Below are 101,937 nucleotides of genomic sequence, written 5' to 3'. Positions count from 1 at the left end.
GGGGTGTGTGTCCTCAGCTGGGGCAGGCTTGGAGCAGAGGACGGTCATAGAATCAAAGACTTGTAGAGTTGGAAGGGATCCCAAGGGTCATCTAGTCCAACCCCCTGCAATGCAGGAATGCCTCATCAAGCTCAGACGCTGCAACTGGCATGCAAAGGGCAGCAGAGCGGAGGTGCTGGGTCTGCTCAGCTCCCCATGTTGGTGGACCTTGGCTTGGATGCTCCCGGACCTCTACAGGACTGTGTGTTGGGTTTGACTCTAGATAGTATCCTGGACTTCAGGCTTGGCTACTTGGATTGACCCTGGACTGTGTTTCCTGACCTTTGGACTTTGGTGGTGTGGATTGACCCTTGGACTTTGAACTTTGCACTAGGCATACTGAATTGCTGCCAGGTAGGCTGGGGGTCCAGGACACAACCCAAGATTGTACTATATAATAAGAACGTAAGAGTGTTGTCTTGCTGCAGTTCATTTGGCCCACAGGCAGGTGGCGCTGTGGACTACAGTGTGGCAACAGCTCTCTGAGAGCTGCTTGGCCTTCACCACAGCATTGCGGGGGGGGGGGGGGCTATGCTGCCACCACCGCCATTGTGCACCTCAGCAACGTTGCCACTTCAACCTTCTGCAAGTTGCTGAGAAGGCCCCTGACCTTTCATGACTCTTCCTCCACGGCTATTCTGGGATGCCTCCTGCCTCCTCTTTCTTCCTCGCAGGAGAAAGTCTACAGGGAGAGAGGCCTCCACCAGACTCCAGATCAGGTGCCTCTGAGCATTTTTAGAGGTGCATTTTTAGAGTCAGCGTGGTATAGTGGTTACCAGAGCAGGGCCTGAGAGAGACCAGGGTTCAAATTCCCACTCAGCCATGACATTGGGGGGGGGGCATTCACTACCTCTCTCAGCCTAACGTACCTCACAGGTTGTTGTGGGGTTCAGCAAGGAGGTGGGGAAAACTTGAGCTCCTTTGCGGACAATGTGGGATGGAAAAACAATAAACAAACCATTTTTACATTCATGCTTACGCTCCTAAACCATGTTGTGAGTCTCTTGGAGACCTTTGTGTGTGACAACTGACCAGGGTGGGTTTTCAACATTGCGATATATCACCCTGAGTAGGGTTGCCATGTTTTGAAGAGCAAAAACGGGGACACAATTGCTGACATCTACTTTTAACTGTGGATCGCTATGATGACTCTTCCCATGAAAAAAAAGGACACATCCTGGGGGAAAAGGACATATGGGATATACCACTATATCACGATGTCTGAAATAAGGATGGAGCTGGCTGGCTTCACGGTTTTCCCCATGTTGTGAATTTTGCATAGCACACACACAGACACATCATGTTTCGTGATATATTGCCAGGTCAAAAATTATGAAACCAATATGGACGTCAAACTGGCTTTGGACAATATATATTTCTCATCCCTAGCTGACGAGTCATTTTCTAAATATATAGTAGATATGTTTATGATTGCATTTCCATCCCAGCTTTTTCTCCACGGAGTTCATGGGGGGCAGCCATGGTTCTTCTTCCTGTGCTTCTCATTTAATCCTCACAACAGCCCCGTGAGTCAGGATGAGGCTGAGAGGCAGCGACTGACCCCCAGGTTCCCCCAAGGAGTTTCACAGCCAGGTGAGGGGGGCATTCGAACCTGAGTCTGATGGGAGCTGTAGACTGAAACATCTTGAGAGTGCCCAGTTGGGGAAGGCTGAGCTGACAGTGCGAAGCAGGAGTGGGGGCTTTGCCAAGGAGCAAGACCGAGAGAATTATAAGCAGCCCTTATTAGCCGCTTAATGAATTAAATTGCAGGTTTAAAACGGGGATTTCTAATTGGATTTTAATCAGAGCCTTCCCCCGTGAAAGCACGTTTGCTGAAAAAAGAGACAACTGTTGTAAACAATTTACATAATTCCCTTGGTTGGGTAATGCGTTCAAATAAGATTTTCCAAAAAAATGCACGGATCCTTATTGTTTTCGTTAAGATTCCCTCTTTCTTTGGGGAGTGGGGCTGGCAGTTTTGAATGGGCCAGGAGAGCTCAGCTGGATCCAGACTCAGCAATGCTTAGAGAGAAGACCCATTGAAATAGGTTTGGCTCCCCCCCTGAAGCGCACTCTATTGTCTCTCCAAATGGATGCCAGTAACAGAATAAGAATTAATAAGAGCCTTGCTCAGTTAGAACTGGTTGGCAGCAGCTTTTTGGGTGCTGGGCAGCGGGGACACCAGACCCTCCAAGGGATTTTCCAGGGATAGTCCTGGATTTACAGAAGCTGTCGCGGTTTCTGATTTGATCCCTGAATATCCTGCTTCTCCTTAGGACATCCCTATTTTCATCAGAGAAATATTGGAGTGCATGGAGTTATGTGACCCCAGAGCCACCTTAAGGCAACCCTGCAGAGGGACATTTTTTAATGCTGAATGTTTTGTTCTGTTGAAAGATGCCCAGAGTGGCTGGGGCAACCCAGTCAGATGGGCAGGGTATGGTGGTGGTGATGATGATGATGATTATGATGGAATAGGATGTCCCTATATTCATTGAAGAAATGTTGGAGGGTATGGGACACACAGGGACGTGGGTGGCGCTGTGGGTTAAACCACAGAGCCTAGGACTTGCTGATCAAAAGGTTGGCAGTTCGAATCCCCGTGACGGGGTGAGCTCCCGTTGTTCGGTCCCTGCTCCTGCCCACCTAGCAGTTCAAAAGCACGTCAAAGTGCAAGTAGATAAATAGGTGGGAAGGTAAACGGCGTTTCCGTGCGCTGCTCTGGTTCGCCAGAAGCGGCTTAGTCCTGCTGGCCACATGACCCAGAAGCTGTACGCCGGCTCCCTCAGCCAATAAAGCGAGATGAGCGTGCAACCCCAGAGTTGGCCACAACTGTACCTAATGGTCAGGGGTCCCTTTACCTTATATTCATTGAAGAAATGTTGGAGGGTATGGGACACACACCTCACAAGCTTTTTTTTTTTATGAAGCCAGGAACCATTTCCTCGTAGTTACCCCTCCACTAATCTCAGTTGTTTTCCTGATTTCCTCATCGAGATTGGGGGGGGGCCTCTCTCCAAAAAGGCACTCACACGCACCCCAGCCAACACTGAGCTGATGAGCCGATTTATTCCTCTGGCAGCGACAACATCAGCTTGCTTTATGCATTCTGAATGCACCCATTCCAGGGAACGCTGCTCAGCAAGAAGTGAGCATTTTGTGCCCCCCTGGAGCTAATTAGCTTTGGCAATTGATGGATGGCTCGTTTCCGGGCGGAGGCAGAGCAGGGCTGAACAGAGGCAGGCCTGTCCTGTGCTGAGCGCCCTGCGCCAAGAGAATGTGCACGCATGTGCTCCGATCCAGTCATCTGGTCCAACCCTGTACCATGCAGGAATTTCAACTAAAACCTCCATGGCCAGACCCTCCAAACATCCCTATTTTATTTAAAATGCATCTCTGGGTTATTTGTGGGGCCTGCCTGGTGTTTTTACATGAGTAGAATGTGTGCTTTTGTTTGAAATGCATCTGTGGGTTATTTGTGGGGCATAGGAATTCATTCATCCCCCCCCCCAATATCCCCCCTTCCATGAGAATAATCATCCAAATGCTCAAAGCGCTTCTCTTGCATTATCTAATTACAGACCCTCCAAGGGCCCCTATTTTCCAGGGACATCCCTGATTTAGAGAAACCGTCCCAGTTTCTGATTCCATCCCAGAACGTCCCACTTTTCCTAAGGAGAAGCGTTGGAGGGTATGTAATTGTGGCAATCACTGTCATTATCTGAACTTTCTCGTCACTTGTAGGGCCAGGCATTATATTGATATATTGTCCAAACCCAGTTTGAACTCCATATCGCTTAAATATGACATCACAGAATCATAGAGCTGTAGTGTTGGAAGGGATCCTGAGGGTCATCTAGTCCTACCCCCAGCAAAGCAGGAATAGGCAGCTGCCCCATGCGGGGTTTGAACCTGCAACCTTGGCATGGTCAGCACAACGCTCTAACCAACTGAACTATATGAAGCGAGGAAGGTGTTTCGCTTTTGCCTCGCCAATTGTAAATAAGTTATTCTAAGTGCACTAGGAGGGGCCCACCTCTAGCACCCCCCTGCTGCCCCCTTGCCTCTTAGCACCCCATAAGTAATCCCATCACCCCAGGGGGCAGTACCCCCTACTTTGGGAACCCCTGCTTTGGATAGTTGGGGGTACATGGGAACAACCAGTAAGTGGGGAGATCTGCCCAGAGTCTGAGTCTATGAGGCTTCCCCCTGAAAATTTCACTTATAGTGTCCGATTTTGGGACCCTCCACCAGACACCCCCTCCCCTGGGGGAGAAGAAGCCAGCAGGGCTGTCTAGTTAGGAGAAATCACTTCTTTGCTCTCATCATCCCAGCGCTGTGGAACTCCCCACCACTGGAGACTCAGCAGGCACCTTCTGTGCCAACACCTGCTCAAAACTTTTCCACTCTGTCCATGCAGGCAGCTAAGAACACGTAGCTTTTAATCTTTACGTTAGAGTTTTACATTTTTATATTGTTGCAAACCAGCAGGATGTATGACACAGCGGTATATAACATTGATTAATAAAGACAAAATACGTTTTTTAAGTAAGCGAAATGATGCATGCTGCCCTCTAAGAAAAAAAAAGGGGGGAGAGAAAGGCCCTTTTATATATATTTTCAGAAATCAATATGTTCCAGGCTGTGTGGAAAGGAGGCGGCTGCTGGGTGGGTGGGGGCTGTAGCCAGGAACCTAGTGCTTTTGTTCTGCCATCTTGGGGCGCAATGGGGGGGGGGGGCAAAGGGCTGTCCATATTGCTGGGGCAGTCAGAAGCAACTCCGAGAGCAATTGATCCCCGACTCCTGCCCTGAGAGGGCAGTTTGGGGGTTTGTGGGTGGACTGGGGAGAGAGAAAGAGAGAGAGAGAAGAAAAATGAATCGATTTTCTCTCCCCCTGCCCCCCCCCACCGCAACATCACCATAGCAACTCAGGCCTTCTTTGGGCAGATGCATCACCAGGTCTCCTCGAAAGGCAGAGGGTTTGAGGCTTAATTCCAGGTGGGGCTTTTTGCACTCTTCAGAGAAGGATAATTTAATTAATCAGCATCTGGGTGGTAAATAAGTTTGCCAGCCAAACAGTCATGGTTTTTGGTTGTTTTTTTTAGAGAGGAGGCTTGGCAACCAGGGAACTTCACATCTCAAAGAACAGAATAAGAGCGTATCCTCCGACATTTCTCCAATGAAAATAGGGACATCCTAGTCAATAATAATAATAATAATAATAATACTCCACCCATCTGACTGCATTGCCCCAGCCACTCTGGGCAGTTTCCAGCACCTATAAAAACATAATAAAACATGAAACATTTAAAAACTTCCCTATGCAGGGCTGCCTTCAGATGTCTCCTAAAGGTTGTCTAGTTACTTATCTCCTTGGCTCGAGGGTCACAGAACTCCATAACCTCCAAAATTTCTCTGATGAAAATAGGAAAAGTGGGACATTCCGGGATCAAATCAGAAACCAGGATGGCTTCTGTGAATCCGGGACTGTCTCTGGAAAATAGGGAAACTTGGAGGGTCTGCTGTAGGTTTGTTTTTTTTAAAAAAAAAAATATTTATTAAAAATTTCCAATCAAACCCAATTATATATTCCAAATTATACAAATTATCCAATAATCAAACAAATCCCACTGTTATGCCTAATTATAAATTACTGTTATTATTTAGCTGACTTTCCATGCTTCAAGATCAGAGGGAATCCTAATAATCTCGCAGTTCTACTGCATTTCAAAATATTGCATTAATTCCCTTAATACATTCTGATGTTAATCCTTCATTATTTTCAACAGCTTCTGCATTCATCTGCTGTAGGTTTGTGTTTCATTTTGAAAAATAAATTGCTATCTTACGGTTTATTATTGTATATATTTTAAATTGGATATATATGGGTGCACCAAAATCTTTTAAGTGCTTAGGGCCTCTACAGGTCTTAATGCGGCTCTGTCTGTCCTGAACCATCCAACACACCGGCCTTGAGCTCCCTGGAGCAAAGGTGGGTTTAATAAAGGTACGAATAAATAAACCTGGGGTCGGAGGGAAGCAGCTGTTGACCCGCGCAGCATCTTCAAAGAGCATCGATGCAGCTCAGCGGCGGAGGAGGAGGTCACGGTTTGCACCCATTAAAGGCAGTCGGCTGCCTGGAGACTTTTTGCTGCACCATCCTAATAGGATAATTACAATTCCTGCTTGTTTATTCTGCCTCTCTTCTCCGCCTTCCTCCCAAAAGGACCTGCCATCTCTGCAAGCACCTCTGCAGCCCCAAACACTTGGGGGCCCCATCTGCAACCCAGAGCATTTAAGCTCCAGTGTCTGTATTTTCCTGGGACAGTTCTGGATTGACAGAAACCATCATGGTTTCTGATTTGAACCTGGAATGTCCCGCTTTTCCTTAGGATGAGGCTCAAAAGCCAGATCCTCCAAGCATCCCTATTTTCTAGGGACAGTGCCAGATTTACATAAGCTGTCATGGTTTCTGATTTGATCCTGGAATGTCCCACTTTTCCTTAGGACATCCCTATTTTCATCAGAGAAATTTTGGAGGTTATTTTAGAACGTCCCTTTTTTCACTGGAGAAAAGTTGGAGGGTCTGGAGTTATGTGACCCCTGAGCCAAGGAGATAAGTAACTAGACAAGCTTTAGAAAACACCTGAAGGCAGCCCTGGATAGGGAAGTTTTTTAATGTTTAATGTTTTTCTATATGTTGGAAGCTGCCCAACATATTGGGGAAACCCAATCAGATGGGCAGAGTATAAATAATAATAATAATAATAATAATAATAATAATAATAATAATAATAATAATTATTAAATTTGGCATCCCTGTGTTGGAGGACATGCTCCTAGTGGTAGGCAATCTAAGGCCTGGGGGCCGGATCTGGCCCAATTGCCTTCTAAATCCGGCCCGTGGACAGTCCGGGAATCAGCGTGTTTTTACATGAGTAGAATGTGTGCTTTTATTTAAAATGCATCTCTGAGTTATTTGTGGGGCATAAGAATTTGTTCATTTTTCTCTCTCCAAAATATAGTCCGGCCCCCCGCAAGGCCTGAGGGACAGAGGACCGGCCCACGGCTGAAAAAGTTTGCTGACCCCTGGAGGTTCTGGAACTGAGTTCTGGCTGACAGAAAGCCCTGTCCTGCAGTCTGATCCTAAGAGTTCCCATGGATACCCCAAAGGTCCTCAGCCCCCCAAAAGGGAGCATTTCCAGAGAAACTGCTGGGAAGCAGCGGAGAGTTTGAGAAGAGCAAAGTTCTTCCCCCCAAGCAACCGGCCGCGCCTGACAAATTCTGCAGCTGCGCCTTCAGCCAGGACCTGCCTCTGCCTTGCCGTGGTGACAGCTCTAGACTCAGGAATTAACTCTTGGAGAGGAAAGGCGAGGGGCTCAGGGAGATGGAGGCCCAATTAGGAGTCTGCACGTCCTTCGCTCAGGGCACCTGGGAGGGCAGGTGTCGCCGCAGCGGATGTCGAGGTGAAAGCTGGAAGCTTTCTGGGGGGGGGGGGGAAGGAGGTAAATTTTTTAACAGGGATCAAACACTCCATGGATATCCTGGTCAACGGTCAGATGGCGGGGGCTTGAAACAGGCTGAGAGAGCTCTGCGCTGTCTGTCCACATCCCAGTCAACTCCTCTTATCAGCAGGTTGAGCATCGCTTCCCTTTTGGGTGAAGACAGAGGCAAAGGAGGTGTTGAGCAGTTCTCTGTTGAGCAGTTCTCCACACAGAGGACCTATCACTTGCTTGTTCTTCCTCTTGTTTTGGACATAGTCCAAGAAACCTTTTATTATTATTTTTTAACCTTTCTTGCAAGCCTGAGCTAATTCTGAGCTTTGGTCAGCCTGACCTTCACCCTCCAGCTATTGGCTACTTGCGTATATTCCTCCTTTGTGATTTCCCCTTTCTTCCATTTCTTATTTGAGTGTCTACTGAAATGAGGCTGCATTTTAATGTATTTTAATCTTGTTTTTTAAGTTGTATTTTAATCAATTGTTTTTATATCTGGAGTTAGCAGCCCTGAGCCCAGTCTTGGCGGGGAGGGCGGGGTATAAATAAATTATTATTATTATTATTATTATTATTATACATGCCTTTCTTAACTCTCAGCTCATCTGCAAGCTCCTTATGCAGCCACACCAGTTTCCTTAGAACTCCCACTTTTCTTTCTTGTTGGAATTGTCTGCATTCGGGCCTTCAAAATTTCTCCTTTTACAAACTCCCATCCTTCTTGGGCTCCCTTTTCATTGAGTATTTCTGACCCTGGGATCACACCCAGTAGCTCCTTCAGCTTTTTGAAATTGCCCTTATAGTCCAACTACACTCAGTTTCCCTTGCCTCTGTATCCTGAAACCCAGGAGAACATGATCACTTCCTCCCAAGTTTCCAACCCCTTCCATTTCTTCAATCAATTCCTCCCTATTGGTGAGGACCAGATCCAAGACAGAGCACCCCCTTGTTGGTTCTTCTGTCTTCTGGGAAATGAAATTGTCAGTGAGGCAATGGAGGAATTTGTTGGACCTTACATTCTTGGCAGAGTTTGAGTCCCAACAGTTATCGGGGAAACTGAAGTATTACCGGTATATCTCTCCTTTTTGAATGCTTGGAAGGCATCATCCAAGCTTTCAGTCTGGCTGCCTCAACTGTGGATGGCTGCATCCCTAAGTCAGGAATGTGGAGCATTAGGCCTGGAGGCCCTCTCAATTCTCCCCTCACTGGTCCTTCGTAGCTTCTTGAACTCTGAAGATGCTTAGATGGAGGATAGAGAGGCGTGTCTGTGTGGAGACTAACCTACTATAGAAAGGTAAATTTTACATTTGTTGCTCCATCCACTTTACCTCAGCCATGCGGCCCCCAGAAGACTCTGTAGGGCCTTTAAGGTGAAAACCTTCCCCACCCATCTCAGCTTCCTCTTGGGGGTGTGGGAGCTAGCAACTCGGGTTCAGGCCAACTCAGGCTCCTTTGACGCTGGGAGATAAGGGGTGAAAGAGTCATTTGTGCAAGAAATGTGAGTTAAAACTCATTTTGCTCCTGGGAAAATAGGTTTTAACAAGCCCTTTGTCCCCCCCCCCCCCCCGGAAGATTGGATGACTGTCTGCCTGGGATTCTTTCACTGGGATCCCTGCATTGCAGGGGGTTGGACTAGATGACCCTTGGGAACCCCTCCCAACTCAAAAGTTCTTTGATTCTACTTTGCGGTTCCCTGCAGCTGATATGCGGAGGCATTTACTGCCCACAACATGGGAGGGAGAAGGCTCCCCCGCAGATTGTCCATCAAAGCATTCATGCTTCTCTGTAAGGAGCATTTATCAGTATTTTGAGTTACAGTGCAATTTGGGATATAAAATCCCATCACTGGGCCGTTATCCATTTCCCGAGTCCAAGCTGCTGCTGTCCCTCTCCAACTCCTCAATAGACTCCAGTGGCTCCCTCTCATATTTTATGATGGGGAAAAACATCTTCCGAGTTCTGCGCCCCTCCCTCCCCTCTCTTGGGATATAAATCTGTCATCTCTGCCTCTGGTGCGGAGATCGCTTGATATGGACAATAACGCAGAAACAAGGATCCCGTCTTGTAAAGATTTACAGGGATGACTTAGCAGTGGGCTGGGAAGGCAGGCCACCATTGAACATCCTTGAACAAATCCCAGGTGTGCACTCCAAGACTGCGAACTAGCCAGGCAGCATTTGGGAATCAAAGAAGACAGGTTGGGGTGGGGGGTGGGGAGAGAAGCAGGCTGCATTTTAATGTATTTTAATCTTGTTTTTTAAGTTGTATTTTAATCAATTGTTTTTATATCTGGAGTTAGCAGCCCTGAGCCCAGTCTTGGCAGGCCAGTCAGATAGTTCTTCATCTCCTTGACATCTGATGGGAGGGCTGTCCACAGGGCGGGTGCCACTATGGAGAAGGTCCTGTGCCTGGTTTCCTGTAACTTAGCTTCTTGCAGGGCAGAGCCACAGCAAGGGGGGGGCCTAGCCAGGGTTTCCTCCCCAAGTGAAGCTTCCAGGGAGGTGCAATTGAGCCTCCCAGCATGTCTGGGCTTTAGATGGAGAGAAAGATGAAAAAGTGAGTGGCAGCTGTGAGCTCCATCCTTCCCTTTTCCCCATGAAGCAGAGAAAGGCCCATTTATAACGCAATGCTGGGAGAATGAGCGCTGGGAAATCTGGGGAGGCTGTGTGGCTCTCCCCAGTGAAGCAGAAGATTGCAAGGGGTTGGACTAGATGATCCTCAGGGTCCCTCCCGACTGTTCTTTGAGAGAGAGAGGAAATGTCTTCTGTGTCCACTTTCTCCATGCCATGTCCCTGGTCTGAACCATTTCCAGCTGTGCAATGCGCCTTTTTGAGGTGAGGAACCAGAAATCGGCACATCACCCCATCAGTAGAAACATCATATGGTTCATAAAATAAAAAAAAGATGGAGCAGACATATCATAATACCCCTCAAATCAAACACTTTGCTCCATAAGTTCTCACCTCCACAGTGTTTTTTACTCAAACCTTTTCTACTGCATTGTATCTCCAATCCACCCCCCCAATACAATTATTTTATCGTTTTTCTTCCGCCGCTCTTGTCTCGAATCCTGCCCGCGATTTCACTCGGCTGTAATCTTTGTTTAAAGAGTCCACAAAAGGCCTCCGTCCTCAACGGGGTGGGTTTTGAGGGGGCGCGGATGAGTCCCCAGTTCCCCCAAACCTGGCTCCGGCTGCGTCGTGCCCAAGCCAGAGACTCCGCATTCGGGTCTCCGCCGCCGCCTCCCTGCCTGGCAACGCGTCGGACCCGCTCCTTGCCAATTCCCCTCCTTCCTTGCCGCCTTCCTCCCGTCCAGCCAGGAGAGGGGGGCGTGTGGAGGGGGTCCAAGGGGCACCCATTATATCCCCATCTATAAACTGCTGGTGGGTGCCATGACATTCCTCGAGAGAGGGAAAAGACAAGAACTCACGTCCGGCCCTTTGGCTCAGGAAGACGAATGGCCCCCAGGAGATGAGTTCGGGGAGCTGCGGGCGTGTGTTGGGGGGGGGGGGCTGTCTGCAAGTCCAAGCAGGTCCAGAGAGGGAGAGGGGATGCGCAGGGTGGGAGGCATGGGCGTAAATTTAAAAAATAATAACAGCTAACTGCGGGTCCGGCCCCCATGACATAAAGCCTGTTACACCTCGGACAAAAACCCGGCTGCGCCCGTGGTGGGGGCTGCTGCGGGATCAGGGTGCATATTTCATAGAATCATAGGAAGGGATCCCGAGGGTCGTCTAGACCAACCCCCTGCCATGCAGGGATCCAGATGGGAGCTGTCCCAGGTGGGAACTGGGAAGACGTGGATCTCTGAAGATTAAGATAGAAGCTTGATAGAATATAAAATGGGGGGTGGGGGTGTTTTCCTTTTTTCCTGCTTTCTTTAGGTCTTAGCTCTGTTCGGTTTTTATTATTTAATATGTTGAAAACCTTTAATAAAATTGGTTTTTTAAAGAATGAGGCAATATGCCCTAAATTTCGAATAAAAGAAGTTCACTTTTTCCAGGGCAATGTTATTGGACGGTGACCTCCCAATCTCCCCTCATTGTCCTCCAGGAGAGAGCTGTCCCTTTCCCCCTCTGCTTCCGTTTTATGGGGAGGGGGCGCGGTCCCTCGGAGTTTCCCCAGTGCTTTGCCACCGGCAAAATGTCAGCTCTGAGACGCCCACCTTGGAGATCAGGCTTTTTGCACGACGCAAGTTAACCCTGGTGACACTTCGTCTCAACGAAAGCCACGAATGCTTAAGCGGAGATTCCTGCTTTGCAGAGGGTGGGACTAGATGACCCTGGGGGTCCCTTCTAGCTCCATGATTCTTTGATGTCCCCCCAGTGCCCCCCTCCCCCAGGTCTGATGGCAAAAGTGTGGCGGGATCAGAGCAACATTTGGGGAGTGAACTTTCCACACCAGGGATCTGAGGCGTTTATGATTCAGTTGACATTTGGTTGGAATAATCCGGCGGTGGGGAATTATCTGAAAATGTCAATTTAATTCACGGGATTGGATTTCCCGGCAGCTCTGTCTAGAAGAGACGGCGCCGTACCGATGGAATGGCCTTTTTTGGGCCGAGAAATAAGAGCGCCCGCGCTTCCTTTAAGACCGGCACCCTGGCAAAACAAATCTCTGCATTTGTGTGCTGAGGAATGGGGTTCGTAGCGTGCTGTGTGAAAATGAATATTGCTCTCCGTTTGTGGGGGTCCGTCTGGATGATTTCCTGGTGTCCCTGCCAGACTTGTGCTCCTGCACCCAGCGAGGGTTCGAAACAAGAAGAGGAGGCTACTGGACTGGTCTCCACACCGCAGAAAAGATATTGTAGAGTTCAGTGACATGGTTTGGGGGGCGGATTTCCAGGCGCCCCCACGGCAGGCTCCCTCATCGAGGCTGGAGCCATGCCTGGGCCAGGGCTGTGGGGCTGGGATGGCGCCGCCCGCATGTGCCCCTCTCCTGGGCCAGCTGAGAGGGAGGGAGAGTGCCAGCACCCCTCACTGAGGGGGCAGGAAAGCACTGCTGGACCCACATGCGTCGCCCAGAGTGCCTCGCTGCAAGGACAGGAGGGCGAGGCGAAACAGCTTGGAGATTCTCTGCCTCATTTCTGCTCCCAGGTTGGGGCCATTTTGCAAGGAGAGCCGGCCTTGATCAGACCGCTGGCCAGTCCACCAAGGAGTGCACCGTTTCCCTCGCCCCAGGGTTCAGAAAGGGCAAGCCAAAGGATAGAAGTTTGCACATGGCATGGGGAAGGTGGGCAAGAAGAAAAGCCTCCCTCCCTCTCTCACAACACCAGAATCCGTTGACATCCAGGGAAGATTCAGGGCAGATAAAAGGACTTTTTCCCCGCGCAATGCAGAGTTAAACTGCGGAACTCGCTGCCACTTGAGGCCAGACCCCCTCAAATGTTGTGTGTGTGCCATGTCATGGGATCGATTATGTGGTGTGAGGCTTACCTGCCTCCCTCCCATATTTTATTCAAGTTGACACCTAGTCTTAACCTATTTCCACATGCAATATCACACGCTATATGCTGCATTTGCATTTTTTATAGGTCCACACCAGCCGAATGCGTTATATGCTACTACCATCAACCTTCTCACTAAGGCAGCTCATTTTATGGGACCGGGCTTTGTGTAGTGGAAAGCAGCTCTATGGGGCTGAATATTTGGAGAATCTCTTAGGTGGAGCCAGCCACGTCTCCAAATTTATGTCATTCATCTTTTGAGGGTGGGGGGAAACAGGCAAGCGAATCAATGTGAGCGGTGGATTGACCACCCAACAGCCCATCGCCTCCAAAATGGCACCATTGCCTAGTGGTTATGGTCGAGCTGCCTTCGAGCCAGGGACTGTGCAGATGACAGGATACTACCCTTCTCCCCAGTGCAAAACAGGCAGCCAATTGTGTGATGGCAGACTTCCCCCTGGCCTCCTTACACACACCCAGTGCCCACCCCCCACAATTAATTACTATTCCTCTCAGGTCCCGGTTGCTAATGAACCCGGTTGCTGAAGAAGGGATCACATTCATCCCTTAATGATCTCCTTTGCAGCTGGGGTCTTGGGCAGAGGGGCTTACAATGCAGACGACTCTTTCCTGCTCCCCCCACCCCCCCATTTTCTCTCTGCTGCTTCTAGTGGGGAAGGAGGCCCACCTGGACAGGGGATCGGAACCAGGGAGGCTGCACGTGTGTCAGGAACACCCCTGGCAGTGTAAAGTCATTCCTCTCTTCGTCTTGCTCTCCCCAACATGTTGAAGAGGAGGTGCTCCAAAGGGCAAATATTCTTTCAGGAGGAGGAAGAGTGTACACACACACACACACACACACACCCCACACCCCACACACCTCTACCTCTTCACGAAGACGGATGACATCCGTGGCTTCTACCTCTCCTTTAAATTGGAACCAGCGAAGATGCTGAATGCATACCCTCCAACATTTCTCTGATGAAAACAGGGACATCCTAAGGAAAAGTGGGACATTCTGGGATCCAATCAGAAACCGGAATGGCTTCTGTAAACCTGGGACTTTCCCTGGAAAACAGGGACACTTTGGAAGGTCTGTGAATGTCCTGTGTGAGTGTCCAGAGGTGTTTGCAGGATGGAGGGTGGCTAACGGATTGAGGCTGAATCCTGACAAGACAGAAGTTCTGTTTCTAGGGAACAGGGGGCAGACAGGTGTGGGGGACTCCCTGGTCCTGAATGGGGTAACTGGCCCCCTGAAGGACCAGGTGCACAGCCGGGGGTCATTTTGGACCCCCCCCCCACTGTCCATGGAGGCACAGGCCAATTCTGTGTCCAGGTCAGTTGTCTACTAGCTTCATCTGAGACCCTACCAGCCCGTAGACTGTCTTGCCAGAGTGGTCCATGCTCTGGTTGTCTCCCACGTTGACTACTGCCATATGGGGCTACCTTGGAAAGTGACTTGGAAACAATATATTGTGGAATGGGGAATGGGGGGGGGGTGTCTCCTGATCCCTCTCAGCTCCCTTCATAAACTACAGCTCCCAGAATCCTTTGGATGAAGGCCACGTCTGTTTCATGTGGCATCATGGTGGTTCTTCCTTTTTTCTTTTTAAAACATTTATATACCACCTTTACCTTCCAAGGAGCTCCCGGTGGTGTCCATGGTTCTCCTTCTCCCTATTTCACCTTCCCCACAACCCTGAGAGGTAGACTAGGTTCAGAGATGGCAACCAGCCCCCAAGGCCCCCTCCCAGTGTCCTTCAGGGCTGAGTGGGGATTTGAACCCTGATCTCCCAGGTCTTAGTCCAACCCTCTCACCACTGCACCCCACTGGCTCCCTAGAGTCCTTCTGCTATGGGACAGCTCTATAAACTGAGTAGGCAAATAAATATGAGGAAAGCAAAATGTCCCTTAGAGAAGGACCTGAAATATTTTCCTGGAAGCTTGAATTTGTTTTATTCTGGATTGTTTTATTTGGTGTTTTAATGTACTGTAAACCCCACTGCAAAAGAAAAGAAAAAGTGCTTGGTGACATTCCATTGTGGCAATCACAACCAAAGTTTAAGACGCTTCAGGTTACAGACTCCACTAACCCAGAAATAGTACCTTGTGTTAAGAACTTCGCTTCAGGATGAGAACAGAAATCTTGCTCCGGCGGTGCAGCGGCAGTGGGAGGCCCCATTGGCTAAAGTGGTGCTTCAGGTTAAGAACAGTTTCAGGTTAAGAACAGACCTCCAGAACGAATTAAGTTCTTAACTCGAGGTAGCACTGAATCTGAATTTCCTTAGCATGAAGGCCTGACAGTGTGACTTGGTATAAACTGGCTTCCTATATCCCAATCCCTGCTGGCACCTCCAGGTAGGAGGAACCCTGGGGAGCTGCTGCCAGCCTGTGTAGGCGATGCTGAGGCCCCCTGTGGGGTCAGACTCAGCATAAGGCATCTTCTTGTCTTCCTACACACCCCACAGAGCTGCCAATTTGCTGGAACGCCTTCTGCTTCCAGATAAATGTGACAGGAGCGTGATCTATTGTTATTTTCTTGTGTGCGTTAGGAAGGGTTGTGTTTTGTTTTGGTATATTAACTATTCTCCCTCCTCCCCCGGCCCCCCAACCGAATGCATTTTACTGCCTCACACATCTGGGAGATCAGATCTGCTATATCGTAGCCTCTGGCTTCTCTTCCACAGCTTAGAAAAATCAAGAGAGAGAGAGAGAGAGAGAGAGAGAGAAAGGAGGGGGAGATGAGAAATGGAAAGGGAAAGAACAAAGAGGAGTGATGCACACAGATTCCAGGCTGCTGCTCCTTCCTGACTCAGGGAGCAGGCACCAGCAGATTTTTTTGTGGGAAGGGGACACCGTTGCCAATAGGGTGTGTGCATGTGCAGTACAATTGCATCTTGCACCAAATTAATTTGCACGATTTCAAGGTTAAAAGCCAGCTGCTTAAAACCGTGCAAATTAATTGCATGCAAACTGGAGAGCTGAAAAGCTCATTTTTTTGTGCCAGCTTAGCTTGCCTTACTTGCTGGGCAAGCCCCACTCAGCTCCTGAAGGTAGGACTACCGTACTTGCAAGAGAGCAGTTGGAGTACACAGGGTTTTGCATGTAGGGCCATCCCTAGAACATACCCCCCTTGCAAAATGCAATTGTGCTGCATATATTCGCATGGGGCTTAGGTGTGATAGGCAGAGAGACTGATAAATGCATCAAGCTCCCATATAAGAATAGTGCTGTGTGTTGGGGGGGGGGTCAGTCTGGATGATGCCCCAAGTCCCTTACAATTCTCAGAGTCCTATACCTAGTGGCTTTTAGAATCTAATAGAATATGCTGCTGCTGAAATAGCCAGACAGGTTTATTTGTTTTTTTAAATATAGATTTCATAAAATTTCCATAAATTTCACATAAAATTCCAATACATAATAATTTGGGGTTTTTTGTTTTCTCAGCTTCCCACCCCATTTTCCACAGTGTTTTTTTAATTCTATCCCTTTGCTGAGCCATAACTACAGTTTTTTTATATCCTAACTGTAATATTCTTTTTGTTGCTCATAGTTCTAATCCTGCTTTCAAATTCATTGCATCATAATATTTCTTTAAATACCCTGAAAAAGGCTGGACGGGTTTCTTTGTAAGACAATGATCTTGACTGGCCACTTGAGAGTTCTCACCAGAACGCCCCCCCCCCCAATGAGCTATGGTTGCACGAGTTGTGAGGGTGCCCTCTGGACTAATGGGTGGGCATTTCCTCTAGCCCCCTCACCTAGCTGCTAGGTAGAAAAACAAGAGCCAGAGTTGTGGTGGGTGAGAATGCTGAGCTGGAAGCCGGAGACACAGAGGACCTGCTTGCTCTGTGCTGGACCCAAAGCTGTGAGTAATGGAGAAGTAAGATCTGTTAGGGTGCTAATGTGGCAAGACTCCCCGTCTTATTCTCAGGTTGTGTGTATGTGCTCAGCTGCTTAGAGCCTGGTGCTGATAATGCAAAGGTTGCAGGTTCAATCCCCATGCAGGACAGCTGCATATTCCTGCATCGCAGGGGGTTGGACTAAATGATCCTTAGGATCCCTTCCAATGAAAAATGATAACAACAAGAAGACTGGAAGATGGGATTTGTGAACATCAAAAGCAGCATAAATATGAGATGATTGGACCCTCACTGAACTCGAAACATGGGAACCCCCAACAAAATTTAAAATTTGGCAAAATATTTGGACTTTATAATATGTATTGGTATAATCTGGAATAATTAATGTGATATGATTGGATTGTTAAATGGAAAACTTAATAAAAATTATTTTTTAAAAAGGATCCCTTCCAACTCTACAATTCTATGATTCTATATCCTAAGACAGCACAGTCTCCGTTGACCTTCATTCCAAGGAATCAAACTCTGGACAAATGCTTGGAACCCCTGGAGTCTGCTCTGAGCAGTGGAAGTTGATAATAATAATAATAATAATAATAATAATAATAATAATAATAATAATAATTTTTTATTTATACCCCCCTTCCCAGTTCAGAAAACCGGGCTCAGGGAGGCTAACAACAAATTTAAAACACCTAATTGATGCAACAAAAAACCGGCATAAAATACAGCATAAAATGTGAATAACAATAAGTTCAGAATTCAAAAATCAGTTTAGGGGGAAAATCCATCCAATAAAGATTAGATGATCACCAGGGCTAGCTGGCTAAATTACGTAGTCCTATTTGGGCCAGCGAGGAGACCAGGGGAGAATTAGCTGTGGGATCCCAGAGTGGGGAATCTTCATAAAAAGGGGAAGGGGAGGGAAGGAAGGAGAATAAAAGATCAGGATAAGTTGAAATTGAAAGCCAGGCGGAATAGCTCTTCCACCAGGTTGGAGCCATCACTGAGAAGGCCCTGGCCCTGGTGGAGGATAGTCTGACTTCCTTGGGGCCCGGGACCTCTAAACTATGGTTATTCATAGACCTGAAGGTCTTCTGCGGGGCAGATGAGGAGAGCTGGAAGGGACCCCAAGGGTCATCCTGTCCAATGCAGGAATCTCAGCTCAAGCATCCAGGACAGATGGCCGTCTAAGCTCTGGTGCAAAACCTCCAAGGAGGGGGGTCCATTCCACTATTGAATGGCTCTTACTGCCAGCTTCCTCCTCTTCCATCTCAGCAGTGCCCTGGTCACATGCACAACACACATTTAAAGCCCGGGAACTATAGTTTGCCAAGGGTGCTGGGAATTGGAGCACCTTGCTGGGTCATCTGTTATTCTGTTTATTGCATTTCTGAGCCGCCCCCCCCCCCCCAAGGAGCTCAGTGTGGCGTGCCTGGTTCTTTCTTCCTGTTTGTTTAATCCACACAGCAGCCCTGTAAAGTTGGTTAGAATAAGGCGGCAGCAACTGCCTTCCAAGGTCGACCAGTGAGCTTCACGGAGAAGTGTGGAATTCGAACCCAGAGGCCGCCCAAGTCCTAGTCCGACTCTTCACCTGCCATGCCACCGTTGGCAATACCGTTCCCAGGATTCCTTGAGGAGAAAACTCAGGTTGGTGGGATATCTCAATCGGTAGAGCATGAGACTCTTGATCTCAGGTTTGTGGGTTCAAGCCCACAGGGCAGGCAAAGGATTCCTGGGCAAAAGAACCCACCGGGTTGTAGGTTCGAACCCCATGTCAGGCAAAAGATTCCTGCATTGTAGGGGGTTGGACTAGATGACCCTCATGGTCCCTTCCAGCCCTACAATGCTGTGATTCTATGAAATGTGCTTTAAATGTGTGGCATGGATGTTGTTGTTGTTGTTAATAATAATAATAATCAATTAAATTTGTATATAGCCCTTCATCCGAAGATCCAAGGGTGATTCACAACAGAAAAAAAATAGAAAATGAGAATACAAAATACGGCTCTTGCAGGGAAGAGGAAGACTGGGGCAAAGGAGACATTAATTAGCTCTGCCTATCCTTGGCTCATGGGGCACCCAGCACCCACCCCATTCACTCTAATGGAGAAGTCATCACTGCTTTTAATGGATGAAATTGGATAGCTCAGTTGGTTAGAGCCTGGTGCTGATAACGCCAAGGTTGCAGGTTCAATCCCTGGGGACGGCTGCATATTCCTGCGTCGCAGAGGGGTGGACTAGATGATCCTCAGGTTCCCTTGCAACTCTACGATTCTATGAATTTTGCCATCCAAAGCCTTTACTGCAGCGCTGCGCTGCAGACCATCCATCGCAGTTTCACACCCGGCCCAGCTGTGCAGGACAGAGCGCTGCAGGGATTCCCTTCAGATGTGAAATTGTACCTTCTGAAATAACTCTTTTGGAAACTTTCCACCAGAAGGGAATGAAAAGACACACACGACCTGGTTCTTTGCTCCTTCTGCCCCCCTCCCCACCCCCGATTCCTGCAGGTTTTCTGTCTTCCATAGTCTTTATAGACTGAATCATACATCTTTCTTTTTTACAAAAAGAAATGTGACCTAGTTTGATGGCAATTTTCCTCTTTCTTGCAGCCTAAAATAAAAAAAATTGCCATCACTAACCCAGCATGGATACGACTAATATTTGATCCCTGGTAACAGGAAAGAGAACTATTTTCGAAAGATGTTCCCACCACTTGATCAGAGCATTAGGAAGAAGGGTTCGGTCCTTTGCAAAATGTCAAAAATGTTTTCTTCCATATCACCTAATTGTTGGAGGGCTTGTGATAAGCTTGGCACATTTAGGGCAAGTTTGTTGTCCAAAATTAATGTTAACTGAATGTTCCTGATGATACCAATGTAGATATATTGTGAGAAGAATTGGTCTTATACATGATTTTGGCACCTAACATAGTAATTGCAACCCAACTGAAAACAACCCAAAGTCTCACACTGGGTGCTATAATGGAGAAAAGGAAGCATAATTTGATATTTTGACAAGTATTAGAACATCCAAACAATTTTAATAAGATTTACCACATATACAGTGGTACCTTGGGTTAAGTACTTAATTTGTTCCAGAGGTCTGTTCTTAACATGAAACTGTTCTTAACCTGAAGCACCACTTTAGCTAATGGGGCCTCCCACTGCTGCCGCGCTGCCACCACACGATTTCTGTTCTCATTCTGAAGCAAAGTTCTTAACCCGAGGAACTATTTCTGGGTTAGCAGAGTCTGTAACCTGAAGCGTATGTAACCCAAGGTACCACTGTACAGCGAAACCATCATTTTCAAGACAACTCTGGTTACAAGCAAATCTGGAACTAGACTTGATCAACTCAATTTTGTTGTTGTTTAGTCGTGTCCGACTCTTCGTGACCCCCTGGACCAGAGCACGCCAGGCACTCCTGTCTTCCACTGCCTCCCACAGTTTGGTCAAGCTCATGCTGGTAGCTTCAAGAACACTGTCCCACCATCTCGTCCTCTGCCATCCCCTTCTCCTTGTGCCCTCCATCTTTCCCAACATCAGGGTCTTTTCCAGGGAGTCTTCTCTTCTCATGAGGTGGCCAAAGTCTTGGAGCCTCAGCTTCAGGATCTGTCCTTCCAGTGAGCACTCAGGGCTGATTTCCTTCAGAATGGATCAATTTGATCTTCTTGCAGTCCATGGGACTCTCAAGAGTCTCCTCCAGCACCAGAATTCAAAAGCATCCATTCTTCGGCCATCAGCCTTCTTGATGGTCCAGCTCTCACTTCCATACATCAGGATGGAGCAAGCTTGTTTTCTGCTGCTTCGGAGGGCAGGACCTGAACCCATGGATTCAAGTTACAGGAAAGGAGATTCTGACTCAACACCAGGAAGGACTTTCTGACAGTAAGAGCTGTTCAACAGGGGAACAGTCTTCCTTCCTTCCTTGGAGGTTTTAAAGCAGAGGTTGGGTGGCCATCTGTCATGGATGATTTCCTTGAGATTCCTGCATTGCAGGGGATTGGACTAGATGACCCTTGAAGTCCCTTCTAACTCTAGGATTCTATGTCCGATCCCCAGGTAGGGCTGAGAGCTAAATGCTGCAAAAGCTTCTTCCTTGCAAGGGAAGAAGCCTCTGAAACTTGCCATGATTTTTTTTTTGTCCTTTTCTCTATTCAGTAGAGGGTAGAGGGGTCTCTTAGCAGGCTCCCCCCGCCAGCTTAACACACAGATATACACCACACAGCTGCACCGGCTTAGCTAGAGACAGAGACCCCTGTATATATATGTCACAACAGAACAATGATCCCCTGCCCCGTCTGTCAATTCATAAATGGCAGGAAATAGAGTCAGTGGCTTTCGCTATGCAAAGGAGGCCTATACAATCAGATAGGAAATGAGAGACCTCCACTCTATAGGATTTGAGAGAGGGCGCCCCACACATCCTATGGAAATGAATAGGGGACTTCTTCTTTCACGAGGACGCTGCCAAAGGCGAGGAAAAGGCTCCCCTTTCTCCATTATTCCACACCCAGCTTTGTAGGGCGAGAGAAAAAGTGCTCTTTCTGTGCAAGCTGGTGGCTGAGGTTGGTTGGCAGAGGAAGGAAGAGGGTGCCTCCTCAGCATAACCTATATCCTGTCACCCAACAACCCCCTCCTCTTTCAGCTTCTCAGGGTGTTTGCCTTCCCGCCCACCTGCTCGCCCCCGGTGAACTGATTCCTCAAGATGTCCTCTCAGATTTTTCTTCTGAACTGTCAAAATCATCCCTTTTAATTTTAATTGTCATTGCAGAAGAACATTTAAAATAAATGTAGGTAGCTAATTTATAGACCCAGAAAAGTTTTCAGCAGGGGACTAAAGAAGCAAAGACGCCTTCTGGATATCAAGAAGCAGGGAGTTCCAAAGGATGGGCACGCCGTGCTAAAATGTCTGCTCCTCACCAAAGCAGAACAAATATTATGTGCCATTTTGTAAAAGTGCAAGGCGTGCAGATGCACATAGCCAAACAGGCACATATGAGGCAAGTAATAGAATCACAGAGTTCTAGAGTTGGAAGGGAACCTGAGGGTCATCCCCCCTGAGGGTCATCCAACCCCCTACAATGCAGGAAACTCGACTGATCTCAAGCTAAGGGTTTGCGTAACAGTGTTCCTTGCCCTTAAGTGTTGCAGCCATCTAATTACCACTTAGAACAGGCCCACTGATATCCACAGACTTTTGGCTTAATTAATTCCAATGGGCCTACTCTGAGTAGAAGTAGAATTATAAGATCCTATAGTATACTAAACAGAGGGTCATCTAATGCAGCCTCTGCAAAGCAGGAATCTCAATGAAAGCATCCATGACAGAGGGCCGCCCCGTCATTCCACCCCATCAGTTCCCGGGAAGGCAGAGGGGCTATTCTGGTCTTTTTGCCCCCAAACCTCTCTTCACTGAGAGAGCTCGATCCATTGGGGAGCGTTCACCTAGACCGGGGTAGGCAACCTAAGGCCCGCCTTCTCAATCTGGCCCGCGGACATGTTTTTACATGAGTAGAATGTGTCCTTTTATTTAAAATGCATCTCTGGATTATTTGTGGGGCATAGGGTTCGTTCACCCCTCCCCCAATATAGTCTGGCCCCCCACAAGGTCTGAGGGACGGTGGACCAGCCCATGGCTGAAAAAGGTTACTGAGCCCTGACCTAGACCTTGCACCTCCTTAATGAGAACTCCCCACAGAAACTAACTGCTGCCCTCCCTCCTAGTTAAAACTGTAAGTTGTAACCAACAAAGGCAGAGCAGGCCCATTGAAATTAATGGCCCCAAGTGAGTCAATTTCCCTTGTTTTCAAAGAACCATAGAATTGTAGAGTTGGAAGGGACCCCAGTGGTCATCTAGCCCAACCCCCTGCAATGCAGGGATCTCAGTGGGTCCACCCTGAGCTGGGCTTACACTGGCTCATCAGAGCCAACTCCTTGGGGCTGAGGTCCCTGTGCCCCTGAATAAAATAGTTGAGGGGTCCCGCAAAGTGAATGGGCATTGCCATTCCCATGGTGTGTGTGCACTGAGTCATGTGATCGATTATGCAGGGGAGGGCTTACCTGGGCCCCCCCACATTTTATTCAAGTTGTCACCTCTACTGGCTGTAACCCCATTGTCCTCTCGGGTGTCTATTCCTTCCTCTCTCCCTTTTTCAGCAGGACATGCAAGTCAAGATCTGTATTTGAAATACCCTTTTCACCTATGCAATCGTTACCTATAGGCTATACAGAAAGATAGGAGTGGAAGTGTTTTCATTTTTTCCCCAAATACTGAATTGCCTTTCATCGTTTCTTATGTTGTTGTTGTTTTAAAAACTCCCCACTGTAGAATCGTATCGAGGCTGTTTATGGCAAGCCTAACCCTAATGAAAAATCAGTACACCCAGATCAGGGTAGGCAAGGAGCTCCTGCAAACCTCTCTCCAAACACGCACGGACTTATTTCATATTTGTTTTGCAAAAGTTGCATGCCCGAGAGCTGCCCGTCGGTGCTTTGATAGCTGGAAAAAGTGTAAGAGAGATAGTGTGTGTGGTTGTGTGTGTGAGTGAGAGAGAGAGAGAGAGAAAATGTGTGTCTTTATAGGAACCCAAGCGCATGCGCATCTGATACTCTCTTTCTTCATCCCCCCCCGCCCCGCTTTCCCAGTTCTGCCTTGCATTGCCATCAGTCCCACCAGCAGCTGCTATTCCTCTCTAACTGGGCGTGCAGGTGGAAGAGAGAGAGAGAGAGAGAGCAGGAGCCCAGGCAGGTCGAGGAGGCGAGAGGGGAGAGGCGAGACCCCCACCCCACAACCATCAACCCCCCCCCCCATGGAGAACCAGCGGGGCGCCACGAAAGGGTCCCTTCGACACCAGCCTCTCTGCAGTTTCCCCCCAGGCTGATCTGGGCTGCCTGCCCCCTTTGTTTCCAGAGCTGCGAGCGAGGATTGGCTGCAGGGAACCCCCCTTCTACAAACCCACCCACCCACCCTGCCCCTCTTCTCCTCCCCCCTCCATCCTCTCCTTTGCAGGGGATGCTGCTGGTGGGGCTCAGCCCCCTCTGAGTGGGTCCATCTCCCACCCCGCACACCCCACCTTTGAAAAATCGCCCTCCGCCTCGGAAGCCGGTGGCCCCGTCGCCTCCTCCGCCGCTGCTTGGAGAAGCGAGAGAGGGCGAGGGAGAAGTCTTCTCTTTCCCTGCTGGGAGAAGCGATGCATTCCTGCAGACTCTGAAAAAAAGGAGGCACGGGAGTGAGAGAGTCAGGTAGGGGCGTGTGTGTGTTTGTTTGTTTGCATTTTTTAAAAATAGCACCCAACCCCTCCCCAAAAACCAGCCCTAACTTCATTGAAAATCTTGTTTTGCAAATATTAGGATCAGCTGAATTTAAAATACGTTATTCTCTGATTCTGTCCTGGAGACCTCTGTCTCTTTTTCTGCAGGGATGTCATTTCATTTCACTCGGGGGCAGGATGGTTCGCTCGTGGGTTGCAGAATGGGGAGGGGGCACTGATGGCAGAGAAAGTGTGTGTATGGGGGAGTCTCTCTCTGTGTGTAATAACTCGCCCCTTTGGGGAGCTTCTGGGGAGAAGCGTTTGTTTCCATTTGATTTGGGGGGACCAGCTGCAAATCTCCAAAATCTGCCAGTCCCCGAAGGAAATGAACCCTTTCTTCTTCTTTTTTTGAGATCTGAGAGAGAAAATGGGAGATCCTTGGGCGAAGGAGTCCTCCCTGTTTATTGGGGGGGGAGGGAGGGGAGGGAGATTCCTGCTTGTCCATTTCAAGTACCTGGAAACTGACCAGCTGCAAAAATTTGCAGTCCCCAAAGCAAACTGTGTCTCTTTTTGTTGCAATCTGCTAAGAGAATAGAAGTGTTTGGAAACGTAGGCTGCCTTTTCCCTCTGTGTGTTGTCTCCAGCACGGAGTGAAAAGGGACTTATTTTGAGGGGTGTAGAAGGGGGGAAATAAGCTAATCCAAAGAAAGGCAGAGAAAGAATTAAGAGAGAATTTTGGGAGTTCAGGGCTTGGCATGGTGTTAGCTCTGGTGAATGGGAAGGAAAAGGGAGGGAGGTGGAGCCCTTCCAGTTTAAAGTGTGTTGGTGTGTAAGTGTAAGAACAAGCTAAATGAAAGAAAAAGAGAACACTGGGCAAAAGAAGCAGAAGAAAATCCTGTGGGTTGCCAGAGAGCAGGTCTGTTTTTAACACACACACACCAACATCCTTTGGGAATCCGAACCCAGGGAAAGACAAAGTGTGAAGGCAAGGAGTTGTGTGATAATGAGATGGGTAAGCTCTTGAATAATACAGCTTTACACTTGTTAGAAAGGGAGGAGAGGAATTGCACAGGGGTGAAAACCTGCTGACATCTGGGTGTTGTGTGAACAGGGAGAAAGGGGGGGGTGCGCCTTGTTTCCAGGGGGCTGTGCAGAAGGGGAGCAGCAGGTCTGGGAAAAGGGCGAGGAGAGGCTGGTGTGGAAGGGATGGGTGTCATTTGAAGACGACCACGGTAGTAGTAATAGCAATAATACTAATAGCAGCAGCAGCAGCAGCAGCAGCAGCAGCAGCAGCAGCAGCAGCAGCAGCAGCAGCAGCGATAACAGGAGATCATGCTTGCAACTCATGAGTTGGTGATCCAAAATGCAGCATGACGGGTGAGCCGGCCGTGTGTTGGGTGAGAAGGCTTTGTTGCTCAGTGGGAGGGTGGCAGAAGGTTCAGATGCACCCGTACTTCTAGATAGGGCTGGGAAGGGTCTGACACCTGGGAGAGTCTCTCTCTCTCTCCCCCCCCCCCAGCTTCCTTTAGCCCCTGTATGCAGACCCACAAAGAGTTGGCAGAGCATGAGATCCAAAATCTCAGGGTCTTGGGTTCGCCCCACCTTGGGCAAAAGATCCCAACTCTACAATTTTATGGTTCTACGAGGACTGGAATTTTGCTTTGTTTTTTAAAAGGAAAGGACAGCTGCCCAGCGGGTTGGATCATCTAAGTAAGACCACAAGACCCACTGCCTGAAATGCTAGGGAGCTGCTGCCAGTCTGTGCTGACAATATTTAGCTAGATGGACCCAACGGTCTGGCTCAGAATAAGGCAGCTTTCTGTTCGTTCTGAACCAGGAGGACTGGGGTCTTTGATGAGAAGGAAAGGACCACAGCTCATGGGTGGAGTGGGAGAAGACGTTCCTTGCCGGAAGCCCCAAAGAGCTGCTGCCAGTCAGTGCAGACGATATTGGGCTAGATGGACTCAGTATAAAGCAAGTTCATAAGTTCCCATTAAATCAGCCCTTTGTTCACAAGCATGTGGACCAGCCTCCATGTATGCCGAGGTCCCAGATTCAATCCCCAAGGAGGAGTGTGGGAGACCCCCACCCAAAATTCTGGAGAGCTGCTGCTGGTCAGTGTAAGTGATACTGTAAGCATGGATCCAATGACCTGAACTTGGTGTTGGGGTCCTTGTATGTTTCACAGATCCCAAGAGGGGAGAGGTCACTGTGGGGGGAGCAGTCAGGAAAAAGCACCTGGCGGGTGGGCTATCCTTATTGTCCATTATCTTCCCTGCAAATGCCAACTGTTCCCTGATATGGGAGAGGGGAAAGTGGAGTATTTCCTAGACCCATAGAATTGCAGAGTTGTAAGGAACCCAAGGGCCATCTAGTCCAACCCCCTGCAATGCAGGAATCTCAGCTGAAGTATCCATGGCAGATGGCCACCCAACCTCTGCTTAAAAACCTGCAAGGAAGGAGAGTCCACCACCTTCTGAAGGAGTCCCTTCCACTGTCAAACAGCTCTAGAAAGTTCTTCCTGATGTTTAGTTGGAATCTCCTTTCTTGTAACTTAAAGCCACGGGTTCGAGTCCCACCCTCAGGAGCAGGAGAAACCAAGCTTGCTCCCTCTTCCATGGGGCAGCCCTTGCATAGCATTTTATTGCATTACAAGTGGTATATGAGTTTTGCGGAAGAAATAAAACCAGGAGGATAAAGGTGTTTAAACCTACTCTTTGTCCCATGGAGAGTAGACCCATTAAAATGGACACTGTGAACTTGTGGGTGTCCAATGAAGCTCAATGTTGGAAGATTCAGGATAGGTGGAAGAAAGGACTTCTTCATGCAAGTGCAGAGTTCATCTATGGAACTCCCTGCCACAGGAGGTAGAGACTGCTGCCAACTAGGATGACTTTAAAGAGGATTAGGTGCATTCATGGAAGAGAAGGCTAAGGCTGGCTCTGCTCTGCCTCCAGGGTCAGAGGAAGCAATGCTTCTGAACACCAGTTGCTGAAAGCTGCAGGAGGGGAGAGCAGCTCTTGTGCTCGGACTCTGCTTGAGGGTTTCCTAGAAGGAGGAGGCTGGACTAGGTGGGCCAGTGGCCTTATCCAGCAGGCAGGCTCTGAAAGCCTCGGAACCATGGAATTGTAGAGTTGGAAGGGACACCAAGAGTCATTTAGTCCAACCCCCTGCAATGCAGGAATCTTTTGCCCAATATGGCACTTGAACTCATGACCCGGAGATTAAAAATCTTGGATGATGATGATCTTATGGAACTTCCCAGCCAGAGGCAGCCTGTCTATATTTCCAGGTTCTTATGGGTCACTGTGACAACAGGATACTGCATAGTTTGGCCGCTTTTGTCCTGCTCCAGAAGGCTCTTCTTATCTTCTGTTCATTTGCTTTCTTATTTCTTAAATCTCACTCTCCTCCCCAGTCCTAGCCAGAGGTTTCAGGCTGCAGGGGCTTCCAGGGAGCTGACTCGCCCCTCCTGCAGATTGCCTTTGTTGAAACCAGGCTCTCTAAAAACCTCAGGGACGAAGGATTCCGGTGCTGGTGAAAAAGGGTCCCCTGAACACCCTTATTCCACAGTGTACAAGAAAGATGTGGGGTGAAGCCAGTGCAGAGGGAACTGTCCTCTGCACATGCCCAGAGGAACATGGCCCCAGTGGTTGCGCTGCAAGACCTGAGTTGGGAAATGGCTGCAGAGCTGAGCTTTCTAATTAAGGCTTCAGGGTAAAGTGTTATGTAATATCTATGTTGCTCACAAGAAATTGCCGTTCTGATCCCAGCTCATTGAAATCAGCTGGGTTTATGTTGCAGTTTTATTTCAGCTGCCTACGCAGAAGTAACTTTGACTGAGCTCTGTGGGATGTGCTCCCTAGTAAGCCTGCACAGGAGACTGAAGCCTCTGTCTTTGGTTCGATGTGAATCACTGTTGCAAAATGGTTTTTTTGCAGCAATCAGGGCTGCCTTTCTGCTGTTTGAAATTTTTTAATATGCTTTTCATCTTACTTGTTGTGACCATCAGGTTTCATATATGCAAAAGCACAGTGCTTCCCCCCCCCCTTTTCACTCTGTTAGTCTGTGGAACTCCCTGCTGCAGGATATGAGATCTGGTGTGTTGTGGTTAGATTGCTGGACAAGGTCTCTTGTTCAAACCTCCAAGCAGCCCTGAAGCTCACGCAGCCTTGCGCAGCCGAAACTACTTCACAGTTTTACGGATAAAAACAGGGGAGGGACCTGCACAGCTTAGATGAAGGCTGATATTATTTTTTTTTTAAAGTGTAATAAAATACTGGACAGATTAATGGAAGACATTACATCTATCAGCAGCCTTGATCATTTTGGCTGATCTCCTCTTCCTGTTTGTCAATACCCTTCTTAAATTGTGGGGGGATTGGACTAGATGACCCTTGGGGTCCCTTCCAACTCTACCATTCTATGGTTCTGTGATCCACAGAGAAAATTGTGGGATATAAATGTGGTATACAGAAAGCACAGGGCTTTGGGGGGGTCAAGGCAGGTCAGGCTCCAAAACTGTTCAGCACCTGGGACAGCTCCTCATGGATGCTTTCAGGCCAACAAAGAGGCCTTTGCTGAGCTGAGCCTTTATATCCCTCAGAGAACATTTTATTTCATAGAATTATAGAATTGGAAGGGTCCACGAGGGTCATCCAGTCCAACCCCCTGCAATGTAGAAGTCTTTTGTCCAACGTGGGGCTCAAACCTACAACCTTGAGATTAAGAGTTCCATGCTCTACTGAAAGAGACATCTATTTATTTCTTGAGGTCGTATCCCACTTTTGTCCCACAAAGGGCTCAAGGGGGCATAGATAGCTCACCACTGCTCCTCACTTAGTTCCCACGACAACCTTGTGAGGTAGGTTAAGCCGAGATAGGCAGCAACTGCCCCCACCTAATGTCACACCCAGCCAGCTTCATGGCCAAGTCGGGGATTCAAACCCGGGTCTCTCCCAGCTCCTAATCCAACCCTCTAGCCACTACACCATGCTGCCTCTCTAGTAGGCTGATTTGCACATAAGGCGGTGGTTTTCCATTTGGAGGGTTTTCCAAATTCTACCTATGGGTCGTTGGTGGGTCCATGGGCAGGTTGTGAGGAGTCTTTGAGATCTCTGGAGTCGACGTATAATTGGAACCCGAGGCTTGATAACCGGCGATGGGGTGAAATCTTTGCACTAATTCAGCCGGTCGGATGTGCCAGGGGGAAAACGTCCAGATGGCCAGCGGCAATTAACTTTGGAACTCTCTTTAATTTGCAATCAAAGTGTTCATTGGCTAATTGTGACAATTCATCAATGGAACGTTTTCTAGTGGTTCCCTCCCTCCCTGCCTTATGCCAATCCACTCCGGTGACCGATAGTCAGAGCTTTATGAAACAAGCTCCCCCTCAATGGATTCTGCAAGACAGCAATCATATGCCCGTTTACCTAGGAGTAAGCCCCTTAAGACACTCATCTTTTCTTTTTGGCAAAATGCAATCCCCCCCCCCCAATTTCATCTTCCCTTGTGGGATATATACAGGAAAAGAGGCGGCTCAGGAGTGAACCCTACACAAATCTTGAGGGGAGTCCCTAAGACGCTTGGATGGCGCCTTGTAGCCTCCTTCTGGCAACTCCTGCAGCCCAGCTGGTGCCCAATGTCTTGTTCTGCTTTCCTTCCGACCCCCTCAGTGAGGCCGGAAGGGGGATCTTGTCCTCTGGGCAGCCCAGGACCTCCAGACACATCGCCCAGGTTTGCGCCATGGGGAGGCCACTTCAGTGCTGCTAACACAGTGCTTTGACTTCACTCCTGTCTCTTGAGACAGGCAGATGCCAACAATCTCTCTCTCTTTCTTCTGTGACTGCTCATATATTGTGGGATTCACTCCCAAGAGAATCCGCCACAAGGCTAAGACCTCCCTGTTCAGACAAGCCTTCGGAAACGTTTAGCTGTGATTCCTGCATTGCAGGGGGTTGGGCTGGATGACCTTTGGGGGTCCCTTCCAGCTTTATAATCCTAGGATTCTATTAACACTAAGGTCCAGGCAATGCTGACCATTCAGCTGCGGTGAGGACGAACTGGATTTTAATTGTTGGTTCTAAATGTGTCCTGATGTCTTTTAACTATTGCTTTCATAGAATCAACGCATCATAGAATGGTAGAGTTGGAAGGGACCCCAAGGGTCATCTAGTCCAACCCCCTGCAATGCAGGATCCTCAACTAAAGCATCCAGGGCAGATGTCCATCCAAGCTCTGCTTAAAATCCTCCAGGAAAAGGAAAGTTTTATTACTTTGAAGTTTGTAATGATGTCTTTAAGTGTTGGAAGCTGCTTTGAATCCCAACTTCGGAGAAAAGCAGGATATAAGCACATTAAATACAGAGAGAGAGAGAGAGAGAGAGAGAGAGAGAGAGAGGGAGGATCGCTTGTCAAAACCTCCAGGTGATTTACATAAAATATACATTGAAATGACCAATAAAAACGAGATATCAAAAACAAGTTAGCTTCACCCAAAAAAGTAGCCAAGATTTAAAATATATATACTGAACAGAATAAAACTATATTTTAAAAGGCATGTCAGGTGTACTTGCCTGAGTATCCTTGCTAAAGGAAAAAAAGTTTCTATCAGGCACTGAAAACAAAACAGTGAAGGAACCTACCAGCGTAGCATAGTGGTTAGAGCAGGCATCCCCAAGCTGTGGCCCTCTAGATGTTTTGGCCTACAACTCCCATGATCCCTAGCTAACAGGACCAGTGGTCAGGGATGATGGGAATTGTAGTCCAAAACATTTGGAGGGCTGAAGGTTGGGGATGCCTGGATTAGAGCATTAGACCTGGGAGAGACCAGGGTTCAAATCTCCCCACTCTGCCATGAAGCTCACTGGGTGGTGGCTTTGGGCCAGCCCCTCCCTCCCATAGAATCAAAGAATCATAGAGTGGGTACCCCCAAGGATCATCTAGTCCAACCCCCTGCAAAGCATCTGTGACTCTCAGCCTAACCTACCTCACAGGGTTGTTGTGGGGACTGCAGATACAGCACCTTGATCTCATTGGAGGAAGCAGCTTTATTGGTCACATCACTGGTCCAATTAGGCCAGTGCTGGTGACACTGACTGGCAGCAGCTCTCTGAGGTTTTCAGGCAAGGGATCTGTCCCTGGCCCTGAGACAGATCTGGTGGAGCTTGCAGAGACGATGCTCTCACCCAGGGTACCCATGGGTTAGAACAGACTTCCTCAACCTCAGCCCTTCAGATGCTTTGAGACCACAATTCCCATCATCCTGACCACTGGTCCTGCTAGCTAGGGATCATGGGAGTTGTAGGCCAAAAACATCTGGAGGGCCGAGGTTGAGGAAGCCTGGGTTAGAGTGTCAGATCAGGACCTGGGAGAGGCCAGTGTCTGAATCCCCACTGGGCCAGGACACTCACTGGGTGACTGGGGGGGCACTGCCTCTCTCAGGCTAACCAGCGGTTCTCAACCTGTGGGTCCCCAGATGTTGTTGGACTACAACTCCCATCATCCCTGAGCTCTGGCCTTGCTAGCTAGGGGTGATGGGAGTTGTAGTTCAACAACATCTGGGGACCCACAGGTTGAGAAAGGCTGGTCTAACCTATCTCACTGTTAAATGGAGAGTCGCGTAAGCCTTGGAGAATAGCTGTGATTTCTTCAGCTGCGATTCCTGATTTGCAGCAGGTTGGGCTAGATGACCCCTTGGTCAACTAGCAATAAATATCAGTGCAATAAATAACAACAAATAAATGAAACGGTCCATTGGCCCTGCGATATAAGAATTGTCTCATTGGGTCGGCCTGAAATTCCCAACTGAGCCAGAATCTCTCCCCCCGCCCCTCTCTCTCCTCTCTTGTCTGCAGAGTGGGTGTAACTTTTCTCCTTCGCGATTTCCCTTCAATATGGTGTGAATTTGGACCATCTGCCTTTTGGGGGGAGGGGACAAGTTTGGCATTTTGGAATCGAGGCGAGGAAAGGTATCACATGGCAACCGTCCGAGCCAAAAATGTAAATATCATCAAAAGGGGATCCAAAAATGAATCTAGGTTCGGATGCAAAATTGTGGCTGGCTGCATATTTGCGGGGTGGGGTGTGGGGGTGGTGAGGCCAGCAGGTCAGTGGTTAGAGCATGGGTAGGCAAACTAAGGTCCGGGGGTCAGATGCGGCCCAATCGCCTTCTAAATCCGGCCTGCGGATGGTCCTGGAATCAGCGTGTTTTTACATGAGTAGAATGTGTCCTTTTATTTAAAATGCATCTCTGGGTTATTTGTGGGGCATAGGAATTCGTTCTTTTTTTCCCCCCTTTCTAAAATATAGTCCGGCCCCCCACAAGGGACAGTGGACTGGCTCCCTGCTGAAAAAGTTTGCTGACCCCTGCTGCTAACCACTAGGCCAAATCTTGGTCCTTTGAGTTCTCAAAGCTCTTATCCTACCTCAAGGTTGTCATCTGCACTAGCCAGATGTTTAACTGAGAATCCATCACAGCCAGTCCATCCTTTGAAAAATAAGACTTTAGAGGCGTCTTGCCTCAAAATGGCAACTAGACATTCTGTTTTGGTGACTGCAACCTTGGTTTAATGAGCCAGTTGGCGCCTGGCTTATACATCTGAATTTCTAACCCTGGGAGAGAGTCCTCTAGTGATCAGCTCCTGCTTGTGGGTTTCTCAATTGGGGCATCTGGTTGGACGCCAGAAGAATAGGATGCTGGACTAGGTGGGGCACTGGCCCCATCCTGCAGGTGCTTCTTATGGCTGTGTCGCTTCCCCGACAGCATTCTCTGGACCCTGGTGCGAATCTCGGTTGAAAGGGCTCTGAAGCTGCTCCACAAAGAGAAGGGAAGTTGCAGCAAAGCTTTGCGTAGGGTCTGGAGAGAAGGGGAGGGGGGGATATCCGGTATCATGCCAAGATTTAAATTGCATTTTATGTGAACCTAATCACCAATCACCAGATTGGCATATTCATGAGCGCTATGAATTATTCAAGTTGTAGCAGATGTGAGGGTGGTGTGTGTGTGTGTGTGTGTGTGTGTGTGTGTGTGTGATCTCCCCTCTTGTCAATTTTGCTAAAGCATGGGCATGCGCCATTATCATTTTTTATCTAATGGGTATGCTCTCTCTGACCCAGCCCAAAGGCTAACCTGGCTTTTCAATGTGATTTTGTGCCATAAACATGCCAAAATGGCAAATCCTTTCCTTGGGATGGGGGGGGGGGCATGGAGAAAGCGGGGGGGGGGCATGGAGAAAGGGGGGTGCTGGAGCAGGAGCACAAATAGATGGAAAGCCTATATGCGCCTGGTGCCAAACAGCATCCCAAGAGCGACTCTCTAATTGCGAAAAATCCACGCGGCGAGTCGGGATCTGGCCCGCTCTGCAAGGCGAGCAGAGCATCGCACTTTCTGGCCTCTTCTCCTTCCTCCCCTCCACCCCCCCTGCAAAAGTGACAATTTTTGACAAGCTGCTGAGATCGTGTGTGTCGAGGGAAAACAGGCAAGAGAGGAGGTTTTATTTTAATCGCGCTTTCAGTTTTTCCTTCCTAAATGGAGAGCTAATGGATGTCGCAGAAAGGGACACATCACTCTCAGTCGTGGGTCTGGGGGTGTGCATGTTTAGGGGACCTCTCCCACCCCACCCCCACTTTCCTGTCTCAGAGAGACATTTGACAAGATCTCCCTGTGGCACACCCTGTCTGTCTTAGCTTGGCTTTCTGTGCTAACAAAATACGCACTCCTGAAATTCTTCCCCAATTTCTCCCTGGAGTTCAGAATTACCCAACGTTAGGAGTCTCTCTTGATTCTGCAGAAGTCCTAGGTGTTACCTGAAAAACTCCCAGCAGAGATCAATTCCCTAAGAGGAAAGGATGTGGAGGCTTATCATGGAAACATAGAACTGCAGGGCTGGAAGGGACCCCAAGGGTCATCAAGACCAACCCCGTGAAGTGCAGGAGGCTTGAGGGAGCCTCGATATTTGTGGAAGCACAAAAATATTTAGGATAAAGCTCTGGAGAAGAAGCAGAGGAGAGGACCCCAAAACAGCTCTATGAAGTCTGAGCATGTTCAGTATCCATTGTGTGCTGAGTGCCTATGTGCATAGACTGAGGATGGGATGGAGAGTTGCAGATTGCACTGGTCTCCTCCATCTTCAATCTAAATTATTATTATTATTCCACCCTATACGCACAGGTCTCAGGGTGGTTCACAACATAAAATCACTATATAAAAACACAAAATACATAACCAGAATAAAAACAAGAACAGCCCAATAAACCCCCCTTTCCACAGCTTCAACATCAAGCCAGCCTGGTGACAAGTCCTTGAGAATCCAAAAACTTCCTCACTCTTATGTAACCTGCTGGTTGGTCCCTGGTAAAATCAGATTTATTGGTGCCAAAGAACTACATCCGAACCAACCAGAGGGTCGCAAGAAAACGTAGTTCCATAGTTAAACCATGGAACTCACTCCCACACGGGGTTTGAGGGCCACCAACTGGGATTAGACAAATTCACACAGGAGAGGTCTATTAACCTCTGGAATCGAACCCCCTGCAATGCAGAAATCACAGCTAAGGAATCCATGACAGATGGTCACCCAACCTCTGCTTGAAAACCTCCAAAGAAGGACAGTCCACCATCTTCTGAGGGAGTCGGTCTGCTCCACTGTCAAATATCTATTTCCATCCAAAAGTTCTCTCTAATGCAGAGGTTCCCAAAATTATTTGACCTATCGCCCCCTTTTCAGGAAAAAAAAATACTCAGCACCCCCCCGCAAATCTACCTTCTTTAAACATACGAACAGAAAGATGCAGGGACAAATATGTGTTCTTTTGTATTTCTACCTACAACATCGTAAAGAAATACGTTGTTGTAAATAAGACACCTTATTCATTGTACAACAGATGAAACATGTTTTTCAAAATTTTCTTCTTTTTTACGCTTCCACCATCCCCTTATTTTATTCAACGTCCCCCAATTGCACCCGAGGCTACTACTGCCCCCTGGATCATTCCAGTGCCCCCCAGGGGGTGGTATTGCCCACTCTGGGAAACAGTGCCCTAATGATTAGTCGGAATCCCCTTTCTTGTCATTTGCATCCATTAGTTTGGATTCCCCCCTCCTGGAAGCAGCAGAAAAGAATATCGCTCCATCTTCCATGTGACAGCCCCTCACGTATTTGAAGATGGCTCTCGTATCGCCTCTCAGTCTCCTCTTCTCCAAGCGAAACATCCCCAGCTCCTTCAACTATTCCTCATAAGACTCTGTTTCCAGATCCTTTCTCCATCTTGGTTGCCTGCTTCTGCACACTTTCCAGGTTGTCAACATCCTTCTTAAACCCCGTCTTACATTCCAGCTTATCAACTCAAGCTCACTTCTGCCGCTGCATATCAGCTCTGTGTGCTAGCACATGCAACTACAAGAGAAGATAAATATTGCAAGCAGCTCTCCCGAGAGGGCAGAGTCACGGGAAGGTCATGCCCTGCCAGCGCTTTAAAGACCTCGGATGACTAAGCCTTTGCTGAGACAACATCTCCTCAAGCTCAGAGAGCAAAGCCCACTGGGAGCTGTCCAGGGTCCTGATCAGCCGCAGACCTGGGAGCTCTCCCAGGTCCTGATCAGATATTTTCTAATCCTCTCGCTACTGGCCCCAGCAAAACAGGATACATGTTTACAATTTTGTCAATATAATTCCTCCCCTCCCACTGTTTTTCTCAGCATTTTTAGTGGGCAAACTGTGAATGAAGGGGGCGGAATCAAGGCACCCACGAGATCAAAAATCTGTGGCAAAACCTGTGCAATGCACCCACCAAAATCATGAAGGATCCACAGAACCAAAGAACTGTAAGTTGAAAGGGACCCGGGGGTCATCTAGTCCAACCCCCTGCAATGCAGGAATCTTTTGCCCATTGCTAGGCTCAAACTTGTGACTTTGAGATTAAGAGTCTCATGCTCTACTGAGTTATCCCTAAGGTTGGCAGCTTCTCTGTGGTGTTTGGAGCTGTAAAACAACAACAACCCAGGAAGAAATAGAGAGGGAAAACATTTTGCTGGAGGAAAATATTGAGGCCTCAGAAAAGATTTCTCAAGTCGACACCTTGCAAGGATGCAGCAACAAAAAAAGCTAATGCACTTCTAGGCTGCATCCGCAGAAGTCTAGCATCCAGATCAAAGGAAGTAATCATGCCACCCTATTCTGCCTTGGTCAGACCACACCAGGAATCCTGTGTCCAGTTCTGAGCACCACAATTTAAGAAGGTTGTTGACGAGCTGGAGAGGTTGGACTAGATGACTCTTGGGGGTCCCTTTCCAATACCAAAATTCTATGCTTCTTTGAAAGTGGGCTCGTCTCCCAAAGAGAGCCACTGGGGTTGGCCAAGAGGGGGGCAGGGCAGGGGCGTCCTTTGAAAACACAACACTGTCTGTGTGCATTGCCCCCCTCTCCTGCAGCCAGCTGCAAATCCCTGATATTGCCACCTCTCTGGAGAGCAGCGGACGCCTCGCTGCATTTATCAAGACAAGAGACCCCTCCAACGTGTCTGTTTTAAAAGACTCCCTGGCTGTCTTCGTGATTAATAAGGCGCTGGGCATCCTCCCCTTCCCTTTGTGTTCAGGGACGCACAGCAGAAACTGCTCGGGGAAGGACGTAGCTGCTCTTTGCCAGGCTGAGAGTCTTCCAGGGATGGGGAATGGAGGGAGGGCTGAGTGGCTTAATTTGCTCTGAGCCAAGCTGGGCAGATGAGGAGCAAGCCATTTGAGGCATCTGAACGACCGCTCCTGCCCACACAGGTCAGGTTGGCTGCAGAGCTCAGAAGGGGAGGAATCATGGAACTGTCGAGTTGGAAGGCACCCCAGGGTCATCTAGTCCAACCCCCTGAAATTCATGATTCATGGCTAATTCTTGTTTCCTCTCTCTGCTGCCTTCTCATTGCCAGGAACTCTTGTACTGATGCAGAGTCAGTCCACTAGGCCCATCTGGCTCAGCACTGTCTACACAGGCTGGCAGCAGCTCTCCAGGGTGTCGGGCAGGAGTCCCTCCCAGACTGACCTTCAGGGGTTTGGGGCCTGGACCGAAAGCACCTTTCTCCACCACTCTGCTGCAGCTGCTCCCCTAAAGACAAAATAAGGTGCCAGTCCTCATGGATTTGAATAAACGGCTGCTGTAAGCAGGAACATAAGAAACTGCCTCATGCCAAGTCAGAACATGGAGGAGGGAGGTGCTACCTTTTAGATCAGGAACAAGCCTCCAAATTTTGCCACCCCTGACCATCGGCCACCCGAGCTGCTGTGGGTTCGAGTCCAACCAACATCCAGAAGGCTGCAGGTTTGCCAGCCTTCCTCTCTAGCCTTGATGCTTCCTAGCCTTTCTTTTCTGAAGGGAGCAAAGCCTGAAAGCACCGCTGCTGCCACCACCCCTTTCTGAACCCGTCTTCAGGGGATGAGCCTGGAAATAATTCTGTCTGTGTGTCTCCCACCTTCCCCTTTCAATGACTCATCTTATTTTGTGGCTGGCTTGGAATAAAAACCTCCCGCTTCCCCCTAAGCAATATGGGAGGAAGTCAATGCACCGGCAAGCCCTCTATTGGGACAGGCGATTGGAAATATTTCCACAGCAGTCGTGCTTAAAGGGAACCATCTCAGTTTCTGCCTTGTGCAAAAGGAGGGAAAGAACAGAAGAACATGGCAGCAGGATCAGGCCAATGGCCCAGCATCTAGTCCAGTATCCCGTTCTCACAGTGGCCAAGCAGTTGTCCCAATGTGAAACCTGCAGAGTGTTGGTGCTGACCTTTAAAGCCCCAAATGGCCTCAGCCCCGTAGGCCTGAAGGAGCGTCTCCACCCCCATCACTCATCCTGGACACGGAGGTCCAGCTCCAAGGGAACCAGGCAAGAGGGCCTTCTCGGTAGTGGCGCCCTCCCTGTGGAATGCCCTGAGGTCAGAGGTCAAGGAGAAAAACAACTGCCTGACTGTCAGAACACGTCTAAAAGGCAGCCCCGTATAGAGAAGTTTTTATTGTTTGATGGTTTATTAGCCCAGTCAGATGGTCAGGGAATAAATAATAAAATTATTAGTAGCATTAGCATTAATTAGCATTAATTAGTATTAGTAGTATGATGCCTTCCCGTAGTTCAAGCCATGCTCAGTGTGGCTTACTACATGAAAAAGCACATAAACAATAAATAAATCATTAAAAAATGATTGTTCAAATTGAACAATTTGAACAAAAATTGTAACGAGAACTAAAATAAAGATAGTATCAATAACAGCAACCCCTCACTAAACAATACCCCAGCCTCATTAAATTATTTTTGTTGTTGATTTCTCTTCTTGATGATTTTTTGAGTTGTAAACTGCTTTGAGGTTTGTTTGTTTATTTATACATGAAATAAATAGGTGAGTCCCGCTCTCCCATCCCCCCCCCAAATAAGAATCCTGTGAACTGTCCTTTGTTAAGGGTGCTGGGAATTGTAGCTTGGCAAGACGGTAGACTACAGTTTTCGGGACTGTTTGGAGGGAACTGTGCTCGGAGCGAGCCTTGCATCTTTTGAATGTTCCTTCAAACTTTTGGGTTGTCTGCAGCCGTATCTTCAAGTGGCACGCATAGAAAATGGGGGGGGGCGGCTATTTCTGGTCCTGCCACTGATCTATAGCCCAGCCTTTGTTTTTTTAATTGCTGTTGATTGCTATTATTGATTCCTTGTTGAATCTCCAGGCTCTGAGAGCGAGGAGGCTTTGATTCAGCCTCGGAAGCCGCTTGCAGGGAGAGCAGGGAAGAAATGAATTTCACCACCGACCATCCCAGACCTTACTTCCCCAGGGGAAAACCACACCGGAAGGGCTGCATTATCACTCACTCAGAGAGCCTGGATGCCCCCTCCCAATCCCCATTGAAATGCAAATTCTGACTTTCTTGGAGACAAGGGAGACAGGCTCCGCTTTTCCATCACAAATAATTAGCGTTGATGGGCCCGAAGAGGAAGGCGCTGCTTAATGTCTCTCCCCTGAGGGGCTCTTTTATGGCCTTCCTTTATCTCCCACCTTTTCCTCCAAGGAGCTCCTAGAGAAGATTCTTTCTCCACCTCCTCACTGAAGCCCCACAACAACCTTGCAAGGTAGGTCAGGCTGAGAGATTGTGACAGGTCCTCTGGGGTCACCCAGAGAGTTTCAAAACTGAGTGCAGGATTTGAACCCCAGTCTCTCACAGATCACTGTCTGACACACTAACCACGCCGACTCGCTCCTTCTTTAATAATAATAATAATTAATAATAATTTTATTATTTGGGTGCTGGAGGAGACTCTTGAGAGTCCCATGGACTGCAAGAAGATCAAACCTCTCCATTCTGAAGGAAATCAGCCCTGAGTGCTCACTGGAAGGACAGATCCTGAAGCTGAGGCTCCAAGACTTTGTCCACCTCATGAGAAGAGAAGACTCCCTGGAAAAGACCCTGGTGTTGGGAAAGATGGAGGGCACAAGGAGAAGGGGACGACAGAGGATGAGATGGTGGGACAGTGTTCTCCAAGCTACCAGCATGAGTTTGACCGAACTGCAGGAGGCAGTGGAAGACAGGAGCGCCTGGCGTGCTCTGGTCCAGGGGGTCACGAAGAGTCGGAAACGACTAAACAAGAACCCCACCCATCTGACTGGGTGGCCCCAACCACTCTGGGTGGCTTCCAGCATATATAAAAACACAATAAAACACCAAACATTAAAAATTTCCCTGTACGGGGCTGCCTTCAGATGTCTTCTAAAAGTCAGATAAGTTCTTTATTTGACATCTGATGGGAGGGTGTTCCACAGGGCGGGTGCCACCACCGAGAAGGCCCCGCTGCCTGGTCCCTTGTAGCCTCACTTCTGGCAGGGAGGGAACCACTGGAAGGCCCTCAGAGCTGGACCTCAGTCTCTGGGCTGGACGATGGGGGGTGGAGACGTTCTGAAGGATACTCCCTTCCTTGACGTTCCTCCCTGGTTCCACTTAGGAATCACAAGAAAATAAGATCCCTTCAGCTGGGCCAGGCCCAAGGGGGTGCGTCATATCCCAGCCTCCTGTCACCACAGTGGCCAGCCACAAGTCCCCAAAGGGAAGTCCCCCCCCCAAGCACTGTAACAATCTTGCAATTCCCATGTTCCGAACTTTGAGCAACAGAAAGAATTACAGTAAAGGTTTTTGTCTTATGACTATGTTAAAAAAAGAGGGAATGCAGGGAGTAGCAAAAGGGTGGTGGTGGTAATAAAAACATCACGGAAAATGGGATGGGGAGTCGACAATATAAAAGAAAATGTCTTAAAATATGTATTCGATTCCCAGCAAGTGGCGTTCGGAGGGCCTTGGGCCTCCGAGGTCAAGGGAGAAGCGTTCACACGCACACGCAATTCCGTGGCCTCCTGTAACCCACAACAAGCACCTCGCATTCCCCCAGGGAGGGAGCTGTCTCCTTTGGAGAAGCCCTCAAAGCAAATTCGGGGGGGGGGCTCGGATACGCGCCCCGTTTGCCAAGCGCCACCGCCGCCTCGTTGCGCTTTGAACTCGCAGGAGGTGAGGCGGCTGATGCGAGGAGGAGTCGCGGCGGAGGGCGCTCTGATGGGGGGGGGAATTTGCAGCTGGAGAGGAAAACTTGCCTTGACATGAAAGGGCCCCCTCCCCACCAGACCGCGCATCTTGCTCTCTCTCGCTCTCTCTCCCTCTTCGCAATTCCACTCCAGAAAAGAAAAAAAGGCTGTCAGATGCTGCTGGAATCAGAATGATCCAAGCCTTTTTTTAAAAAAAGGAAGGAAGGTGGATCAAAACCTTTTGGGTGAGAAAAGATTGTTTGCCTTCGTTCAGAACCATAGCTCGGGATTGTAAGGCCCTGAGTCAGCCCCAGGGGTGCCAACTTAAATAAAATATTGGGGGCCGAGGGGCAGGTAAGCCCTGATACACACTATAGCTCACCTGATGTGGTCCACACACACCATGTGAATGGCCAGGCCCCCTAAAATATTTCATTGGGTGTGTGTGTGTGGGTGTGTGGGTGTGTGTGTGTGTGTGAAGGGATCTCAGCCTCAAGGACAGGCATAGGCCAACTCGGCCCTCCAGCTGTTTTGGGACTACAGTTCCCATCATCCCTGACCACTGGTCCTGTTAGCTAGGGATGATGGGATTTGTAGTCCCAAAACATCTGGAGGGCCAGGTTTGCCTATGCCTGCTCTAGGAGTTGGCTCCTGTGATCAGCTCTGATACTAGCTAGCTAGCTGGTAGATTAGGTAGAGAGAGAGAGAGAGAGAGAGAGAGAGAGCGTGATTAGATAAATAAGTAGATTGAGGGAGAGATAGGGAGGGAAATAGACAGGCAGAAGAGTACAGAGTTGGAGGAGACCCTGAGGGTCATCTAGTCCAACCCTCTGCAATGCATGATTATTATTACCACTATTATTTATTAAATTATATACTGCTCTAGATAGATAGATCTTGGGCAGCTATATAGAGAAATGGATGTGAGATATATCTAGAGAGAGGGAGGGACCTCAAAAAGCAACACAGAGGTAGGTGGATCTGAGATAGGTATGGTACCTGCAGAGTTCTGCTTAGGGTAAACGGAGGCGGAAGAGGGGGAAGATGGAAGTGAGGGTCACCCCATAGAGTGGTTTTTGGTAGGATGGCAGGCAGGCAGGCAGGCAGGCAGAGGCTGAGCTTAGGCCTCCGTTGACTCTACTTCCCTGTGCGCTAACAGGCATAGTGACATGCCTTGGGGGGAGTGTGGAGTAGTTGTTAGATCAGGACCTGGGAGACCAGTTTTTAAAACCCCAACTCACCATGTGGAACTTGAGGAGGGGTATCACTGTCTCTCCGTCTGGCCTACCTTGTGGGTTTGGCATGAGGATGAAATCAAAGGGGTTGGGGAGAGCGACCACATTCACTTGTATCGGAGAGCTTGTATCGGAGAGTCAATGAGCATCCAGCCACAATCTCTCAGCCTGGCCTAGCTCATGGGGTCGTTGCGAGAATAAAACAGGGAGCAGGAGAACAATGTAATAATAATAACAATAATTTTATCATTTATACCCTGCCCATCTGTACAGCCCCTTGAGCTCCTGGGAGGGAAGGTGGGGTATAAATGTAATAATAATAAATGATGATGATCAATAAGATTTGTTGTTGTTGTTGTTGTTGTTATTCCAGATTAAGGATGGTCCATTTAATGGATGATGCTGGCTGTTGGGTCCTGCTTGGATATCTGCTCCTGCCTTTCTCTGTTGTGGGTAAGTTCTGTGGTGAGGAACAGGACATTAAGCAGTATTTTTAAAAAAATAAAATGAAATTGGACAATTTCATTTCTCTTCCTCTTCCTACTGCCCTAAAAACGCATTTATTAGATGTGGCATTCATTTGCACAATCAAGAACTACTCTTGTAAGAGTCTGACTCTGTTTGTCACCTGTTGACTTAATCAGGGCAGCTAAATGGAACCTCCATTTCCAGGAGAAGCCTATTGCCGAATGCCACCTGCAAGGGGGGGGGGGCGTGCTTCTGGCAGCAAGTAGGAAGGCTTCCCCCTCCCTCCAAATCAGGGATCTGTGGCCAAAAAGAAGAAGAAAGGGAAGCTGCTTCCTTCAGGCATTGCTTGCCAGCTTCCTGTGAGCACCTAGACCGGGTAATAATAATAATAATAATAATAATAATAATAATAATTTATTATTTATACCCCGCCCATCTGGCTGAGTTTCCCCAGCCACTCTGGGAGGCTCCCATTATAGTATTAAAAACAATACAGCGTTAAATATTAAAAACTTCCCTGAACAGGGCTGCCTTCAGATGTCTTTTAAAGTAGGATAGCTGCTTATTTCCTTCACATCTGAAGGGAGGGTGTTCCACAGGGTTGGCGCCACTACCAAGAAGGCCCTCTGCCTGGTTCCCTGTAACCTCACTTCTCGCAATGAGGGAACCACCAGAAGGCCCTTGGCGCTGGACCTCAGTGTCCGGGCAGAACGATGGGGGTGGAGACGCTCCTTCAGGTATACAGGACCGAGGCCGTTTAGGGCTTTAAAGGTCAGCACCAACACTTTGAATTGTGCTCAGAAACGGACTGGGAGCCAGTGTAGGTCTTTCAGGACCGGTGTTATGTGGTCTCGGCAGCCACTCCCAGTCACCAGTCTAGCTGCTGCATTCTGGATTAACTGCAGTTTCCGGGTCACCTTCAAAGGTAGCCCCACGTAGAGTGCGTTGCAGTAGTCCAAGCGGGTAGGCAACCTAAGGCCCGTGGGCCGGATGCGGCCCAATTGCCTTCTCAACCCGGCTCGCGGACGATCTGGGAATCAGCATGTTTTTACATGAGTAGAATGTGTCCTTTTATTTAAAATGCATCTCTGGGTTATTTGCGGGGCATAGGAATTCGTTCATTCCCCCCCAAAAATATAGCCCAGCCCGCAAAATGGTCTGAGGGACGGCAGACCGGCCCCCTGCTGAAAAAGGTTGCTGACCCCTGACCTAGACGGAACACTGTTTGTGGGCTGCAATACATGCACCTTGCTCCTTCTGGTCTGTAAGACAAGAAAATAAGGAGTGGCAGCCAGATCAGGCCAAATACCCTTAAGAACCTGGGGATAGAGATAGACTGCCTCTGGGCTTGGAGGCTCCACGAGAGCATGAGAAGAGCCTGGCTGCTGGATCAGGGCAATGGTCCATCTCGCCCAGCCTCTGGCTCTCGCAGTGGCCAAGCAGGTGCCCCAAAGGGAAGTCCAGGCACAGGAGCCCCCCCCCCCATCCCATGGTTTGCAGCAACTGGGATTCAGCACGGCTGCCCCAACAGTGGAGGCAGAGCAGAGCCGCCAATAGCCCCCTGCTACCTGAGTTTATCCCCTCCTCTTTTAAAGCCATCCCAGTTGGTGCTGGCCCTCGCCCCCTCCTGCGACAGGGAGTTCCATAGTTGTGCCGTATGAAGAAGTTCTTTCTTTATCCCTCCTGACTCTCCCAACGTTCAGCTTTCAAGTTCCACTCTTAGAGAGAGGGAGAAAGGCTTTTCTCCACCCGCTCTCTCCCTGCCACGCACAATGCAACTCTCGGCTGCTTTCTTTCCTCTGCCCTGAATCTTCCAACGTTTGCCTTCATTGGATGTTCACGAGTTCTAGGGTTACGAGTTCTAGTTTCCTCTATGGCTGCTGTGCAGAATTTTATAAATTTCTATCCTATTGTCCCTTACTCACCTTTACTTTAAGCTAAAAAGCCCCAAACGCTGCAGAAGCCTTTCCTCCTAGGAGAGATCTTATATACCGTATTTTGCGCTCTATAAGACGCTCCAGACCACAAGACGCGCCTAGTTTTTGGAGGAGTAAAACAAGAAAAAAAAAATTCTGAATCTCAGAAGCCAGAACAGCAAGAGGGATCGCTGCGCAGTGAAAGCAGCAATCCCTCTTGCTGTTCTGGCTTCTGGGATAGCGGCGCAGCCTGCATTCACTCCATGAGACGCACACACATTTCCCCTTAGTTTTTAGGAGGGAAAAAGTGAGTCTTATAGAGCAAAAAATACGGTACCCTCTGACATTTCTCTGATGAAAACGGAATCATACAATAGCAGAATTGTATGGGACCCGAGAGTCATCTGGTCCAACCCTCTGCAATGCAGGAATCTCTGCTAAAACATCCATGATAGGAATGTCATATATAATAATAATAATAATAATAATAATAATACGGACATCCTATTCGATATAACAATAATTTTATTATACCCTGCTCATCTGACTGGGTTGCCCCAGACACTCTGAGTGGCTCCCAACATATATAAAAACACAATGAAACATTAACTATTAAAAAACTTCCCTCTTCAGGGCTGCCTTCAGGTTGTCTAGTTACTTATCTCCTTGCCTTGTGGGTTGCATAACTCCAGACCCTCCAACATTTCTCCAGTAAAAACAGGGACACTGGCACGGCCTGGTTCTAGTGTTATGAGTTCCAGTTTCCTCTGTCCACTTCCTCTACGCCTTGCACAATTTTGTAAATTTCTATCAAGTTGCCGCTTACAAGCCTAGTCCAAAGAGTCCCAAATGCTGCTGCAGCTTTTCCTCCTAGGAGGGATCTTAGGGACAAGATCCTGCTTGGGAGCAGAAGCCCCGGCATGTCTGGATTTGGGAAAACCTTGTAGTTGCAGGCAAGAATCTGGGATCTGTTTTCTGTCCCCTCCTAACCTCCCCCCCCCCCCCCGCAGCCCACTGTAAACAAACAAGCTGCAAACGACCTGCCAGCCATAAGCATCAAATAATGCACGGGTAATTAAGTATTAATGGTAACTGGAAGACAGGCATGAATAAGGAATGATGCACAGGAGAATAGGAAAAAAAGAATCTCAATTTCTCTGCCAAGTTGTGTCAGGCAGGGTCTTTCACCTCCCCCCCAATCCCATTCCTGCCATTCTGTGGCTGCACAGATCCAATATCTGGGCCAAAATTCTGACTTCCTGGTCTGACATTTATCCTCCCCGCGCTAAAGACAACAGGGTTATGTTGTGATGCCTCTCCGAGCAGTGAGGACTTGGAGAAGGCGAGTAGCTCACAGCATCTCAGGGCAGGGCAGACGGCAGTGAGCCAGATGAACGAAAGGAAATGCCCTCCAACATTTCTCCGATGAAAATAGGGACACCCATGATAGCTGCAGAGGGTGACAGCAGTCACAAAATTAAAAGCCGCCTGCTTCTTGGGAGAAAAGCAATGACAAACCTGGACAGCATCTTAAAAAGCAGAGACATCACCTTGCCGACAAAGGTCCATATAGTTCAAGCTATGGTTTTCCCAGTAGTGATGTATGGAAGTGAGAGCTGGACCATCAAGAAGGCTGATCGCCGAAGAATGGATGCTTTTGAATTCTGGTGCTGGAGGAGACTCTTGAGAGTCCCATGGACTGCAAGAAGATCAAATCGATCCATTCTGAAGGAAATCAGCCCTGAGTGCTCACCAGAAGGACAGATCCTGAAGCTGAGGCTCCAAGACTTTGGCCACCTCATGAGAAGAGAAGACTCCCTGGAAAAGACCCTGATGTTGGGAAAGATGGAGGGCACAAGGAGAAGGGGACGATGGAGGACGAGATGGTTGGACAGTTTTCTCGAAGCGACCATCATGAGTTTGACCAAACTGTGGGAGGCAGTGGAAGACAGGAGTGCCTGGCGTGCTCTGGTCCAGGGGGTCACGAAGAGTCGGACATGACTAAACGACAACAATTCTACATCAGGAAGCTTCTCCTGCAAACATAGACCTCGTGGGCACACCAACATTTGTTACCTTGAGCCAACTCCAACCTCTCCGCTGAACCTGCCTCACAAGGTTGCTGTGAAAGAAAGGGATTGTGTGTAACACCTTCCACAGATAAATGGAAGGAAATAGGGTATAGGATTTGAGCTGCCTTCAGTCTCTGTCAGGGAAAAAAGCAGGAAAGAAGAAGAAGAAGAAGAAGAAGAAGAAGAAGAAGAAGAAGAAGAAGAAGAAGAAGAAGAAGAAGAAACTGAGAATGATCAGGAACATGCTAGACAGAAAATCCTATTAAACTCAGTGGGACTTAGTTCTGATTGAAAATGATCACAGTGTAAGGCAGCCCAATCTTGTCCAAGTTACCTGGGAGTAAGCTCTGCTGAATACAATGGGGCTTACTTCTGAGTAGGCAGGGCAAGGCTCCATTTGCAATAAAGGAATCAACACTCCCCACATTTCCTTGGAAATGGCTGGCTGCGGAAGCATTGCAATTAAAGAATTTAAAGTGGATTGGTGACATTTTCTTCCAAAAATATAGAAAGGGCTTTGTATGCCAGCTTCACCGTTTCCTTCATTTAGCTCAGGGATTTCATTTTCTGTATGAACAGGACTCTCTTTCTGCACCTACACACAAACCACTTTTAATTGTTCTCCATGGAGGAAAAGGGAAACCGGGACAATCCGGGATCAAATCAGAAACCAGGACAGCTTCTGTAATTCCGGGACTGTCCCTGGAAAATTGGGGCACTTGGAGGGTAAAGAATGGACTGGTTTGCCGAAAACCACATGGGTCTCTTTCAGCCCAACCTGCCTTGCTGTTGTGATTCCTGCATTGCAGGGGGTTGGACTAGATGACCCTTGGGGGTCCCTTCCAACTGCACAATTCTATGTTTCTATGATAGGATGCTGGATTAGATGGGCCCCCTTAGGCCCCTTAGGCACAATTCTATGTTTCTATTATAGGATGCTGGATTAGATGGGCCCCCTTAGGCTTGATCCAGCAGAGCTCTTCTTGCATTCTCATAGAAGGCCAAACCACTTACTATGTTTTTGTTTATAAAAGTGTTTGTATACTGCGCTCTCTCTCTCTCTCTCTCTCTCTCTCTCTCTCTCTCTCTCTCACACACACACACACACACACACACAGACTCAACTGTTTACAGCAATAAAAACCCCACACAACAAAACCATCAAAAAGTTAAGATCAGTTAACCACATTGCAGAATGACGCATCCTTAATTGCCATGGAGGAAATTTGCGGGAGATCTGGAGCCGTGCTAACCATTGCACGGCACAGCCCTCCCTTTCCTGGATGGGGCACCTAGCAGCCCAGTGTCAGGATGCATGTGAGAATCCCTGGAGTGCAGTTTCAGTAACTCAGCTTCCTAGCCTGGGCTTTGGAAAACAGGGTACAGAGCTGCCCTTATTGCTTGTAAAAAGGGCAGGGGGGAGCTGTATGGTCCCAGAGAGCCAAGCTCTCTGGTTCATCTTGGCTTCAGGACTATCCATTCAATTTCCTTTTGTTTCTTCTCCTCCCTCTTTTTTAACTCCCTCCACCCTTTCTGGCTACCCTCCCCCTCATCCTATAATTGGGTCCAGCTGGCTGCAGCAGAAAATCAATGCTCAGAAGGAGCAAGGGTGTCCGTCGCAGCCACGGAGATGATTAATTTCACCGGTTGCAAAGTCCACAGTGTGGTGCTTTTCATTGCTGCAAAAAATTCCCTTCTGTGACCAGTTAAGGCAGCCTTTTCTGGCCCACTGTCCTCCAGGCGGTGTGGGGAATGCCTTTTCTTGGGAGGGTGAAAGCCAGCGTCGCTCCAGATTGATGGGGAGGGATTGAGGATTAAACCTGCAAATTAAAATTTAAAGCTCCTGTCCCACCTGGGTGGGAGAAATATGAGAGTAGAATAATAGCACTGTTGAGCTGGAAAGGGACCCTGAGGATCATCTAGTCCAACCCTCTGCAATGCAGAGATATGCAGCAGTCCCATACAGGGACTGAACCTGCAACCTTGGCATTATCAGCATCATGCTCTAACCAAATGAGCAAGACAGGCTGTGAAGCCCTTTTAGCACAGTAAAAACATTTGTGTGCTTTTGCAGCTTGCTGGGAGCAAGGAATTAGGCAATTGTGCCTTTTTACACCTCTATCTGTGGTCTACTCACCTTCCCTTCTCTGTCCCGGTTGCTAAGAATGCACCACACGTTTTAGTAACGAAAAGCAAAGAAGCTTTACTTACATTTCAATGCAGGCAGCAAATACATCAAAGTACCATGCAGGTGAAAATATCTTTTTGTTACAAAATACCAAATTGGTTTTCCTTTTTCTTTTCTTTTTTATATATAAATTTTATTTATTTCCATTTAATAATATACGTTCACATCAATATAACCCACTTTACGTACCCGGCTCTTTAGAGCCTATCGACTTCCTTCCCTCCCGCCTCATGGCTTTTGTACATTTTCCAATTCTAATTACACTCATTACAAAATTGTAAGCAATTAACATCACTAGCAGGGTTCTAATGAGAAATTTTCTACTTTTATATATTTATTTAAATGTTGAGTTCTTTTGTAATTTCCAAATTGGTTTTTAAAAGGGAGTCCAAAAACCTATTGATTTTAGCTGACCTGTTCCAAGTATGACTTAGCTGGAGCCAGCAAGGTATAATTGTTAGAGCATTGGACTAGGAACTGGGAGACCAGGGTTCAAATCCCCACTGTCCCATGAAGCTTGGGGTTAGGGTGACCTGCCTCTCCCAGCCCAACCTACCTCTCCGGGCTGTTGTAGGGACTAGATGAGGACCAAGAGCTGGGAGAGAGCAGGGTTTGAATCCCCACTCAGCCACGAAGCCTGCAGGGTGACTTTGGGGACCAGTCGCTGCCTCTCGCAGCCTCACCTTCCTTGCAGGTTTATTACTGGGAGCGGGAGAGAGAATGACGCATGCCACCTTGCGCTCCTCAGAGAAAAAGGCAGCGCAAGAATGCCGCAAAACAAACCCATCTTTTCCTTGCAGGCTCCCAAGACAATGCCAAGGTGATCCACATCAACAAAGTCCACCACCAGCCTCTCCGGGTTGGCCTGGCGGAGCCCGTTGCCCTGCCCTGCCTCTTCCTCCTGCAGCTGCCCGCCTCCCTTGGGCCCAACGCGCCGCCTGACCCCCCTCGGATCAAGTGGAGCAAGGTCCAGTCGGCCTCGGGGCAGCCAGAGGATGTCTCCATCCTGGTGGCCAAGGACAACGTGGTGAAGGTTTCCAAAGGCTACGAGGGGAGGGTCTCTCTGCCTGGGTACCCCGCCTGGCGCCACAATGCCACCCTGCTGCTCTCAGCCGCCCGAGCCAGCGACGCCGGGCTCTACCGTTGTGAGGTGGTGGCAGGGATCCACGACGAGCAGGACCTGGTGCCCCTGGAAGTCACAGGTGAGAAGCATCTGCAATAGTAGTGCCTTCTTAAAAATAATAATAATACTTGTATTGAAAGAATTTCAATGATAAGGAAATAAAGTGATGCAAAGGGGGGGGGAAGTGAGGGGGGAGAACAAATATAAGAAAAAGAGAGAAACAAGAATGCAAGGTTATATAATCCCATAGATTTTGATATAAATTGATATGGTGTTATTATCCTAATATCTATGTTAGATGTTAATACAGCAGAAGCTGAAGCAGGAGAAGAGGATGGAGGCCAAGAGACAGAGATGGGTCAGGCTGGTGAATGAGGAGAGGCATGAAAAGAGAGGAGGAGAGGTTGGCTGCATGCAGGCCCAGTCTCTGATTGCTTGGGGGAAGTGCTGGAAAGGAGAGGACTTAGAGGGCTGTGGGGAGGCCGGGACCTTCAGTCTCGCCAACTGCTTCATGGGAGCAAGACCTACTGGGGATGAGCGGCTGTGCTGATTAGGCCTGATGCTCAGCCAAGTCTGTGCAGATCGTGTTTTTGCTAACAAAGAGTTAACTCCAACTTGAAGAGTGTGATTTACTGCTGGCTCTTGCTCTGCCTGCCGGCTAAAGGGTATTGAAACCAGTTCTTAGAAGGAAGTGAAAAATATAAAGCGAGCAATGCCACGAAGGTCCTCAGGATAGGTGCCTAGGCATTTTACACCCTCTTGTGCCCATTTCCTTGCCCGCCCAGGTGTGGTTTTCCACTACCGAGCTGCCAGCAACCGCTACGCGCTGACCTTCCCAGAGGCCCAGAAGGCATGCGAGGAGAACTCGGCCGTCATTGCTTCCCCTGACCACCTCCAAGTGGCCTTCGAGGATGGCTATGACAACTGCGACGCAGGGTGGCTCTCTGACCGCACCGTCAGGTACATGGAGAAGACATCTGCCACCGTTCTCTGATTTATAAGGAGCAATCCTGATTTCCTGTCTCAATTCTGCCACCAGTTAATACGTCAATTTGTCCCCCAATTTGCGACAGCTTTAAAGGTGGGGAAGGAATATAAAAATTCCTAGGTTGTCAGTAGCTACCTGTAGGTGGCTTCTTACACTTTGAAACTTGCTGGCTCTTGATATCACGCAGACGCCTTTTTGCTTAAAACATTTTTGGTTAGGCAAGTCTGCCCAGATATCTCGACCGCTGATGTGCTTTAGTTTTTTGAGGGTTTTGTTTTTTCTGATTGCGTCATTCTTTTTGTAAACCGCTTTGAGGTTGTTATTTTTTAACAGAAAAAAACCCAAGTGGTAGATCCATTTAATAAATAGGTCCATTAAATAAATGGATTAATAAATTAAAAAATAATAATAAACAAGGCAGCTACATCCCCTCCAGCATCAGAGGCAGTCTATCTTTGAATCCCTGTTCCTGGAAATGGCAAGAGGGGAGTTTTTCTGCTGTTCTCAGATCCTGCTTATGGGGTTCCCATTGGGACCCCTGGCTGGCCCCTGGGAGAGCAGCAAGCTGGACAAGGTGGCCCTCTGATCCAGCAGATGCTCTTCTCATTTTCTTACAGCAGTCTAACAAAGTGAGAAACAGTCTAATAAGGCTCTGGTTCTAAGATGCAACCTTTCCAGACCCTCCAAGGGTGCTTATATTCCATGGACAGTCCTGGATTTAAAGAAGCTGTTTCGGTTTCTGATTTGATCCCAGAGTGTCCCGCTTTTCCTTACAACGTCCCTATTTTCATCCAAGAAATGTTGGAGGGTCTGGAGTTATGCGACCCCCGAGCCAAGGAGATAAGTAAATCACAACCTTTAGGAGACACCTGAAGGCAGACCTTTTACAGTCCTGCCTCGGGCTACAGACACTTCAGGTTGCGTGTTTTTTTTTGGTTGCAGACCGTCCAAACCTGGAAGTACCGGAACGGGTTACTTCCGGGTTTTGGCATGCGCAGAAGCACTAAATTGCACTTTGCACATGCACAGAAGCGCCAGATTGTAACCCGCATGTGTGCAGACTCGGGTTGCAAACTCTACGGGTTGCGAACATGCATCCCGCATGGATCACATTCGCAACCTGAGCGTCCACTGTATAGGGAATTTGTTTAATGTTTGATTATGTTTAAGCCTCCAACATATTATGCCACCATCTGACTGGGTTTCCCCAGCGTATCTGAGCAGTTCCCCACAAAAAAGAAGAAGAAGTAAAACCACAACACAACATCACACATCAAAAACCTCCCTGAACAGGAAAACAGGATGTCCCTATTTTCATCGGAGAAACATTGGAGAGTCTGCCTTTCTTTCGTAGCTTCCAAGAGGGAGGCTGGGGAAAACAAATAGGGACCCTTTGCTGAGTAATTGTGATACGTGCTGATGCCAAGGTGGGCTCCCTGTCCTGCCTCCCACCCCCATTTCCCCCTCCCCCTCCTCTCCCTGGGTTGCCCCCCTGCTCTGTTCTTCCCCCCTCCCTTCAAAGGCATTCCAGCTGCTGGACCTCCATCCAACCAGCTCTTTTCCTTTGGCAAAGGATTCTGGGAGAATCCTGGCTTGCAGTGCTCCCCCTCCGTCTTCCCTCCCATCCAACGCTCCCCCTGCTCCTTCCTGCACAGGTACCCCATCACCCTCTCGAGGCCTGGCTGCTACGGCGATCGCAACACCCTCCCGGGAGTCCGGAGCTATGGGGAGCGGGAGGCCGGGGAGGCCTACGATGTCTACTGCTACTCAAAAGAGCTTCGGGGTGAGTATGGCCCTTGCAAACGGGGCAGAGGGCGAAATAGACGCAGCCAGCACTTTTGGAAACAGAACCACAGCCGTCCTTTGAAATCCAGACCTCTCTGAATTTTGCAGTGCAATTTCTTGGTCAAGCAATGGGTGCAGAGCATTGTCGCCAAGCGAGTTCTCCCCGGAGCCAGCCCCATTGAAGTTAATGGACCTCTAAGATAACCAGGGCCATTATGCCTAGAATCTTACTTTGGGTTGCTCCCAGCTAATCCTGCTCAGAGCAGTCGTGCTCATTGTTTTCAGTGGGTTGACACCTTATTCATTTACCATTATTTCTTTTGTGCATTTATAACATACCTTTTCTCCTAGCAGCTTAAAGTGGCATATGTAGTTCTCTCGCCACAACAACAACCCAGTCAGATAGGCTTGGCTGAGAGGCAGTGGCAGGCCCAAGGTCACCCATTGAGCTTCAGGTGCTGAGTGGAGATTTCAACCTTGGCTTCTCTGTTACTAATCTGAAACTCTAACCACTAGACCACCGCTGCCTCTTCAGTGCTAACTTCCAGCATCATGCAAGAGAAATAAATTTATGGGTCCAGATTTCTCCTTCAATAAGAAATGTGTGAGAGAGAAAGAAAGAAAGAGAGAGAGAGCCAAAGCATTAGACCATGGTGCTGATAACACCAAGGTTGCAGGTTCAATCCCTGTATGGGACAGCTGCATATTCCTGCATTGCAGGGGGTTGGACTGGATGACCCTCAGGGTCCCTTCCAACTCTACAGTTCTATGATTATGCCAAATAACCTTCCTAAAGGGAAGCAGGCTATTCCTGGGATAGCTCAGTTGATAGATCATGTGACTCTTAAGCTCAGGTCATGGGTTCAAGCCCTACATTGGGCAAAAGATTCTTGCATAACAATAATAATTCAAAAGCAAGCATGCATGGACCTGATGGCCCCCTCTGGGTCTGATCCAGGAGGTTTCTCTTACATCCTCATCACAAGCAAGTATAGCAATGGGAAGTAGCACCCCACAACTCCAGTCCACCGCCCCAGTGATTGCAATGCAAACCCCAGACTTATCTGCAGATTCCACCTTCCACCTTCTGATTCACAGGGACAGCCCCGGATTTACAGAAGTAATCCCTGTTTCTTATTTGATCCTGGAATGTCATGCTTTTCCTTAGGGTGTCCCTATTTTCATTGGAGAAATGTTGGAGGGTCTGGATTCACCACTACCCCTTAATCCAACATTTGCCAAGAGGCCGTAACCTGCAGCTCCCTTTATCAAACACCAAAGCCCAGTTTTGTTCTGTTTTAAGACATTTTCTGCCTTTTGGATGTCAAGAAGAAAGGTTCCCAGACAGCCAAGCCGCGTTTCTGAAAACAGCCCGAGAAGATTTTAATCCTCAGCCTGTTTAGAAATAAAACACACATGCAAACCCAAGGGAGCGCTGATGGATCGTTGCCTGGGGTTGATCCTCAGTCACGATGAGCAGAAACGGCCCATTTCAACAGCCCGAGACAGCTTTGCTAATGAAATGAAAGGCACCATCAAAAAACCATTGCAGGCTTCTCCCGAGATCCCGGAGGGGGAATCGCAAGCAGGCATCGCTTTGATAAATCGGCCACGCTCGAGTTCCTCTTTGTCTCCGCTGGAGAAAGGGAACAATCGAACAAAAGGGTAACTTATCCTGTCTTGGCTTTGTTCCTTAAGTAATGATGGTTGTTTAAGAAACATAGGAACCTCAGAGTCTGGCAGAAGCTTCTCTGAAGCTCACTCAAGGCCGAGGGTGAAGGCGGGGGCCGCCCTGGACCCCCACCCTGGGCAACTTTGCTGCCAGCCAAAATGATCAAGGGGATGGAGTGACTCTGGAAAGGCTGCAGCGTTTGGGACTTTTAAGTTCCAAGAAAAAGCGAACGAGAGAGATGAAAAGAAAGGACTTCTTCACTTCACACAACACAGAGTTAAACTCTGGAACTCTCTGCCACAGGAAGCAGTCATGGCCACCAACCTGGATGGCTTTAAAAGAGGATTGGACCCATTCAGGGAGGAGAAAGCTCTCTCCATTAGCTGTGATTCCTGCGTTGCTTCCCCACAGGCCCTGATAGCTGTAGGTTATGAGAAAGCTAGAGCAATAATGCACCAACAAATTTGGGATATGGAACAGCAATGCCACATGAGCAAGGTGAATAAACACCCAGCAATAAAAGATAATGGGAGAGGATTTACCCCAGCAAATTATTTATCAAAATTACAAATACCCAAATACAGACAGTCATTTACTCTTGCTAGATTCAACGTGCTGCCATCTGCCTTATTGCAGGGCAGATTCGAGGGTAAACCGTACGTGGAACGAGTCTGCCCCTGCAACTTGATGGAGGTAGAAACTGTCTCTCATGTCTTGTTACGCTGCCGTTTCTACGGGGATATACGCTCGGTATTTATCACTCCTGTTATACAAAAATCTCCAAATGGGTCTGAACTTCAATGTCTAAAACTCCTGGTAGAGGACAAGGATCTAGAGATCCCGCTCAGGGTGGCCAAATTCTGTGCGACATAAAACTTAGGGAACAAGCTGTACTACCAAAATGATTAAGGTTTTAAATGACAATTTTAGGTTGTATTTTAGTGATCAAGATTTAATATATATTTTTAACTGCTGCTGTATTGTCTCTGTTATACCCAATTGCAATTCAATGTATTCCTGTTGTGTTTTATGATTTTCCTGATATTGTAAGTGAGCCGGAACTGGTCTGTGACCGTAATAATTAAATTCATTCATTCCTGCATTGCAGAGGGATGGGCTGGATGTTGCTTGTGTCCCTTCCAACTCTACAATTCTGTGATTCTATGATTCCCAAAGGAGACCAGAGCAGCAAACCTGCCAGTAACCACTCATAGAATCCTAGAATCCTAGAGTTGGAAGAGACCCCAAGGGCCATCGAGTCCAACCCCCTGCCAAGCAGGAAACACCATCAGAGCACTCCTGACATATGGTTGTCAAGCCTCTGCTTAAAGACCTCCAAAGAAGGAGACTCCACCACACTCCTTGGCAGCAAATTCCACTGTCAAACAGCTCTTACTGTCAGGAAGTTCTTCCTCATGTTTAGGTGGAATCTTCTTTCTTGTAGTTTGGATCCATTGCTCCGTGTCCGCTTCTCTGGAGCAGCAGAAAACAACCTTTCTCCCTCCTCTATGTGACATCCTTTTATATATTTGAACATGGCTATCATATCACCCCTTAACCTCCTCTTCTCCAGGCTAAACATGCCCAGCTCCCTTAGCTGTTCCTCATAAGGCATCGTTTCCAGGCCTTTGACCATTTTGGTTGCCCTCCTCTGGACACGTTCCCGTTTGTCAGTGTCCTTCTTGAACTGTGGTGCCCAGAACTGGACACAGTACTCCAGGTGAGGTCTGACCAGAGCAGAATACAGTGGCACTATTACTTCCCTTGATCTGGATGCTATACTCCTATTGATGCAGCCCAGAAATGCATTGGCTTTTTTAGCTGCCGCGTCACACTGTTGGCTCATGTCGGTTAGAGCATGGTGCTGGTAACACCAGGGTCGTGGGTTTGATCCCCACATTGGACAGCTTCATGTTCCTTCATTGCTGGGAGCTGGACTCGATGATGCTCAGGGTCTTTCCCAACTCTATGATTCTATGATATAAGTGCATCAACTCAGATCGTTTAGTGTGGCAGCACCTGCACTCGTGGCCCATTGATATAGGTGCCTTCCCTGTATTCTTTTGGGCGCCTGCTAAAAGCATTCTTGTTTGGACAAGTCTGCCCAGGTGCTTTAGAAAATTGATGTGGACTTTAACCTGTCTGGGAATTTCAACTTTTTGTATGTTTCTTCTTCTTCTTCTTCTTCTTCTTCTTCTTCTTCTTCTTCTTCATCATCATCATCGTATTTCAAACTGATTTTTACTGAAGTTTTCACAACACACTCAAGTAATACCTAGGACAAATAGAATCGAGAAGACAAGAAAGAGAGGGAAGAGAGAAAGAGAACAAGAACAGAAAGGGAAAAAGAGGAGGGGAGACGAGAAAGATAAGAAACACCAAAGACAACAAGGGGCTCCTTCTGTTCTCCTCCTGCTACTTTACATTAGAAAAAGGACTCAGTTCAACTTCTCCAATTTCTGTTAAACCACATTTCTTTTTAGTCAAAGTGTCGTCGCTGCATCATTCACTTCTTCTCCCAACAAAAAGTCCAAGAGGGAACCTCAAATTGTTGTTGTTAATAATAATTAGCTTTACCTCCACTAATTCCCATCGTAATTCCTCTGCATTGTATAATAATAGTATGTTTCCCTGATAACTTTATTGCTTTAAGTTTCTGCAAACTGCTTTGAGTGGTTTGTTTGAGGGGATTTCAACCTTTTTTCATTCCCTGCTTTCAGGAAAGGTGTTCTATGCCTCCAGCCCCGGACGGCTGACGTTTCAGACGGCTCAGAAGCACTGCCTGAGCCGAGGGGCTCGGCTGGCGACTGCAGGGCAGCTGTACCTCGCTTGGAGAGAAGGGCTGGACCAGTGCGACCCAGGATGGCTGGCTGACGGAAGCGTCCGCTACCCTATCCGGATCCCGCGGAAGAAGTGCGGAGGGGACGAGCCTGGCGTCCGGACAGTCTACCAGTTCTCAAACCGGACGGGCTTCCCAGATCCAGCTTCCAAGTTTGATGCCTACTGCTACAAAGGTTGGGTCGATTGGTTGAGTTTAAGTTTCATGGCGCTTTTCCCGCAGCAAGCTGTGACCAAAGCTGAGAAAAATCAAAACCCAGAGCAGTGGAAATGCAAATACTGTATGTAAAATACAGCACAGAGGATTTGCTCTTTGTTGAACAACTCTGTCGTCATTTCGGCATTGTTTCATTTCCCTCCTTCCAATGAAATGATGTTGCTTGAAGGATATTCAGGGCAGATGGAAGCTGGCCCTTGTCCACACACTCCTCACTCCCACAAGATGCAGCAGTGTCTGGGCTGGACGATGGGGGTGGAGATGTTCCTTCAAGTATACAGGGCTGAGGCCATTTATGGCTTTCAAGGTCAGCACCAACACTCTGAATTGTGCCTGGAAACATACTGGGAACCAATATAGGTCTTTCAGGACCGGTGTTCTACGGTCCCAGCAGCCACTCTTAGTCACCAGTCTGGCTGCTGCCTTCTGGATTAGCTGCTCCTTCCAAGGTAGCCCCAGGTAGAGCGCATTGCAGTAGTCCAAGCAGGAGATAACCAGGGCACTCACCACTCTGGCAAGACTGGGAGCAGGTATGCAGGGTCTCAGATGGCGTTGGTAGACAGCTGCTTTGGACACAGAATTGACATGCGCCTCTATGCTCAGCTGTGAGTCCAAAATGACTCCTAGGCTGCGCACCTGGTCCTTCAGGGGCACAGTTACCCCATTCAACACCAGGGAGTCATCCCCCCCACCTGCCCGCCCCCTGTCCCCCAGAAACAGTAGTTCCAACACCAGACGCAGCCCATTTTATACCCTTCTGGGAAAGTTTCCCCCAGAAACAAAACTTCTGTCTTGCTGGGATTCAACCTCAATCTGTTGACTACCATCCATCCTTCAACTTCCCCCAGACACTTCACTGCCTTCACTGGTTCTGATTTAAAGGAGAGGTAGAGTTGGGTATCATCCGCATATCAGTGAACCCCCAGCCCAAACTACTCCCAGCGGAGTAATTTTATGAAAACCCTTTTGCTAGACAGGGGATGGGAGAAGGCAGAGACTTCCCATACTTACAGGACCACCTCTCCTGGTCTGCCCACAGAGAACTTAAGGTCCATGAATAACCATAGTTTAGAGGTCCCGGGCCCTAAGGAAGTCAGACTATCCTCCCCCAGGGCCAGGGCCTTCTCAGTGATGGCTCCGACCTGGTGGAACGCTCTGTCCCAGGAGACCAGGGCCCTGCAGGATTTAACCTCCTTCTGCAGGGCCTGTAAGACAGAACTATTCCACCTGACTTTCAATTTGAACTTAGCCTGATCTTTCATTCTCCTTCCTTCCCTCCCCCTCCCCCTCCCCCTCCCCTTTTTGTGAAGATTCCCCACTCTGGGATCCCACAGCTAATTCTCCCCTGGTCTCCTCGCTGGCCCAAATAGGACTAATTTAGCCAGCTAGCCCTGGTGATCATCTAATGTTTATTGGATGGATTTCCCCCCTAAATTGATTTTTTATTTTATTGTTATTTATGTTTTATACCGTATTTTATGCTGTTTTTTGTAGCATCAATTAAGTGTTTTAAATTTGTTGTTAGCCGCCCTGAGCCCAGTTTCCTGAACTGGGAAGGGCGGGGTATAAATAATTATTTATTTATTTATTTATTCCCGCGCTCAAATCCTGCGTGCTGCAATGGGATTGCCGGGCCCCTCCCGCTGCCCACCGTCTCCCCGCTCCCTGCAGCCCCTCCTCTCTGAGGTGGCACAATTTAAGGTGCAATCATTCCAGACGCACTTGGAGCTGGGAAGTGGTCAGGGGACGGTGGGATGCAATTTTCTTCTCGTCGGCCCAAGCGACTGCAGAAGTTGCCTTTGGCGATGCCGGCTGATTTATGAGCACACCCTTGGCATGAGGCAGAGCATAAAATGGCATTTCCAAATTCCCTTCCTTTTAATAAAACAAAGTGCCTGTACTTGTATAGCAGCAGTATCATGGGGGGGGGCAGCCGGGGCTGGAGGGGGGGGGCAGGAGTGCGTGAGCATCTTAAATCCAGGTCTTTCCTATTCTGCACCTCTCTCCTTGCCTGTTCTCACAGCTAATTAACAGGCGGTATAGAATCAGAATCGTAGAGTTGAAAGGGACCCCCAAGGGTCATCTAGTCCAACTCTCTGCAAGGCAAGAATCAATTTGGAGAGGGAGAATTCTGCAAGGCATGGAGAAAGTGGAGAACTCTTCTCCCTCTCTCCTAACACTCGAACTCATGGGCATCCAGTGAAGCTGAATGTTGAAAGTTTCAGGGCAGATAAAAGGAAAGGTTTATTCACACAGCACAGAGTTAGCCTGTGGAACTCCTTCCCACTGGAGGCAGCAATGGCCACCAATTTGGATGCCTTTAAAAGAGGACTGGAGAAGCAGAGGGCTATTGATGGCTACCAGCCACAGCGGCTCGGCTCTGCCTCCACAACTGGAGGCCGGAATGCTTCAGAATACGTGTTTCTGGAACTGCAGGAAGGGAGATTCCTGCTCTTGTGGTCAGATCTTGCTTGCTGGTTCCCTACAGGCATCTGGTTGGCCGCTGAGAGAAGAGGCCGCTGGACTAGATGGGCCTGACCCAGGACGGCAATTTTTATGTACTAAATGCCTCAGAGGGCAGGAGATTATGGCTAGCAAGATGAAACATTTTAAGGCTCTGGGAAAGTTCTTAGACCAAGATAAAGTTTGCAAACCGGGACACCACTTCCAGTTTTGCAGAGTTCGTAAACCGAATAGTTCGTAAACTGAATGTTCTTCAACCAAGGTACCACTGTATTTGTCTGCTGAGTTCATTAATCACATCTTACATTTAGCCGCTGCCTGGGGGGTGGGGGTGGCACTGCACCTGGACCCGCAACAAAAAAACAAACTTTGTGATCAGTTCCTCCACCTTTTTTCCAGAAAAAAAAAGCACGGCGTAAAGGTCAGCCTGAAGCCCAAGCGGTCTAATACCTCCCTTCTTCTCCTTCTAGCTTGGCAGCCGCCCACAAAACCAGACCCAGCCACAGTGGGGGTAGATCACGGCCAGGTGGCTCGGGAGCCCATGGATCAGGACTCTGAGGGGAGCCAGGATCCAGGCATCGAGAACGTCTTGGTGGAGCACGATTCCCACTTGCCGCTGCTGAATGAGCTTTTCCCCAAGGAGAACGACGACGCCGTCATGTCAGGAGACTCGAAAGAGCTCTCGAAGGATCCCTACGCTCCCTCGCAGAAGGCCGCTGTCCCGTTCCTGGAGGAAGATGAGCAGCTGCAGCTGGTGACGGCTTTCCCGGCTGGGTCTGTGGATCCGTGGGAGGAGAGGGCAGCCCCAGCCCCAAAGGCAACCCCGTTGGATTTGGAAAGTCCCACATCTACAAGACCATTCACCGTCTCCATCCCGGGTGGGGCGGACGGTGGACATCCGTTGGATACAGCTGACCAAACTCCGGTGGATGAGATGAAGGAGCATGGCGAGATGACCGTTGGCAAAGAGTCAGCCAAAGGCGGTCAAACCATCACCAAGTCCCCTCCTCCGGAAGACTCTGATGATGGCTTACCACCTGAGGATGTTGCCCATCCAACCTCTCCAACTTGGCTGCATGGAACCGCAGAAGGGAGCAGCTCATTCAGCCCCCAGCCCCCGTTCCGGACCCACAGCCCCAAGGGGCGTCCGACCTCAGCCCTCCCCCCGGTGCCTCACGCAGGCCACCCCTTTGGCACCGAGGCTCCTCCGGCTCCTGCTGGCCTCCCTGAATCTACCCGAAAGAGCATTTACTCCGGGCTGAATGGGCGCTACTTCCAGAGACGGCGAGAGGAAGAAGGAGACAGTGGTGGCAGCCAACCGAGCATCGACGGGGGAGACGGCACCGCGGTGCCCACGACTCTCTCTGTCCTGGCGCTGGCAGTGCGCACGATGGCAGACAACTCCATTGAGGCCACCGCGAGGGAGGCACCGAGCCCTGCCTCTGCTCTACGGGGCGGGGTAATCTACGCCTTCTCCAACGAAGTGGAAGGGAATGGTAAGCGAATCTCCAGATTTGTTTTCATTTCAGTCAAACCCAGAGCTTGTGCTCTGAAGGTGCAATGAGTCACATCTGAGGTGACGTCTGCATGGTTCGTCCTTGCCACCTCACAACAGTCCTGTGAGGAAGCTGCCCTGGGTGGCTGGGGCAACCTAGTCAGATAGGTGGGGTACAAATCATCATCACGTACCCACGTACCTACGGGACCACCTCTCCTGGTATGCCCCACCGAGGACCTTAAGGTCCACAAATGACAACACCTTGGAGGTCCCAAGTCGCAAGGTGGTTAGATTGGTCTCAGCTAGGGCCAGGGCCTTTTCAGTACTGGCCCCGATTTGGTGGAATGCTCTGTCCCAAGAGACCAGGGCCCTGCGGGATTTGACATCTTTCTGCAGGGCCTGCAAGACAGAGCTGTTTCGCCTGGCCTTTGGTTTGGACTCAGTCTGACCCTTATGTTTCCCTCCCCTTATGGCCTTGATTTATCAGTTATTTTAAAATGAGGCTGCATTTTAAATTGCATTTTAACCTGTATTTTAAATTGGGTTTTTTCCCCTATTATGTTTTTACTGTAATTTTACTGGTGTTAGCCGCCCTCAGCCCTGCTCTGGCGGGGGGGGTATAAATAAATTATTATTATTATTATTATTATTATTATTATTATTATTATCCCTCAATATTGCCCAGGGAGCTTCCGTGGCTGAGGGGGTCCTAGCCCGACCCCCTAGCTGCTATCCCACTCTGTCTCTCACCAGGTTATCCTCTCTCTGTTGCTCTCTTGGCCTGATCTACTCCAGGGGTAAACCTATGCCGCCTTGACCTCCAGGGCAGGAAGAACCTGTGATAATGCCAATGAATGCCTAAAATCTGTCATCCCCTTTCACCACAGCCCCTTTCTCCTGCAAAAGTGGAAGCTGCAGGAGGGCAAAGGGCTCTTGTTCTGGGTCCTGGGGGATTTCCTACTGGAGCATTTGGTGGCTGCTATGATAGCAGGATGCTGGACTAGATGAAGAATAAGAATAAGAAGAGTTTGGATTTGATATCCCACCTTTCACTCCCCTTCAGGAGTCTCAAAGTGGCTAACATTCTCCTTTCCCTTCCTCCCCCACAACAAACCCTCTGTGAGGTGAGTGGGGCTGAGAGACTTCAAAGGAGGTCACCCAGCAGCTGCAGCTGGAGGAGCAGGGAATCAAACCCGGTTCCCCAGATTATGAGTCCACCACTCTTAACCACTACACCACACCACAGATGACCCCCCTTTGGCCTGATCCGACTGCTGTAGGGCTCTTCTTAGTTTCTTACGATTCCTAAATGGAGCCTCCATGGGCAGAGCTGGTCTACCGCAGAGCAGTGGAGAACAAGAATGGGTGAAGACTATTTGCTCTCACATCCTATTTGTGGGCTTCCCTTTGGGGCAACTGGTCGGCCACCATGAGGACAGGATGCTAGACGCTGGAAGGCCGCCTGTCATAGATGCTTTAGATGAGATTCCTGCATGGAAACGATACGATAATCTTTATTGTCATTGTCCCATCCAGAACAACGAAATTGAAAGAATCTACACCAGACATTCAAAAACCAACAAGCCTGCTATCCCAGCTATCCCAGCCTGGTTAGCCCCCCAAAAACTCTGATACCCCATAATTAAATACAACATACTCCCACAGAGACTACCTTACACTGCGTTTAAAACCAAAATCGCCTTTGGATAGGAGCTGTTTCTCAGGCGGCTGGTCCTGGTCTTTATAACCCTGGACCTTCTTCCAGAAGGCAGAAGCTGAAAAAGATCATTTCCAGGGTGACCCTCAGGGTGCCTTCCAACTCAACAATTCTATGATGATTCTACAGCTGGGTGGGCTACTGGCCTTATCCTGCCACTGCGGGGCTCTTCTGACATCCTTAAACGAAACATTTGTGGCACTGCGCTAATTTATAGTAATTCAGGAAGACTGCTCATAATACGTCCACCTGATGAATCCCCCGTGTTCAATTTCGCAGGGCTGAAATGTTATTAGCTTCTGTGGAGGCATCCCATAATAGTCAAGACTCCCCTTCATCCGCCTTGCCCTCTGCCTACCCTTTATCACCCCAGAAGCTCCCAGTGCTGAGCCTGTCATTTCCTCCTCCCTCTCTCTCTCTCCCCCCTCCCCAAAAGACCTGCCATCACCTTCAAAACGCCCGCAATCCACAGGCACAAAGTGGGCATTCTAGGCCAATTAGAGCATGTTTGCATCTTGATGGGATGCACTTATGCATAATTTCCGCTCAGAAAAAAAGCCTTAAAGCCAATTAAGGAGGAAGCGTATGTATGTTTGTGTGGTCTCTGCAGGCGGAGTTATTTTGCAAATATGCATAATTTTGACACTCAGGGTTATGTGGAGAATTTGCCAGATTGTCCCAGGCGATGGCACTCAAATTAAGAGAAAGTAGTCAGGCGGTGAGAAGTCAGGGTGGGAAGTCAAGATGTGTGGGAAATGGTCTAGGTGAGAAGGGCAAAATTCTCTAGGATCAGAAAGGGAAAGAGAGAAATCAAGCAGGGAGCATTCAGTAAAGTCTCACACCTTGCAAGGATTCTAGATTCACGTATGTAGGTAGCCGTGTTGGTCTGACGCAGTCAAAATAAATTAAAAAAATAAGAAATTGTCCAGTAGCACCTTAGAGACCAGTGAGGTTGTCTGTCTCCAAACACAGCTCCCACCCTGAGCCAGGAGGTTTTATAGCCCTTCCAAGTCAGGGGTATGAAAGATTCCCTGGATTCCAGTTCTTTGTTGGGCAAGCTGCACACAGGAGGGAACGTTGCTCCAGCTGCCTGTGTGATTGTTTCAGGACTGGTTATTGTTATTGGTGGCTTGAAAAAGGGGTGAGACGCATCTGCAAAGGAGACTTATCTAGTGCAGCATCCTGTCCAGCCAGATATCCCAAATGGGAAGCCCCCCCCCCCCCAAGCAGGACCCAGCACAAGAGTCTCTCCCACCCCTTCAGTTTCAGCAACTGGGACTTCGGAAACATTTCTGCCTGCAGCTGTGGAGGTGGAGTCTAGCCACCAGGCCCTCTCCTCCAGGAATTCTTTTAACCCTCATTTAAAGCTGTCCGGGGCGGTGGCCATCCTGTGGAAGGAGGTTCCATAGGGCTTATCTCCCACCATTCAGCAGAAGCATTTCCACTCCAGAGGCTGCTGCTCTCTCTTTCTCCGAAACCTTCTGAGGGCCAGGTGGTTGATGGAGGAGCCAGAGGCAAAAGAACCAGGCTTGGCAACGGGGGCTCATTTTTAACTTTGTGAAGTCGGCTGCTTTTCCTAGGGGACTAGATGAACCTCGGGGGACTTGCCAACTCTAGGATTATTTGATTCCAGCCGTGCAACAATCGGACTTTTTTTGGGGGGGGGGGTAATGGTTTCAGCCATGCACACAAACACACACACAACACACACACACAATTCTCGGTTCACGAGCAAACGGCATCATCAGAGTTTGAGGACACTTACCCAGTCAGGCAGAAGCTGTCAGGGCAGCTGCACCCCCCCCCCCAAATTTCTCTGATGAAAAGAGGGACAGTCTATTCCATGGGTAGGCAAACTAAGGCCCGGGGGCCGGATGCAGCCCAGTCGCCTTCTTAATCCGGCCCACGGACAGTCTGGGAATCAGCGTGTTTTTACATGAGTAGAATGTGTCCTTTGATTTAAAATGCATCTCTGGGTTATTTGTGGGGCCTGTCTGGTGTTTTTACATGAGTAGAATGTGTGCTTTTATTATTTTATCTCTGGGTTATTTGTGGGGCATAGGAATTTGTTCATATATTTTTTTCAAAATATAGTCCTGCCCTCCACAAGGTCTGAGGGACAGTAGACCGGCTCCCTGCTGAAAATGGTTGCTGATCCCTGTTCTATTCCATAATAATAATTGAGGTATTATTATTATTAATACCCCACCCACTGACTGGGCTGCCCCAGCTACTCTGGGCAACCCAGAAAATAGGGGCACTTGGAGGGGGGGCGGTCTGAAACTGCAAAGGAAGGTCGGCAGGGTGTGTGAGCCCAAAAGAGAGAATTGGGGGGCCACGTTGGACCCCTGGGTCTGAGGACTCCATCACCTGCACCTGTGGTGCATAGGAACAACAACCAAAAAAAACCCCTTTAAGGATGCTATCTCTTAATCCCCCACCCCCTGGAGCAGAAGAGGACCTCAGCAGCCAGGAGCAGCCTGCTAATGAGGAGGCAGTTGCCACGGCAACCACTCCAGAACGCTCCCTTGCATCAGTCGTGGCGGGAGCCTTTTGTGACTGTACCACGGACAAACAAACGGGTGGCTGGCGTTTGGCAGGGGGAAGCAGAGAAGGTCAAAAAGGAAGAGGCCATGTTCAGTGGGGGAAATTTGGTGTGTTCTATATATTCTCCTTTTTTTAATTATGCATATGTCTTAAGAATTTATTTATTTATTCAATTTATATACCAGCCTTTATCCAAAGATCCCATGGTGGTGTGCGACATTAAGGACATAATTTAATAATAATAATAATAATAATAATAATAATAATAATAATAGACATAATAACTGCTTTTGCTGACATCCATTTTTTGAGAGACAATGGAGTGTGCCTCCAGGGGCACTGATGGGGTCCAAACATTCAGCCTCATTCAATGTCCATGGGTTCTAGTGTTATGCGAGATGGAGGAAAACGTTCCTTTTTTATAATTTTTTAATTAAATCTTCAAAATTATTACATAATTGCAATCACATATATCGTGGTTTTTTGCTGCTGATTTTCTTCTTGACTTCCCATCCCTCCTTCCCTAGTTTTTTTATTCCCCCTTAACAGCTGCATTAGACACACCTGCATTTATTTTCTAAGCCCCCAAAATCCATTCTCTATTTTTCCATTGCTCATATCCCAAATCCTGCATATGATTTCATATAAGGAAGATAATTTGATAGGTAGTCCTACCAATGGCCTGCATTCTTCTATGAAAATATCACCCTTTTGTCCTCTTATTTTAGCAGTTGGTTTCACCATTTCTGCACAGTCCACCAGTTTTATAAACCATTCTTCCTTAGTTGGAATCTCTTCGCTTTTCCATTTCTGTGCATGTAAAGTTCTAGCTGCAGTTGTCGCATATATAAAAAGGTTGGTCAGCTTTTTGGGAACCTCCGTTCTATTACCCCCAATAAAAAGGCTTTGGGTTTTTCGGGAATGGTCAATTTAAAGATCTTTTTCAATTCACTGTATATCATTTCCCAGAAACCCTTCGCTTTCCTCTATCAATGCATAATTTTATAAACTTCTATCCCCTGTCTTTGCTCGCAGGGTTAGCACCACCTGAGCATCGAGGCCACCCAGAAATGACCTTCTCCCCTGCTTCGGACTTCCTGGAGGACCCCAGTGCTGAAGAGACCACCCAGGGACACGAGGAAGACTCTGTGCCAGAGAGCCAGGAACAGCCAACTCATGATGCATCCTCGCCAGCCACACCCAATGAGCCATTGCACCGTCTGGAGGCAGTTGCCATGACAACAGACGATGCTCTGGAAGGCTCTCTCATGGGTACCAGCATCCGAGGAGACTACCCTCAAGGAATCACTCAGCCTGGGGAGAACGAGGAGATCTTCTCTGGAAATGGCGATGTCACGCCAACCACTCCTCTGAAGAATGAGTCCCGGGCCGATGAGGCGAGTGGAGAGTCTGATTACGACTTCCGAGAAAGCCATGCCAGGGCTGTGAGTTTTGCGGAGGAGCTCCCTGGCTTGGAGGAAGCTCAGCAACACTTGCCCAGGGTGGTTCCAGAACCAGCAGAGAGACAGGAAGGCACAGCAGGAGGAGACCCCGTCTTGCAAGAAACCACCCAGCATTCGGAGGTGGCACTGGCTGAGCTGAGAGGAGAAGAAGCCGTCACCCTCTCGGCAGAGGACATCCCTTCCCCAATGGCCGCCAATGACTACCCGCTAGTGGCACGGCTGATTTCCGGGGAGGCTGATGCTTGGGGGGCGGTGGGGGGCGAGGAAGCCGCCACAGTGGAAATCAAAGGGAGGGCGAGCTCAGGGCTGGTGGACGGACCTGCCGTCACGGAGGTCCTGAATCTGTCCAAAGCAGAAGACCGCTGGGAGGTCATAACTCCAATCATGAGTGGTCACTTTGATGACGACGTGGCAGGCCGATCCCCAGTCCCAGAAGCCGTCAGCTTGGTAGGGAGTAGCTCTGGCCCCCAGCAAGGCAAAGGCACCACTGGAACTCCCAGCCACAGTACAACCCGTGATTTGATCCCTCCTGGGTTCCTTCCGAAAGGATCAGAAGATGACGAGAACTTGACATCTCCAGGAACGCCTGAGTCTCCCTCTCCTCCCTGGAGCACATCAGAACCTGTGCGCCACAATTTCGACACCTCTGAGCTGCCTGTTTATCCCAGAGATGGCGTGATAACTGGGAAAGAGAGCGAGAGCTACCTCCCCACTGCCTCGGGGCAGATCCTTCTGATGGAGTCTGAGGGGGGGAGTGGAGAGGAGAAAGGAGGCGACGTGTCTGCAGCCAAGGAGGTGGAGGGCCTGGCGTGGATCGGGGAGGTCAATGCCACCATGCTTCGTGAGTTTCTTGCTACCCAGAAAACATTTGGGCAGGTGAGGGAGGTGCTGGGGCTTTTGAACGCTGGTAAGCCTGGCACGCGGGTGGCGCTGTGGTCTAAACCACTGAGCCTAGGATTTGCCGATCAGAAGGTTGGCGGTTTGAATCCCCGCGATGGGGTGAGCTCCCGTTTCTCGGTCCCTGCTCCCGCCAACCTAGCAGTTCGAAAGCAAGTCAAAGTGCAAGTAGATAAATAGGTACGGCTCCAGCGGGAAGGTAAATGGTGTTTCTGTGCGCTGCTCTGCTTCACCAGAAGTGGCTTAGTCAAGCTGTACATCGGCCAATAAAGCGAGATGAGCGCCGCAACCCTAGAATCATCTGCGATGGGACCTAGCGGTCAGGGGTCCATTTACCTTTTTAAGCCTGGCAAATATCATAGAATCATAGTGATGGGAGGGGCCATGAGGGTCATGTAGTCCTACCCCCTGCAAAACCCCTAAGCAGTTCACATAAAAGACAGTAATGTGCAGTAGTGGTTAGACCTGGGAGAGACCAGGGTTCAAGTCCCTGCTCAGCCAAGAAGCCTACTGAGTGACCCTGAGAGCCAGTTGCTGCTGCTCTTCCAAACCTACCTCACAGGGCTGTTGTGAGGACGAGATGGAGTGGGGGGGAGAACATACCCTCCAACATTTCTCCAGTGAAAATCGGGACATTCTATTCTATAATAATGAGGGACACGGGTGGCGCTGTGGGTAAAACCTCAGTGCCTAGGACTTGCCGATCGAAAGGTCGGCGGTTCGAATCCCCGCGGCGGGGTGCGCTCCCATCGTTCGGTCCCAGCGCCTGCCAACCTAGCAGTTCGAAAGCACCCCCGGGTGCAAGTAGATAAATAGGGACCGCTTACCAGTGGGAAGGTAAACGGCATTCTGTGTGCTGCGCTGGCTCGCCAGATGCAGCTTCGTCACGCTGGCCACGTGATCCGGAAGTGTCTGCGGACAGTGCTGGCTCTCGGCCCATAGAGTGAGATGAGCGCACAACCCTAGAGTCTGGCAAGACTGGCCCGTACGGGCAGGGGTACCTTTACCGTTACCTATTCTATAATAATAATCACAATAATTTTATTATTTATACCCTGTCCATCTGACTGGGTTGCCCCAGCCTCTCTGGGCAGCTTCCAACGTATATAAAAACATAATAAAACATGAAACATTTAAAAACTTCCCTATGCAGGGCTGCCTTCAGATGTCTCCTAAAGGTTGTCTAGTTACTTACCCCCTTGGCTTGGGGGTCACATAACTCCAGACCCTCCAACATATCTTGGATGAAACTAGGGACGTCCTAAGGAAAAGCGGGACCTTTTCAAATCCAAACAGGGATGGCTTCTGTAAGTCCAGGACTGTCCCTGGAAAGTGGGGGTACTTGGAGGGTCTGTATGGGCTGTCAGGAACCACCTTTGATTTCTTTATTTCCTCCCTTCCTGCCACCCCAAGCTCTCCACACACCCCTTAGGGAAGCTTCCAATCCAATATTCATCACCCGCCTTCGCTCATCAGAATAGTCGGCGTGGAAGAGTCCTGGCGGCAAAGGCTTTGCTGCACAGCCTTTGAAGTCTTTCGCGAAGGAATGGGGAAAGCAAATAGAATTTTGGAGGGGTGGGGGAAGAACACAGAGGCAGGAATTTAAAAACCAACCAAGTTAATATTAAACAGTGCTCCCAGGGCTACAAATGGACGTGGAAAAATAATATCTCCAGCGAAAATAATATCCTCAGCACACTGGCTCACCCAGACACACAGACAAAGTTCAGTAACAGCAAAGGAGAATTATTAATGTGAGAACATGAGGAGAGCCCTACTGGATCCCAGACCCTCCAAGTGCCCCTCTCTCCCAGGGACAGTCCCAGATTTACGGAAGGTGTCCTGCTTTCTGATTCTGGAGTGGCCTCTTTTTCCTTAAAGGTAAAGAGACCCCAGACCATTAGGTCCAGTCGTGTCCAACTCTGGGGTTGCGGCGCTCATCTCACTTTACTGGCCGAGGGAGCCGGCGTACAGCTTCCGGCTCATGTGGCCAGCAGGACTAAGTCGCTTCTGGCGAACCAGAGCAGCGCACGGAAACGCCGTTTACCTTCCTGCTGGAGCGGTACCAATTGATCTACTTGCACTTTGACGTGCTTTTGAACTGCTAGGTTGGCAGGAGCAGGGACCGAGCAACGGGAGCTCACCCCATCGCAGGGATTCAAACCGCCCACCTTCTGATCGGCAAGTCCTAGGCTCTGTGGTTTAACCCACAGCGCCATCCACGTCCCTTAGGACATCCTTATTGCCATCAGAAAAATGTTGGAAGGCATGGAATACAATTTCCCTGATTTTCATCGGAAAAATGTTGGAAAGTATGGATCAGGCCAGTGGCATCCTGTCCTCACAGGGGGCAGTCCCCACAGGAAATCCCCAAGCAGGGCCTGAGCACAAGAGCACACAGCCTGTGAGTCAGAACAATGAGGGCTGGAATCTTGATTTCTTTTTGAAGGAAATGGCTGTAGCTGAGTGGCACAGCCCCCGCTGCATTCATCACATAAGAAGAGAAGAATGAGCTAGACAAGGCCAGTGGCTCATTTAGTCCAGCTTCCTGTTCTCTCAGTGACTGACCAGATGCCTGTGGGAAACTCGCAATCAGGATCTGAGCACAGGAGTCCTCCTACAGTTTCCAGAAACAGGGATAAAGAAGCATTGCTAAATGGGTTGCCCCAGCCTCTCTGGGTGGCTTCCAGCATATGCAAAAGCATAATAAAACCTTCACAATACAGGGCTGCCTTCTGATGTCTTCTAAAAGTCAGAAAGTTGCTTATTTCCTTGACATCTGACGAGAGGGCATTCCATAGGGAGGGTGCCACCACCGAGAAGGTCCTCTGCCTGGTTCCCGGTAGCTTCACTTCTCGCAGGGAGGGAACCACCAGAAGGCCCTCGGAAATGGACCTCAGTGTCTGGGCTGGACGATGGGGGTGGAGAGGCTCCTTCAGGTCTACAGGGCCGAGGCTGATGAAGGCTTTAAATGTCAGCACCAACACTTTGGATTGCGCTGGGAAACATCCTGGGAGCCTGGAGGGAATGTGGTGCTCAGGCATGAAAAGGGCCCCCCTCGCCCCCACTGCGGGCTGCCTGAGAATCGATAGGCTGCCTCTACTGAAGGCGTCTTCTTCAGATAAGAGCGCGGCTCCTGCGCCAATGGCTTTTTAATGGTTATTTCTTGTGCTGGAATGTGCAGAGAGGGAGCCTGGTCCTCTTCAGCTGTTTAAGTGCCACTCGGAAGATGAAAGGTGCTTTCAACACGCAGCCTTCGCTTCAGAGAGGTGATCACAACGCCTGCGATTGCTGCCAACTGCTCAAACACCCACACAGGTCCTTCTCTCCAGCTTTGTTGAAAAAGAGGATTGCTGACCTGTTTCCCTGGAGACCGTTGGAAAGAGGGGCCTTGCCAATTGTAGGAGGGAGGGGATACCCGTCTTTGGCCCCCAAACCATGTTTCCAGCACAAGGGGAGATGCAGGGGACTCTCAGTCAGCTTCCAAGACCCCTGATTTATTGGCTGAGTCCCACGATTTCCGAGCCAAGCGAGGAGTGTGGAAATTGTTAAATGGGGATTAAACGGTGCAAGCTGCCTCGTTAGAACCGGTCATTATGACCGGCTGATTTACAGACCTAAGAAGAGTCTGCTAGATCAGGCCATTGGCATACCCTCCAACATGCCTCCTATGAAAATAAGATGTCAATAATAATAATAATAATAATAATAATAATAATAATAATAATATACCCTGCCCGTGTGGCTGGGTTGCCCCAGCCACTCTGCGCAGCTTCCAGTATATAAAAAAAATTAAAAAGCAAACATTAAAAACTTCCCTGAAGGGCTACTTTCAGATGTCTTCTAAAGGTTGCTTAGGTAATTAATCTCCTTTGTTCGGAGGTCACATAACTCCATAGCTTCCAACACTTCTCAGATGGAAATGGGGACGTCCCTGGAAAATAGGGACACTGGGAGGGTCTGCCTCTGGTATGATCCTACTGGGAAATTCCAGTCTCCTTAAGCTTTGCTTGAAAAGACAATGCCTGGTGAATACTGGGCTCTGTATGCGGAATCTCAGTGTTCAGAGTAATAATATGCAGCTTCCCCCCCTATTTGACGATTAGCAGAAGCAGAGTGGATTATGCAAAGCGAGATTATGCAGAGATGTTTCTCCTTTTGCATCCTGATTTTACAGAGGTGCAGAATTTGGGATTGTCTGATCTTACTGCTTTCCTCCCTGTCTCCTCTCCCCCCCCCCACTATCCTTGCAGCGGAAACTGACCCCTGCGACAACGACCCCTGTTTGCATGGGGGCACCTGCCAGTCCAGCGGAAACCTCTCCACCTGCAGCTGCCCCCGGGGGTTCACAGGAGAGAACTGCGAAATAGGTGAAGGGGCACTGGGGGAGGGAGGATGTAGAATCATAGAAGAGTTGGAAGGGACCAGAAGGGTCATCTGGTCCAGCCCCCTGGAATGCATGAATCTTGTGGGAATATTCAGGGATGCAGGAGAGGATATATTGTTTGATTATAGCCTTTCCAACTTGTGTTAACAAGTTCACAATTTTAGCAGAGTAACATTCCCCCTTTTAAACTCACAGCGGATGTGTTTGCTCAGGCTCACTAAAGCCTCTATAATAACTGTTCTGGTATTTTCCCCTTATTCCCCCATAAAAGATAAGACACAACACAGTCTTCTTTAAAAGTATAAAAAGAGTTTACTCACATTCTGTTCACAATTGGATCCCAGAAGGCAGGCTTAGCTTAGAAAAGTAACATACACCTGGAAACTATCCCTTTGTCCTCTCTTGACTGGAGGCCAAGAGAGCATCTTTGGCTAAGCCGATGTTGCTTCTTCAACGAAAGTAGTCAAAGAGAGAGAGATGGCTGCCCTGCCCTGTGCTTTTGTCGTTACCTGCACAGGTGAGGCCACACCCACCTCTAGTCACATGCAGAGAAAGTTTGTCCCAGCCCAGAAGGAAACAGGAAGTTGACCTGCTGGCTGGACAAACATTCCTCCCCATTTGTAAACATGTTCACTCTAGGAATGTTGTACTTGACTGCTCTTGTGTTTCACATCCCATAAATCTTTTGCCCAATGTGAGACTCAAACCTGAAATCTGCTCACATTTAGCCACCGTGTGTGTTTTTGTGTGTTTGTGTGTGTGATTGTCACCTCCCTCTAATAGCAAACTCGGGTGCTACAGGCTGACAGCTTTCTAACTGCTGGAGGAAAGACCCATCTCTCTCAAAAGATGGATAAAAGAGGGCTTTTCAGTAGGGGTAGTGGGTACAAGGGACGCGGGTGGCGCTGTGGGTAAAACCTCAGTGCCTAGGACTTGCCGATCGTATGGTCGGCGGTTCGAATCCCCACAACGGGGTGAGCTCCCATCGTTCGGTCCCAGCTCCTGCCCACCTAGCAGTTCGAAAGCACCCCTAAGTGCAAGTAGATAAATAGGTACCGCTCTGGCGGGAAGGTAAACGGTGTTTCCGTGTGCTGCGCTGGTGCTGGCTTGCCAGAGCAGCTTCGTCATGCTGGCCACGTGACCCGGAAGCCACATGGCCGACAGCGCTGGCCCCCGGCCTCTTAAGTGAGATGAGCGCACAACCCTAGAGTCTAGCAAGACTGGCCTGTACGGGCAGGGGTACCTAGTGGGTATTGCAGAGTTGGAAGCAGGGCCAGATTTAGGTTTGTGAGGCCCTCAGAAAGTAATGGGACCCTTTATATGTCCAGCTGTCCTTTGTCAACAACAAATTGTCATTGTTTTTTGTGTTGAATATATGCTATGTGGTAATTTATGGACCACATCGGTATCTAAAGCCATTTGCACATAACAGATAGGAGCCTACACAACACAAAACACTGTTGCTGTATGTAGGTTTTAGTATATTTGTTTTTTATCTTATATTTTGGAAATGTACATCCAGGTTTTTTTCCTTTAATTTTTTTGGGGGGCCCCAAGAGAGGAGCCCTAAGTTATAGTTTGTTTAACTTATATGTACTGTAAATCTGGCAGTGGCTGGATGGGACCCCAAGAGCATCTAGTCCAACCCCCTGGAATACAGGAATCTCAGCTAAAGCATCCATGACAGACGGCTGCCCAACCTCTGCTTAAAAAGCTCCTGAGGAAGGCTCTTACTTTCAGAAAGTTTTTCCTGATGTTTAGCTAGAATCTCCTTTCTTGTAACTTGAAGTCATGGGTTCGAGTCCTACCCTCTGGAGCAGGAGAAAACCAGCTTGCACCATCTTCCAGGCGACACCGAGCTGCTGCTGCTGCTGCTGCTGCTAAGTTTCAGTGGGTCCACTCTGAGGAAGGGTGTCCCTTCAGAGGGAAAAGGTGTCAGGGCAAAAGATTCCTGCATAGCAGGGGGTGGGCCAGATGACCCTCGTGGCCCCTTCCAACAATTCTATCATTCCATGATTTTGAAGCTGCGTGCTGGAAAATTCAGGACAGATAAAGAGATGGGCCGTTGCCCCGATCCTGCAGTCTCTCCTGATGGTCTCATTAAATGCCGTGTGAGGCTGTGAACACAAGAAAGCCTCGGCTGTGCATCGCAAGGGCAGCTTTGAGCTCAGAGCCCATCTGGGCTTTGACAGGAGGCAGCCAGCTGCTTCCAAAGAGGAGAATTAAGGCTCTCACAATGCTGCTTTTCTGATGCACCAGCACATCCAGGGCAACCCACGCACACCTGACGGACGTGCGAAAGCTCACACACTTCGCACGAGAGAGGGGCAGGAGGTCTGCCTCTTTCCAGGGCTAAAGGGAACCCGGTCCATGGAGGTGGCAACCGCAGGAGGGTGGCCTGGGAGAGGCCTCAAGGGCCAGATAGAGAGGTGTGGAGGGCCACACACACACCCCTCCTGCCAGGCTGCTGTGGCTCACAGGATCTCTGGGGTAGCAGTCAGCAGAGCATGAGACCCCAATTGGTCAAAAGATTTCTGCCTTGCAGGGGGTTGGGCTCGATGACCCTCGAGGTCCCTCTACAATTCTCTGATTCTATGCCAAGAAGATAGGAAGTGACCTCTCTTTCCCCAAGACCAGTGGGATCTGTTAGAGTCTTAGAATCATAGAACTGTAGCGTTGGAAGGGACTCCAAAGGTCATCTAGGCCACCCCCTGCAATGCAGGAATCCAAACTGAAGCATCCCTGACAGATGGCCATCTGTATGGTCACAGGCTGGCTGGACCAATGGTGAGAGTCAAAAGGCAGCTTCAGGGTGGCAGAGGTTTACATCAGGGGTGGGGTGCCTCAGGGCCAGGATCCCAACTGTGGCCCTCACAGCCTTGCTGAGTGGCCCCCTCATCAGGCTGCACCCGCCTCTCGCTCAGTAGAAGGCAGCTCCCTGCGTTGCTGTTCAAAATCACAATAATGAGGACTAGGACCTTAGCTTTGTTTTTAAAGTTGCAGTTAGACCAAAGGTGGGACCGACAAACGCATGGCCACTGGGGGGTGGCCTTCTCTCAAGGCCAGCCCCCCTCCAATATTGGTCTCCTCTTTCCTCCTCCCCATACAGATATTGACGACTGCTTGTCCAGCCCCTGCCAGAACGGAGGGACCTGCATTGATGAGATCAATTCCTTCGTCTGCCTTTGCCTGCCCAGCTACGGAGGCAGCCTCTGCGACCGAGGTGAGAGCGGGGAGCCCCTTCCCTCTGCCCCAGCGTGTCTTCCATGAAAATAGGGGCATCCTATTCTACAACAGGAAGCTTCTCCCGCGTTTGATCTTGCTGCACACATAGACGTCATATGCACATCGACATCAGTCACCCTGAGCCAATTGCAGCCTACCTTGTGGGGTTGTTGTACAGGGAAAATGTGCGAGGGAAGGGATCAACACCTTCCAGAGATAAATGGAATGAAATAGGATTGTGGCAGTAAGCTGCCTTGGGGCCCTATCAAGGAAAAAGGCAGAATAGTAGTAGTAGTAGTAGTAGTAGTAGTAGTAATAGTAATAATAATAATAATAATAATACTGGAAACAGTGAGAGTGCTCAGACAGCCGATCCTATTGAACTTAATGGTACTTAGTTATGAGTAAAAATTCTTAGGATCTCAGTGGAAGGCTGCCCAGTCTTGACACAGTTACATAGGAGTAAGCTCTATTGAATACAGTGGGACTTACCATACTTCTGAGTAGACAGTGCAGTAAAGGAATCGACACTCCTAAGAAATGGCTGGCTGTGGAAGCATTGCAAATTAAAGTGGATTGGTGACATTTTCCTTCAAAAGTATAGGAAGGGCTTCGCATGCCAGCTTCATTTGGTGCAGAAATTTTGTTTTCAGGATAAGCACATGGCCCCCAGCCCCTCCCTCCAGGCTATACTCCTGGCCACAGGCCACACCCCTTCTCCCTAAGCCACGCCCCCTCACCTGCCCTGCTTCTTACCTTCCTTGAGCATCAGAAGCCAGCCTATAGTATAAAGAGGTGAAATTGACATTTGCTGCCTGTATGCAACAACGGCAGCAAGGATAAGATTTGCCCACACTGGAAGAATGGCAGATGCAACTGATAGACTATATGGAACTGGCTGAGATGACTGGCAGAATCCGAGACCTGGGAGAGGAGAGGATTGAAGAAGACTGGAAGAAATTTAAGATTTATTTACGAAAACATTGTAATTTGGTTGAATGTTAAGAAGGATGCTAGATCATAAATAATTTGGCACCACTAAACTAGATGGAATTAGGAAGATAAGAGATTTAGGAAAATATAAAGTTTTGGAGAATTATTAGATTATATTTAAATTTTTGGGATATAAGAATGTAAACAAGGTAATAAATTGCTGGTAAAATTTTATAATGAAGAAAGTGGGAGCGGGAGACGTGAGGGAGTCCAAAGAAGTTATGAAACTATGTTAAGATATATGTTACATTGTTTAATTTCTGTTGCACTGTATCTAAAAAACTTCAATAAATATTATAAAAAAAAGAAATTGACATTTGTTGCAAATGTCAAATTTAATTAATATTTTTAAAAAATGATTTTTATTAATTTTCCAATAAAAAAATCCAGTTAATATATCCAATCATAATACTCCAATTAAAATAAAAACTTAATAAATATAATTTGGATTATAATTTGGTCTTTTATTTTAATTTTTCAGAGCTCCTCATGGTCTGGATCTCTGAAGCAAATCTCCACGTCTTAGTCCTGCTTCTCCTCATTGTTTCCATATTTTCCACATCTCAGTTTTAACGCTTCATAATTCTTTGTCCCTGAATCCACGATTCTCAATCATGTCAAACATCATATACTTTCATCCGTCGAATACAGCTTTGTTAATATATGTTTTTCCAGCTGTCTTTTTATCAGCGCAGCTAAATTTATTTAATAATGATACATATTTTAATAAATAAGAAGAAATTTTCCCCCTTCCCTCCTCCACAGGGTGTAGCATTGCCAATTGCTAATCGCCCACAGAGTGCCCGCGCTTTGCCTTAGGCGAGTGTCAACTCTCAGGGCTCCTCTGCCGATTCTCACTCTCCTTTCTCTCCTGCTCAGACACGGAGGGCTGCGACCACAACTGGAACAAGTTCCAGGGCCACTGCTACCGCTACTTCGCCCACCGACGCTCCTGGGAGGACGCAGAGAGAGATTGCCGCCACCGGTCGGGTCACCTGACCAGCATCCATTCATGGGAGGAGCACAACTTCATCAACAGTAGGTTGGCAGTCCAGGGGGCGGGGGTGGGAGAGAAGGAGGTGCCCCAGGGCTGGCGGGCAGGGGGAAGAATCCCATGTAAGAGCCTGCTTTAATTATTTTCAATAGAATGTATAAATCGCTTAATCAAGTACAGTAATACCTCATTATGTTCGCTTCAGGTTAAATCTTTTCAGGTTGCGTTCTGCGGCGACCCAGAAGTACTGGAAAGGGTTACTTCTGGGTTTCGCCACTCGCGCATGTGCTGATGCTCAAAATGACATTACACACATGCGCAGAAGTGGCGAATTGTGACCCACACACGCGCAGACACGGGTTGCGTTCTGCTCATGTTGCGAACGGGGCTCCAGAACGGATCCCATTCGCAACCAGAGGTACCACTGTACTAGTCATTTTATTACAGTCAGTGATCAGTATCAAAGCAAAGGACATCATTTGCAGAAAAGCGCATGGGGACCATGTTTCTAGCAATGCTCAAAGGAACTCATTGGCTATAGAAAAATTATTTAGATCAAAAAGAGACTGTTCTACCTTTGAAATTATCTGAAGCAAAGTCTATAGCCCCTCTTATATGGTGCCCAGCTAGAATCATAGAATCATAGAATCCTAGAGTTGGAAGAGACCCCAAGGGCCATCGAGTCCAACCCCCTGCCAAGCAGGAAACACCATCAGAGCACTCCTGACATCTGGTTGTCAAGCCTCTGCTTCAAGACCTCCAAAGAAGGAGACTCCACCACACTCCTGGGCAGCAAATTCCACTGTCCAACAGCTCTTACTGTCAGGAAGTTCTTCCTAATGTTTAGGTGGAATCTTCTTTCTTGTAGTTTGGATCCATTGCTCTGTGTCTGCTTCTCTGGAGCTAGGTCCAGAGCTAGGTCTCTTTCCTAATTTGACGTCCTAAGAGCACATAGAATCTAAATTTCTAAAATCACTTAATCAATTTACTTTTTTTTGTAAATGGATCAATCAATCAATCAATCAATCAATCAATCAATCAATCTCCAAGCTGTGTACCAATGGGAATCTCACAGGCAGGGCATGTGAGGAAACAGACCTTCTCTGCTGTGTTGCTCTCTAGCAAATATCATGACAGAATCATAGAGTTGGATCCCAAGGCCTCTGCCACTTAACTATTGAGAGGCATAGGCTGGCTTCGCGGTTTTCCCCTCATCGTGAATATTTATTTTCAGTACTGTTTTTATTTATTTTCATGGGGCAGAAGATAAGTTTTGAGAAAACAATGGTTACAACAGTAAAGCAACAGGTAGCTTTTCACATTGCACACACATCATGATTTGTGATATATCGCCAGGTCAAAAATTATGGAACTGGTATCACGATATGGACTTGTTTGGGGTGATTTATCGATATCTCAGCCAGCCCTCGCAGCTGCCTAGACCTCGTTGCTGGATGCAAAGGTGCACCATGGCAGTTCAAGCTTCAGGACCCCCAAAATGTAGGTCTGCCGCTGGTCGTCAGCCAGATGCACCCCAATGGGAACCCCCCCCAATAGAACCTGAGCAGGACAGCAGCAATTGCACCCCTCCTGCAATTCCCAGTCAGTGGCACTTTGGAGACTGACTCCCTACGAGAGCAGGTGTGGAAAGTAGCCGTCACAGGTAGCAGCCGTGATCTCCTTCTCCTCTGTGCCCGTGTCCACTCACTCTTTGTTTTCCACGCAGGCTTTGGACAGGAGAACACATGGATTGGCCTGAACGACCGCATTGTGGAGCAGGATTTCCAGTGGACAGACAACACCGGACTGGTGAGCCCAGCGGGTGGGTGGACAGGGCAGGGGAGCCGAACCAGCTGTCCCTGAGCAATACTGAGCTGGACGGACTGGTTAAAGGCAACTATTTAAAACCTTTGAAAAAAATAAAATCAACCATAAGCTTTTTTTTTTAAAAAAGGATTTAAACACATGTCAGCATTTCTGCTTTGCTAAGCAAACATGTTTTTAGCAGCTGCTGAAAAGGGTACAGCCAGGTCGGCTGCCTGGTGTCAATTGGCAGGGAGTTCCAAAGTTACATTACATTATTATTATTTAAAAACAACACAAAAAATTCTCTTTCATTTTGTTTTATCTCTTTCTCTTTTTTCCTTTCCTTGTTAAATTTGCAACTGGCACTTCAGATTTTACAAAAAGAGAGACAAGCTGAGCAAAAATGAAATGGAGAGATTGGCTCCTACCTGGTGGTGACGATGACACCCACCCTGAGTGCCTCTTTGTATTCTAGAATTAGAGAATCGCAGAGTTGGAAGGGACCTAAAGGGTCCTCTAGCCCAACCCCTGTTCTATCTGCTTCTGACTCCTTGTCGCCCTCTGCTGTTGGCTAGCAATACGAGAATTGGCGCCAGAACCAGCCGGACAACTTTTTCGCGGGCGGTGAGGACTGCGTGGTGCTGGTGTCCCACGAGACCGGGAAATGGAATGACGTCCCTTGCAATTACAACCTGCCCTACGTCTGCAAAAAGGATACAGGTAAACTCGCTCCCCTTTCCCTGATTGGCCATTGGCGTGTGGATAGGCCCCGCCCCAGTCTCTTATTAGGTAAGGGGAGGAAGGCGGAGTTTCCAGTTTTTTCTCTAAGCAGCTCAGGGCAGCATGCATCACGTTCTCCCCCTACTCCTTTAACGCTCACAGCAACCCTGTGAGGTAGGTTAGGCCAGTGTTCCCCAAACTTGGGTCTCCGGATGTTTTTGGACTACAATTCCCATCATCCCTGACCCACTAGGATGTTGGGTGTTGTAGTCCAAAAACAGCCAGAGACCCAAGTTTAGGAAACACTGGTTAGGCTGAGAGGCAGGGAATGGCACATGTGAGCGTCATGGCCGAAATGGGGTCGGGATTTGAACTCTGATCTCTTCCAACTCCTAGTCCGGCACTCTAACCACTATGCAACACTGCCTCTCTAGGATTGCTTCTGCCTGGCCCCTGTCTGTTATTGACTCTTTGTCCTGCCTGTTATGTCTCTGGTTCCATCCCACTCCAACCTCCACCCCAGCAGGCAGCGTTGCTCAATGGTCAGGAATGAGGACATGAATGAGCATAGAATCACTGAATTGTGGAGTTGGAAGGGACCCTGAGGGTCATCTAGTCCAACCTCCTGCAATGCAGGAATAGGCAGCTGTCCTGCATGGGGATTGAACCTGCAACCTTCACATTATCAGCACAGTGCTCTAACCAGCTGAGCAACCCATCACCTTTTCTATCTTGGGACTATTTGCTGCTGTTGATTTTTTTTGAAATGCAGAGAGTGAATTAAAGCCGAGTTTCACATAATCAAGCCCTCTGGGATCTTATTTTGCCTGCTTCCCGACCCACGGAAGCCATCAGCAGTGAAACACTTCCCTCTTCAAGCCCTCTCCCCAGACAACCTCAATTTCCTCTTTATTAATGTGTTCGGAAATGAAGCCGTTAGGACGGTTGAAGCCCAAGCCCACCCCATTCCTTATCTGAGAAATTGCATTAACCACAAGCTGTTCACCCAAGAAATCACAGGCTTCCGATTCTGTGGGGTGTTGGTGGCTGAGAGCTGGCAATTTCCTTTCATTTGTATGTATCTTAGAGCGTTAATAGTCATTATAGGCTCTCCACAGATAGGTTTGTGGTATTGGTAGGATAAATTTGCTATCTACTTATCTATGACTTTAAAATAAGTCGTATATACCCACAATAAATATATATCAGTAATATATCCAAAAAAGTAATACGTGTTCAATAATCTGTTAGAATATAGTAGCACAATAAAATTAACTGTCAAAATATCAGCAAATAACAATTGGACAGAAATTAACTCTCAACAGTTACAGTAAATCATTATTAGTGCATCTGTGCCTGGCAAAATATCCAGCGCCAAGGTCTAATCCACAGGCCAGAGGGCTGTCCCCCCAACACACTGTGTCCCCAAAGGAGCATCTCCACCCCCGTCATTCATCCTGGCCTTCTCAGTGGTGGCTCCCTCCCTGTGGAATGTCCTCCCATCAGATGTTAAGGTCATCTTTATCTCCTTGACATCTGAAGGTTTTAATGTTTACTTTGTTTTTGTATTTTGCTGGAAACTGCCCATAGTGGCTGAGGCCACTCAGTCGGATGGGCAGCATATTATTATTATTATTATTATTATTATTATTATTATTATTATTTAGTTAGGTTAGGCTGAGAGGCAGCAACTAGCCTCCAGGGTCACCTAGCATGAGCTTCAAGACTGAGCAGGGATTCGAACACTCATCCCTCCCTGTTCCTGGCTCAGCACTTTAACCACTGCACCACACTTCCTCTCAAAAGAGGTCTGGTGTCTTTTATGCCTGCTTATGGGTTCCTGGAGGCCTGTGATTGGACAGACAGACCTTTGGCCTCATCCTGCAGGACTCTTCTTATTTTCCTACCAAACCAACCACAGGAACATTTCCTCTTTCGATTTTGTTGTTTCTTCGGTTTGTAAGACGCCTTGTGCCTAGTAATGTGGAAAGGCAGCATACAAATTAAAAGTGAAAGGAAAGGGCATTTCTCACGGCCTCCTCCTTCGCCCTTGTGCACTCTCCCCTCCAGTGCTGTGTGGTCCTCCCCCCACGGTGGAGAACGCCTTCCCCATCGGCAAGAAGCGAGAGAAGTACAGTGTGCACGCCACGGTCCGCTACCAGTGCCAGGAAGGCTTCCTGCAGAGGCACGTGCCCACCATCAAATGCCACGTCAACGGGACGTGGGACAGGCCCAGAATCGTGTGCACAAAACGTGAGTCCCCAGGGAGACGGCTCATAGAATTGTAGACTTGGAAGGGACCCTGAGGGTCTTCCAGTCCAACCCGCTGCAAGGCAGGAACCGCGGTTGGTATGAACCTCAGGGTTTGTGGCGCAAAATGGCGCAAAACAAGCTCAAAACTTTGGCACCGGTTTGGAGGGGACCCCAAATTTCAGGGTTTGTAGTTAATAAAGCTTTGCCCAAGCTTGACTTGACCTGCTCAGAAGAGACTCTGTTCATTACTTTTCTTCCTCCATAAAGCCCCATCAGGACTGAAGGGTGAGAGGGAGGTGTCTGGCCTGTGTTTCAGTCAGGAGCGGGAGAGGAAACATGTTGGCATCTTCCTTTACTCTGCAGGAAGGAGAGAAACGTAGATGGATCAGGGTTGGCCAGGGGAGGGAAGGAAGAATTTGCATTAGGAGATCAACCTAGCAAAGCTTTGCAACTGAATCTCTTTTCCCGCCCCCTTCGCCTTCCAGCCAGACGGTCCCACCGAATCCGCCGCCACCATCGCCGCCACCACAAGCACCACCAGCACAAATCCCGCAAGGACCGCAGGAAACACTCCAAGCAGCACCCAAAGCTGGACTGGACGGAGGAAGACGGGAACTACTTTTAATGGCGGGCCTGGGAAAGAAAGCACAAGCTCCCAATTCCGCTTCCCGCCCCATCCCCCCCCTTGACCTTCCTCTCCCCCCCCCCCATGGATGCAATGGGTTTCCGCGTGTGTGTGAGCGAGAAAAAGATGGGATCGTTGATGCCCCCCCACGTCTTCCCTCCCCTGTGGATAAATCTCTTCTGTCAGCCTTCTCGTCACAGGGGTGGCTGGCTGGCTGGCTGTCGTGTGCAAGTTTACAATGCCAGAAGATGATTTGCACCTTTTTTAAGGATCTGCAGGGGTTGCAGAAAACAGGTTTTCTTGAGTTCAGGCTACCTGAAGCAGCTCCGCTGTGCAAACCTTTATTCTGTTGAAGGCAGTCTGTCAGCACCTGCAGATTTCTCTCTCTCTCTTTCCCACTTTTCCCTCTTCTTCTCTCCTCCACAGGTCTTTTTTACATACACTTCTCTCTCTTTTCCTGACAGCTGCTTCTCTCAAGCTCACTTTCTCTTTCTGAAAGCCTCTCCTCCCTCTCCAAGTGGCTTCTGAGGAGGAGGAGAGGCTCTTTATTACCCCAGCTAATCACCTGCAGGGAACTATCCCTTCCCTCCTTCGCTACTTGCCCCTCCGCAGCAGCAGGGGGGTCAGAACCATCAGCCTGCCTTACAGGGCCGTCGTCAGGGTTGCAGAGGTGCTGCAAACATGCCTACCAAAGTGCGCTATCAAAGTTCATTTTGATAGCCTGTACAGGAAGAGGGGCTGGTCAGGATGGAGCCCAGATTTACCCAAACCCCCCCCCCCCAGGTTTTGTTGTTTGCTTGTTTGTTTGTTTACCGACTCTTTCCTGTTTCAACCTTTGGGTGTGACCCTCTTTTCCCCACTGGAAAATGATTTCCATAAATGTCACAATTGTGAGGAGTGTGTGTGTGTGTGTTTCGGGGGTGGGGGTGGGCAGGCGGGTAACCACATGGAAAGTGCTTTGTGCAACTATTAACCCTGCTTGGGGTCCATCTGCACTGAACACCCTGGAGGCGTCTCTCCTCTTTGACATCGTAGCTCATGGCCCTCTGTCTCATTCCATGCGGCCCTCGTTCAATGCAGCCTGCAGAGATGACATGGAGGGTGGGCAGGTGAGAGAGAGCATGATGCAACTGTGCTGTGTCACCCAGCCCACCCACTTGGGGGGGCCTGAAACCGACCCACACACTCCAAGGTGCTGCTGTGCTCCACCTCCATACCCTCCAACATTTCTCCAATGGAACGAGGGACGTCCTATTCTATATAATAATTTTATTTTTTCCACCCTGCCCATCTGACTGGGTTGCTCCAGCCACTCTGGGTGGCTTCCAACAGATATAAAAAAATAGTACAAATGAAACATGAACAAACTTCCCTTTACAGGGCTGCCTTCAGATGTCTTCTAAAGGTTGCATAGTTACTTATTTTCTTGGCTTGGGAGTCGCATAACTCCAGACCCTCCAACATTACTCCAATGAAAATAAAGACGTCCTAAGGTAAAGCGGGACATTCCAGGATCAAATCAGAAACCAGGACAGCTTCTGTAAATCCAGGACCATCCCTGGAAAATAGGAGCAGCTGGAGGGTCTGCGACTACAGCAAGACTGATTCCCAGGGATGGCAGGAGGAGACCCAAACAGCTCTCTTCCACCACATGTGAAGTGAGTGCCCATGTCTGCAACAGAAAACAGCCTTCCATGCAAAAATTTAGAAAGGGGGTAGGTGGTGAAATATGTTTGTTTGAGTGTGCGCACGCACAAGAGAGTGTTGGGCGTGTGGCAGATGCATCCCTGATCTCTGCTGTTTCCTTGTTAACTGCAGTGTCCGGTATTCCTCTGTGTGTTTCCCCTTCTATGCCCCCTCCGCCTGTGGCATTCTCTCCCCCGCCCCCTGTGTGCAAAAAAAGGGGGGAGAGGTGTGGGGAGGAATCCCATGGTGGTCTCTGTACTGCTGGACATTTTAATAAATTTTTTTAACAGTTCCTAAGACCACTGTCTGTCTTTCTTCCTTTTGCTCCGGGATTGAAGCTTGCGGAAACCTTGCACACGGGTGGCGCACTACTCTGGGTTATGCACCGCCATGGCACATTTGCAGCATGCAATTCAAGGCAGTCTCTTTCTCCCCTTTAAATGAAGTTTTTGTAATCAGGTCTGAGTTTGTGGAGTTGACCAGGGTGGCGATCAGCTTGCCATTAAAAGAGGGCTGGGCAAATTCATGGAGAGCAAAGCTTATCAATGGCTTCTAGCCACAATGACTCCTTCCCTGCTTCAGCTTCCGCCTCTGGTTCTGGACAGCAGAAGTTTAGGGCCAGAGTTTTTCTTCTCCCAGATGGGAGACAAGGTTCCTCACCTGCCCCTCACTTCCCTCCATAGCACACGGAGAAACCACCTTCTTGACCGCTGGACCCCCTCTTGGTCTCATCTGCTCCATCTGGCAGAGCCAATCTTCACATGCAGGGGAAGCCCCTGACTCACTGAGGGTTTGAGACCCATCAGCTCCCCTCACCTGGTTCAGATGGCCAGTCAAAGTTGTTTCCTGGAATTGTGGCCGTTGTCACACACTGGCAGCTTCTAGGAGTCACAGGTGAGAGCCGAGAACACAGAATTGACATCACCCTGCACAATTTTATTAACAGGTATACAGTGTCGTCCATGTATACAAGGCCTTACGCACAGTAAACGTAAGCAAAAAGGACAATAAATTGTAGAACTGTAGAGTTACAAGGGACCCCATAGAGTCATCTATTCCAACCCCCTATAACAGATAGATAGATTTAAAAAACAAAATGACAGGAGCTGTGCTCCAAGGAGTCTACAGTCTCTCCCAACAAGCCACACATTGATGAACATGCGCTTCCAGTTTTCTAGACGTCAACAGAAACTTGTGGGATTTGGTTGTCTTGGCAAAATGACCTCTGGAGGAGCACGGAGAGCAGAAATGGTAATGGGGTGTGTGGCTTCCCCCCTTTCAGGTTGCAGGATGAAGAGAGAAAAGCTCAGCGCGACTGCAATGCCCTTGAATGCAACGCAATGCTTTCCAATTAACTGTGGCGCTCCCAAATACCATGCATAAAAGAAGAAATATTTGTCTTCATTTTGCAGTTTATAAGGGGGGGGAGCAGATCCCTCGCGACAGGTGGCTGCTGAATCCTCAGTGGCGACAAATCCCTGTGTGCCTCCTCCCTTTGCAAAAGGCAGGGGAGACCCCCCCACACACACCTTGTAAAAGCTATATCTGAAGCGTTAGTATAATAGCAAATTGCAAACAGCCAGGGCTTCTTGGAAAAGAGACTCAAGCAGAGCAGGGGGCGGGCATCATAAGTCATGGTTTGTGAGAAGCTGGGTGCAACTTGGACTCCCAGGCTTTCTGGAAGTCCGCAAAGAATCAACTGAATCTGGAACGGTCCTTCTCTTCTGGTTTTTCGGGACTCTTTGACCAGCAAATGCATCTTTCACAGCAGACTTGTTTCCTTCTCCAGAGGAAGGTCAAGGAAAAACCCTCCCAGTCCCTTGAGGCTGGAAGATGGAGGGAGATGCAAGGATTCGTGTCCGTTCAAAGCCGACCTTGTTTACACCTGCAAAGGTTTCCACTTGCCTGCTCCCTCCTTAGCGGCCGCCTTGGACCCTCCACTGGTGGCGCTTCTGTAGCAATAGACGCCAAAGAGCTTGTATTTCTTGTTGGGGAAGCCCAGGTTGCGGACGCCAGGCTCGCGGCCCCCGCAGCGGGTTCTGGGGTTGACGATGGGGTAGCGGATGCTGCCGTCGCCCACCCAGCCAGCCTCACATTTGTCCAAGAGCTGGATCTTCCAGGCAGCATAGAGCTGGCCGACTTTGGCCACGGCGCCCCCGTTCTTCTTGCACGCCTGGACGGCTTCCGGGAAGCTCAGCTTGCGGTAGGTCTTGAGGAAGTAGACTTTGCCTGGGAGGGAGAAGAGGGGGAGAGGCAATGTGGTGCAGTGGTTAGAGCAGTGATTCCCAAGTTGAGTGGTGTTGGGATGCAAATAGATGCCAGCAGAGGATATATTGATTGGATATTATCCTTCCTTGCGTCTCTGAGTTCACAGAGTGCCATTCCTTTGCATCTTAGAATTACAGTGGTACCTTGGGTTAAGAACTTAATTCGTTCTGGAGGTCCGTTCTGAACCTGTAACTGTTCTTAACCTGAAGCACCACTTTAGCTAATGGGGCCTCCCGCTGCCACAGCCGCCACGCAATTTCTGTTCTCACCCTGAAGCAAAGTTCTTAACCCAAGGTACTATTTCTGGGTTAGCGGAGTCTGTAACCTGAAGCGTCTGTAACCCAAGGTACCACTGTATTTAAGATTACTTAATCCAAATCTACTTAGATCTAGTTTAGTAGATCTAGTAATCTAAATCTATTTAGATTACTTAAAATTAGCCTTTTAGATAAGCAATTCAGGATCATAGAATCACAGAGTTGCAAGGGACCCCAAGCCCTTTAAAGCCCTATGCGGCCTAGGACCCATGTACCTACGGGACTGCCTCTCCTGGTATGCCCTGCAGAGGACCTTAAGGTCCACAAATGACAACACTTTGGAAGTCCCAAGTCGCAAGTTAGATTGGTCTCAACTAGGGCCAGGGCCTTTTCAGTACTGGCCCCGACTTGGTGGAACGCTTTGGCACAAGTGACCAGGGCCCTGCAGGACTTGGCATCTTTCTGCAGGGCCTGCAAGACAGAGCTGTTCCGTCTGGCCTTTGGTTTGGACTCAGTCTGACCCTTATGTTTCCCTCCCCTTATGGTTTTGATCTATGGGCTGCTATTAAAATGCGACTGCAATTTAAATTATATTTTAACCTGTATTTCAAATTGTTTTTTTTGTTTTGTTTTTTACTGGTGTTAGCTGCCCTGAGCCTGGCTCTATCCAGGGAGGGTGGGGCATAAATAATAAATAATTGGACTAGAGGAATAATAATAATAATAATAATAATAATAATAATTATTATTATTATTATTATTATTATTATTATTATTCCTCTAGTCCAATGCAGGAATCTCAGCTAAAGCATCCATGACAGATGGCCATCCAACCTCTGCTTAAAAACCTCCAAGGAAAGGAGAGCCCACAACCTCCTGAGGGAGAACATTTGTTAAAGAGGTGTAACATGGGGATTAGCAGCTAATAAAAGTTTGGGTTCTCTTTTGTTTGGGGCTTCCATCTTGTTCCACCTGGTGGCAGATGGGAGTCCTGTCTTGACAGTTTTCTGCTTTGCTCTGGTATTCCTGGCTGGTGTCCTTGTTTTTTTGTTTTGTCCAAGGGAGACCTCAGATTTCTCCGTTAACACATTTCACAGTCAAACAGCTCTTATGATCAGAAAGTTTTTTCCCATATATTTAGCCGGAATCTCCTTTCTTTTAACTTTAAAGCAGACTGGGTTCTCCTGGTATTTCCCCTTTTTGTCCCCCTTAAAACAATTTACTCACTTGGAATACTTGTCAGAGAGAAACTTGCGTTAGGCAGGCTTAAAATGGTAATTCAGTGACAAAGACATACTTAAGCCTAGCTTAAAATGTAGTCTGGAGCTCAGAATACCTGGAGCAGGTATTCTCACTTTCCTGGCAGAGCAGAAAGAGCTCCATGCAAAGCAGCGGTTTGACTTCACCCCCAGAGGCGCACTCCATTGTGTCTCCAGACGGATGGATGCCAACAGTGAGTGGGAGAAAAACCTTAGTGCCCACCAGTCATAGAGTTGGAAGGGACCCTGAGGGTCATCTGGCCCAACCCCCTGCAAGGCGGGAAGCTTTTGCCCCTTGTGGGGCTCAAACCCACGACCTGAGCTTAAGAGCCTCATGCTCCACCAGCTAAGCTATCAGGGTTTGCTTCCTAGATCCCCTTTCCCCCCTTAAAAATACAAAAGCCAAACACATGTGTGGGATATATCTTGACCATGGGTAGGCAAAGTATGGCCTGGGGGCCGGATCCGGCCCAAGTGCCTTCTCAATCCAGCCCACAGACGGTCTGGGAATCAGCGTGTTTTTACATGAGTAGAATGTGTGCTTTTATTTAAAATGCATCTGGGTTATTTGTGGGGCATAGGAATTTGTTCACCCTCCAAAAAAAAATAGAGTCCAGCCCCCCACAAGGTCTGAAGGACAGTGGACCGGCCCTCTGCTGAAAAAGTTTGCAGACCCCTGATCTTGACTCTTCCAATCTTCCCCACAAAAAAACCCCTCCATTTTTACTCTGCCAAATCCAATGAGAGGAGAATTAAACACCTGCCTTCAGGAAGATGGATGAGGCAGCAAAAGGCAGTCCATTTCCGAGTTGATCCAGGGCTATTTATCCTGCCCCTGATTACACAAATGAAGCCCCCCTCCTGCCAACTCCCCCCCCCAGACCCTCCCAGCAAAGAGTAATTTACGCCTTTGGACAAACCCCCACAAGGCTCATCTATCACGCTGAGCTGAATTACTGCCTCCTTGCCTGGTCCTGTGGGACGTGGAAAAGGCCAGCAATCCGTTAAATGTTGCTCTGAGATTTTTTCGGAGGGATGCGAGGAGGAGCGAGGAAGCCTAGAAGTTTATAAAATGATGCATGGCTCGAAGAAAGCAGACTGGGGAAATGTGTCCGTCCCCCCTCTGTCCTGACACTGGGCAGGAAGAGTCCTTTGACAGTGGGACAAATGATCACGGGGGGGAGTTTTAAGCAGAGGTTGCTTTGGGCACCTAAGCAGGTCCCGCATTGCAGGGGGTTGGGCTAGATGACCTTTGGGGGACCCTCCGACTCTACCATTCTGTGATTCTGCGGTTCTAGAACTTTGGGCAGCCACTGAAAATTTATACACACCGTTCAGATTCGAAGTGAAGCAGAAGGCGTCGTAGCGCTCGTCGTCCTTGTGGCGGTAGCCGTAGTTGCGCACCCCGACGGGGGTCTCCTTCCGTCCGCACTCGTCCCGCGGCTTGGAGATGGGGTACTGCACCGAGCCGTCCTGCAGCCAGCCGGCGTTGCACCAGTCCATGCCCTCCAGCCAGGCTTCGTGGAGCTGGTCATAGGAAGCCAGGATCCCGTCCTGCTCCAGGCAGGCCTGCTGGGCGTCGTGGAAGTTCAGGCTGTAGCGCCCCAGGCGGGGGTGGTAAGGGAAGATCACCCCTAAAGAGAAGCAGGAAAAACAGACCTCGAGAGCAGATCAGGGCCTTCTGGGCATTCTTAGACTCCGGCTCCCATCATCACCCTGGCTGCTTGTTGCAGGAATTTATGTATAGCTTGGGGGGGGGGGTTTGCCCCTCCAGCAGATATCAGGCACATGCAGCCCACTACCAAAACCAGCACCATCACTTTTGTGATTTGTCCCCACAAAACACTTCATCACAGTTTCTTCCTATCTATTCAAAGGGCCTCCGCTGCACAATACCAAATGTAAGAATTCACTGATAAATGTCTCTATGTACTGGCACACTAGGAAAACTTCAGAAATTCTTATAGACATGTGAGCTCAGCTACTCAGCAGCCCCTCTGCCTGAGTGATAATTCCCGGCATCCTGATACCTGGGTAGCCATTCCAGAAATAACAAACCCAGATGAAGACAAAGGGTGTGATTGACTTGGCTGGGAAATGTAAATATGTCGTTTGTTACACTCAATGAGTGTTTAGTGGAGGGCAAGGAGAACCATGGGGCAGGGTCCAGGGTGCTCAGATTACTGCCACCAGACCTCCCCTTTCATGATGTAACCGTGATGTAGTTTGGGGGGTGTAACATGGGGGTGAGCAGCTAATAAAAGTTAGGGGGCTCTTTTGTTCGGGGCTTCCATCTTGTTCCACCTTGTGGCAGGTTGGGAGTCCTGTCACGACAGTTTCAATCAAGATCAAGCCTACTGGCTGCTGTTTTGCTCTGGTATTCCTAGCTGGTGTCCTTGTTTTTTGTCCAAGGGAGCCCTCAGATTTCTCCGTTAACACTGCTGAAGCATGCTGGTTCCTCCTCCCTGATCAATGGAGAGCCATTCCCCACTCTCAGGAGGGAATAGTATTGGCTTACTAAAAGTGCATGTGAAAAGGACCGAGGGGTCTTGGTGGACCACAAGCTGCACATGAGTCCACAGGGTGATGCAGCAGCAAAAAAAGCTAATGCTATTCGAGGCTGCATCAACAGAAGTCTAGTGTCCAGATCAAGGGAAGTAAATAGCAGTACTCTATTCGGCCTTGGCCAGACCACACCTGGAGTCCTCTGTCCAGTTCTGGACACCACAATTGAAAAAGGATGTTGACCAGCTGGAATGCCTCTTCCTTGCGGGAGAATCTGCAGCCGAATTGCAAACACATGATTGCTAGAGAGTCGCAAACAGACGCTTCTCCATTTTGAGCAGGACTATGGACTTCTGCAACGCGGGTGGAACTGTGGGATAAACCGCTGAGCCTAGGACTTGCTGATCAGAAGGTCAGCGGTTCGAATTCCCTCAATGACGGGGTGAGCTCCCGTTGCTCGGTCCCTGCTCCTGCCAACCTAGCAGTACGAAAGCACGTCAAAGTGCAAGTAGATAAATAGGTACCGCTCCGGCAGGAAGGTAAACGGCACTTCCGTGCGCAGCTCTGGTTCACCAGAAGCGGCTTAGTCATGCTGGCCACATGACCCGGAAGCTGTACGCTGGCTCCCTCGGCCAATAAAGTGAGATGAGCGCCGCAACCCCAGAGTCAGCCAAGACTGGACCTAATGGTCAAGGGTCCCTTTACCTTTTTATGGACTTCTGCAACTTTTGAGGATCCTTTCCTGATTTTCATCACTGTATCTGTTGAACGCTGTCAGGCTTTTTGATGAGAGTAAACCTTCTATTTTTCTTGTTTACTGAGAGTGATTGCCTTGTTAAGAGTGTCAGGGGCTGCTTGGATGTAGAGGGAGGGTGGGAGGAACCAGCTGGGGAGCCACCGAGGGCAGAAGGATCCACCTGGGGAGTGGTGGTGAGACAACAATGAGTGATCAGAGGGAGAGGACTGGGAGGGGGAGATGTCGGAAGCTGAAGGGGCAACAGGGCTTAGTGAGCAGGGAGAGTCTGTGGCAAAGAAGTCCAGACTCGGAGGCAGAAGCTGAAGCAGGAGAGGAGGGAGGCCAGGAGGCAGAGATGGTGAAGAGTCACAGGTGTCTCCCCCTCCCTGCTTGTCTCCCAGGACCAGGATAGTGCAGAGGAGAGGTTGGTTTCATGCAGGCACAAGCACCAATTACTTGGGGGTTGGGGACCAGGAGAGGAGGGGCCATAGATGTCTGTGGGGAGGTGGGGATTATCGGCAACTGATTTCCATGGAGTAAGATGAAAGGGAATGAGCTGCTCTGCTCATTACACCTGACACTCTACCAAGTCTGTGGAAACCACATTTTTGCAAGATATTCAGTGATTAACTAATTGAGACCAGTTGCTCCAACCACTTTCGCCTCTGGCTCTTCCCGCTGCTATGGGATGTGGCCCCCAGAAGATCCTCAAGGAGAAAATGCAGCCCTCGGGTTGAAAAGGCACCCCAACCCCACAGGAATGCATGATGAAAGACAGCTAGTAGCCTCTGTTTGCAGCTCCCACCCTTACGGAGAGCATGCAGGGTCCTGTCTCCCCTCAATTTCCTTCTCCTCTTCCCTCCGCCTCCCCTGCTTGAGAGTCTCTGGGGTGCTTTATTGCTGCTTTTATTGACTTTCATTGTCGCTGCAGGTTTCGGTGTCAGAAGCTAATAAAAACCAGGAAGAATGATAGCAGGTGGCGGATTCGTAAAACATCCCAACAAGAGAGAGAATTGGGTTGCTTTTGCTGCCGCGAGGTGGGGTGAATTATAGCATTGAGGGTATTGTAGTATTCCAGCTTTCTTTCTCTCTCTCTCTCTCTCTCTCTCTTGCTCTCACACACTTCCAACTTATTTGGCTATGAAGATCCTGAACAGGAAAGAGATTCTCCTTTTGGAGGGGCTCCCTCCACCCTTTCTGGCTTGAAGGAGGCAAAGGTGGATAGATGAGAATTTCAGAGATGTTCCAGCCTCCCCAGTACCCTGCCTCTGACAGTGGTCAGCCGGAGGCCTCTAGGAAATCGATAAGGAGGAGGGGTAAAGGCAACAGCTGCTCCCCTCACCCCGCCACACCCTCCAAGGAGGTGGACTGCCTCAGACAAGGAGGATCCATTCTTATCTCCTGTGAGAGTGCAAGAAGAGTCAGCCTAGATAGCTCATTTGGTTAGAGGATGGTGTTGATAATGCCAAGGGGGTTGGACTAGATGAGCCTCATGGTCCCCTCCGAATCTACAGTTTTGTGGTTCTGAGTCTTGCTGGATCAGGCTGCTACATCATAGAAGAGGCATTCCCTGGCCATGCTGATATAGGACAGAATGATACCAACTTAGGAGAGGCATTCCCACATCACTTTCACACAAATATAAGATGGCTTACTAGCAGTACCTGTGGAAAGGATCTGGGGGTCATGAGCTGAACATGAGCCAACAGGGTGATGCAGCAGCAAAAACAGCTAATGCTGTTCGACAGAAGTCTAGTGTCCAGATCAAGGGAAGTAAAAGTACCACTCTATTCTGCCCTGGTCAGACCACACCTGGAGTCCTGTGTCCAATTCTGGGCACCACAATTTAAGAAGGATGTTGACAAGATGGAAGGTGGGCCGAGGAGGGCGAACAAGATGATCAAGGGTCTGGAAACCAAGCCTTGGTTGAAGAAGCTAGAGAAGAGAAGACTAAGAGGAGATATGAGAGCCATCTTCCAATATCTGAAGGATTGTCACACGAAAGAGGGAACGAGCTTGTTTTCTCCTGCTCTGGACTCGAAGCAATGACTTCAAGTTCCAAGAAAGGAGATTCTGGCTCAACATCAGGAGGAACTTTCTGATGTTAAGAGCTGTTTGGCAGTGGAACGGTTTCCCTTGGGAGGTTGTGGCCTCTCCTTCCTTGGAGGTTTTTAAGCAGAGGTTGGACTGTCATCTGTCAGGGATGCTTTAGCTGAAATTCCTGAATTCCAGGGGGTTGGACTAGATGACCCCCAGGGTCCCTTCCAGCTCAACAATCTAGGATTCTATTATCTCCCACTAGTTTCCTCCTACAGGGGGTTGTGGAGACCTGGCCGGTGGGCCCCACCCCAACCCGCCCGTCTCCCCTCACCTTCCAAGTCCAGGTTCACCATCCCAGCATCGTCCTCCAGCTCATTGGTCACCTCGCATTCGTAGCGCCCGTAGTCTTGGAGGGTCACATTCCGGATGATGAGGGAGGCGTCCCCAGAGCCGTCCTCCTGCAGCGCCGTGCGGCCCCTGTAGCTCCCGAAAGCCCTGCGCTCCACGCCCATCGCCACAAAGACGTCCTCAAAGGACATGGGCTCCACCAGTTTGGTCCACTTCAGGCGGATCTCGTCAGGGTCGTGGGCCGAGACATCGTAGTGGAAGCGGCAGGGCAGGATGATGGTGCCACCCCGGTGGGTGACCACTTTGCCCGGTGCTGTCTGCACCACGACGGCACCACTGTCGTCCTCTGCAGCAGAAAAGAGAAGGGTTTTGTTGGGGTTTTGTTTTAAGCATCCCAGGTTTCGAACCCAGGACAGGTGGATGCAAATTGGGGCTGTGAGCTGTGTCATACTGAAACTGGGTTAATATGTGGGGATTTTAAATAGATTTGGGATCTCTCCCCCCCCCCTTCTTAAGAAAAAGCAGTACTGAATAAATAAAAATTATAATGCACTTAACCATTTACAAATCAACTGCTTGTTTTTAGAATTTCTGCCCCAGTTTTCTGCAGGTTAGTCAAACACATCGTGCAATGAAATAATACATGGTAGTGACAACAGATGTTTTAAAAACAGCAAGTCATAGAATCATAGAATTGTAGAGATGGAAGGAACCCCCAAGGGGAACTGCAGATGAACAGAATGGGAATACCTTGTTTCTCGAACCTAATCTGTTCCGGAAGTTCGTTCAAGTTCCGAAAACGTTTGAAAACCAAGGCACTGCTTCCGATTGGCTGCAGGAGCTTCCTGCCCTCAAGTGGAAGCCGCATTGGACGTTCATGCTTCCAGGTTTTTGGCATACGGGAGCCAAAACATACGAGTACCAAGGCGTTTGAGAACCAAGGTACGACTGTACTCCACAAGCCCCATGATTGGCAGGCGAAATTAAAAGTCTGGGTTAAAATCATAGGATCGTCAAGTTGGAAGGGACCCTGAGGATCATCTAGTCCAACCCCCTGCAATGCAGGAATATGCAGCTGTCCCAAAAGGGGATCGAACCTGCAACCTTGGCATTATCAGCACCACAATCTACCCAACTGAGCTATCTAAGGTTAGTTGATCCAGGTTAGGGATGGGCAAATATGTCAATTTATGGAGCCACGCCCCCTCTCTCCAGGCCACGCCCCCTCTCATAGACCACACCCCTCTCCCCCAGGCCAAGCTGGCCGAACTGGACTGAGCCCTGAAAAGCCCAGAGAGATCACTATCCCCTTCAACTCTATGTCTAGCATAGGGTAACCTCCTTCACTGCTTTACAAACAAGGAAGTTTGTGTGGAGCCTTCGTGGGCACCAGAGAAAGACCTCAAGGGCACCCCTGTGCCCCCAGGCACCACCTTGCCAACTGCTGAACCGGGGTTAACTGTACAAGGCCAAAGTGTTTTGGCGCCTATTGCATGAATCTGCCGGGCAGCTCAGCGAATCACGTATGTGCCACGCACCTGAGACATGCACGACTTTCTTCCGTCCTTTCTGAGGAGCCGCGAGCCGGAAGCAGAGGATCAAGACGGCAAGGTGGAGGCAGGTGCCGGTCACAGCCCTCGCAGGGAGCATCTGGAGAAGAAGGAAGAGGCAGATGATGGGCAAGGAGCCTGGGCTTGTAGAACCAACTCTGGAGTCCGCAAACAAGGCGGCTGAGCTTTAGGCTGGAACACTGGCGGACCTCCATTTGTGGGGGCCCTGAAGCCTGAACTGTCATGGGGACCCCTTGGCAAAGTGGTCTTCTTCAGTGGGGTTGCTCCAAGACAGATCAGCGCAATTTTGTGAAAATTTCCTCCTCCAAAAACTAGGTGCGTCTTGTAGTCTGGTGCGTCTTATAGAGCGAAAAATACGGTAATATTGCTGGACTGGATGATCTCAAAGTCACTGGTGTTCAAACAAAGTTCCTATGCTTTATAGTTTTCAAGTTAGGGATGAAAATTAGGGAAACATTATATACACGCATCATAGTCCCAAAACTCTTAAGCAATGTGGACTAAAGTTGCTTTGGGGGGGGGGGGGGCTTTGGGATTAGGAGCCCTGAAGTTTCATAGCAGATCCACCCCTGGGCTGGCAAGAGACAGCCGGAGAATAAAAGAGTCTGCCAGGGGTCTATCTAGTCTGGGGGTTGGACTGGATGACCCTTGAGGTTCCTTCCAACTCTATGGCTCCCAGGGTTGGACACTAGGTAAGGCAAGCCCCACCCCCCGTCAGCCCTTTATTCAGAGGCACATGACCTGCAACCTTACTCATTTGCAGAGTCCCTCCTTGCATGCGGGATGTCCAAAGTCCAGTCTACAGCATCTCCCAGGGAGCCGCTGCCCATTAGCATAGATATATAACACAGAAAGATTGGAAATCTAAATATAATATAAGCAGTTTTACAGACATTTGTTCCTTTTCACTAGATGCTCTTGTTATTTTTATCAAATGTCACCTTTCATGGCTGTAAGTTTTTAAAATTGCTTTTAACGTTGCCGCAACCCACCCTGGGACCCTAGGGAGGTTTTCTTAAAATTATTATTATACAGTAACATTTATTCAAAAGGGACAATACAGCTTTGTCCACGGCCATAATATCACAAAATGACCACTCCAATCCTCAATCCCACATCACTGTCATGTGGGTTTGCTGAATGCCCTCTACTACCAAAGTGGTTTGCTAGACACTGTATATTTAACTTTTATATTTAACTGTATATTTAACAACTTTTTAAAATAATTAGGTCAATAACGTCCTTAGGAGGACAACCAAATTTAAGCACAAATTCGACCCACAGCTGTGAGGCATTCGCAAGCTTTTTTGCGGAGAAAGTCCTGTTGCTCCGCCGTGACCTCCCTGCCAATTTAGATACAGTGACTGAACTGGAGGCCCCTCGACTGACTTCAGGTCCGGTGTTGGACCATTTCGATCGGATACTCCCTACTGATGTGGATAGATTCCTCCAAGTTGGTAGGCCCACCACCTGCCTCCTTGATCCGTGCCCATCTTGGCTGATTAGGGAGTGTCCGGATGTTGTGCGGACCCCCCTGGTTGAAATTATCAATTTGTCCCTTGACACGGGGACATTCCCAGGGGAATTGAAGGAAGCAGTAGTGTGTCCACTTAAAGAAAACTTCATTAGATCCCATAGACCTATCCAATTACCGCCCAGTTTCAAATCTTCCATACCTGGGTAAGGTAATTGAGAGAGCGGTTGCTGAACAGCTTGGTAGGTTTCTGGAGGAAACATTGGCATTAGATCCATTTCAGTCCGGTTTCCGTCCTGGTTTTGGGACGGAGACGGCTCTGGCTGCCCTAACAGATGATCTCCATAGACAACTGGATCGAGGCGGGTCAGGACTGCTGATCCTTTTAGATTTGTCAGCAGCCTTTGACATGGTCGATCATGATCTTCTGGACCACCGCCTTGCAGACGTGGGGATACAGGGCATAGCCCGTAACTGGTTGTGCTCTTTTATCTCTGGTCGGAGACAGAGGGTGGCACTAGGGAGGGAAATGTCGTTGCGCCACTCCTTGGTGTGTGGAGTGCCGCAGGGCGCAATTCTCTCCCCGATGCTTTTTAACATCTTTATGCGCCCCCTTGCCCAGATTATCCGGAGCTTTGGGCTGGGCTGTCACCAATATGCTGATGACACTCAGCTCTATCTGCTGATGGATGGCCACACCGACTCGGCCCCAAACACACTGACCAGATGCTTGGAAGCTGTGGCTGGATGGTTTTGTGGGAGCCGATTGAAACTAAATCTTTCGAAGACAGAGGTCCTATGGCTAGGTCGGGATGGCATGGGGATGAGGGACCAACTCCCTTCTCTTGCGGGGGCCCAATTAGTGCCATTGCCTTCCGTTAAGAGTTTGGGTGTAATCCTTGACGCCTCCCTTTCCATGGAGGCGCAGGTTACAGCAACAGCCAAGGCGACATTTTTCCACCTTCGCCGCATCAAGCAGTTGGTCCCTTCCCTTTCCCACCCCGACCTGGCCACAGTGATCCATGCGACGGTCATCTCCAGGCTTGACTACTGTAATTCGCTCTATGCGGGGCTGCCCTTGAAGCTGTCCCAGAAACTCCAGCGGGTGCAGAATGCTGCAGCGAGGCTCCTCACGGGGTCAGATTTAAGGTGCTGCTTTTGACCTTTAAAGCCCTTCATGGCCTAGGACCCTCGTACCTCCGGGACCGCCTCTCCCGGTATGCCCCACGGAGAGCCTCAAGGTCCATAAATAACAACACCCTAGTGGTCCCGGGCCCTAAGGAAGTCAGATTGGCTTCGACCAGAGCCAGGGCCTTTTCAACTCTGGCTCCGGCCTGGTGGAACGCTCTGCCTCATGAGACCAGGGACCTGCAGAATCTGATCTCTTTCCGCAGGGCCTGTAAGACAGAGTTGTTCCGCCTGGCCTTTGGCTTGGAGCCAATTTGATTCCCTCCCTCCCTCCCTCTCTCTCTCTTTTCCCCCCTTTCTTTTCCTTCTCCTCCTGCGATGAGGCTACATTTTAATATTTTAATGTTCCATTATTTTAATGTTGTATTTTATTTTTGTTTTTAAGTTGTAACCATTCATCTTGTTTTTATTATTGCTTGTAAGCCGCTCTGAGCCCGGCCTTGGCTGGGGAGGGCGGGGTATAAATAAAAAAATATTATTATTATTATTATTATTATTATTATTATTATTATTATATGTGTGTGTGTGTATTAACATATCAGTTCCAACAATCATTTAACATAACTTCTTATCTTATACAGTATTTTAGACTTCCGTCAACCACTTCTGAAGGTTTTCCATTCTTTATCACTTGTTCTGCATTTCTTAATTTCTCTACAGTGGTACCTCGGGTTAGGTACTTAATTCATTCCGGAGGTCCGTACTTAACCTGAAACTGTTCTTAACCTGAAGCACCACTTTAGCTAATGGGGCCTCCTGCTGCTGCCGCGCCACTGGAGCACGATTTCTGTTCTCATCCTGAAGCAAAGTTCTTAACCTGAAGCACTATTTCTGGGTTAGCGGAGTGTGTAACCTGAAGCGTATGTAACCTGAAGCGTATGTAACCCGAGGTACCACTGTATTACATTTACTTGTCCTTAACTAATAATTCTTTTCAAAGTCTTCCTTGGAATATTTCACAAAGCCCTCCTTACAGAACTTCTTGCAGTCCTACTAGCGTAATCTGTTTGTCACAATTGCTTTTCAAATAGTTCAAATATTTACTCCAGTCCTCTAAGAATCTCTGGTCCCGCAGGTTTAGAATCCTTCCTGTTAATTTATCTAATTCTGCATAGTCCATTAATTTCATTTGCCATTCGTCTTCTGTCGGCAATTCTTCTTGCTTCCATTTTTGTGCCAATAATATTCTTGCTGCTGTTGCTGCATATAAAAACAAGTTATAACCCTGTCTGCTAATATCCTCCGGTTTGCTAGACATTTTCAGTCAACCTTCACAGACACCTATAGATCATAGAATCATAGAATTGTAGAGTTGGAAGTACCCTGAGGGTCATGCAGGAATATGTTGCTGTCCCATGTGCAGGTTGAACCTGGAACATTGGTGTTATCAGCACCACGCTCTAGCCAACTAAGCTATCCCCCCAGGTGGGTGGGAATAAATTTAATAGAATAATAGAACTGGAAGGGACCACAAGGGTCATCCAGTCTGACCCCTGGCAATGCAGGAATCTTTTGCCCAACATGGGGCTTGAACCCGCGAACCTGAGATGAAGAGTCTCTTGCTCTACCAACTGGGCTATCCTCTGCTCAGCAGAAAAGGTCCTGTGGTTTCTTGGCGATGTAAACACTTCAGTGACTCTTAATGTTGCCATTTGCTTTGGCAGCCAAAAAGATCAGAAAGAAGACAATATAGCCATGAACTGTACGGGAGATGCACAGATCTAAATAGAGACCATTCTTTGTGGCGCGACACCCCTTTTGCTTGTATTTATTTTTGATTGAGATTTGTCTGGCCAACGGCTAGCATAATAAAGTTAGTTGGATTGGATTGGATTGAGCTATCCATCATGGGCAGAATAATAATAATAACAACAACAACAACAACAACAACAACAACAACAACAACAACAACAACAACAACAACAACAACAATACTAAGCGAGACTGGCCTGATTAAGTATAAGCCACCTTCCAGCGTCACTGTTTAAAGCCAGAACAATGAGGACTGAGACCTTGACTTCATTTTTAAAAGGTACAGTCCCCGGCATCTCCAGGCGAGACAGATATATATATCTAAATCTGTCTAAGGCTATAAAACAACTTCCTGAATCCTTTGGAGTTAGACTGCAGGTAAGCAGCAGGGGGCCTCAGGGGGTGGAGTTTGCTTGTTAAAGACCCAGGTTGCAGATGATACTGAAGTCTCTGGCAGCCAGGCAAGACTTTGCTCAAGAGACAGAATTAATTCTGTCCTGCCCAACCCATATAAAGAAACATACTTTCCTCACAAGGACGCAAAGCACAAGGGATTTTCAAAATTCTCCTGACCTCCTGTTGTGGCCAAGAAATTATTATTATTATTATTATTATTATTATTATTATTATTATTATTTGTCCCTTTAGAAGCTGGGTCAGGAAGGAAGATTTCAAACCCTGATCTCTTTGTTCCCTTCGAGATGTGGCAAAAACAGTCTTTTAAAAAGGCCATTTTCAGAACTAAGCCCCCCCCCCCGCCCCCATTCAGCCAGGGATACACTTTCCTTTCCACTACAGTACATCCGATAGAACACCTTGCAGAAATAAAGCAAACAAAAATCATTTAAAAAGTGGTACCCAACTCAGCCAGGAGAAAGGATGCCCTATCTATGAACATCTCTGAGCATCCCACAGAGCCCTCCTAAAATGCTTCAGCCCACTTAAAATTTGGCGAGAGAAGAGTCTTATTTTAAACAAACAAACAAGCAGTTTTCTAAATTAAGTGCCCCCCACTTCTAGGATTTAAGTGGTCACCTTCTGCATTGTGGGGGTGATCTCTCTCCTCCCCTGCATCTATCCGACACAAACCCCTTTTTTGCAAAGATGTGGCTAGTCTTCCTCCTACAGAGCTCTGCATCCCTGCAAAAAAGTGGTACCCAACTCAGCCAGTAAAATGATTCTCTCTCTCTTTCTGCATCCTGCAGCAAAACCCCAAATGAGCCAGCACTGCATTTCATCAAGGTGAAATGTGGGGCAGGTGGGGGACGGACGGACCCGGGGATGGTACTTGATTTTAAAAATAAAAAGGACAACCCTGCAGGAAAAAAAAAAGAGGACTCACTGTTTCTCCTTGAGAAGAGGGACGTCCCAGGGCAAAAAGAGAGAAATCTCAGAAGCTCAGCCGAAGTTGAGATGGAGATGATGCAGGAGAAGGGGGGGGGCGCAGAGAGAGAAAGAGGATTCCCGCCCCACCCACCCCGAGTGCCTTGAGTTCCCCCCCACCTTTCAACCTTCTTCCTTGTCCTCTATTTCCCAAGCCCAGTTCATCAGCATACTGCTGACGGTATTGCAGGCTCCTCGGTTTTGTCAAATCTTAGTCAGCAGACTTCTATGGGGGAGAAAAGGAGAGGAAGGAGGAGAGAGGGAGGGAGAGAAGTTTTGCAGAAGGACAACTGCACTAGGGGACAGCCTGCAATGAGGGCAGAAGAAAGGAGGGTTTGGGATAAAAATGGGGTGGGGAGCGAGGAGGGAGAGAGAGAAATGTTTTAAAGGGGAACCTGCAAACCTATTGGGTGCTTTTTTCCAAAGCAAAGCTGGAGGACTCCAGCCAAGTACACAAGCATAACGCCACAGCACAGCACACCAGTGCCAATTTGGGGGATTTTCCCAGTGTGTTCTTTTTCTGCTGCTTCCTCTTTTTTTGGTATTTTTTTAATTTTATAATGTAAAACAGAGGAAACAGTCATAACTAGGTGGGGGGGGGTTGAGTAGGAACTCGGGGAAACTGAGTTCCCTTACCTTTAAAAAAAAAAAAGTAATTTCTTTTTTTGGTCTGGGGGGCTGGAACACCCAATGCCCAAGACCAAAACCCACCTATATCTGTAGTCAATGAAGTTGTGGTCGTTTCCAAT

General features: G+C 48.7%; 2 protein-coding genes and 1 long non-coding RNA gene across 3 annotated transcripts; 2 read left to right on the top strand and 1 right to left on the bottom strand.

Moving 5' to 3' along the window:
- The first annotated feature begins 23,896 nt into the window (after positions 1 to 23,896).
- On the top strand, positions 23,897 to 84,699 carry NCAN (neurocan). Its single transcript, XM_083720198.1, has 15 exons — positions 23,897 to 24,094; positions 42,240 to 42,319; positions 49,311 to 49,712; positions 50,419 to 50,593; positions 52,277 to 52,404; positions 56,799 to 57,092; positions 60,067 to 61,092; positions 66,394 to 67,662; positions 71,972 to 72,088; positions 75,215 to 75,328; positions 77,203 to 77,361; positions 79,044 to 79,126; positions 79,699 to 79,843; positions 81,914 to 82,096; positions 82,582 to 84,699. Exons 2-15 carry the CDS (start codon positions 42,247 to 42,249, stop codon positions 82,719 to 82,721), a joined length of 4,308 nt encoding a protein of 1,435 aa, XP_083576324.1. The 5' UTR covers positions 23,897 to 24,094; positions 42,240 to 42,246; the 3' UTR covers positions 82,722 to 84,699.
- On the top strand, positions 77,426 to 78,310 carry LOC310835483. The gene is made up of 2 exons (XR_014559677.1): positions 77,426 to 77,935; positions 78,225 to 78,310. It is a non-coding gene; the product is annotated as an uncharacterized lncRNA (long non-coding RNA).
- A 760-nt stretch (positions 84,700 to 85,459) lies between the features above and the next one.
- Positions 85,460 to 101,570, bottom strand: HAPLN4 (hyaluronan and proteoglycan link protein 4). The gene is made up of 5 exons (XM_083720637.1): positions 101,148 to 101,570; positions 95,359 to 95,470; positions 93,804 to 94,166; positions 89,523 to 89,825; positions 85,460 to 86,636 (listed from the first exon to the last, which is right to left on the bottom strand). Exons 2-5 carry the CDS (start codon positions 95,468 to 95,470, stop codon positions 86,287 to 86,289), a joined length of 1,128 nt encoding a protein of 375 aa, XP_083576763.1. The 5' UTR covers positions 101,148 to 101,570; the 3' UTR covers positions 85,460 to 86,286.
- Positions 101,571 to 101,937: the final 367 nt, after the last annotated feature.

This window comes from Podarcis gaigeae (assembly GCF_964106915.1).
Source record: "Podarcis gaigeae genome assembly, chromosome: 18".
In the NCBI taxonomy this organism is placed as follows: Eukaryota; Metazoa; Chordata; class Lepidosauria; order Squamata; family Lacertidae; genus Podarcis; species Podarcis gaigeae.
This window is presented reverse-complemented; position numbering and strand designations above follow the sequence as displayed.

Excerpts from the sequence above, each read along its gene's own strand:
- NCAN (XM_083720198.1), top strand. The coding sequence starts at position 42,247 with ATGGTCCATTTAATGGATGATGCTGGCTGTTGGGTCCTGCTTGGATAT. Across the intron at positions 42,320-49,310 it reads CCTGCCTTTCTCTGTTGTGG|GCTCCCAAGACAATGCCAAG; the intron begins GTAAGTTCTGTG and ends TTTTCCTTGCAG. Across the intron at positions 82,097-82,581 it reads CAGAATCGTGTGCACAAAAC|CCAGACGGTCCCACCGAATC; the intron begins GTGAGTCCCCAG and ends TTCGCCTTCCAG.
- HAPLN4 (XM_083720637.1), bottom strand. The coding sequence starts at position 95,470 with ATGCTCCCTGCGAGGGCTGTGACCGGCACCTGCCTCCACCTTGCCGTC. Across the intron at positions 89,826-93,803 it reads GGTGAACCTGGACTTGGAAG|GGGTGATCTTCCCTTACCAC; the intron begins GTGAGGGGAGAC and ends GCTTCTCTTTAG. Across the intron at positions 86,637-89,522 it reads CTTCACTTCGAATCTGAACG|GCAAAGTCTACTTCCTCAAG; the intron begins GTGTGTATAAAT and ends TCTCCCTCCCAG.